Source organism: Heptranchias perlo, chromosome 34 (assembly GCF_035084215.1).
Source record: "Heptranchias perlo isolate sHepPer1 chromosome 34, sHepPer1.hap1, whole genome shotgun sequence".
In the NCBI taxonomy this organism is placed as follows: domain Eukaryota; kingdom Metazoa; phylum Chordata; class Chondrichthyes; order Hexanchiformes; family Hexanchidae; genus Heptranchias; species Heptranchias perlo.
The window spans coordinates 4,532,795-4,676,973 of record NC_090358.1 but is presented as its reverse complement, the minus strand read 5'-3'; the positions used below and the strand labels follow the sequence as shown (position 1 = coordinate 4,676,973).

Sequence of the window (144,179 nt, the reverse complement as noted above, 5' to 3'; positions counted from 1 at the left end):
GCAATAAAAAAACAATTAGCTACATATAAATGATATATATATTAAATGTTAGAACTTGAATTTGTGTCTACTAACTAATCGTTCATATGATTGACACTCACAGCCTGACAGAATTGGAATTAGACACAAAGATAAATTCAAAGCATTGCCACAACTTGCTTGTGTTTCTTTTTACTGTGTTGTAGCTTTTTTCATCTCCTCTAGCTGCAAAGCCAAGAAAAACAGCACTTTGCGCTGTCTAGAAAAGGGTAGAGGCAGCTCTTTGAAAACCACCCTGTCTAATTCAGCATGACAAGCCTGCAAGTCACGCAGACATCAATAAAAACCTTTGCTGAACAGGTTTTCTTCTTTAGCTGAATATATATGGATTGAAGTGATATTACATTGCATCAGCGGAGCTCAGTTGCATTAAGTGACTGCAGTGCCTAATTAAACTCAGCAACTGCACTATTCCATTGGCAAACACAAATCTTTAGGACAGAGCTGGAATAGGAGCTTCGTAACATTAATAAGCGCATCAATTCTTAACTATTTTCACATGTGATCCTTGAAATAAGTGGTCAGTAATGCCAGACTAACCTGTAATGCATGTCTATGTCAGGTTGGCATAGTTGGTAGCACTTTTGCCTCTGGGTCAGAAGGCTGTGGGTCCAAGCTCCTCATCAGGGTTGAGCTCATAACCTAGGCTGATGCCCCCTTGCAGTGCTGAGGGAGTGTGGGCCTTGTCGGAGAGTCTGAAGGTGAAATTCGACTAGGGAGGCGACACAAAATGGGTGGGATCACATCTGCTGCCCAGCTCCACGCCCTGCCCGAAACTCGGTTCCATTGAAATGAAGGGAACCGAATGTCGGGTGGAATGTATAACGGGCGGCAGATGCGATCCCATCTGTTTTAGACCCCCCTCCCCCCCCCCTCTCCCGGCTGCCTTTGGGATGAGGTGTTTCCCCAGGGAGAGAAGTGTATGAATGGTGGGAATCAGCAAGCCAGTTAACCTAAGTCATTCTTGTAACATGGTGGCTCTGAGCGAAAGATGCTGGTGTGACATGGGAGAGTAAGGAAAATACCATTATGGGGAGAACTGATGGGGAGAGTGGGAGGAGGGAGCTAACATGAACTAAGGTGAGGGAGTAGAGGTGTCTCTGTCACTGTGACAATTATGTAAACAATTTAACAATCACTTTTTTAGCAGAGAGTATCAATACATACCCAAGGTAACCTGCAATTCCTGCACAAGATATTAAGGAAAATCCCCTGTTTTTGTCACAGTCTGCAACCACAGAAGTGATGGACTGTTGAGTATATCTGCAGCTTAAGTATAGCTATATATATTCAAGGATTTCAGTTATCAGCTTTTTTGAAGCTGTTGGTTAGATTTTGCTACTTTTCTACGACTTCCATTTAAACATAGGAACAGGAGCAGGCCATTCAGCCCCTTGAGTCTGTTCCTTTAATGTAGTAAACATCCCATTCATAGAGGGGAAACAGACACCAAGCAACAGCAGGAGAGATGCCTGAAAGCACATTCAAACAGATAGGCTTTTGAGGAGGCATTTACCGGGCCAACATGGCACGGCAGAGGGGTTTAGGGAGCGGGTTCCAAAGACTAGAATTGAGACAGATGTACATTCTGCCATTGGCACTCAAGTAGGGGAAGCTAAACACAAGGCCACCGCGCAACAATCGCCAGACAGGAGGGTTCCCTCCCAGTCGGGGAACACTTCAGCAGTCAGGGACATTCAGCCACCGACCTTCGGGTAAGCGTACTCCAAGGCGGCCTTCGAGACACACGACAACACAAAATCGTCGAGCAGAAATTGATAGCCAAGTTCTGCACCCATGAGGACGGCCTCAACCGGGATCTTGGGTTCATGTCACGCTACACGTAAGCCCACCAGCGAACAAAAGCTATCTGTTTTTAATATAACTGGTCATTTGCTGGCTTTCTCTGCCTTCCGGATGTTTCTGCCTCTCTCTCTCTGTTTTTTTTTTCCTGTTTGTTTTTTTTGTTGAATGTATATTCGGGGGTTCTGTAGGTAACACCTCTCTGTCTGAACACGGTGATTGCCTTGGCAACGGGCAGTTGCAAAGGCTATCTGTAATCACCATGTATTGTTCTGTGATTTATAAATGCGTAGGCTTCGAGGAGTTCCTGACATTTACCTGAGGAAGGAGGAAGCCTCCGAAAGCTTGTAGATTTCAAATAAAATCATTGGACTATAACTTGGTGTTGTAAAATTGTTTACAATTGTCAACCCCAGTCCATCACCGGCATCTCCACAACAAGGCCAGAGTTCAAGAAGCAAAAGGCACTGTCTAGGATTTAGGTCTGGAAGAGGTTGGAGAGGAAGGTTGTATTTGTAGACGAGGATTTTCAGTTCAATACACAAATGGGCCAATGAAGTCCGACTAAGACAGGGATGATGCGCGAGCGAGACAATGCAGGACCAGAGTTGAAGTGCAGAGTAGACCTTCAGAGGCCAGCAAGGAAGGCATTGGAGAAGTCGGGTCTGGAGGTAACAAAGGTATGGATCGGGGTTTCAGCATTGGTGAGGAGCGAGGGAAAAGCAGACACAGGCAATGTGGTAGAGGTGGAAATAAATGGCCTTGGTGAAGGGTAGGATGTGGTGTTTGAAGCTCAGCTCAGGGCTGAAAAATCGCACACCATTTGCTTCACTGAGCAGAAGGAGCTGGTCTGGGGCAATGGGGTCAGGGGCAAGGGTACAAAGCTTTTGGGAAGAGCTGAATAAAGGTGCTTTGGTCTTCCCAATCTTCTGATCCATGGCTTGTAGCAAGACAAGCAATCTGACAACATGGTTGGAATTGATGATTTCTCTCACAACCAAACACCACTGAAAAAACAGACACCCCTGTCTAATCTTATTGAGAAGTTTAAAGTGATAAAGGAATTTGATAGGGTAGATGCAGGGCAACTATTTCCTCTGGTGGGGGAATCCAGAATATGAACTGAATCTTGAATTTAGAGCTGGGCCATTTAGGAGTGAAATCAGAAAGCACTTTTTCATGCAAAGGGTAATAGAAATCTGGAACTCTTTCCCCTCTCTAACACCCCCCCTAAAAAAAAAGGCTGTGGATGCTGGGAGTCAATTAACATTTTCAAGACTGAGATTGGTAGATTTTTGTTGGGTGAGGGTATCAAGGGATATGGAGCAAAGGCGGGTAAATGGAGTTGAGGTACAGATCAGCCATGATCTAACTGAATGGCGGAACAGGCTAGAGGGGCTGAATGGCCTACTCCTGTTCCTACATTCAGGAGAGGAGGCGGGGGGTAATTGTAGAACAAATAAAAAATATGTGAAGCAAAGCAAGGGCAGGGTCTTTTTTTTAAAAAGTATTGATTGGCATCATTAGAATAGAAAATAATAAGTTGTATAGAGACAGCGTCCAACAGTTACCTCATTTCACACAAGCAAGGAAATTAGGCTTATATTTATATTAGCTTTACATTTGAAACAGCACCACTCTTTACAAAGCTCACAAAATAGGGAATAATGTTAACCCTGCAAATTGATCCAACAATAACATTTTCTCCATAGACAGGAAATTCCTGTGACTCTTACAATTTTCGATTTTTTTTTTAAAGCAATATTGGATTCTGTTAATCCAGCTCCTTATTACTGAGGTAATGTGACAATGTAATTTGTACCTTTTACATTTTGACAAATCTATCTTTGTTGTAACCATGGCGATGCTGACAAAACAGAAGTGGTCGAAGAACTCTGAGGCATTGTGATGCATTCCAATTGCATATTAAACTGTGGAGCGAAGCCAAGATACATTCACAGGCCAACAAGAGAATGGTCCCATTGCTGTAGGGATTGGGGGGGTGTATGATATCATTTCCTTTGGCCTAGGAATACATTCTTCAGTAATCAATGGGATTGATCACAACCCGAGAATTTATTTTATTTTCCAGTTTCAAATACATTTTTCGCTTTGAATAAGGATCGTTGCTGCCTCAGGGAAATTAGCTAATTTTTTTTTTGTTGCAAATGAGGATACCATCTCATTAAAATTATTTGAATAGAGTGTCAGCCGTGGCTCAGTGGGTATCACTCTCGCCTCTGAGTGAGAAGGTTGTGGGTTTAAGTCCCACTCCAGAGACTTGAGCATGTAACCTAGGCTGACACTCCGAGTGCAGTACTGAGGGAGGTGCCGTCTTTCGGTTGAGACCTTAAACCGAGGCCCCGTCTGCCCTCTCGGGGAAGTAAAAGATCCCATAGCATTATTTCGAAGAAGAGCAGGGGAGTTCTCCCTGGACTCCTGGCCAATATTTATCCCTCAACCAACATCACTGAAAACAGATGAACTGGTCATTATCACATTAGTATTTGTGGAATCTTGCTGTGCGCAATCTGGCTGCCGTGTTTCCTGCACTACACTTCAAAAGTACCTAATTGATTGTAAAGCACTTTGGGATGTTCTGAGGTTGTGCAAGGCGCTCTATAAATGCAAGTCTTTTTTTTTACAGTCACCTGAACAAGCAGACGGGGCTTGGTTTAATATTTCACATGATGCTAACTCGTCAATTCCTCGGTGCACAAAATGTGGAACTTCTCACCTCCCTCTGTCTGCCCTTCTGCCTATCATCTTCTACGAGCTTTTAAACCTTCTACTTCTTGATTTTAGTGCATCTCCTCTCTTATTATTATGGCTATTGCTGGTGCCCTGCACAATAGTCCTCAGCCCTTCACCTGTGTCTCTCAATAAGGGAAATATATAATTGTAGAAGGGCCATGCCTTTAGAACTCCAGCAGTGAGGACCTGTCACATCGAGACTTTGGAATGAGCACCTCTAGGACTTTCAGCTGACTTTCTTGTTGATCCAATTATAAACTGGAAAGGGGAAAAGTATATTCATTATACAGGGTCCCACAGGGCTGTAAGATTTATAATACTCGGACTGGGGCCCAGGTTCTGATTAATTGCATCATTCAGCTTCAGAATATGGCTGGAATCCTGTAAGGTGACATCACTCAAAACAGAAGAAAGCACAGTTTTCGCCCCTGGATTAATTGTTTCGCTGGTAATATTTTTTTTGCGGGGGGGGGGGGGAGAAGGAAAGCCTAAAGCTCTGTGGTTCAATAACTTTCTTCTGCATCAGTCTCGCTCTTGCAGATCTCTCTTTAAATTCGTCTTTCTTACAGTTTGGTGCTAATTGCTTGGCCCAGTGTGGTACTGAGGTGTAGATATCAGGAATGCCCCAGTTTGATTCCCAGACTCTACTGAGTTAGTTGCTCGTAGTTAGGACATTAAAATTGGACTCAGTGTACCCGGATTAGGGAGGGTAAAGGTCAACCAGGGTGCTTACTTTTATATATAAATATAGATAGATATTATACAAAGCGGGAGTGTGTGAGATGAGCCCTAAATCTAGTACCTCTGCACGGTAAACGACCGCACCCAGAGGGTGGTTTTACTTGCAGCTGGTCTTGATAACCCAACCAACTCTCACTAGTGGCTCCAAGAGCCACATCCCGGGACTTGCCTTGGTTGGAGGAAGCCTCCGAAAGCTTGTGATTTCAAATAAAGCTGTTGGACTATAACCTGGTGTTGTTAAGACTCCTTACATTTAACCTAGTGAGAGTAGCCAAGAAATTATGGTTGAACACTTGGCGAATTCTAGACCTCTGAATCTGAAATCGGCCCTTTTTATTGCTGCTGAGCTGATGACCAGGAGTTTAATCATAGTGGGGGATGAGGGGGCGGACGTATGAGGAGAGGTTGAGTAGATTGGGACTCTACTCATTGGAGTTCAGAAGAATGAGAGGCGATCTTATTGAAACATATAAGATTGTGAAGGGGCTTGATCGGGTGGATGCAGTAAGGATGTTCCCAAGGATGGGTGAAACTAGAACTAGGGGGCATAATCTTAGAATAAGGGGCTGCTCTTTCAAAACTGAGATGAGGAGAAACTTCTTCACTCAGAGGGTGGTGGGTCTGTGGAATTTGCTGCCCCAGGAAGCTGTGGAAGCTACATCATTAAATAAATTTAAAACAGAAATAGACAGTTTTCTAGAAGTAAAGGGAATTAGGGGTTACGGGGAGCAGCCAGGAAATTGGACATGAATTTAGATTTGAGGTTAGGATCAGATCAGCCATGATCTTATTGAATGGCGGAGCAGGCTCGAGGGGCCGATTGGCCTACTCCTGCTCCTATTTCTTATGTTCTTATGTTCATTTTCTGCAATCCGATTATCAGTAATCTCCATTATTCCCATGTATCACATTCCCCATTATTCACACTCCCGATTATCTGCCCTCTCCATTATCCACACTCTCCATTAGCTGCATTGCCCATAAGCAAAACTCCAATAAAATGCACACCTACAAGCTGCTGTCACATTTCAAGATTTTTTTTTGACCGTTTTTCGGAAAGGATTTGTAAAAAAAAAAATTGTTTAATTTTGGGTTTTAAAAAGCGTAGCATTTCCACACAAGTTAAGATACAAAGGCTGGGATGAAGAGTAGTTACGATGCTAACAAGCTGGTATTACGATTGCACCATACAGGCTAAGTAATAAACAATTTGTTAGACTGTTTTGATAATTGGAAAACACCTCTCACCTGTTTGTATTTGAGGGTATTTGAAGGTGTTTTCCAGCTATGAATAGCAAGAGATAAAAACAGAGAAACAGACTCAGGTAGGGAGAATTTTTGAAATAGGACGCTATGCAGGCAGTCAGATTTTTAAAAGAGAAAGCTGAGAGACCTTTTGCGGAGATTAAGAGGTCAACAATGCTGGGAAAACAGTTAGCAGTCAACTTGTTTAAGTCAAGTAAGATGAACCACTGATGTGAGGAAGCATGGCATATTCTTTATTTTGTATTATTAGTGAGGAGGACATAAAAAACCTACAAGGGGATATAGACAGGCTGGGTGAGTGGGCGGAGATTTGGCAGATGCAATACAATATTGGAAAATGTGAGGTTATGCACTTTGGCAGGAAAAATCAGAGAGCAAGTTATTATCTTGATGGCAAGAGACTGGAAAGTACAAAGGGATCTGGGGGTCCTAGTGCAAGAAAATCAAAAAGTTAGTATGCAGGTGCAGCAGGTGATCAAGAAGGCCAACGGAATGTTGGCTTTTATTGCTGGGGGGATAGAATATAAAAACAGGGAGGTATTGCTGCAGTTATATAAGGTATTGGTGAGACCGCACCTGGAATACTGCATACAGTTTTGGTCTCCATACTTAAGAAAAGACATACTTGCTCTCGAGGCATTACAAAGAAGGTTCACTCGGTTAATCCCAGGGATGAGGGGGCGGACATATGAGGAGAGGTTGAGTAGATTGGGACTCTACTCATTGGAGTTCAGAAGAATGAGAGGCGATCTTATTGAAACATAAGATTGTGAAGGGGCTTGATCGGGTGGATGCTGTGAGGATGTTCCCAAGGATGGGTGAAACTAGAACTAGGGGGCATAATCTTAGAATAAGGGGCTGCTCCTTCAAAACTGAGATGAGGGGAAACTTTTTCACTCAGAGGGTGGTAGGTCTGTGGAATTTGCTGCGCCAGGAAGCTGTGGAAGCTACATTATTGAATAAATTTAAAACAGAAATAGACAGTTTCCTAGAAGTAAAGGAATTAGGGTTTACGGGGAGCAGGCAGGAAATTGGACATGAATTTAGATTTGAGGTTAGGATCAGATCAGCCATGATCTTATTAAATGGCGGAGCAGGCTCGAGGGGCCGATTGGCCTACTCCTGCTCCTATTTCTTATGTTCTTATGTTCTTATACTCAATGGTAAATTATACAAATTGAATTGAGAGCATCCAGTTAAATAATTGCTGTTCTGTATGTTCACCTAATTGTGAAATAAAACAGATTAACCAGCCATAAGTGGCTTCATCTCACCAATTGCTCGGACTGCCCTGAGAGAGATTGCAGAAATACACATGCAAAAGGTCACAAGAGCAATGTTCTACCTCCGTGATACACTATCATACAAATAGATATCGGGCAGCATGTGCCAACTCCCAGAAAGGTAAGACAGTCCGACCACAAACACAAGCAACTGACGCCACTGAAACTGAGAAGGAATCTACACCAGATCTGAATTTGTAACAGACATACTCCCATTAGGTGCAATAACCACACTCCTGCATAAGGCAGTGTCTTCAGGAGAATTGGACAAAATAATTAATTCTTATTTTATTCCTTACCCCTTATCAAACAAAGTCTCTCAATTTCACTTAAACTAACAGATAGGATCTGGTCTCTAGCTAAGACTCCACCCTTCACTGAGGGCAGGTCATTTAAACATAGTCTCATCATACCGGACATTGGGTAACAACAGATTAGTTGTGTGCAAGTCAGGCAAAACTGTGAGCTCACATCCTAGCCACGCCTGGCACTACATGGACTTTGCCACGCAAACTCCCTGGGCCACAGAACAATTACGTGAACGCTGATGTCCTGGAAATATTTGCCCTTCCGTGCGCCGCACGCTGAACATTTGGGTTAACAACAGTTAGACCCGAAGGTGTCTGTTCTGCGTCGCAGTCCCTAAGAGGAAGCGACAAGCTCACCGAAGCTGTCAGAGATACAGCTGACATCCAGGGCCACCTGCACTGCATGACTATTAGAACATTTCACGTCAAATTGTTGGCAGTATTGAAGCAAAGAGACCCAATTAGCGAGCATGAAAGAGCTCAGCCAGTCATCCATCACTAACACTCAGGAGAAAATTTGACAGCATGTTTTTTTTCTATCCCTTATTAATTGCAATGACTCTACCCAGAGATTGTGGCAACACTGAATAGGCAGAAGACCCTTTTTAGTTAATCAGTTGAATATTGGCTCGGTTTCCTGTCCTGTATCTAGCTACACACAGCAGAGGAAACATCAGCAGTGCCACATATATTAACAGAAAATTCCAACTGACCCATTTTACCAGTTGCTTTTTGATCCAATTTTCTCCCCCCATCTCTCCTGAAGTACCCCAACTCTTGCTGGGATAATGATTCCACAAGTACCTCATCATGTGGGAGCCAAGGCAATGAGTGTCAGCGAGCTAGTCCTCCATGGAAGGCCACAGCCGAGCCTCAGCCTGTCTTCGGTCCACACCCACCCACAGAGGGCAATGGACAAGGGCTCAGGAGTGTGAAACCTGCTTGTTTTTTTTTTCCCAACCCTCCGTAGTCCAGGAGTGTGAAAGATAATTTTAGCCACCCAAGTATACCCTTGGTGAGATCACAGACTGGGGATTGAACTTGGGGGGGGGGGGATTCTGCCAATTATCCGTGGCGGAAGAGCCGCAGATATTCCCGGAAAAATGCGCAAACACCATTCAGCCGTGGCTCAGTGGGTGGCATGCTCGCTTCTGAGTCAGAAGATTGTGGGTTCAAGCCCCACTCCAGAGTACTGAGTGAGCGCTGCACTGTCGGAGGTGTCGTCTTTTGGATGAAACGTTAAACCAAGTCCTCTGAGGTGGACGTAAAAGATCCCATGGCACTAATTTGAAGAAGAATAGGGGAGTTCTCCCTGGTATCCTGGCCAATGTTTATCCATTAACCAACGTCAATAAAAAACATATTATCTGATCGTTATCACATTGCTGTTTGTGGGACCTTGCTTTGTGCAAATTGGCTGCTGCATTTCCTACATTACAACAGTGACTACAGTTCAACAAGTACTTCATTGAGTGTAAAGCGCTTTGGGACATCTCGAGGTCGTGAAAGACGCTATATAAATGCAAGTTCTTTGCACTTACACTGGCAGAAATTTACCCACTAAATGATGAGGGGAGTTCTCTGCCAGGCACTAGACAAAAAAGCATCTAAGTTCAGATGATGTAAGAGTTACGTCCCAGATACACTGCTCTGCCTCACTGCTCACCCTCACCAGGTAGTCACACTGCAATAATATAGTTACTCACTCGCTGACATTTATATGACAAAAATCACTGGAAAAAAATGTTCATTTTTATGGTATTTACTTTGGAATCTTTATATCGAAGAGTTATTGTTTCCCCCAAGTCATAAATACTTAATTTGCAAGATTCAGCACTGACCGAATGGCTTGTCAGTCACAGTGCTGTCGGCCCCATATATTTTCAAAAACATTTGCTTGAACTCATTGCCTTTGCCAAAATACACTTTAAAATTCCCGGCAGTTCCTCAATTATTTTGTAATGTAAGTGCGAGTTCCTTTAGATTAGCAACCAGAATTACAAGCACATTACACACTGTTTTTATTTTGAAACTGTTTATAATTTAAATAGGAAAAATGGAATTACGGCGTGCCACTTAAAATAAAACAGGCCCTTTGCCAGGAATTTGTTTCGGAGGCAAAAATAATGGGAGACATTTCTCAAAGAGTAAAAAGAAATATTCTGATTTCTGTCAAAGCCTTTCTTAGTTTAAGCTGTCTGCAGATACAGAATGTTCTTGTGAGTTTAGAAAATATTCCTAGAAATACTTAAGTCGGTTTGTGTTTTTCTTTCCTGTTTTCAGCGAGTCTGTCTGGGATATTCATCCCCCTCCTCTTCCTCGGCCTTTCCGTTCCTTTTAAGGTGAGGCAGACAGCATGTTCCATGCACCCTGAGCTGGCTGCCCATCAGGGTTTCTTTATGTTGAGAAACTAAGGTGAAGGGGTCAAGGCTAGAGCCACCAACCATCCAGGATTGTCATGGAGTCTCCAGGAATTAAAGATTAATATGAGCAACCCGAAAGAAAAGTCATAGGGTGGTACTCAGTGGGTAGCACTCTTGCCTTTGAGCCAGAAGGTTGTGGGCTCAAGTCCCACTCCAGAGCCTTGAGCACAAAATCTAGGCTGGCACTGCAGTACAGTACTGAGGGAGTGCTGCACTGTCAGAGGTGCCGTCTTTCGGATGAGACATTAAACCAAGGCCCAGCCTGCCCTCTCAGGTGTATGTAAGAGATCCCATGGCAAGAAGAGCAGGGGAATTTTCCCTGGTGTCCTGGCTAATATTTATCCCTCAACCAACAATCACTAAAACAGATTATCTGGTTGTTATCACATTGCTGTTTGTGGGACCTTGCTGTGCATAAATTAGTTGTCGCATTTTCTACATTACAACAGTAAGTACACTTCAAAAGTACTTCACTGGCTGTGAAGTGCTTTGGGATGTCCCGAGGTCGTGAAAGGCACTATATAAATGCAAGTTCTTTCTTTTAGAGATAAAAGAAAATGTCCTAACTCACTGCACCAGCCAGCACACACGCTCCATACCAAAAACTTGTATTTACTTAGCACCTTTTTACATCTCTCCGAATCATTCCAAAGTGCTTCACATACAGTGAATTGCTTTAAAGTGCAGTTACTGTTGTTATGTAGGCAAATGCGACAACCATTTTGCGCACTACGAGATCCCATGCAAGTCTGTTTTTGCTGGCGTTGGGTGAGGAAGACATGTCAGCAGAGACACCAAGGGGAGCTCTTAAACCAAAACAGAAATGATCGATATTTAATAAATGAAAAGAAGAAAAGTCTTCATCTGACCTTGCCCTAAAGTTTGGCCTTCACTGGACCTACACTTTTAAACCTGTTACTATTTGATCCAATGTTCAAAAATAAATATTTACCGTAGCAACAGGGCAGAACGTTACCCAAAACATGATCTAAGTGCAGTGATCACACACAAGTACGTCATCTGGGCAGCTAATAGTACTCAATTGGTCCGAAGGAGTACAATGTCTAAACGGACTTGGTTTAACTTTTTCACATTTTATACAATTTCCGTTCAAAAATAACACAAAACTAGAATTCATATTGCTCGGTAATCTTGGGCATGGGGAGCTTTCTTCGAGGTGGCTGTACATTCTCCTCCTTGTCTTCACCAGGTGGCAAATTGCATTTTGGCCAGAAATACAGTTTCTAGGGTGATGATACTTTTTTCCACCAGATTGAATCTTCCGACCTCTTGTTTATTTGGGCAAAAACCCTTTCCTGCAGAGTCAAGAATCATCAATTCAGCCAATCATTAGGTGACGAAATGTATTTTTAACCCATTTGTAATCTTCCACTGCGACCAAAAGCTTTCTGCCATGTGTGGAATTTAGACCTCCACAGTCCAGATCTAAAAACTGCAGGAGGAAAGGAAAATCTTTGAAATTTTTATCCTAGGTTTATAATGTCTTTAACACATTGAGATCCCTAAGTGAAGGATTGATGCTCAACAGTGTAGAACACCACGGAGATCGGAAAGAGTTGAAGTGAAGAGGGGTTAATTAAGAAGTAGTGTTTTCGGTGATATCACGTTTGGATTTTAAATGCCTGTAGATTGTAGGAAGAAGGGACGACTGAGGGAAGTAGCGAGTGTCACGATATTGAGGTCCTGCGAAAGGATGAGTTAGAATAGTGCAATAAGTCTTGATTTTAACACAGTAAGAACACTGGGAAGAGGAAGACTGTGTAGGAAGATGTATTTCCGAGAATAGGAAGAACAAAACAGGGAAATTCAGAGGATTGGGACGTTTTACAACGTTGAAGGCACTATATAAATGCAAGTTGTTGTTGTTGTTATCAATGACTAGTAGTATCAATAAAATGGAGAGAGGGAGAGATAAGAAAAATTGTGAAGAAAAAGGTTGAAGATTTGAATACTGCTTGGGCAGAATTGGGCTTTATAGGGAATTGGGAGTTTGAATATGAAGTATTTTGTAGCATTCTAAATTATTTCATCAGTAAGCCAATGATTTCCATGCATACATGAATGCTAAAATTTCATAGCATAAACTTTGTGAGTGTAATTACGTTTATGTTTAATCAAGGATGAGAAAATGCCGTCATGCCCATTGACTTTAGAACTTCTCGCCTGCATCTTTTGAGTATAAATAACAAGAAAACTTGTGACAAAAATGAAACAGTTCTGTCTTGTTTTGGTTGGTGGCTGTCCCTTTAAATCAGGCATAATACACAAGACTTTTAAATAAAAGCCACCTGCAGCCACAACCTTACATATGTAATTAAGATTGTCATCATCATCTCCCTGGTAATGGGGTTGAGAAGAAATCGAACACACAATTTTCAAATGTATACTGATTTCACGATTGGATCAGTTATGAATATGACAGCCTGTTCTTTTCTTTTGGAATGAGTTTGGCAGTTATGAATTTCTAACGAGCGCTGGCAACAGACTGAGAGCTATAAAAAGAGGCAAACAGACAACAGTCCTCAGAGTATAGTTAAATCAAACAAACTGTGATCTTTAGCAAGCGGTAGGTAACTGTCAGCCAGCTCCCACAGGTCATAAGGAGACAAGAATCAGAACAGTTTATAGAGATACACGTTAGCATTTAGATTTGTAAGCTGCTGTTATTTTCCCCTTCATGATGATTGAATTTCTACTGTAAATATATATGTTACAGTATATATATTAGAAATATATTACAGTATAAATATATTACAGTATATTCTCATCGATATATTGCAGTATATATTATAGTAGAAATACATTATAGTATATATTACAGTATATACATACCACAATAGAAATACATTACAGTATATTCCCATCTATATATTACAGTAGAAATGTATTACAGTATATATTACAGTAGAAATGTACTACAGTATATATTACTGTAGAAATGGACTACAGTATATATTACTGTAGAAATGTATTACTGTATATATTACTGTAGAAATGTATTACAGTATTTATTACTAGAAATGTATTACAGTATTTATTACTAGAAATGTATTACAGTATATATTACTGTAGAAATGTATTACAGTATTTATTACTAGAAATGTATTACAGTATATATTACTGTAGAAATGTATTACAGTATTTATTACTGTAGAAATGTATTACAGTATTTATTACTAGAAATGTATTACAGTATATATTACTGTAGAAATGTATTACAGTATTTATTACTAGAAATGTATTACAGTATTTATTACTAGAAATGTATTATAGTATATATTACTGTAGAAATGTATTACAGTATGTATTACTGTAGAAATATATTACAGTATGTATTACAGTAGAAATGTATTACAGTATTTATTACTAGAAATGTATTACAGTATATATTACAGTAGAAATGTATTACAGTATATATTACTGTAGAAATGTATTACAGTATATATTACAGTAGAAATGTATTACAGTATGTATTACAGTAGAAACATATTACAGTATATATTACAGTAGAAATGTATTACAGTATATATTACAGTAGAAACATATTATAGTATATATTACAGTAGAACTGTATTACAGTATATATTACTATATATACATATATATGTGTTATATACGTGTGTGTTATATTCTTACATATTCACTTGTTTACTGTTCATTTCACAAATTTGTTTAATAGTTGAAAACTGGAACAAGGTCTGATGTGACAGTCTATCACTTATCTCGGACCAGAGAGAGATCGATGGAATCATAGGAATAAATCCAGCAGGTAAAAAAATAATTGACAATAATGGTTTTCTGTTTGTTGAGTGTGTTACCGAAGGTTTACTTAGGTAGTAAGAGTCGTGAGGATACGCTCGGAGGCCTAGGGAGGTGGAACTTATCTCGGAGAGTGATCTAAGATGCAAGAGCCAAAGGGCTAGATTAAAGAAGGGATGAAGAGTCCCCCAAGGGCATGTAGGGAGCCGGACTCTGCAAGTTATCTCATCAAGTCCCTTCACCCTTTGAGCCACTTCACACTTCCTAGTGTCTCACCTAAAGATAATGCTGAAATAAATCATCCACTGCCATTATACTGCAGGTCCCAATCTCAGACTGGTGTCTGTAGAGCCTACTCCTCTTAATTTAAAGTTGCTTAATTCAAATTATCAGACAAATTAATTTTTTTTGCACCAACTTCCCACTTTGCTGTGTTATTTATGTTGCTTAATTCAAATTATTAAATAATTCATTTTTTTTAGTGTAAAAAAGTGACTGAATTATCAGGAGTAGACATATAGAATAATCTATGACCAGATCCCATTACTGCTTTCTGCTCAGGGGCATTGGAACGTGGCACATCAGTTCTCACTTGTGCAGATGTTGATTAATAAAGTTGGAAAAGAGCTGATGGGACAGTCAACTCTCCGCCACTGAAAATGAAGTTCAAACTTGGCTCCCACTCTGTTGCACTTATACTGTGGCAACTATTCTTTCAGATGAGACGTTAAACCGAGGCCCCGTCTGCCCTCTCATATGGACGTAAAAGAGCCCTCAGCACTGTTTCGAAGAAGAGCAGGGGAGTTCTCCCCGGTGTCCTGGCCAGTATGTATCCCTCATCCTAATACCTGAAAACAGATTATCTGGTCATTATCATATTACTGTTTGTGGGATCTCGCTGTGCGCAAATTGGCTGCCTTGTTTCCCTACATTACAACAGCGACTACACTTCAAAAGTACTTCTTTGGCTGTAAAGCGCTTTGGGACGTCCTGAGGTCGTGAAAGGTGCTATATAAATGCAAACCCTTTCTTTCCTCTTTCCTGAGTCTTCCACCTTCATTCTGCTGGCTTTTAAAATCCAAACTTGGCATTACTTCTTGATGTATCCTCTCCTCTCTCCTAGGATGGTGTTCTGCACTACCCAGCCCTGGCCTAGGTTTCCCAAATCAGAGCAAAAGCAGAGTAATCCAAGCTTCAGAACCTTACTGTCATTTAAAACAGACATCACCGTCCCATCCCTCCTGTTTTAAACCACAGAGATGGCACATGGGACCTTTGCGTAAGAACAGAGATGAATGACTGGGATGAATGGAGTTATTCATCTTGGAATTCCAGCACGAACTAATGAAAGTGATAGAGACATGCGGATAATTTGCATTGCAGACCTGTACCATTTTGAAGATAATGTCCTGTTCTACCCCATTCCTTCGACGTGGGTGGTAGACAATTATAATGATAGTGAGTCAAGTCAATAAGGGGATGATTTGGGGAGGAGGGGGGAGAGGGAGGAAGAACATAATACTTTAATCATAATTCAGTAACAAATTTACTGGGTAGGCAAAGTTAGAGGGAACTCAATGTGTGGCTGAAGTTTTATTAGGGCTGGTTAATGGGGCATTGTCTTCAAAACAAAATGTTTAGCAAATCTCTTTCTCTTTTAGGAGGAAGTCAGCCAGGAGAGTCTAAAATTCCTCCAAGCCCTGCTCAGTGAGTAATGTCAACAGCAAGTGGCAGAATTATGTTTGACATGGTTTACATCGTCATTCGCTGTGTTTGTAAGCAAATTGTAAACAATTTTACAACACCAAGTTATAGTCCAGCAATTTTATTTTAAATTCACAAGCTTTCGGAGACTTCCTCCTTCCTCAGGTAAACCTGAGGAAGGAGGAAGTCTCCGAAAGCTTGTGAATTTAAAATAAAATTGCTGGACTATAACTTGGTGTTGTAAAATTGTTTACAATTGTCAACCCCAGTCCATCACCGGCATCTCCACATCATTTGTAAGCAAACAAAAAGAAATAATGCCCTGAGCCCGATGGCTCGGGGGTAGGGAGGCCCCAGATTCCGACAGCAATCTGTGCTGGGTTGGTTTATCTCAGCTGGCACGATGGTTGGGGTTGTTAGAATTGGGTCTGAGCACTCTTGGGCTAGGGAGCAGAAACACCAGCCCCGATACCCCACTTCTGATCATTATCCAGTGGTTCCTGCAGGAACATGTGCATTGTGTGAATGTTGGAGGAGTACAGGACCGGACTGGCTGCGATGCCCCCCCCCCCACAGTCAAGTAAGACCCTCGCTGTCTAGGGTCACGCATGAATTATGACCACCCTAGATGAGGTACTGGAGGACGAGCAGAACCTAGGAGTAATACCCCAGCGAGGATCAGCCCCTTCAGGAGAGGAGGGAAAATTAATAATAGGAAGTCGGAGGTTTACGAAGCTTTCTTCATTGAAGGTGGAGCCTTTGGCACGGCAACTGTTTCTGCACAATAAATCCGATACAGCCAGTTAATTCTCCCCATTTTCCCTTCAACTTCCACTGTGCAATTTGGCTGCAATATTTGCCTACATAAAGTCAGTGACTGCACTTGAAAAGTAATCCATTGGTTGCGAAGTGCTTTTGGAATATCTTGAGGATGTGATGGGGTGCTAAATAAATGCAAGTTGTCTCTTTCCTTCCTCTTCTGAGGTTGTTGCCATTTACTGGGTCACGGTTCCATCGCCACTGATCCTCCAGTATCTCACCCAAACAAACGTCCCTCATGTCTTAGCTGTGGCTCAATGGGTAGCACTCTCGCTTCTGAGAAGGTCGCGGGTTCAAACCCCACTCCAGAGACTTGAACCCATAATCCAGGCTGACACTCCCAATGCAGTACTGAGGGAGCACTGCACTGTCAGAGGTGCCATCTTTCAAATGAGACGTTAAACCAAGGCCCCTTCTACCCTCTCGGGTAAATGTTGAAGATCCCATTGCACTATTTTGAAGAAGAGCAGGGGAGTTCTCCCTGGTTTTCTGGCCAATATTTATCCCTCAACCAACATCACTAAAAACAGATTATCTAGTCATAGCCACATTGCTGTTTGTGGGATCTTGCTGTGCGCAAATTGGCTGCTGCTTTTCCCAAATTACAACAGTGACTACACTTCAAAAGTACTTCATTGGCTGAAAAGCGCTTCATGACATCCTGAGGTCGTGAAAGATGCTGTATAAATGCAAGTTATTCTTTTACGTGTCACCCTACACAATGGGGATAATTTTAAGTCAATGTAAATGAAAATTGTGAGAGAGGTATAACAGGCGGCTGATCTGATATCCCCTGTTTTGCACTACCGCCCAAAGTCAACATTACCCCCAATGAGCGTTCACAGGCTGTTCAACAGCAGAGGGCTTCACAGTTCAGCTCGAATGTCCAAAATCCGTGCACACGCACTGTCCAGCCAGAGTCACTGGGTAGCAACCAGGGGAGGGACAGACGACTGATTTCCCCCTGCCTCAGCCCAAGTGGGGAATGAGGCTAAATGTAGGGCCGCCTACTAGCACTCCGACTTAGCTCAGCTGACTCGGTGCAGTCCGAGCATCGAAAAAATGACCTATCTGGTCGACATGATCACTTCTACCAAATGGACGGACAAGTGAGTCAGCCTTGCAGTAAACATGTTCCATAGAAGGAACTTACTCGGTTTAATATAAGTTTTAAAAATGGTAGTGGAGAAAATGATGAAACTGAAGATTTGACAAAACTCTAGGATGCAACGGTTTCCACCCCAGGGTATTAAAAAAAGCAGGTGAGGAAATTGCAGATCGTCCAAAGCTCTCTCGATTCAGGAATTGCCCCCTTGTTTTGGAAAATTGCCAATGTCACTCCATTATTTAAGAAGGGTGGGAGAGAGAAACCAGGAAATTATAGACCTGTTAGTCTAACGTCTGTTGTGGGGACGTTATGAGAATCTGTCATTAGCGATAGAGTGACTGAGCATTTGGACTGAGATTGATAGATTTTTGTTTGGTAAGATTATTAAGGGGTATAGAAGCAAGGCGGGTAGATGGAGTTAGGATACAAATCAGCCGTGATCAAATTGAATGGCGGAACAGGCTCGAGGGGCTGAATGGCCTCCTCCTGTTCCTATGGTCCATTGAGCTGGGCAAACACCAGCTTGTCACCACAACAGACAAGGCCTATGGAAATAAACATCTCTAAATAGGAGATGCATGATCCTTACTGCTGCAGTGTATGTCACAGGAAGTAATGTTTTTTATTAGTATAACAACAATCTGTTTTTACAAGATATCGCTATGAGCATAATAAGAACATTGTGAGACTCGCACTCTTTGAATTAATTCTAGTCACAAATCTCCTGCCAACATCAGCAATTACTTTATTCCCTCTGTTGTTTTTAATCAATATCTCATTTTTTTTAAGCTTCCACCCACTCCCCAATGCACAATTGCAGAAAAACAAATTTATACGTATTTCTTTCAGTGAAACAATGTCAAACTCGTACAACAATATATATTTCTGCAAAGGTTTTTGTTTTAAGCCGGAGAAAGCTGGATGTAGGGCCAAGACCCACAATACAGGACACCATCAAGGTTGAAAATCTTTGAAGGTGGCAGGACAAGTTGATAAGACTGTTAGAAAAGCATATGGGATCCTGGGCTTTATAAATAGAGGCATAGAGTACAAAAGCAAGGAAGTTATTCTAAACCTTTATAAATCACTGGTTAGGCCTCAGCTGGAGTATTGTGTTCAATTCTGGGCACAAAACTTTAGGAAGGATGTCAAGGCCTTGGCGAGGATGCAGAGGAGATTTACTTGAATGGTACCAGGGCTGAGCGACTTCAGTTATGTAGAGAGACTGGAGAAGTTGGTATTGTTCTCTTTAGAGCATAAAGGTTAAGAGGAGATTTAATAGAGGTGTTCAAAATTATGAGGTGTTTTGAGAGAGTAAATAGAAAAAACTGTTTCCAATGGCAGGAGGTTTGATAACAGATTTAAGATAATTGGTAAAAAGAACCAGGGGGGAAGATGAGGAGAATTTTTTTACTCAGCGAGTTGTTATGATCTGGAATGCGCTGCCTGAAAGGGCGGTGGAAGCAGATTCAATAGTAACTTTCAAAAGGGAATTGGGATATACGTTTGAAAAGGAAAAAATTGCAGGGCTAGGTGGAAAGAGCAGGAGGGAGTGGGATTAGTTGGATAGCTCTTTCGAAGAGCCGGCATAGACATGATGGGCTGAATGGCCTCCTTCTGTGCTGTGAAATTCTATGGTTCTATGCAAAGAATTTGAGGCAAGCCAAGGTAAATTGAGGAATTCCAATTACCTGACACGAAGCTTCGAGTTGAAAAGCCTAGGACAACTGGGAGAGATGGGGAGTTCCACAGCTTTGAGGTCCTGGGAAGGTCCTAAGTTATAACGACCTCTACCACCTAGAAGGACAAGAACAGCAGGTACATGGGAACAACACCACCTGCACGTTCCCCTCCAAGTCACACACCATCCCGACTTGGAAATATATCGCCGTTCCTTCATCGTCGCTGGGTCAAAATCCTGGAACTCCCTTCCTAACAGCACTGTGGGAGAACCTTCACCACACGGACTGCAGCGGTTCAAGAAGGCGGCTCACCACCACCTTCTCAAGGGCAATTAGGGATGGACTGTGATTTCCGCAGCTCTTCCGCCAAAGTTAAGGTGGGAGAATCCCCATGGGAATTCACCCCCTATGTTTATTATGAAAGCATGCTGAACTCCTCCAGTGGTCTAATGGGTGAAGGCCCTGAGCCACACAGGCCAGAAGGCCCAGGTTCAATCCCCACTCTTGTTGAGCTAGCTGATTTCAGCCCGGGTACCAATTGGCCACATGGAGGGGGAAAAAAAATCAGTCCAGATTCCAACTCTTGATCACTGTCCAATAATCCCTGCCTGACTCTGTCCCACTCCAATGTGGCAAATCTGGACCTTATCAAGGATTTGAAGATTCAAAGGCTAAAGTGAACCCCAATAAATTGTTTGATGTAGTTGGACAGTCTCGATAGAATTACATCACATCGAGAGTGGTCAATGTGTGGAACAAACAATACAAGTAGACAGTCTGAGCAAGTTCAAGAGGGAGCTGGATAGTTTTTTTGGCAAAAGAATTGAAGAATTATAGGTGCAGTATAACTAGGTGGGCTATAATGGGCTTTCCTGTGCATTCCTCAGTTCCAGTGTAAGACTTTTATAACTTTTGACTCCAGTTTTAAGTCCCTAATAATCTAGATCCTTCACACAAACTCCTATTCTTATTCCAATCTAAGCCATGTGTGTACACAAACCCCAGAGCATGTGTCACTTTGTTTTTTCAACACTCAGAAATATTTTTCTACTAAAAAAAATATCAAAGTCAAGCCCAAACTATGCCAACAATGGGTGGGGTTGGGATTTGGTTTAATCAAAGCCCCAAATATCAGGGAGCTCAGATTTCAGGTCTGGTTCAAGGTCCATCCTCAGATGACAGAAGTGCCTCACTATTACACTTTCTGGCATACAACCTTTGCTAGGATGCTTATTGCTTATGCTTCCCTCATTAACGGAGAATGTCCCCTCTATAAGATTGCCCGCTGTTTTAATAAAGCTTCTTGTACATCTCTTGGAGACAATAACAATGGAAGAAAGCGTGACATATATTCAAAATGACATTAACTGCACACATCTGCTTCACTCTCCGGATGGTAAAATGTTACACATTTCTGCAGATTTTTAGCATGGGGGGGAAGAGAGGAACAGAGAGGTTACAGTGTGATTAATGACCTTGGATAGTCAATTGACAAAAGGCCTTTGCAATGTAGCAGATAGAGACTAATATTTTGGTTACTTCAGGGTTAATATGAATTGCAATTTTCTTAATCTTAATTTTCAACCCTGGCTAACAAAATCCAACACAACTAAAGCCATACAGGTACTCCCATTATTGTTAAAATGCATATCTGAAACTCCTGTATTTATTTTGGTTTATGAGCCATATAGGAATGAACTCTTCACTCTTATTTCGTGACATAAAAGTCTAGAAGTTACTTTTATTGGTATCAGCGGACAAATTAAAATTCTATTTAATCTGATCCATTTTAAATTAATACCTGTGTTAAAATAGCAGATAGAGGAATGTCATCTGAATGCATTAAATGTTCATCTGCTAATATAATCAACAGTCCTTTCTAGGCTAAATGGGGTAGAAATTGATGTGCGTTGCTCCCATTTCTCGAGCGTAAAACGGGCGCAAAACATACCAGTTAAGCAGTAGGTCGATCTGCGCCCAATCTGCACAGACGTTGGTCCCACTGGCAAATTCATGGGACCCATTTTTTTAGGCATTTCGATCAGATGCCGCAAACTGACGTTAGGCCCCCTGGATATGCAAATTAGGAGCCTAATACCCGTTAAAGGACCCGTTGAGAAATTAGTGATAATTGGCAAAAAAAATCCAGGGGGGAGATGAGGAGAATTTCTTTTTACGCAGCGAGTTGTGATGATCTGGAATGCGCTGCCTGAAAGGGCGGTGGAAGCAGATTCAAAAATAACTTTCAAAAGGGAATTGGATAAATATTTAAAAAGGAAAAATTTGCAGGGCTATGAGGAAAGAGCAGGGGAGCGGGACTAATTGGATAGCTCTTTCAAAGAGCCGGCACTGGCACGATGGGCCGAATGGCCTCCTTTGGTGCCGTAAGATTCCATGATGCTATGAAATTGAAGCTGGATGTTGTTCACATACATGTGCATAGCTGCGCATTTTAGTTCAGGGCACAGACTGCAGCTTCTTATCTGGAAGGCATTCGAACCAGTGAACCACTTTGCCTATCGCTGCTCACTTGCGTCAGTCTCTCAACCTGCTAGGCGAGAGCAGATAATAAAACAAGCTACGAGGCACTGCAATTTTCCCCTTGCTTTGTATTTCTAAGTTTACAAATACAATGCGTTAGTTAAGATATTCTGTGTGTCTCTTTGACTAAGCCTTGTCTTTGGAAAAAGGGAGACCAAAGGCCAGTAGGCCGACTCTGCGTCCTTCACAAAAAAAACGACCTTCCCACCTTGGGTGTACTTTGTCAAGAGATGCTAGGCCTCAAAAGCGCAACTTAATGTAAATGCACGGTTTTCCCACTGTCGTTCGACATTCTCTGAGCCAGGGAGAGAAATCCTACACATTTGTCAATCAACAAGGCCCGCCCCCCTCGCTTTGTCAAACCCTTTCAGGAAGAGAACAGAGTCGGGAGAGAAATCGGGGCCTCTCTCTCTCTCTCTCTCTTACCTCCACCCCTTCCCGTCCCTGCGATAGACTGAATCCTGAGGGGGGGTCTTTGATGCCCCTCACTAAGGTCAGCGTGTCACTGAGCTGGTATGCGTTCTGGCGAGCATGTGAGATCATTTACTGAATGGGGACGATGGATATTTCTGTACCTCACTGAAAGGACCTCCAGTGCTGCAGAAAATCAAACTGACAGGACAAAGGCTAAAAGCTTGACGAGAGCGAATCTAATAAGAACCCAGGCATGTCCTTTAACCTTCTGAGACTCTGTTGTAACATTCCTGCACTGTGTCAAAAAGATACTAAACTTGGCAACTTTTTTCATTCCCTTGCCATATAATGGATACTTTCTTGAAACAAAGCACAGTCACGCGGATTTTAAAGAAAACGATTCAGCAATTGTGTTGAATAATTATTGGCTGCAAATAAATAATTTAAAGGGGAAGTACTTTATACAGTTTCTTCCTCAAGTTGCTGACTCTTTCCAGGGTACGGTCCACAGGCTGTGTTAGTCCGTTGCTAGCAAGGCCTGTGCCTGGTTGTAATTGTCTTTTATAACTGGGTGGCTTGCTAAACCACTAAACCAATGTCCTGTTTAACTGATGTCACGTGTAGGCTGGACCAGGTATGGGTGGTTGGCTCCCTTCCCTCGAGGACGTTACTGAACCAGTTGGGTTTTTACAAAAAAATCCAACAGTTTTTCACGGTCCTTTTCTCCTGGTGCCAGCCCACAAGTTACCAGATTTATCGAATTCAATTTCACAACTTGCCCTGGTGGGTTTTGAACTCACAACCTCTGGGTTGCTAGTGCAGCACTACAGCCACTACATTAGCTTATCTCCTCACATCTGAGCCCGGCCAGTGAATGCTGGGAGGTTATTCAAGCAGGCGGGGCATCACAGCCAAATCTGATCCTGTCCTCACTTGATGTCCAGATGTGCGGACTCTCCAACGGTGATCAGGAAGGGGAACCCTGACTGATATTTGTCTCTTCGTAGCTCAAGGGCACTTACGCTCATTGTAGCATCCCAACTTCTACCCCGACTGAGATCAGCAAGCTCAGAGTAGAGTGGCAATTAAACTGGGCATCTCCTGTTCTGTATGGCTTTGAGTTACACTAAGTGGTGCCTTTACCCATTAGGGAAGTATACACTGATTTATCCATTATCGCTGCTGTTTCTCATTTATCCCATGTGTTCAGCTCCATTCGCAATTCAGCAGATAATGAAGTAGTCGATGCCCGCATGCAACAAGACCTGGACAACATCCAGGCTTAGGCTGATAAGTGGCAAATAACATTTATGACACACACGTGCCAGGCAATGACCATCTCCCACAAGAGAGTTGAACCACCTCCCCTTGACAGTCAATGGCATTACCATTACCGAATCCCCCACCATCAACATCCTGGGGGTCGCCATTGACCAGAAACTCAGCTGGAATAGCCACAGAAATGTCACGGCTACCACAACAGGTCAGAGGCTGGGTATTCTGCAGTGAGTGACTCACCTCCTGACTCCCCTAAGCCTCTGCACCGTCTACAAGGCACAAGTCAGGAGTGTGATGGAAAACTCCCCACTGGCCTGGATGGGTGCAGCTCCAACAACACCAGCCAGGACAAAGCAGACCGCTTGATCGGCACGCCATCCATGAGCTTAAATATCCACCACTGGTGCACCATGTGAACATAGTGTGTTCTATCTACAGGATGCACTGCAGCAACTCGCCAAGGCTTCTTCGGCAACACCTCCCAAACCTGCGACTTCCACCACCTAGGAGGACAAGGGCAGCAGGTGCATGGGAACAGCATCACCTCCAAGTTCCCCTCCAAGTCACACGCCATCCAGACTTGGACATAGATCACTGTTCCTTCATCGTCGCTGGGTCAAAATCCTGGAACTCCCTACCTCACAGCACTGTGGGAGAACCTTCACCACATGGACTGCAGCCGTTCAAAGAAGAAGGCCTACTACCACCTTCTCAAGGGCAACTAGGGATTGGCAATAAATGCTGGTCTTGCCAGCGGTGCCCATTTCCCCAAGAATGAAGAATGGTCACTCGGGGGAGGTACCAGACGGTTACTGGTGCTGGTGAAACCGTACTCCACCAAGAGTCAGTGCCTCCAGGACAAGAGGGGGGGAAATTGGAAACTGAATGAATTATGTAACCAAGCTGCCAGTCTTGCTGCGAAAACCACTTGAAGTTCCACTTATGAGCCCAATAGATGACAAACCAGTTTGTTGCCTCTGAGCACTTCAGGCAGTCTCACTCATTACTCAGTGTCCTTGTAGTGGTGGCGAACAGAGCCCGTGGAACATGTCTCTGTACCTAGTGCCCACTCAAATAAGCAGCCACATCTGGCTACGTCACAGACTGTTTCCAACATTTATCCATGACAGGGTATTGAGATGGTACATCCATTTTACTGTGGTATTTTTGGGAGAATGGGAATGGGAAGGTTTATATATCGAGGACAATGACCAATTTGACTGAATTTACTCTCCATTTATCTTGGAGCTTGTTACCCTACCCCTAACCCTAACCCTGACCCTCAGGATACAGGATCAAGTCTTTGATTTTATAGAGATAATTTTGCAAAACGAGGCTCCTGAGATCAAAGGATCAGCCCTGTGACACTACCTCTGAGCCGCACTCCAGTCTAACAAAGCTTCACGCTGGGAATGAAGTCTGGCAAAATTAGCCATTGCATTTCTTCTGAAAGATTGTACTTCCAGCAAGGCAAGGAAATACTGCAGAAAGGCACAGTGTAGTTCTGGGCTCCATTCAACACATGCCTAGCAGTGAAATGTCAACTGAACTAGGATTCAAGGCTACTCCCTCTCCTTTTCTCAATCTTCTGCAAAAGAAGGTAGAAGAGTTCCATTAGGAGGTGGGATTATCCCAGCTTCCACGCAGCAAGTGACAGAGCCCTGTTAAAATAGAAATTTTTAACAAAACTATTGGCCTTACAATTTACGGTTTCTTTATCTTTCTCCTCCTGAGTGGAGATGTCTGACTTCCACTGGGCATCTGTCCATAGAGGCACCAATTCAAACCAGGAGTTCAACCGTGTGGGGAATCGCAAGCATCCCACCTTTCCGTGGTACAGCATTCCTGACAGTGGCCTTCGGAACAGCACACTGGTTGGGATTGTGGCCCCAACAAAGAGTAAATATCACTGAGGCATCATTTAGTGCACTTCCTCAGTCATGAGTAATGTAGGTTTCCTACACTACAATATGGCTACACCTCAAAAGTACTGCATTGGCTGTAAAGCGCTTTGGGACGTCCTGAGGTTGTGAAAGGCACTATATAAATGCAAGTCTTTCTTTTTTTTTCCCCTTGCTTTGGATGTGTCAATCTGTTTCCTGTATCAATGTATCTTTATCACACTTAACTACTGTGTAGACATTGCCCGTTGACTTTTCTTTCAATGAGTTTATGCTCCATCTGGTCAGCGTAGAGTGAAAGATTTGCCGCAGTGTCTGTAAACAGTTTGATGTAATACAGATGCTGCAACATCAGCGCACACGTGAATTTTTGGACGTTTCAAAAGGCCTGCTTCTGTCAACTTAAACTTAAAACAGGCCCTGGAAATCACATTATCACAGGCAGTGTAGACACCCTTTCTATTCAATCACAAGTTATTCGGTGTTCACCTTTGATTGGTTTCTAAATGATTTTTCTTCCAGTCAGGCACGTGCTGGAACTGATCACTGCTTTTCTTTCTTTCCTTCCTTGAAACATGATTTACACATTAATGGGATCTGATGATTAGCAGCAGCTCCATCATTCCCACTTTATGCCTCAATAGTGCAGACTTCAATTATTTTGACTCTGTGACAATCAACATGTGCAATAAGGCTCCAATATTTCTGAAAGGCTCAGCTGGTGGCATTTGTGTTCATGACTCAGAAGGCTGTGGATTCAAATTCCTCCCCAGGACTTGAGCTTGTAGCGTAGGCCGAGGCTCCAGTGCAGTACAGAGGGAGTGCTGCATTGTTGGAGCCACGCCCTTCAGTTGAGACGTTAAACCGAGGTTCTCTCTTCTTAAGGTGGATGTTAACGACCCTGTGATACAAGGGATGCAGTGGGAGTAATGTGTGGGTGTGTGACTATGGTTACAGTTGATTAGGGGAGTTGGGGAGGTTTGAAACAAGTAGATCTGAGTGAGGCTCAGCGGGATGATCCTGTGCCAGTGTGAAGTAAGGTTTCGTGGGCTGACAGATGAATAATTAAGGACTATGCAATTTTCTGATCTGCGCTCCCTCTGATAGTTTCAAAAAATGGGTGAATGGGGTGGTTGTTTGTTCCTGAAACCAAAAAAAAATCCAGTGCAAGAAATAATTTGAATCTAAAACACTAACAATTATCACAAAACAGTTTGAGTTAGTTTCTGTTCAGCCCAGTCGATTATACCCATATCAAGGATATAAATTCTACCCCAAAATTCTGGAAAACGTACCAAATTATAGGATAGTTTTTCCAGCGAGACGTCTCACACAGCACGAAGGCACAATGGAGAATTGGTGATTTTCCATCTGGCGCACACTCGCGATGTGTGAGATTCCTCAGGTGTGCAAGGGCTCAGAAAATCTACCTTTAAAATGCCAAAAATGACTTATTTTTTTGGTGGGAAAATGGCACAGATCTCCTCTAAATGTGCACAACTGCGCGGCATTATTGGAGAAAGAGCAGGGAGTTCTCCCGGTGTCATTAACTAACCTTCCCCCCACAACCAATTCTGCAAAAAAAATAGATTAAATGGTTACTCATCTCATTGCTGTTGTGGGATCTTGCTGCATACAAAATGGCTGCTGTATTTGCCTAATGGTCAATTGCACTTCACAGTAATTAATTGGACATGAAGTACTTAGGGATGTTTCTGAACGAGGTGATAAGGACACAAGGCGTTCTTCTGCAAGAAATGCTGGAGCTGTTTATTTATTTTGGTTTTGTTTTACACAGACCCTTTTCAGTTCCAACCTCCACACACCATTTCCCAACCCAGTAAAACGGTAAATCAGGTGAATATTAACGCAAGCTTTGCTTTTAAAAAGTCTGAGCATTGTAGAAGGGAAGGCTGAATGGGGGTTCCTTCAGGTTAACTTCTCCACATTTTTGGGAAGGAATGAGACTGGGCTTGTATTCCCTCGAGTATAGAAGATTAAGGGGTGATCTAATTGAGGTGTTTAAGATGATTAAAGGATTTGATTGGGTAGATAGAGAGAAGCTATTTCCTCTGGTGGGGGGAGTCCAGACAAGGGGACGTAACCTTAAAATTAGAGCCAGGCCGTTCATGAGGTGATGCCAGGAAGCACTTCTTCACATGAAGAGTAGTGGAAATCTGGAACTCTCTCTCCTAAAAAGCTGTTGAGGCTGGGGGTCAATTGAAAATTTCAAAACTGAGATTGATAGATTTGTGTTAGGCGAGGGTATTAAGGGATATGGAACCAAAGTGGGTAGATGGAGTTAAGATACAGATCAGCCGTGATCTAATTGAATGGCGGAACAGGCTCGAGGAGCTGAACGGCCTCCTCCTGTACCTATGGACACGGACTGCAGCGGTTCAAGAAGGCGGCTCACCACCACCTTCTCAAGGGCAATTAGGGATGGGCAATGAATGCCGGCCTTGCCAGTGACGCCCACATCCCATGAATGAATTTTAAAAAAATAAAGTAGGAAACGGTGCAATGAATCATGATTTCAATACAGAGAGGATGAAGAGTGTGTGGGATGGGGGTATTTGCAATTTAGGAAAAACAAGGGATGCAGATTGTTACATATCATTTCACAGCACAACATATCAGTGCATTAATATTCCCTGTAACCCAACCACCTCCATGGAATCCTTCATTCTATTCTCATTCATCCTTTACAGTGTTGTCACTCCAACAGCTATTAGGTAATAAAAGACACAGCCAACGTCCTGTAAAGACCACAGGAATTCCCATATTTCAAGTACTAACTCAATGGCAATGCTGGGAGGAAACCTCATCATTTAATCGTTGGCCAAACTTGGTGTAAAAGTTAGAGAAATAAAGTGCCAAAAAGAAAAATACCAATCAAAACAAGAAGGTGTGAAATAGTTCTGAATATTTGTACTTAACACTCAATGACTTGTGATTACCTTCAGGGATCAGTTTCTAAAATTCCTTGGGTCTGTTGGGAATGTGAGGAATGTTCCTATCATCTCAGCCAATATTTGATTTAGATGCAATGATAGACACAAGCTAGCTATCTGTTTTGAACAAATGCCAGGACACAGGCAGTAAGTTGATACTGACTCCTTTTTGCCACTAGCATACCAAAGTGTGCAGAGCAGAAATGCAGTGAATATTTGAATATTTTAACAATAGCGCACTTAAGAAGTTAATACACTAAAATCTAGGCACTGAACTAAATGGCAGAGTGCATTAGAATGCTAGGTTTCAATAACCTGCGCTTGGATTTAGATAAAGCCAAGGTCAGCTTGGCTTGGTTGGTAGCACTCTCACCTCTGAGTCGCAAAGCTTTGTGTTCAAGTACCACTTCAGCTCTTGGGCACATAATCTAGAGTGATGCTCCACTGTGCAGCGCCAAATTGCTAGAGGTGCTGTCCTTTCAGTAAGTTGTTAAATTGAGGATTAGTCCGCCTGCTCAAATGGACCTGTGGTGCAATGCAAAGAAGAGCAGGGAGTTCTCCCAGCGTCCTGGCCTACAATCCTCCTGCAACCTTCACCACCGAAAACAAATTAACTGGTCATTGCTGTTTGTGAGATCTTGCTGTGTACTGAAGAGACGTTTGTCTGTAGAACAATGGGCATTGGATTTCAAAGTAATTCATTGGATGTGAAGTACTTTGAGACACTTTAGATGAGATAAGGTGATGTAGAAAAGAAAGTTTTCATAGATGGTATTACCGTCAGTCCTTACACACTTTATCATTGAGGATCTTAGGAAAATTGGGTTTGGGCAGAAATTGCCCACTTTCAATTAATCCTACAATTTGACATTTGTTGAGAATTTGCATCTAGAGCTTGTATGAATAGATGGTACAGAAAACAAAAATATCAGGCTGTTATATTTAGTGTTGAATAGATTATCAGTTAAACTATTGGGTATATTTTCCTCTGCTCATTAATATTAGTGGAAATGCCAGCATGAATATAAAGCACTTGCTGGAACAATATTTTAGCACGGAAGCCTTTTCACCTCTGGAACTTGAGCTACAATCCAATCCCGACTGATAGATGAGGGGGTGCCAAGTGAAATGATTTTGCACAGTCTCAGCCCGGTCCATGTGGGCACGAGTCCACAGCACAGAAGTATCCACATCTGGCACAAATTGGAACTCAATTGGCAACATCCCTCGATAAAGCCATTAGGATGGTTGGAATTTAGGGAGCTTTCCTCTGCATCCTAGTGCAATGTATCTGGCCTGGGAGTGCTTGGTGTTAACACGGGTGGGGTGGGGGGGGTGGCACGGGGCGGGCTGGAGGGCGTGGATTTTAACCTAACCCGCCCATCGGGAAACTCACAACACTGGTTTTACACCCCATCCGATTTTACTCGCCATTGAGGTCAACGGAGAGCAATATTGAGTGAGGTGTAAAACTTGCGATCCCCTGGGATTCCCGCCTGGCGAGTTAGGAGAAAATTAACCCTGGGTGTCTAGTGTGGGGAAGTGTTGCATTCTGAGCACTGCTATCTCTCACGTTGGTGAGCTTTAAGGAGCATATTCAACAAGTAGTATGGAACCCACACTGGTTTTAAGCCTTGACATGACACTGACATCCTCCTACAAGTATTACATTGGTATTTAAATCAGAGCAGTCCAATAATGATGTAATGATTCATCGCCATCTCCTATAAATATCAACTCAGTGTCCTCATCACAGAAAGAAGTTTCCTGAACAATTCTTTTATGGTTTGAATTTTCTCCCAACACTCTTGTTTTGTGATCAGAGCAAAGAAGCAGGTTCCAGAGACAAACTACACCCTGTGAACCAAAATTAGTTTACGTGCTCAAGTGGGTCTGCGAACCCACATCTTCCCGAGTCAGGGGCAATCGGGCCACCAAGTGAGCCAAGCTGACATTCTCTGAAATGCATGAACCAATGCTGGGGTACTTGCCAGTTCTCCATTACGTCTTCCAGTTGGCTGTTCCACATAGCAGGCGGCGAGTTATTTTCTGCCATGTTCATCATCTTGGCCAAACACAATCCTACCCTCACCTGATAGCTACATGGGTGCATTTTCCAGCAGGAGTCCCTGAATAGTGATCGGAAGCTGATTATTTTTCCCCCACCCCAGCTGAGATGGGGTCCAGTCACTGCCCTGGTTCAGATCAGCTAATTCAGGATCCAAACTGGGATCTTCCTGGTTCAATACCGCATTGAGACGTAAAGGAAGAATAAACAGAACTTGTGTGGATTGTGCAGCTGGAGTAAGAACAGTGTAAGTACTACTTTGTCCATCTATCGTATTCCTGTTTTCATCTGGTAATTAATAGTAACCTTATCTGTGTAGGGTGCCCTCTCTTACCTCTGACAGACGTTCTAAGGTCAACTGTTTGGATTGCTGTAGGTTCCATATTGTTCACTAATATGACCCAGGACCATGTGTATGTTCTGGGCCTACCCCTTAAACAAAGGTTAGAATAGGCCTCACTGACAGATGCACACCAAGACAAACAAACCTGAAGCCAAATGACAGAGCAAAGGAGCACGTACCCAGGCTTAGCAAAACTTTCCTTAAGTGGTTTCAAAATAAGATATACTCTATAGTCTCAGTTTGCAAATCAAAGCATTGACTTTTTGTTTGTTTTGAAGTCATGAACTGTACTGAACAGCCCTATATTTTTATCCCCTGATGATTTTCATCGATTTTAAGCGTGACAGAAATGCAGGCAAAGGCACTATTCTGATGGTGCGTGACAAATTATTTTCTGTAATTGATGAAGAGATAATATGCTCTTGCTGCGTATACTCGTGAGTTATGCTCTCACTGTCTTAAGATCCTCAGGCACTATTTCAAAGAAGAGGAGGGGAGCTCTCCCCAGTGCCCTGGCCAATATTTATCCCTCAGTTACTATCACTAAAAAACAGATGACCTGGTCATCATCTTGTTGCTGTTTGTGGGATCTTGCTGTGTGCAAATTGGCTGCCGCGTTTCCCTACGTTACAACAGTGATCACACTTCAAAAAGTACTTCATTGGCTGTAAAGCGCTTTGGGATGTCCTGAGGTTGTGAAAGGCGCTATATAAATGCAAGTTCTTTCCTTTCCCTTTTCCTACTCGAATTCGTCGTTTCCTGGGACCTCAAATCTAACTCCTTACCTTCCTCCTACAATCAATAGGATTTTAAAATCTAAGCTTGCTGTTAACTCAGCCTCTACTTCTTGATTTACCTCATCTTTCTCCAACCTTGGTGGTGTCCTGCACTTTGAGCCTTGCCCTAAATCCAGATTTCCCAACAGGATAATGGAATATGTGACAAGTCCTATTCTACGCGGTCTGTGGAGGGAACAAGCTAGGTGGGTCAAACAACCATTATTCATTGCTTTAGAGCATCAAGTTTACCAAATAGCACTCCTGACTTTGGGAGCGAGCGCCAGGAATTGAGGCATGGAGGCCAGCCTTCCTCATTTGCAGCCTGGCACATTTTCTGTCCATCTCATCCTGAGCTCGCTTAAATATAGTCGTGAATCTTCCATAGTGTTGTTCACTATTTTCACCTTCACCTCCTGGGCACTAATCTGGTAAAATGGATTGCCCTCCCATTGCAGAACCCACACAATTTTCATCCCACAATGCTAAGAAAATCGGGTGGGTTCTACAATGGGAGGGCGATCCGTTCTGCCAGATTACTGCCCAGGCAAAGGCGAAAGTTTACCCCAGCTGGAGTATTGTGTCAAATTCTGGGCACCACACCTTAGGAAGGAGGTCAATGCCTTAGAAAGGATGCAGAGGAGATTTACCAGAATGGTACCAGGGATGCGGGACTTCAGTTATATGAAGAGACTTGAAAAGCTGGGATTGTTCTCCTTAGAGCAAAGAAGGTTAAGGGGACATTTAATAGAGGTGTTATGATAGAGTAGATAGGGAGAAACTGTTTCCACTGGCAGGAGGGTCTGTAACCAGAGGACACAGATTTAAAGTACTTGGCAAAAAGCCAGGGAGGAGATGAAGAGAATTTTTTTTTTACTCAGTGAGCTGTTATGATCTGGAATGCACTGCCTGAAAGGGTGGTGGAAGCTAATAACTTTCAAAAGGGAAGTGGATTTATACTTAAAAAGGAAAAATTTGCGGGGCTGTGGGGAAAAAGCAGGGGAGTTGGACTAATTGGATAGCACTTTCAGAGAGCCGGCACAGACACAATGGGCTGAATGGCCTCCTTCTGTGTTGTATGATTCTATGGCTTGTAGTTGTGTTTGTTATAACAGGCTGAGGGAGGCTACAGCGCCATCTCTGGAGCAAGCAAGAATAACAGGAGGTCTTGCAAAGCCATTCATTGAGGGCTGCACTGTGGAGGTTCTATGAATACTGCTAGCATTATAGTTACCCATTGACTTCAGTGGACTGGAAGCATGACAGTGCTACTAGCTCTAGGATTTTATATATATATATATATAGATATAGAGTGACACTGCTGTCGTGCCAGCCAGGTAGTTTAAGCACGATGCTGCTGGCTGTGATTAGTGCTCGACTGAGATTGGTAGCTCCAGTGTAACGGAATGCTTGGCTTCTACACGACATAAAACTTCACAGCCATTTCAATGAAAAAAAAGCTCTGTTTTAAAGGCAGAATTCCAACAGATTTTGGGAGTGTTCCAGGGGAGTCTTTTAAACCCAGTAAATCAGAAGGTAGATATATTCCACAATAAAAAGATTCAGGTAGTCTTCCAAACTTAAAGATAGTGCTGAGGGTGTAGAATTTCTTTGGAGCAAGGCGACATCTGCGGAATTTCCAAACCACCCACAGAGTTGTTTACATGGTTATTATCTTTAATAAAAAGGTGTGCCCCAAGAGCAATAACGTCGACAGAATTTTTAACATTTCAGTCAAGTGAACACCTTTGACGTCAGCTCAATTTTTCTTTTTCCAGTCACCTTCCCTCATCTGCTAGAGGCACAAGGTCCTACTGGCTTTTAAAGAAAGATCCCACGGCGCTATATCGAAGAAGAGCAGGGAGGATCTACCCGGTGCCCTGGCCAATATTTATCCCTCAACCAACATCACTAAAAAAAACAGATTACCTGGTCATTTATCTCATTGCTGTTTGTGGGATCTTGCTGTGCACAAATTGGCTGCCACATTTCCTACATTACAACAGCGACGACACTTCAAAAGTACTTCATTGGCTGTAAAGCGCTTTGGGAGGGCCTGAGGTTGCGTTATATAAATGCACTTCCTTTAAGTGCTTTCACACGTCAAAAGGTGTGTGTATGTGTGTTTGTATGTCACTTTTTCAAGTCTCCAACCACTATAGACTTCACTGGGGGATGGGGGAGTGGGGGTGGAAATAAGACAGTCAGGCTGGAACTCCTGTCTCCTTCATAACAAAGAATACATACATCCTCGAGTCATGAAAGGCGCTGTATAAATGCGAGTTCCCTCTTTACCACAAGAAAACCCATTTTCATGTATCTGTTACACACGATGACTGCTCTGATATGATGGGAAATGCAGACATAGAAGCATTGCCTTGGGTTCTAATTGTACAACACAGAAGTATTTCAATTAATCAATGTTCAAGAACCCAGATGACTAGAGCCACAAAAATGTCAACATGTCTTATCGCTCCAATCTTTTAAGGGGCTAACAACAAGATATGCCGATGTATTCTGACGAATAAAGATTGTAACCGACAAAATGAGGGCTGTGAGCGAGTCATTCTAAGTTAACATAAGCTATTTACTATAAGCAATTTTTGATTGGAGACACAACATTGATTTTGATAAATGCTAGATGTTGGTTTTATCGTTGAGTTAGAAGCTTTCAGTGAAGGCTGGAAAGGATCCCAGTACAGTATCGTACTGCACTGTGTAAATGTGTGTAATTTAAACTAAGAGCCTGCGGTATCTTACTAACGAGGCCCTTCTTCATGTGTGATCCTAGACAGTGAGTATCAGAAAACTGTTCAACCGTGGCAGTCTGAAAGCATACGGGAATCACTGGCAGTTGTTTGTTTAAAAGTTTCAAACTTTAAAGGACATACCTTTTAAACATCAAACGGCCCCATCACTGCCCATAGTGACACTGGGCACCAGGGAGGGGCAGGCTTCCCCCACACCCAGCCTTTTCTCATCGCCACCAACTCCCCCTCCCCTCCCAACCACCCCTCCCCCACTAGCCCTTCCCCCCCACCAAGCACCCCTCCCCCACCAAACCCTCCTCCCCAACCAACCACCCCTCCCCCACCAACCACCCCTCCCCCACCAACCACCCCTCCCCCACCAACCACCCCTCCCCCACCAACCACCCCTCCCCCCACTAACCTCTTCTCCCCACCAACTCCCCCTCCCCCACCAACCCTTCCTCCCCCACCAAGTCCCCCTCCCCCCACTAACGCCTTCTCCCCACCAACTCCCCCTCCCCCCAACTCCCTCTCCCCCCACGAACCACCCCACCACCAACTCCCCCTCCCCCCACTAACCCCTCCTCCCCACCAACTCCCCCTCCCCCCACCAACCCCTCCTCCCCCCAACTCCCTCTCCCCCCACCAACCTCTCCTACCAATCACCCCACCACCATCTCCCCCTCCCCCCACCAACCAGCCACTCCCCCCCACAACTCTCCCCCTCCCCGAGATTCCCTTCATTCCTAAACCTCTACAATTAGAGGATACGTTTTTTTTAATGCAGTGAGTTATTATAAACTGGAGTGCACTGCCTGATAGAGTGGTGGAAGCAGCTCTCAAAAGGGAATTGGATAAATACTTGAAAAGGGAAAACTTGCAGGGCTATGGGGAAAGGGCAGGGGAGTGGGACTAATTGGATAGCTCGGTCAAAGAGCCGGCACAGGCAAAATGGGCCGAATGGCCTCCTTCTGTATTGTATGATTCTGTAATTCTATGGGAAGATTTTTGAAGAAGGCGAATGAGGTGGAGAAGCAGGGAGGTTTAGGAAGGGAATTTCAGGTAGTGGGACCCGGGTGGGTGAAGGGAGGATGGAGCACTTTCAAAGGAATATAGGGCTGATGGATATTGCAGAGATAAGGTGAGGCCATGGGGGGATTTGAAGACGAGGACAGGGATTTTAAATTTGATGCGTTGGGGGAATCAGTGTAGGTCAGTGAGGACACGGATGTGGGCCAATGAGGCATGGTATGAGATAGGATACATGTGGCAAAGCAAATGCACCGTCAGGGAAAACGCAGCGTTCTGAGAACCAGTGACTATTTCGCTTGGGCGGGTGTCTAATAGGATTAACACCACAAATGGTACAGAGCAATAAGGATGCTAAATGCCAAGCATGTGGAGGAGTGATACCAAGAGTAACTGAGGGGCAGCCTACAGACAATGCTGTATTAAGCCGAGATACTCCACAGAGGTTAGTTAGAACCTGGAATCCTCTGCCACGGACAGTTATTGAACAGCAATAATTTGCATTTATACATGGCCTTTAATGTAGTAAAACATCCCAAAGCACTGCACAGGAGTGTTTTCAGACAAAATTTGACGCCGGGCCACATAATGAGACTTTAGGACAGGTGACCAAAAGCTTGGTCAAAGAGGTAGGTTTTAAGGAGCGTCTTAAAGGAGGAGAGAAAGGCGGAGAGGTTTAGGGAGGGAATTCCAGATCTTAGGACGTAGGCAGCTGAAGGCACGGCCGCCAATGGTGGAGCGAAAGATGCACAAGAGACGAAAATTGGAGGAACGCAGAGATCTCAGAAGGTTGTAGAGATGGAGGAGGATACAGAGATAGGGAGGGGCGAGGCCACGGAGGGATTTCAACACAAAGATGAGAATTTTAAAATCGAGGCGTTGCTGGACCGGGAGCCAATGTAGGTCAGCGAGCCCAGGGGGTGATGGGTGAACGGGAATGGGTGCGAGTTAGGATTCGGGCAGCAGAGTTTTGGATGAGCTCAAGTTTGCGGAGGGTGAAAGATGGAAGGCCGGCCAGGAGAACATTGAAACTGTGGACTCGTTGCTGCTGCTCATTGACCTGAAACCTTAACCCGTCTTTCCAGGTGCTGACAGACCTGCCGGGGGTCTCCAGTATTTCCTGTTTTTATTTCCCCTGCACTACCGACACTCGATGTGGTAACGGGCGGAGAACCGAGAGCAGCGCCGACAATCGCCCAACACATGCGCAGGGTCAACTCGGAAATGCAGCCCAACCATGTTGATTTTCTACTTGAAGAATGGCCACTTAGGCAAGATACTGGAGGGTAGTCAACACAGAGGAACCCCACCCAGTTCGAGCTGGTGCCCTCAGAGGAAAGAAAGACTTACATTCACAACCTCAGGATGTCCAAAGCGTTTTACAGCCAATGAAGTACTTTTTGAAATGTTGTAATGTTGGAAACGCGGCAGCCAATTTGCGCACAGCAAGATTCCACAAACAGCAATTTGATAATCACCCTCATAATCTGCTTTTTGGTGATGTTCGTTGAGGGATAAATATTGGCCAGGCCACTGGGGAGAACTCCCCTGCACTTCTTCGAAGTAGTGGCGGTGGGATCTTTTATGTCCACCTGATTGCCAGAGGCGCCTCTACAGTGCTCGAACCAAATTGGCGTCGGACGTGTTGCGGGCGCAGGAGGTCGTGCCCCTAAATCAGATCTCTTTACACCCCATTTTCCGCCCAGAAAGCGGCCACAACGAGATCCATTTTCACCCCCACAGTCTGTAACTTTTAACAGGCGGAGTCTAATCCAGCTGCGGATGTGTATTTCTTACTTGTTGGTGACTTGTCGATTCAGGCTCTTGCAACATCTGACGACCCTAGTCATTGCTGCCTGGTAAAGTCAGCTTGTCATCGCTCTGGATACCTTCTGGAATTTTGCTCTTTGAGAGAGTGCCTCAGTGTGCTCCTGGATTCCCGGATTCCCACCGGAATGGCAGCAGTGAAATGCTAACCCTCACCGGCAATCTCTAGAGACTGTCAGCTGGTCAGGAAAGCGAGCTTGGAGGTTTGGGAGGTCAGAGGGCAAACTTATCATCTAGGAGACCCCACCACAGCTGCACTCAAAGCCAGCATTTTAGAAGTGAACAGAGCTTTCATGGCATTTAAAATAAGAAGCCCACAAATGAATAGAGGAGAGCAACATATGCTTAAGGAATTATGGGGCAAAAATGTGGCAAATTGGATCCAAAATTGGCTCAGTGGCAGGAAGCAAAGGGTAATGGTCGACGGCTGCTTTTGTGACTGGAAGGCTGTTTCCAGTGGGATTTCGCAGGGCTCAGTACTAAGTCCCTTGCTTTTTGTGGTATATATTAATGATTTAGACTTAAATGTAGGCGGCATGATTAAGAAGTTTGCAGATGATACAAAAATTGGCCGTGTGGTTGACAGTGAGGATGAAAGCTGTAGACTGCAGGAAGATATCAATGGACTGGTCAGGTGGGCAGAAAAGTGGCAAATGGAATTCAATCCAGAAAAGTGTGAGGTAATGCATTTGGGGAGGTCAAACAAGGCAAGGGAATACACAATAAATGGGAGGATACTGAGAGGGTGTAGAGGAAGAGAGGGACCTTGGAGTGCATGTCCACAGATCCCTGAAGATAGCAGGATAGGTAGATAAGTTGGTTAAGAAGGCATATGGAATACTTTCCTTTATTAGCCGAGGCATCGAATATAAGAGCAGGGAGGTTATGCTAGAACTGTACAAAACATTAGTTAGGCCACAGCTTGAGTACTGCGTACAGTTCTGGTCACCACATTACAGGAAAGATGTGATTGTACTAGAAAGGATACAGAGGAGATTTACGAGGATGTCGCCAGGATTGGAGAATTTTAGCTATGAGGAAAGATTGGATAGGCTGGGGTTGTTTTCTTTGGAACAAAGGAGGCTGAGGGGAGATTTAATTGAGGTGTACAAAATTATGAGGGGCCTAGATAGAGTGGACAGGAAGGACCTATTTCCCTTAGCAGAGAGGTCAATATCCGCTGGGCATAGATTTAAAGTGATTGGTAGAAGGATTAGAAGGGAGTTGAGGAAAATGTTTTCACCCAGAGTGTGGTGGGGGTCTGGAACTCACTGCCTGAAAGGGTGGTAGAGGCAGAAACCCTCATCGCATTTAAAAAGTACTTGGACGTGCACTTGAAGTGCCGTAACCTACTGGGCTACGGACCAAGTGCTGGAAAGTGGGATTAGGCTGGATAGCTCGTTTTCAACCGGCACAGACACGATGGGCCGAATGGCCTCCTTCTATGCCGTAAATTTTCTATGTTTCTATGGGGACGGTAATTGGCACTTGTGTTATTTTCAATTTATAAAATGGACTTGCCCAGTATTATGCTGATTTTATGCCTTTTTAAGATTAAATTTTGAAACAAAGTTCCTTCTTTAATTGCTCGTTCTTTTTTTCTTTGCCAAGTTTCTCTGTCAGCCTTGTGCTCAGTGGGTAACACTCTCGTCTCTGAGTCAGTAGGTTGTGGGTTCAAGCCCCACTCCAGGGACTTGAGCACAAAATCTAGGCTGACACTCCCGAGCAGGAGCATTCTTCCCAGTGTCCTGGCCAACTGTTATCCCTCAACACCTAAAAAACAGATGATCTGGTCATTTATTTCATTGCTGTTTGTGGGATATCGCCTCGTTTCCTACATTACAACAGTGACTGCACTTCAAAAGTACTTAATTGGTTGTGAAGCACTTTGGGACATCTTGAGGTTGTAAAAGATGCTATAGAATTACAAGTTTCTTCTTTCTGATGTTGCAGGCAAATCCCCAAACTGTATTCAAAGGGTTTCCATGCATCATCAAGCATCTGGACCGAGGAAGACCCTCCCCAATAGGACAGAAACCTTGTAAAAAGTATTGTTGCCATGTTTAGGGACAGTTTATGTGTAGACGTTTTGTGCAGAGCTCCCTTTCATGGGAGGGAAAAATATGATTTTTCGTAACATTGCAAGTAAAATGGCCACTTTCAGTGATTGAATGTACCCACATAGAATCAGAGAATCTTACTGCACAGAAGGAGGCCATTCGACCCTCCGTACTTGTGTCAGCTCTTTGAAAGAGCCATCCAATTATTCCCACTCCTCCTGCCCTTTCCCCATAGCCCTGCAAATTTTCTTCCCTTCAAGTATTTATCCAATTCCCTTTTGAAAGTTACTACTGAATCTGCTTCAACCACCTTTTTAGGCAGCACATTCTAGATCATAATCATTTGCGTAGAGGCCTAGGAACCAAAAAAACTTCATCTGTTTGAGGGGGAGCAGTTAGAACGATACCCTTAATAAGCCCGAACCCATCCTACAATTTAAAATAGAAATGGTGACACTGGCCTGACTGATTTTTCCAGCCAAGGAATCTAATATATTTATTTTAATTCTACATTTGTTGGACAGTAACTATCAGCTAAACCCTTAAAAGATTCAGCTTGTTTAACTGAGCTATACTGTTCCTTTCAAATTGTAATATCGAAAATGTAATGAAGGCTTTCTGTCAGTAAATGCACATTAGAGCGAGGCCATTCAGGATTGAAATCGGGGAGCACTTTTTCACACAAAGGGTAGTGGAAATCTGGAACTCTCTTCTCTCTGAAGGCTGTGGATGTTGTGGGGGTCAATTGAAATCTCCAAGACTGAGATTGATAGATTTTTGTTGGGTGAGGGTATCAAGGGATGTGGATCAAAGGCGGGTAAATGGAGTTGAGGTACAGATCAGCCATGATCTGATTGAATGGAGGAACAGGCTCGAGGGGCTGAATGGCCTCCTCCTGTTCCTATGCACGGTGTGAGTCTGAGCTTTACAAACCAGGAAGGTTCCAGGTTCAGTACCTGGTCTGTGCTGAGTTAGCTAATCTCAGGACTAGTGCTGTGTCAGTACTGCCAATCCCTCATTGCCCTAGGCATTTGTTTTTACAACTGAGTGGAATGCCAGGTCATTGAGTGGGAGATTGTGAGTCAACCATATAGCGTGAGATTGGAGTCATGTATTGACCAGGAAGAGCACTTAGCGAACCAATTATGTTTTTATAACAATCTGGCAGCTTTCTTGGTCAGTGCCTTAGGTTAAGGAGGGTGTAAAACATCAGTTAGAGCTCCCATCGTTCTCCACTGACCCCTGTTAGAAAATGTGACTGCATCAGGTGAGAACTGAATCGGGCTGGCCTATGAAGTCACCCACAGTGGAATAGCCTGCCAACACTCTCTGTCTAAACTCACAAATATAGGATGGGTGAGATATCTGAGCATTGCCTGTGTCCGTGGAACCCGGACAGTGGGTACAGGGGAGAAAGCTGAAGGGGTGCGAAAGAAAAACATGTAACATAGAACGCAACATTGTGGATCAGTACACTACAGTACTAAACACACAGAGGGGATATGAGTTCAAATCCCACCATGGCAGGTTCTTGAATTCAACACATCTGGTAATTTGTGGGCTGGCACCAGAAAAAATAAATCATCAAGCAAGCTGCCAGATTGTTATAAAAATCCAACCAGTTCACTAATACACTTCCTGGTGTGGCCTGTACACGACTCCAACCTCACTCTACGTGGTTGACTCTTAATGTCTCACACAGTGGCCTAGCAATCCACTCAGTTGCAAATATAGTTACTCAGGGCAACTAAGGATGGGCAATAATAAATGTGGCCTTGCCAGAGTCACCTGCATCCTGAGAATTAGTAATTTATAAAAGCATCAGAAAGTGAGTTTTGGAGACAAGCTCGTCTCTCTCTGTTCCAGGAGTTCGTTCTGCCTGAACAGGACATTACCCACTTCCAAACATTGTTGATCAAATATACTTGGACATCAATAGGATTGGAAATTTCTTGAATAAAACAGTGTTAAGCTATTAAAAACACAATTTTTATTGGGCCAAACCATTTCTCAGTTCTACCAGTGCCAAAAATGTTTTGACTCCACTTAGCGTTGAGTTTGAGAAATCACAGCTGTTTTCTATTTTCCCATTCTGTGGCTCTGAATCAAGTGTATGTAATACATTGTGCTCCAGCCTGTTTACTGGTAACAGAAACCCTTCTAACTCCTCGGTGTACTGCCCTTACTTTATCGCTTATATCATATGAAGAGATTTTCCATTACAGATTTTCTACATAATTCATATCCTGTGAAAATTTAGCATCACAAGAAAGCAAATAACCCTTTAGGTCCTGAATTTCTCACGTAGGTGTCCCATCTCAGGATCATAGAATCATAGAATGAAACAGCACAGAAGGAGGCCATTCGGCTGTTTGAAAGAGCTATCCAATTAATCCCACTTCCCTGCTCTCTCCCCATAGCCCTGCAAAATTTTCCTTTTCAAGTATTTATCCAATTCCCTTTTGAAAGTTATTATTGAATCTGCTTCCACCGCCCTTTCAGGCAGCGCATTCCAGATTGTAACAACTCGCTGCATAAAAAATATTTTAACTCATCTGCCCCTCTGGCTCTTTTGCCAATTACCTTAAATCTGTGTCCTCTGGTTACCGACCCTTCTGCCACTGGAAACAGTTTCTTCTTATTTACTCTATCAAAACCCTTCATAATTTTGAACATCTCAATTAAATCTCCTCTTAACCTTCTCTGCTCTAAAGAGAACAATTCCAGCTTCTCCTGTCCCTCCACACAACTAAAGTCCCTCATCCCTGGTACCATTCTAGTAAATCTCTTCTGCACCCTCTCCAAGGCCTTGACATCCTTCCTAAAGTGCGGTGCCCAGAATTGGACACAATACTTCAGCTGAGGCCTAACCAGTGATTTATAACTTTCTTGCTTTTGTACCCTATGCCTCTATTTATAAAGCCATGGATCCCGTATGCTTTTTAAACAGCCTTATCAACTTGTCCTGCCACCTTCAAAGATTTGTGTACATGAACCCCCAGGTCTCTCTCTTCCTGCACCCCCCTTAAAATTGTACCATTTAGTTTATATTGCCTCTCCTCATTTTTCCTACCAAAATGAATCACTTCACACTTATCTACGTTAAATTTCATCTGCCATGTGTTTGCCCATTTCACCAGTCTGTGTCCTCCTGAAGTCTGTTACTATCCTCCTCACTGTTTACTCCATTTCCAAGTTTTGTGTCTTCTGCAAACTTTGAAACTGCACCCTGTTCCCATGTCCAGGTTATTAATATATATCAAAAAGAGCAGTGGTCCTAATACCAACCCTTGGGGGACACCAGTGTATACTTCCCTCCAGTCTGAAAAACAACCGTTCACTGCTACTCTCTGCTTTCTGTCTCATTTTCGTATCTACGCTGCCACTGCCCCCTTAATCCCAAGGGCTAACATGTCTATTACATTGGGTTCCAAATGCCATTTTCTGTTCCTAAAAATCCTCATCTTGCATCTGAATATTTTTTCAGAATTGTGATAAAAACACTCACAGCACCACATGCAGAGTTTAAAAGCAATAACTCATTGTTAGTTTAAGGATGGGCAATAAATGCCGGCCTTGCCAGCGACGCCCACATCCCGAGAATGACCTTTAATTGACCTGATGTCAACAACTATAACTGGCATTTGTATAGCATCTTTAAAGTAATAAAACTTTATGCTTCACAGAGGAGAGAGGCAGATCAAATGGTCAACCCTAGAAATTTACCAAGTGCTACAGATACCTGGATTGATACCAAGCAGCAGTTGAGCAGTGTCCTTAAAGGGACAGGCAAGGTTAGCAGCTTTAGCCTACCTGCGAGCAATGCCATGGGGCATCCACCAGTTGTTATCTTAATTAATGCCTTCCCCACAGGGAGGGAAGGGGAAATCAGATGGAGAATCATAACGAAGCTAGATGAGTGAACTTATTAAAAAGGGAAATGTTACTAGGCCAGGAGGAGATTGAAGAATAAACTTTGATCTAGGTGAAAAATAAAGATAACTGAGGCCTATAGAAAGACTTGCATTTATATAGCATCTTTCTAAACTCAGGACATCTCAAAACACTTTACAGCTAATGAAGTTCTTTTGAAGTGTAGTCGCTGTTGACATAATGTAGGATACACAGCAGCCAATTTGCACACAGCAAGATCCCACAAACAGCAATGACCAGATAAACTGTTTTTATTTGATGTTGGTTGAACTCCCCGTGTTGTTCTTTGAAACAGTGCTATAGGATCTTTTACATCCACCTGAGAGGGCAGATAGGGCCTTGGTTTAACATCTCATCTGAAAGACTGCACTTCTGACCATGCTGCACTCCCTCAATACTGCACTGAAGTGTCAGCCTAGGTTTTTTGCTCAAGTCTCTGCAATGGGACTGGACCCTAGAGCCTTCTGACTGGAAGGCAAGAGTGTTCCCCACTGAGCCACAGCTGACACTGTTATGTTTATGTTGGTTAAATTATCCTTTCATTGTTGAGAAACCGAGATGAACAGGCCCATACTGCGGGACACCACCAAGGTTGAAAGAAGTAAGAGAAATCATGAGTAAACAAGTCACAAAATAATGCCTGGGTGACTCTTAGCTTGGTTTCTAAAAGCTTTTAAAGCTTGTAAATTGCCGGAGGAATGGTAGACTGCAGGAGTGATCCACAGCTTTAAGGAGCTGAGAAAGAATACATGACTTGGATCAGCCTTGAACACTTCTGCAGCTGCCAACTTAGAGCAATGTTAACAGGGGCTTGGGAGGAGGCCATGAAGCTTGTTAGCAACAGGCAGTTCATAGCCAGGTGAAGCCTGGGGGCAATTGAGCAGAAGATTGAAGGGTTTGACATTCTCACACAAATAAAAAAATGAAATAGAATGAAATGAAGAATGTTGTTCCTTTAAGAGGGAACCACAATGATAGGTACCGGTGAGGGAAGCCATTCGGCCCATCTAGTCCATCCTTCCATAGGAACCCATGACCCTCCCCCGGCAGCATCCAACTGCTTTATGAATGATTCCAGAGTTTTTGCCTCCACCGTTCTACCATTCCAGGTATCAATCTCTCTCCATGTGAAGCACGCGTCCTGACAGCAATCCTGAACTTGCCGTTTAAAGAAAGAAAGAACTTGCATTTATATAGCGCCTTTCACAGCCTCAGGATGTCCCAGAGCACATTGCAGCCAACAAACTACTTTTGAAGTGTAGTCACTGTTGTAATGTAGGAAACGCGGCAGCCAATTTGTGCACAGCAAGATCCCACAAACAGCAATGTAATAATGAGCAGATCATTTGTTTTAGGGGTTGGATGAGGGATAAGTATTGGCCAGGACACCGGGAAAAACTTGGTTGCTCTTCTTCAAAATAGTGCCGAGGAATCTTTTACATCCGCCTGAGAGGGCAGACGGGGCCCCAGTTTAACTTCTCATCTGAAAGTCGGCATCTCTGACAGTGCAGCACTCCCTCAGTACTGCAAAGAAGTGTCAGTCTGGATTATGTGCTCAAGTCCCTGGAGTGGGACCAGTGTGTACCTCAGTCCCCTTGTCCTATAGTTCATGGTTTAAGTTTTGAAATAATACTTCTTTGTAAATATACAACCAATGACCCAGTTGAGTACATTTGGTGCAGCTTCTGGCCTGTGGAATGCCAACTGAGGATTATCAATTGTATGGTGAACCTTCCATTTATTAATAATAAGATGCATTTATATGGCACTTTATCACATGGAACATCTCAAAGTGCTTCACACAATGAATTACTTTGAAGTGCAATGTGCGTTGTTATGTAGGAAATCACAGCAGCGATTTTGTGCACGCTAATGTCCCCCAAACAGCGCTGAGGTGAATGACTATTCTGGGGGTTTTTTCGACGGTGCTGGCCAGGACAATGAGAGGATTCCATGCTCCACTTCCAATAAGATTTCATTAAAAAGTCCACCCGGCCTGGCAGATGGAAGCTCGGTTGAACGTGGCCACAGTGCTCCCTTGGAACTCACTGCCACATTGGCTTCGGGGCCCACCGGCAGAACCAGGATTCTGCGCGTAGTGATCAATCGTTTGAAAAGCCAAGCGCAGCCTGACTCTATTAAATCCAGCTGCACCAAAACACTTTGCTCAACCACCAGATTCCATGCCTTGTTCATTAAAAACAACAACTGTTGTCGAGTGGGTGTTTGTTTTTATAATAGGGATTCTATTTGAGCACCAGGCCCCCCGAAAGCACAAATTAAAGAGTTTATTGCAATTCAGTCCAAGTGATGACAATCCTTGCTCCCCATACAGAGTTACTAAAGTGGAATGCCAGGTCTTAAAGCTTGGAGTGGATAGCAGTCTACGTTTCAAGTATGGTTAACCTAGTCCCTTTCACACCCAGATGCTTTTAATATTGGTATTATTTATTTTTTTCTGACAGGAATTAATTAATAAGTAAATATCAAGTCGAAGAAATAGTTTCCGACGGTTAATTAAAAATTAATAAATGACCAGGTGGTGGAGCCTGACATACCCCCGAATGGAAAAAAACAGAAGGTACAGAAAGTCTTCGTGGTTTGGCAAAGGGAGGAGCTGGCAGGGTTGATCTTCCCAATTTTATCCTTCTATTTCCTAAGCTCAGATATGTTCCATGAAGAGTTTAATATACCAAACGGCTGCATCTAGATCTCTACTCTGGAGGTCTTCAGTGTCTGTCTCAATAGTATTCTGATTCAGGTTTAGATATGGCACTGGCTCCTTCAAATGTCTTCTTCATTTCGCCCAGCCTCTGGAGCTTACTCGACCCGCACAAGTATTTCACTGGAAACAAAGATCAAACGGTGCCCACTTCATCCTAATCTTTCCATGAGCTGTTCTTTTTCCTACCTCCGTGTCACTTATTTTTTTTAAGCACACATTCATCTCTTCCCCTTATGAGATTGCTGCTTTGTGAAGATGTGCTTGGGGAGCTTTGACCCGCTCCACTTAGGAGAAAGGAGGCTGAGAGGAGCATGTGATTCATGCACTGAAGGGGATAGCTGCTGCGGAAGCCCTGTACTGGTGCCAGGTCGTCAGATACAGGAGCATGAACTACAAGTTAGGAAACCACTTCAGAGTTATAAAGAAAGGTTCTTTTTCTCTCTCAGTGGATGATTTTTTTTTTAAAAAATGACTGAAAGCTGGCAGAGTGAGCCAGAAACTGGACAGGCTACTGAGTCAGGAGGAAATTTAGGAATACAGTCTAAATCGGGATCTAGGTCAGAAATGAAGAAAACAAAGGCTAAGGTAATGTATATTCTTGAATTGGAGATTTTAATTTCTAATTGTAAGTAGGGAACATGTTATCAGAGTGCCCTCAATCCATCGCCATCCAAAGTGTCTAATTATCAATGTAAAGGCACAAGTGATGCCAAAGTTGAGAGTAGAGGGATTTTCTATTGGTGGTATTTGTGATACGATGTGAATGAATGTTCTTTGCCTTCAACCTACCCTTAGTGGCATCATTGGATGAAATGATTACAATGGAACTCCCATTATCCACACTCCAATTATCTTCCTTCCCATTTGTCCACCAGAAGCTTTGCAGAACGAAACCTCATGCGAAAGTCACAGCCCGGAAACACAGATCTCCTCCTGTTTGTCAGTGAATAATCTCACAGCCCAAGAAAGATTAAACTCACTTGTTTTCATTTCCGTGCCAAGGGCATTGCTGTTCCATTTTTGAAAGACCAATATTTGGGATCTCGTCAATTATTCACCAATTTCAATGATTCACCAAGAAAGTTGTAGGGGCTCCATTAAGGTGGTTGATGGAGGTCCCACTGTAGACCTAGCACTGATCTAGAGATCTAGATCATGCAAAGATTGGGTGGTTGGGTGTGTTTTATTTATTCTCATGATAAGGTGCTCATGACTAGATATGCTAGGGGTGATTGCACGATCCAGAGCTTCCATGGGGGAGGACGGCACTTGCAGGAAGCCTATTTCAAGTAATCTCGGGCATGGATGGATGACCATGGACCATGGACCATGATGTGTGCCTGCGATTTCCTGGGTGTTGCTCCACACTGGGATGGTAGAGTCACCCCTATCTTTCCTTCACCAGTTGCAGGTTGGGCCAGCAACCTCTTACTCCTCTGGACCTGTTCCTCTCTCTTTCACTAAACATGCAACGAAACTGCAGCCATTTTCTCTTGAGGTAAGATGTCATACCGAAGATGATGGGTGCCAGCAGCCCTCCTGAAGCTCCGGAATTGGCCATTCTTCATGACATTGAGCGGCGGTATGTTATTTGACTACAAGGGGCTTCACAACCGAGCCCGCTGTCCACCCAGTCACACTTACCAGCAGGAATCACTGGATAATGGTTAGCAGGAGGAACCCGTCAGATTTGCTCCCCCTCCCTTGTCCAGGAAAATTAGGCCATTTGTACTTCTCCAAATGCAGCCCTCGCTAGGATCAGCTAACCAAACATAAACCTGGAATTGAACTGTGAACCTATCTGTTCTGTATGGCCTCTTAAAGAGGGATCTGATAGTGGGTGTTCCTCTTTAGAAGGATTCCAAGACAGTGAGACTCCCTCTTTGAAAGGGGTCCTGGAACGAGAAGACCCAAGTGCGTAGATACTGGCCTTTCACAGCTGGGACCTTGATTCAAATCCAGCCCAGACAGATCGGGTGAAAATATCCTCTGTGTACTAGGAACATAGGAACATATGAACAGGAGTAGGCCATTCAGGACCTCAAGCTTGTTCCACCATTCAATTAGATCATGATGTGGAGATGCCGGTGATGGACTGGGGTGGACAAATGTAAGGAGTCGTACAACACCAGGTTATAATCCAACAGCTTTATTTGAAATCAGAAGCTTTCGGAGCTTTTCTCCTTCGTCAGGTGAGTGCACCTCAGCACCTCACTCTACCGCAAGCCCACGGACAACCTCACGATGCTCCACTTTTCCAGCTTCCACCCTAACCACGTCAAAGAGGCCATCCCCTATGGACAGGCCCTGCGAATACACAGGATCTGCTCAGACGAGGAGGAACGCGATGGACACCTACAGACGCTGAAAGACGCCCTCGTAAGAACAGGATATGACACTCGACTCGTCGATCGACAGTTCCGATGGGCCACAGCGAAAAATCGCATAGACCTCCTCAGATGACAAACACGGGACGCAACCAACAGAGTACCCTTCGTCGTCCAGTACTTCCCCGGAGCGGAGAAACTATGCCATGTTTTTCGCAGCCTTCAACATGTCATCGATGACGACGAACACCTCGCTAAGGTCATCCCCACGCCTCCACTACTCGTCTTTAAACAGCCACCCAACCTCAAACAGACCATCGTTCGCAGCAAATTACCCAGCTTTCAGGAGAACAGCGTCCACGACACCACACAACCCTTCCACGGCAACCTCTGCAAGACATGCCAGATCATCGACACAGATACCACCATCACACGAGAGGACACCACCCACCAGGTACATGGTTCATACTCATGTGACTTGGCCAACGTTGTCTACCTCATACGTTGCAGGAAAGGATGCCCCGGAGTATGGTACATTGGCGAGACCATGCAGACACTGCGACAATCGCCAGACAGGAGGGTTCCCTCCCAGTCGGGGAACACTTTAGCAATCAAGGACATTCAGCCTCCGATCTTCGGGTAAGCGTTCTCCAAGGCAGCCTTCGAGACACACGACAACGCAAAATCATCGAGCAGAAATTGATAGCCAAGTTCCGCACCCATGAGGACGGCCTCAAACGGGATCTTGGGTTCATGTCACACTACATGTAACCCCACTAGCGAAAAAAAGTTATCTGTTTTTAATACAACTGGTCATTCTCTCTTTCTCTCTGCCTTTCGGTTCTCTCTCTCTCTCTCTCTGTCTTTGTTATCTGACCCCTTGTGTATTCAGTATTCTTGGATGTAAGGTTTCCCTGACTAGCCTGTCTGAACACCATCCACTCCTTTGATTGCTGTGACTATCTCTCTGCCGAGGGTGATAACGGGCAGTTGGAAAGATTATCTGTAATCACCAGGCAATGTTCTCTGACTATAAATGCTGTGCCTTTATGGAACCCTGCACTCACCTGACGAAGGAGAAAAGCTCCGAAAGCTTGTGATTTCAAATAAAGCTGTTGGACTATAACCTGGTGTTGTACGACTCCTTACAATTAGATCATGGTTGATCTGTATCTTAACTCCATTTACCCTCCTTGATTCCTAACAGCTGTAAGGGACCATCTCAGAGCAACTAGGGATGGGCAATAAATGCAGATTTGCCGATGTTGTCCACGTCCTGAGAACAAATTAATAAAAAAGAACCAGTACAGTCAGGCTGGAGAGGCCATTTGGAGGACTGACGAACACAAAGAGAGGAGGGCAACATAACATGTAGACATCAGAATAATCTCTCTACTACTGCTACATAGAGTGAGCAGGAGTTACATTTATGAGTCATCTTTAAAGCTATCTTTAGTTTTTGAAACCAAATGGGTTTATTTAATATGTGGCCTAATTTTAGGGCATCATTAACTTATTTTAACTGATTTATTTTAAACAGATAATGACTTCATTAAAATAGTGGTGACAGGAATTCATTCAAATGCATTAACCTGTGCGATAAAACAATATTCAGCACAAATTAAACTGAGAAATACCATAGAACATAGAAAAAATGACATGTGATGAGACCTGACGTGTGGTGAGTGTAACAGGCTCGGATGTAACAGGTAACTTTGGACCAATGGTTCCCAAAGCTCTCCACTACTGGCCGTTTTCCTCACCTCATGTCTGGGTCCAGGAACATAGGAAGAGGAGAAGGCCATTCTGCCCCTCGAGCCTGTTCTACCATTCAATTAGATGATGGATCTGTATCTTAATTCTATTTACTCCTTCATTCTGTAACTCTTAATACCCTCGCCTAATAAAAATCTATCTCTCTCAGTTTTGAAATTTTCAATTGACCCCCAGTCTCAACAGCTTTCTGGGGGAGAGAGTTCCAGATTTCCACTCCCCTTTGTGTGAAGAAGTGCTTCCTGACATCACCCCTGAACGGCCCGGCTCTAATTTTAAGGTTATGCCCCCTTGTTCTGGACTCCCCCCACCAGAGGAAATAGCTTCTATCTATCTACCCTATCAAATCCTTTAGCCATCTTAAAATTCTGTCTATGCCTCATTCTGGGATCACTAAACTATGGGACTACTTGCCTCAAGCCTTTCCTCCACAATCCACAGGATTTTAATCAAGACTTGACATCACCTAACTACGATACAAGTTACTTTGAATTCTCTCCTACTCCTCAATGCCATAATGGTGTCTCATGCTGCACGCCTTCACCATTTACCTGCATTTATCAATTTAATTGTATTTCATTGGCTGTAAAGCGCTTTGGGACATCCTGAGGTCATGAAAAGTGCTATATATGTAGAATTACATAGAATTCACAACATAGAATCAGGCCATTCGGCCCAGTAGGTCTATGCTGGTGTTTATGCTACACACGAGCCTTCTCCCACCTTACTTCATCTCACCCTATCAGCATAACCTTCTATTCCTTTCTCCCTCATGCACTTATCTAGCTTCCCCTTAAAGGCATCTACACTATTCGCCTCAGCTATTCCATGTGGTAGTGAGTTCTACATTCTCACTCCTCTCTGGGTAAAGAAGTTTCTCCTGAATTCCTTATTGGATTTATTAGTGACTATCTTATATTGATGACCTCTAGTTTTGGACCCCCCCACAAGTGGAAACATTTTCTCTATGTCTACTCTATTAAACCCCTTCATAATTTTAAAGACCTCTATCAGGTCATCCCTCAACCTTCTCTTTTCTAGAGAAAAGAGCCCCAGCCTGTTCAGTCTTTATAAATGTAAGTTCTTTCTTTTTCTTTTAATAAAAAATGACCAAGGGCATATTGGATACTCGTTCTAATTGGATTCTGTCTGGCATTGTAGCAAACACTGCCTTGAGAGATGACAGAACCATCTCAAACAGGTTGACCACATACTCGGGCATAACACATGTCGTATATTGGGCACCCGCCAGCAAAATGTTGACACTACATCCATCAGCATTCTCCCATTGAAAACTCGGAGATTGGGAAAAATCAGCCCATTTCCAAACTGCCTCGTGTTTACAGCCCCTTCGTACTCCCATTGTTTTTAGTTGGAGAGAACCTGCAAGCGGAATACAGATGCTGCCAGTTCTGGTCGTGGGGAAAAAACTCGCTTCACCCCATGAGCAGTCCAAACCAAACAAAATGTCCCCGGCAAATCCTTAAACACCGAAGTGGATTGTTGAACAGTCCTTGACACAGGGAAATGCTGCAATCTCGGAGTGACAATGGGGGAAGCTCGAGCAGACCACGAATGACCTTACACACTGAGGTAGATAAGTTAGTGAATGATATGAAAAGGTAGTTTTAGAATTACTTAAAGCAGGACTGTGAGAGCGGGAAAGAGGGCACAGGTACAAATTGGTCAGTGGCAAATTTAGGACTGATGTCCAGGAAGTTCTTCACACACAGAACGATCAACACATTCGGTGGACCCCTGGGCAGAGTCGGGGAGACAAAGACCCTGGAATCATTTAAGAAACAATTGGATGAAGAGGCTGAGGCATCTTGCTGGAAGGTTGAGCTAGAATTGTCCAAATGGCCTTCCTCGTCTGTACATGTCTCCGAAATTCACCCATGATGCTAAACTGTCACATGAAGCACCAACCTGTTAAACTGGACATCAAGCATACGTGTGCACTGGTGGCTAGAACTTAATATATGTAATTCTTTAAGATTCAATCACCCTTTCTTTTTTTTTTGTTTCTTATGAATGTTTGCGCTCATCAAACCCCCTCCCGGTTTTATTCCCAAACCGTGGTAACTCCACACGTACAGTGTCAGTAACTGCAGCCAGTATTGAAGAAAATAAACCTTCACAGAGAGCCGTGTCCCATAAGGTTCCATTTGAGGAAAATAAAACAATAGTTCGAAGCTGCATTTTAGCAGTTTACTTGTCCCATGTAACCTTTTTTTGGGGGCGCTCCCGTAAGTGGGACTCTCAGAAGCCAATGACTCATTTCAGAATGTTCTGTCTGATGTTGGAAGAAAGAGGTGTCTGATTGGTTCCATGCCCACTTTCCGACCTATCTGCTTCTGACGGGCTCCAGTCCCACCTTCCAGAAGATCTGAATGGTTGATACTGGCCAGCTCTAATGCCAGTGGAAAAATCTGCAATAAAACGTTGGCTCGTGGGTCGAAAGTTGTGTGTCCACCCATAAAGCAGGCAGTTGGCAGTGTATGTGAAGCTTTACTCACCACTTCTCTAGTCTTTGGAACTCTGTGCCTGTCCATACATAAGGGGAAAACCACAGTGAGCCATCACTTGCTGAATTAGGAGCACGCATTATACCATGACCTTACTGTTGGCATCACAGCACAAACAATCTTTCTAATCTATGCTTTCAGAAACCATTAAGGTAAAAATTATAACATAAGGGTAGATTTTCTGAGTCCTCACCTACCGTCAGTAAATGTCGGTAAATTGCGAGTTTCCGATGTGCGTTGGTAGCAGAAGATCTAACGTTATGTTACAATTTTTACCTTGGTGGTTGCTGGAAGCATAGAAAAGTTGTTTGTACTGTGATAGCTACAGTAAGGTCTTTCAGCCCATCGTCCCTCTCCCAGTGCTAGCTCCTCAATTGGAGCTGGCCGCTCTAATCAATAATCCTCTGCCCTTTCCCCAGGTCTTTTCATATTCATCCATTTCCAATACTTATCCATTGCCCTTTCAAATAATCTTATCGTCTCTAACTCAATAGCCAGTTGCGGTAAAGCATTCCATGTTCTAATAACCCTCCATCTATCTTCCCCTTAAATGCATCTATATGTTGGCAGTGATATTTATAATGCAATAATACAAACAAGGAGGTCCAAAGACAAATGGGGTACAGCATTAATCCTCTTGTGTACTTGTCCACCATTAGCTCCATGCTCAAGCTCTTCCAATAGTTCACTTTGGTAAAGCCGCCGTCCAGTGTGGAACTGAGCCGGACAAACCAAGTAGTTCCGAGGTTTTTAATCCCTGGCCTGTGTTGAGTTGGCATAACTCAGCTGGAAAGCCAGTTGGGGGTGCCACAATTGACCACAGCACCCCTGGGCGAGGGACGGGAAGATCAGCCAGGTCTTCCATTTCTGACCATCGTCCACTGATCGCTGCTGGAAAATACAGACAATGGGTAACAGACGAGATTTGGTTTGGCTGTGAAGCCCATTGTGGTCAAATACTGCACTCGCCGTCCAGGCTTATAAAAGAAGTATGGCCAAGATACGAGAAGTCAGCCAGTACCAGCGAAACCATACCCCAACAAGAGCCAGTTCCTACCTTGTCAGCCGTGGCTCAGTGGGTGGCACTCCCATCTTTGAGTTAGAGGTTGTGGGTTCAAGTCCCACTCTGGAGATTTGAGCACAAAATCCAGGCTGACACTCCAGTACTGTACTGATGGAGTGCTGCACTGTCGGAGGTGTTGTCTTTTAGATGAGATGATAAACTGAGGTCCTGTCTGCCCACCCAGGTGGACATAAAAGTTCCCATGGCATTATGTAAAGAAGAGCAGGGGAGTTCTCCCCAGTGTCCTGGCCAATATTTATCCCACAACCAACATCCGAAAAACAGATAATCTGATCATGTATCTCATTGCTGTTTGTGGGAGCTTGCTGTGCGCAAATTGGCTGCCGCATTTCCTACATTACAACAGTGACTACACTTCATTGGTTGTAAAGGGCTTTGGGACGTCCTGAGGTCGTGGAAGGCGCTATATAAATGCAAGTCTTTCTTTCTTTCTTTTATCAGGTGGGGGGGGAAACAATTAGATATTGCTGGGGACCGCCTTATCATTGAACTGAACTAAAAAAAAACCTTATAGGCTGGAGGTTACCGTGAGCAATATTATCATAGAAATGCTACAAATGCTCATATCAAATTCCTCTCTACGCTACTTTAACACAGACATTAACCTACTTGTTTGAAGTGAGTTAATACCTCCAAAAAACACCAGAAAGGAATTTGATAGGAATGTGTTAGCATTTGTAGGATAACCTCACTGAAATTCCAGTTCCAGTCTTATATGACAACATGTAGAAAACAGAATAATTATGTAGCGCAGCCTGTCGAGAGAAGCCTGTTGCACAATCTCTAACAAAGATGAGTGAAAAGTTATGAAGAAGGATATTCAAGAAAAATCAACACACCTTCTCTACAATCGGACTAGAGTTTCAGGACAAGTTAAAAATAATTTTCAACCACACGCACACACCTACACGGGCTAGAAATGTGCTTTTTTTCAAAGTCAGTGAGACAATGAGGACAATAATCCAATGATCTCAGCCTCAAAGCTATTTGCTACTGTGCAAGTGCCAGACTGGCAGGCCCGAATGGAAAGGCAGCCTTGTGCCGTGTCCAAGAATCAGTCATCACTTAACAGACACGTCCAAATCCAACCATTCATCTTTTTTATGCAAGTTAGAGAACTAGGGGTCGTTCGCTGCAGTTGGGTTGGATTTGTATTTTTTTTTGCGATACTTTGTGTGGTGAGGGGCGTTAGTGCTGGGGAGTGGTGTGTGTATCGAGCGCTCCCAGCCTGGTAATGTACACCAAGTTTAGATGCAGAGTAAAGCTCACTCCACCCTTCCGCTACAAGCCTGCCTTAGCCAAGACATCAAAAAGGGGCGGCTGCACCCCAGAGTAACATTTGCCACATCAACCCAACTTGTGGCCGCTCTGACTGAGAGATTGCCAATTTGTGCAGAAATTAGCCGTCACTTTCTGTCAGGGATTTAGGCTGCATCAAATTCGTTTTAAGTGGGACATCCACCAGACAGAAATGTGTTAAGAACACAGGAACCATTTGCACTCTGATAACCCACAGTGTAATTTCAAAGCCTTTGGGAACTACTACATGGTTTGACTGACCCATAGATAGACGCAGGCTATTTGACGTGTGATTGCAGAACTACAAGACACATACTGATACACAATAAGCCACAGCTGAGGCTGGAGATTAGAAGAATTTTCTTTCCTCAAGAGGTAGTAGATCTGTGGAATACAATCCCAGCATGTGAGGGAATGCTGTGTCGATTAACGCCTTCAGAAAGGAACTGGGTAAGTATTTGGAATGGAACTGAAGGCTGTAGGGATATGTAGACATAAGAAGATGATCCTTTTCCCATACTTCCGGGGGTGGGGGAAGGGCAGAATCCTCTGTGGAGGATTACATGCTGGGGATGAGTAATGGCGATGTGGTGATAGATTGATATTTTGGAATTTTGGTGTAATATTTCCGAGGATCTGAGAATATATTTGTACAAAACGTTTCCGCAGGAGATTAAATGAGAGGGGTAGAGTCCATGATAAGGTTAATTGCTTATGGGTGTAGGAAGGGAGTGAGTTTGATGCACCAAATAATCTTTTCTCATTTTGTGCTTCATGTACTTATTTGAACTAATGTTATAAGACAATCTGACATTGCACCCTGGGCTGGATTTGAACCCAGTTTCCAAAGGTTGAAAGGCCACTGTTTACCTCACCACCTAGTCACCCATTGGTTGCATTATTAAATGCGCACCTCATCCATTTCACATCGGTATTCTTTGTGTTCTGCAATGAAATTAGGCATTTAAATTAATGTGCGTGATAAAGTATATGGGTAATTGTACACTGCACACATTGGGGGAGCTATGAACTACCATCTTGGGTCGTTCATTTGGTTGAGCACTGGGTTTAGAGCAGTAGGTCCTGGCTTCAAACGCTGAGAGAGTCCACTTAGCTTTTCATCCTTGGATAACGAGTCCAATGCCCTAGGATGTAGGTAGTGTTTGGTTTAGTAAGTGCCCTCACATACTGGTGGCTGTTTTACACTAGAAATGGGGATCAGCACCACACCCAATAAAGATTTGTGTCTAACCAAGGCTGGCATCTTCTCTCTATCTGCACTGTGGTAGTCTTACTTTGACGTCATGGGTCCTTTGTCAAAAAAAACCCATCAGAAGTCAACAAAAGTTCCACTGTAAGAAATATCGGGTGCAAAGATTCCTTTATTATCTCAGTCTTTCTGTGAATTGTTTTGGGCTATTTTTGTTTCTAGACTGAGGGGTCTTCCTACTCCAATTGCCAGGTGTAACAGTGGGAGGGGACTCAAGTAACAGAAGCGGGTCGAATCATTCACCCAAGATACTTCAACAATTGCGGCCAAATGCATGGCTGAACCGACCTGTGGGACCTATCCCAAATGGAACAAGTGATGCTTGAGCCACACAGACCAGGAAAATCCCAGGTTTGATTCTAGTCTGCGTTGTTCTCAGCCAGGACAATATTAGAGGCAGCGCAATTTGCCTCAGGGCCCCACTCTAAGGAAGGAGGAGAAAAATCAGCCTGGGTTCCTGCTTCTGATTCCTAGCTTATAATATAGGATAGTCCCTAATAAATCCGATAGGGAATTCAGGGGAAACTTCTTTACCAAAGAGAGTGGTGAGAATGTGGAACTCGCTACCACATGGAATGGTTGAGACGAATAGCATAGAAACATTTAAGGGGGAACTAGATAAGCACATGAGGGAGAAAGGAAATAGAAGGATATGCTGATGGGATTAGACGAAGAGGGGTGGGAGGAGGCTGGTGTGGATCATAATTACCGACATGGACCAGTTGGGCCGAATGGCCTGTTTCTGTGCTGTGCATTCCATGTAATTCTATATATCGAGTGGTGCGTGTTGGAAGGTCCACCTGTGCAGATGACAGGATCAGACTTAGCTGCGATGCCCGATCCGCGATGGTCAAAAGGCCTGTTGTCACTCACTGCCCGAGCTCGCAGTTGAACGTCCACCTGACTGAGGTAAGAGTGAGCTGCCGGCAGCTGCGGAACTGCCAGTGGGGTTGCGAGAAAAGACAGTTGTATTTGTACTGCTTAACGAGAATTACTGGGAAATGTGAGTTTCTGTTTGTTAAATGTTACCTTTCAGACTTGCTGAGTTATCCCAATTTTTGACAAGCGCCTGAAAAACGTCCAGAGGAGAAAATCTAATGTTTCATTCAGGAAATGAAGGTTTTGGCAGCGTGCGTTTGTGTACCCGAGCTAGGAAAACAGCAAATACCAAAGAGAAACCCTGGAGGCAACACACACACAGGTTACTGGAACATTGCTGCAAAACCCAGAATCAAAGGGAAGAATTGGCGCCTATGGCAAGTGTGGTGGAAATGTCTGAGTGCTTCTTCAAAAATGACCCTTCAAAACAAAAATCCATAACTTTATTTTTCCAACTTTTGCTAAATAGCCAACCCATTACTGGCAAATGCAAAAGGAACTCCAATTTCAAATTACTGTGATCTCTGACAGGTTATTCCGAAGGGTGTATGTCATATATTCAGCTTTCATGTTCAATAGAACCCAAATGTTTCTTCAGACTTAGTCGGAATGTATAAAACGATGCTAACAGAGCTACTGCACTATATCAACACAACCGCATGATCCAGCAAGCAGTGCCCAAAAGGACACATTCTTTTCTCTCATTTTGTATCTTTTGTCGGATTTTTCCTCCCCCCTCTTCTGAAGGCACTGAGTCGTGCTGTGGTATGGTTCACCGTGGCGTGTGTTACCACAGGAACGTAGGAACAGGAGTAGGCCATTCAGCCCCTCGAGCCTGCCTCCGCCATCCAATTAGATGATGGCTGATCTGTACCTCGACTGCGCCTTAGCTCCTTCGAGCTCCCCTCGAGACCCTTACCGAACAAAAATCAATTGATCTCAGCCTTGAAAGCTCCAATTGTCCCCCAGCACCCATAGTCTTTTGTGGGGGGGGGGGGAGTGCGAATTCTAGATACCCCATGTTACCTCACCCTAGTGACCAGCCTTGATGCCTGCATCTGACTGGTGAGCATGGACTGCTGGAAGTACACTCCAATGGATTCTGTCCTGCTTGACAGACATGTACGTACAATATATACACTCATACATTTCCAACAAGGGTTACTTGTTTGCCAACAAGAGGTGAGCCCAGACAGAATTTGTCCTTCTAAGCCAGAGGTCAATTTTAGCACCCTGACACTACTCTGTTTGAGATCAGTCAACTCAACACAGATCAGAGATTGAACCTGGAACCCTGTAGCACTGTGTGGTTCCAGTTCCACATTGGGCAGTGCCTTTAACAACTGAGCCACTGGGAGAGCCCCTTATTCACCCAAAATTCTTGCGATCATCTCATTGCTGCTCTATATGTATACTCCCTTGAATATAGAAGATTATGGGGTGATCTAATTGAATTGTTTAAGATGATTGAAGGGTTTTTTTTTATATGCGTTCAAGGGATGTGGGCGTCGCTGGTGAGGCCGGCATTTATTGACCATCCCTTATTGCCCTTGAGAAGGTGGTGGTGAGCCACCTTCTTGAACCGCTGCAGTCCGTGTGGTGAAGGTTCTCCCACTGTGCTGTTAGGAAGGGAGTTCCAGGATTTTGACCCAGCGACGATGAAGGAACGGCGATATTTCCAAGTCGGGATGGTGTGTGACTTAGAGGGGAATGTGCAGGTGGTGTTGTTCCCATGTGCCTGCTGCTCTTGTCCTTCTAGGTGGTAGAGGTCGCGGGTTTGGGAGGTGCTGTCGAAGAAGCCTTGGCGAGTTGCTGCAGTGCATCCTGTGGATGGTGCACATTGCAGCCACAGTGCATCGGTGGTGAAGGGAGTGAATGTTTAGGGTGGTGGATGAGGTGCCAATCAAGCGGGCTGCTTTGTCCTGGATGGTGTCAAGCTTCTTGAATGTTGTTGGAGCTGCACTCATCCAGGCAAGTGGAGAGTATTCCATCACACTCCTGACTTGTGCCTTATAAATGGTAGAAAGGTTTTGGGGAGTCAGGAGGTGAGTCACTCACCGCGGAATACCCAGCCTCTGACCTGCTCTTGTAGCCACAGTATTTATATGGCTGGTCCAGTTAAGTTTCTGGTCAATGGTGACCCCCAGGATGTTGATGGTGGGGGATTCGGTGATGGTAATGCCATTGAATGTCAAGGGGAGGTGGTTAGACACTCTCTTGTTGGAGATGGTCATTGCCTGGCACTTGTCTGGCGTGAATGTAACTTGCCACTTATGAGCCCAAGCCTGGATGTTGTCCAGGTCTTGCTGCATGCGGGCACGGACTACTTCATTATTTGAGGGGTTGTGAATGGAACTAAACACTGTGCAATCATCAGCGAACATCCCCATTTCTGACCTTATGATGGAGGGAAGGTCATTGATGAAGCAGCTGAAGATGGTTGGGCCTGGGACACTGCTCTGAGGAACTCCTGCAGCAATGCCCTAGGGCTGAGATGATTGGCCTGCAACAACCACCACCATCTTCCTTTGTGCTAGGTATGACTCCAGCCACTGGAGAGTTTTCCCCCGATTCCCATTGACTTCAATTTTACTAGGGCTCCTTGGTGCCACACTCGGTCAAATGCTGCCTTGATGTCAAGAGCAGTCACTCTCACCTCACCTCTGGAATTCAGCTCTTTTGTCCATGTTTGGACCAAGGCTGTAATGAGGTCTGGAGCCGAGTGTTCCTGGCGGAACCCAAACTGAGCATCGGTGAGCAGGTTATTGGTGAGTAAGTGCCGCTTGATAGCACTGTCGACGACACCTTCCATCACTTTGCTGATGATTGAGAGTAGACTTGATGGGGCGGTAATTGGCCGGATTGGATTTGTCCTGCTTTTTGTGGACAGGACATACCTGGGCAATTTTCCACATTGTCGGGTAGATGTAAATACTGTAGCTGTACTGGAACAGCTTGGCTAGAGGCGCAGGTAGTTCTGGAGCACAAGTCTTCAGCACTACAGCCGGGATGTTGTCGGGGCCCATAGCCTTTGCTGTATCCAGTGCACTCAGCCGTTCCTCGATATCACGTGGAGTGAATCGAATTGACTGAAGACTGGCTTCTGTGATGGTGGGGATATCGGGAGGAGGCCGAGATGGATAGAGAGAAACTATTTCCTCTGGTGGGGGGAGTCCAGAGCAAGGGGGCGTAACCTTAAAATTAGAGCTAGGCCGTTCAGGGATGATGTCAGGAAGCACTTCTTCACACAAAGGGGAGTGGAAATCTGGAACTCTCCCCAAAAAGCTGTTGAGTCTGGGGGTCAATTGAAAATTCAAAACTGAGATTGATAGTTTTTGTTAGGCGAGGGTATTAAGGCTTATGGAATCAAGGTGGGTAGATGGAGTTAAGATACAGATCAGCCATGATCTAATTGAACAGTGGAACAGGCTCGAGGGGTTGAATGGCCTCCTCCTGTTCCTATATTCCTTCTTTCCTTTTTTCCTTTCTATTTCTGCTACCTCCTGTAGGTTTGGGTGAGTACAAGAATCAAACATGTCTTTGGTTTCTCAGTGTTTACTCCATTTCCTGCACAACATTAGTTGTGGGGCTGACACTCTCTGGACAATACAGCTAGCAGGGTTTGATTTCAGAAGGAATTTATTTTAACTTACGGGGCTTTGAATTCATGAAATAGGCTCCCAGACCAAGCAGTTAATGCGATGGTGGAGCTGGATGACCATCGGTCAGCAGTGGAGTTGAGAGTCATGAAGATAAACATAGGTAGAGATGATCACATTTTGTGTGGATCATAGTGGTTCCTTGGCTGGTGAAACCATGGAAATGTCATGTCAGGGAAAGGAACACATCCAAGTGTAAGGTTAGACGGACAACCTCAGGCTTTTCTTGATTTATCTTTGCAGAATCTTTCCGTAAGGATCTCAATGGAGGGAGTAGAGTCCATGATGGTGGAGATTGTGCATTATTTATGGAGGCAATGAGCATGATAGACCAACTGGTCTGTTTATGGTCCATGTTTTTTTATTAGATGGGAGTTTTATTCTCGTATTCTGTCCGGGAGTGAGAGAGACAAAGAAGAGAAGTGATTGTTTAGATTTATAAGTGACCCCACGCTTTACTGGTGAATTAAAGAAAAGAAGACTGGCAACTCATAAAACACTTTGGAGTGGGATTTCCACTAGGGGGGGGGGGCAGGCATTTCTCTGGGGTTTCTGTCAAAGTCACAGCAGGAGATTGGACAAACTCCCACAGAAATTCCAGGCATTTATCACGTTGAGATGTCTCCACCTGCTTCACATTTTTGAAGTGCAGTGACTGTTGTCATGTAGACAAATTATATCACAGTCATCACTGAGATGAATGACCAGTTAATCTGTATTTTGGTTGTGTTGATTGAGGGAGGAATATTGGCCAGGTGAATTTCCTGGTTTGCTTTGAATTGAGCTGTGGGATCTTTAACTGTCCATTTGAACCGCTGGAAACATGCAGATGGCGCCTTGGTTTAATGTCTCATCTCAAGGATGGGAATCACAAAATAGAAACTTCCATAAGTTCAGTTTGGGAAATTTGAATGTCAAATTAATAGCCTAGACAGCTTGGATGGTGTCTTTAAGGCAATGTAAACATCTGGGTACAATGGATGTGTTCACACAATGTTTAAAAGACAACAGGGACTGGCTTTGAGTTATCCAAATATTAGTGAGAAAGCAGCTCTTCTTCTCAGTGGTGTGCACAGAGTGCATTAAGGATCAGAACTTTCCCTAACGGAATCACATAGACTGATAGGACACAGAAAAAATATTGATCCTTCCTGTAGGCTCAGGAGCTGAAGCAGGTACCTGGGCTGAGAGGAGGCCTGAGGCCTGAGGCCCAAGGCCCATGGTCCATTGTCGAATGATGGGACTCAGCCCAGTAGAGTGCCACAGAAACAGGGAACATGGACGGACATACCTTGGTTTGAATTCAGTCAGGGATCCGAGGGGGTAACTTCTTTTTAACAAGTTCAAAACTGGACAAGGAATGGGGTAGGGGTAGGGCTGTTGGTTGGATCTGGGCTCAATTCCTGATGTTTGCTTTACTGCTAATCCATTGATAAACTTAATAAAGAAAAAATTTCATTTATATAGCACCTTTTACATCCTCATGCCGTCCCAAAGTGCAATGCGTTATGATTGAGGGTACAGTCACTGTTGTTAATGTCGGAAAACAAGGCTCTTAGATTTACATATAGCAAGGTACCACAAACAGCAAATGAGATGAATGGCCTGTTTGATGGTGTTGGTTGAGGAATTAACATTGGCACAGACACCAGGAGAACGCCCTGGTCTTCTTCGAAAAAGTGCCACAGGATCTTTCACATACATTTGGATAGGGAGCAGGTTTAACATCTCATTATAAAGATGACATCAGTGAAAATGCAACACTCTGTATTCCGCTGAAATGTCCGCCTACTGAATCCAGGGCTCAAGTCCTTGGAGTGAGGCTGAAATCTACAACCTTCTGACTTGGGGTTGCTATGCACTAAGACAAATATTAGGACAGCGAATAACATATCCACATCACGAGACATAGACCTAAGTGAGGGAAACGGACTCCTATTCATTTTTAAGAATAGTTTTCTGCTTTACACTATAGAAATCTCTGGATAACCCACTGAAAACCAGACTCTCCAATCTAAAACCAGACTGGGCATCTGTCTAGGATGGTTGTTTCTGTAGTGTTCTAATGTGTCTGAGTCACCAATTTTCCTCCTAGTCTATATGGACAGACAGATATCTCAAATGTCCAATTAATGGCCAGTCTGGAAAGTCTGACCCTTCCACTGTTAACTCAATAAATTTAACCAAAGCAGAGGTGTTATCAAAGTGATGTTAATTGTTATATTTTTCCCTCTTATTTCCTCTCCTTGCCTTTCTGCAATGTTAGTGTATCTCTTTCACTAGTTGTGTTTAAAATAAATCAAAGTACAGGGAACGCTATTTGCTCAATAAACTTGTCCCTTTTTTTATAGATCAACCCCATCTTCTCACCATGTCCCTCAACCCTACCCACCCACCTTCTCACCCAATACATCATCCGCACCCACCCACCTTCTCACCCAATACAAGATCTGCCCCCACCCACCTTCTGAGGAGAGGAGGGAGGAAATTGAAGGGAAAAATATTTCTTTTCTGGGTATGTTTTACTAGCATCTTAGCCAAGACGCCATTCTTCACCTGAGCCCAGAGTGTCAGCAAGCAGTCCAACTTTGGTGGGAAGGGATGGAATATGGGTCTGATGCAGTCCCCAGCCAACATTCACACACACAGAACTTTCCAGAAGAAGTCACTGGAAGGCGATGAGAAGCAGGGACCCTGTCTGATTTTCTTCTCCTCAGACCAGGAGCTCTGGAACCAATAGCAGCATCTGTACTTAGGGTTGCCAACTCTGGTTGGACGGATTCCTGGAGGTTTCATCACATGACCTCCCACCTCCAACCGCCCCGCTCCCACACTCCCGCCATTGGTTGCCCGACATGTCCATCCTCATGGTGCCCCGCCTTCCTAAGCCAATTGGAAAGCGATCAGACTCTTTGTTACTCAATTGGATGATTCTTCACTGTTGTTACCCATCCCCAATATTTTTATAACTAATAAACAAAAGTGTTGAAAGAAAATGAAAAAAATCATTTTTTAAACCCCTTTGATTTATCTCCCCAGTTTGCCTATAACAGTGACCTGGAGATTAATCTTTAATTGCTGGAGACTCCAGGACAATCCTGGAGGGTTGGCAACCCTTTCTGTACTGCCCCCCTCTGCGCACCCCCCCCCACGCCCCCGCCCCACCTCAGGCTGAGAGCAGCCAGCTTAGCATAGAACCGGGTAATCAAACCTGAGAGGATGTAAAGGGAGTGTGGGGATGAGGGAAGGGAGAGATTCCCTCTCCAAGTGAAATCAGTTTCACGAAGTATCTGTCCTCTGAAATGATGAGATCACCCTGCAAATACCGTGATTTCCAAAGTATTTAGTGCCACCTGCTGTTTGAATCGATCTAGGGCATCTATCCCCAATTGTTTTGCAAAAAGTGCAGAGTGCTTCTTGGCTAACTGTGAAATTGAGTTTGAAAATGTCCGAGGAGAAGAAAGCAACTCCGAAGAAGAGTGCCAAGAAAGCTTTGTTTAACGCGTCAGCAAAAGGTCGGAGAAGGTCGAGGAAGGACAATTGCTCCAACTACAACTACAAAGTGATGAAGCAGGTTCGAGTCTGAGATCGATGGATATTTGGACACTAAGGGGATCAAGGGATATGGGGATAGAGCGGGAAAGCGGAGTTGAGGTAGAAGATCAGCCATGATCTTATTGAATGGCGGAGCAGGCTCGAGGGGCTCTTTGGCCTACTCCTGCTCCTATTTCTTATGATGTGGAGATGCCGGTGATGGACTGGGGTTGACAATTGTAAACAATTTTACAACACCAAGTTATAGTCCAGCAATTTTATTTTAAATTCACAAGCTTTCGGAGATTTTCTCCTTCCTCAGGCAAATGTTTTTTATGTTCACCCCCGACACCGGCTGCTCCTCCACGAGCACCATGAACTCCTTTGTGAACGATGTTTTCCAGGGTATGGCGGGTGAGACTTCCCGCCCGGTCCATTACAACGAGCGCTCGATCCGCCAGCTCCCAGGAGATCCAGACCATTGTGCGGCAGCTGCTGCCCGAGGGGGAGCTGGACCAGCCTCGGGCTGTGTCGGAAGGGACACATGGCACCAGGGCCAGGCTTGGAATCCCTGCAAGTACAGGGACCCTCTGAACTGCCATTTGAACCACAGCAGCAACTTTTGGTGAGGTTAAATAGTTTATACACCTGGGGAAAGACTGGAGAGACTTTTTTTACAATTTGGCACTCATCGAGGTGATGGGATGTTGGTGCTGGGGAATGGGACGTTTTCCCATTCAAGATACCAAAATTTCCCAACATTACCACAGTGATCACACTTCAGAAGTACCTCACTGGCTGTAAAAGCACTTTGGGACTTCCTGAGGCTGTGAAAGGCGCTATATAAATGCAAGTTCTTTCTTTCCGTCAAAAGGCCGATTTTCACCCTGCCCATCTGGCTGGAACAGTCAGGCGTTTCCCGCCGGGTTGGCGCCCACCGCCATTTTAACTGCCGGATTTTCAGCAACATCGGGGCCGACCGATGACGTCATTTGGACCCTGCCGCCATTTTAACCGGCGATCGGCGACGCTCAGTGCCGGACAGACCCAGTGAAACCTGCTGGCAAACAGGATCGTGAGCCGAAGGGGGAGAAAGTTTGAATTTAAAGATTAAATTACATGTTTAATTTCATTTTGGGCCAGGAGGAGCAGCAAAGGGGGTCAGCACTATTCAGGGGGGAGAAGAGGAAAAGCCGAGAGGAAAAAAAAAGAAACCGCGTGTAAATCTCATCAGGGAGAATGAAACCGAAATACGAGCATTTATCAGGTGCACGTCCAGGGTGGATTGAGGAGATGCTAATCAGGGACGGATCGGGTACATTGTAAAAAAAACATAACCAAGAACTGGCAGTGAGTTTAAGGCAGTACAGTGGACACTCATAAACAATTTGAGATTTGCCCTCATTCATGTCCATTCAATTGATTTTTTTTTCATTTATTTGTTTCTGGGAATGTGAGCAGCGTGTTCAAGTATTTATTGGACATCCTTAGTTGCCCTGAGGGCATTAACAGTCAACCAGATAGTGTGGACTGGAGTCACATGTGGGCCAGACCGGGTGGGGTTAGCTGGGACATTATTAGGGCAATGAATGCTGGCCTTGCGAGCGATGCCCGTATCCCAAGCATGAATTAAAAAATTACTGGCACTGTTGGGTTTTTATGAAAACGCCAGCAGCTTTCATGCCACCTTTATTAAATTTAAGTCCCCAATTAAAGATTGGGAAAAGAACCAGAGGGGGAGATGAGGAGAATTTTTTTTTAACGCAGCGAGTTATTATGATTTGGAACGCACTGCCCGAAAAGGTGGTAGAAGCAGGTTCAATGGTAACTTTCTGAAGGGAATTGGATAAATACTTAAAATAGAAAAATTTGCAGGGCTAAAGGGAAAGAGCAGGGGGACTAATCGGATAGCTCCTTCAAAGAGCCGGCACAGACATGATGGGCCGAATGGCCTCCTTCTGTGCTATATGATTCTATGAATTTGCTATGCTGGGATTATGAAGTCATAACCTCTGGGCAGCTAGTGGAGTAGAAAGAAGAAAGAACTTGCATTTATATAGCGCCTTTCATGACCTCAGGATGTCGCAAAGCGCTTTAAAGCCAACGAAGTGCTTTTTTGAAGTGAAGTCACTGTTGCAATGTAGGAAACACGGCAGCCAATTTGCGCACAGCAAGATCCCACAAACAGCAATGTGATAAATGACCAGATCACCTGTATTTTAAGTGATGATGGTTGAGAGGTAAATATTGGCCAGGACACCAGGGAGAACTCCCTTGCTCTTCTTCGAATAGTGTCATGGGATCTTTAACGTTCACCTGAGAGGGCAGACGAGGCTGCGGTTTAACATCTCATCCGAAAGACGGCACCTCCGACAGTGCGGCACTCCCTCAGTACTGCACTGGAGTGTCAGCCTAAATTTTGTGCTCAAGTCTCTGGCACTGGTCTTTTCCCTCTAGGATTTGGGTTCAAACCCAGACTCATTAGATTAACTTCTTCCCTGTCTACTGGCTGTAAGGTCATGTGTGAAATTAGTTTGTGGACAGTGTCAATCTTGCTCCTCGCTCCTACATCACAAAACTTGTACTGGTTTGGCAATCTCAGTCAGGGAGGCCACAGTGTGGCTGGTATAGGAAGCTCGACACCATCCAAGATAAAGCAGCCCGCTTGATTGGCACCCCATCCACCACCCTAAACATTCACTCCCTTCACCACCGGCGCACTGTGGCTGCAGTGTGCACCATCCACAGGATGCACTGCAGCAACTCGCCAAGGCTTCTTCGACAGCACCTCCCAAACCCGCGACCTCTACCACCTAGAAGGACAAGGGCAGCAGGCGCATGGGAACAACACCACCTGCACGTTCCCCTCCAAGTCACACACCATCCCGACTTGGAAATATATCGCCGTTCCTTCATTGTCGCTGGGTCAAAATCCTGGAACTCCCTTCCTAACAGCACAGTGGGAGAACCTTCACCACACGGACTGCAGCGGTTCAAGAAGGCGGCTCACCACCACCTTCTCGAGGGCAATTAGGGATGGGCAATAAATGCTGGCCTTGCCAGCGACGCCCACATCCCGTGAACGAATAAAAAAAAAAATAGGAGAGGAAATGGAACTCTAAATGTGCCAGGGCTGAGGCTCATTGTGGGAGCTGAGTAGAGGGAGCTTTACCCTGCTTCCATCTGCACACACATGAGTACAAGATTGGGCTTTGTTGTGATCCATCCCACAGGCAAATAGCCTGCTGACACTCGGTGTCCAGGCTCACAAGTCAAGAACAATCAATTGTTGAGGTATAGACAGAAGAGGAGACAACAAAGGTGACTTCGGGTAACAGGAATTCAGGTCACGAGAACAGGTTAAGGTAAGTTGGGTTTGCTTTCTTTGGAGAAGAGGAGACTTTGAGGCGAGACGTTCAAATAAAAGTTAAACATTGGGAAGTTAACAGTTACAAGGCAAGTCAGGTGGAACTTTTTCACACAAAGGGTTACAGAGTTCTGGAATAAGTTACCAGAGAAAGATATTAAGACGGACAATGTAAATGGGTTCAAGAGTTAATTGGATGATGAAACAATTGGATACCGTCCAGTTAGATAGGTTATTTGAAATGGGTAGGGACAGTAGGACCTACAAAGTCCACAGGCAAAGAGTCAGGTTAGATGGCAAGAAGTATTTATGTTCACTGAGAGTCATCACCTTCTGGAAATAATTGGCAAGACATGTGGCAAGTATGGGGTCACAATAGTCCTTTAAAAATCCCTGACAGAAGAGGACATTTCCATTTATAGAGAATAAGTTGCTAGTCAATTGCGATTGTGTCTGAGTCCTGGGCGACTGCGGTCCCAGGGAGCTTTGCCTGACTGCCTTCGGGAGCTGGAGAGGACTTTCCCAAAGGTTTTCCTGAATTGAACACTGGTAATTTTCTTTGTGTTTTTGCCTCTCTGAGGAGAGAGCGCGATTAGGAGTTGGGAAATGGGGATGGGGCAGGTTTGATGGGCCTGACGTACCTTTCACACTTTTCGTATATTCGTGGGTGTGTTTCTGCTCCACACAGGCTCATGACACCCACACAGCGGGTGAGTTGATCTCTCAAAAAAGGACAGGCTCGTTGGGCCAGAATATTTTCTTAATAGCGAGAGCTGTGGAGGAACAAAGGGATTTGGGTGTCCAGGTACACACTCACTAAAAGCTAGTGCAAAGGTACACAAAGTAATCAAAAAGGCTAATGGAATGCTGGCCTTTATCTCAAGGGGGCTGGAATACAAAAGGGAGGAAGTTATACTTTAGTTGTATAGAGCCTTGGACAAAGTCCATCTGGAGTACTACGTGCAGTTTTGGGCACCGCATCTCAGGAAAGGTATATTGGCCTTGGACGGGACACAGTGCAGATTCATCAGAATGATACCGGAGCTTAAAGGGTTAAATTACGAGGCCAGGTTGCATAAACTTGGCTTGTATTCCCTTGAGTTTAGAACTGTAAGGGGCGATCTAATCGAGGTGTTTAAAATGATAAAAAAAGATTTGATACTGTACATACAGAAGAACCATTTCCTCAGGTGGGGGAATCAGGAACCAGGGGACAGAATCTTAGAATTCGAGCCAGACCATTCAGGAGCGAAACCAGGAAGCATTTTTTCACACTAAAGGTAGTGGAAATCAGAAATTCTTTCCCTTAAAAGGCTACGGATGCTGGGGGTCAATTGAAATTTCCAAGACTGAGATTGAGAGAGTTTTAGGAACATAGGAACAGGAGTAGGCCATTCAGCCCCTCGTGCCTGCTCCGCCATTTGATAAGATCATGGCTGATCTGTGATCTAACTCCATATACCTGCCTTTGGCCCATATCCCTTAATACCTTTGATTGCCAAAAAGCTATCTATCTCAGATTTAAATTTAACAATTGAGCTAGTATCAATTGCAGTTTGCGGAAGAGAGTTCCAAACTTCTACCACCCTTTGTGTGTAGAAATGTTTTCTAATCTCGCTCCTGAAAGGTCTGGCTCTAATTTTTAGACTGTGCCCCCTACTCCTAGAATCCCCAACCAGCGGAAATAGTTTCTCTCTATCCGCCTTATCCGTTCCCCTTAATATCTTATATACTTCGATCAGATCACCCCTTAACCTTCGAAACTCCGGAGAATACAACCCCAATTTGTGTAATCTCTCCTCGTAACTTAACCCTTGAAGTCCGGGTATCATTCTAGCAAACCTACGCTGCACTCCCTCCAAGGCCAATATGTCCTTCCGAAGGTGCGGTGCCCAGAACTGCTTACAGTTTTGTTGGGTAAGGGTATCAAGGGATATGGAGACAAGGTGGGTAAATGGAGTTGAGGTACAGCCATGATCTAATTGAATGGCAGAACAGGCTCGAGGGGCTGAATGGCCTCATCCTGTTCCTAAAAATTCTTCTGCTTCTATTTAAGTTACTTACAGGCTGCGACTTAGTCAACTGATGCTGCTAGCATTGGCTGATGATTCCACTGTGGAAATATAATTATTTTTTCATCCCTTACATCTGCCAGACCACACAGGTCTTATAATAAAGCAAAACAAAGGGACCTCTAACGCTCACACATCAAAGTCTTATTAATTTTTCTAGCCTATTTTGCTTTGGTCCAAAAGCACTAACTGTAGAGCACTTCCTGTTAATGACTAACAAATGTCTCCCCATGAATTATTGCAGCTTTCATTAATGTGCCAGGTCGGCAAAGCGAAATAAAATACTGGGCGACTTCATAACAGGCCAATGTGGGAGGTACAGTAAAATTAGCCAACACATTGGAAACATATAAAGCACGCACACTATTAATAATGGGACCAATAGGCCCTTGTGCGCAATAACTTTTAGCAGGTTTAAAGCAATCCGCTTCAACTGGTTAAGGTAGTGAGTACCTGAGCCATATCCTAGACTCCTACAGCGCAGAAGGAGGCCATTCGCTCCATTATGCCTGTGCCGGCTCTTTGAAAGAGCTATCCAATTCGTCCCACTCCACCTTCTCTTTCCCCATAGCCCATCAAATTTTTCCTTTTCAAGTATTTATCCAAGAGCAGGAAGGTCCCATGTTTCACCCCTGGTTTATGCTGAGTGAGCTGATCTCTACCAATAGCCCGGTGGCTCTTCTCTGCACCGTCTCTGGTGCTAGTATCTCTCCCCTGTGTATCGGGACCAGAACCACTTGTGAGTACAGCATCCAGTTCTGGTCACCAAGGCACAAGGGAGACTTTTAATCACTGGAAGCAGTGCAGAGAGAAGCCACGAGTCTGAGCTCCAGAGTCAGGGGCTGAACTATGAGGAAAGACTGGAAAGAACTTGGGCCTGTCAGCCTTAGAAAGGAGGCACCTGAGAGGTGACTTGACAGAGATATACCAAACAGTTAAGGGCATGGAGTGGGTAGATCTGGAATATTACTTTCAATTCAGTGTGGGAGAAATACAAGGGGACACAGATATTAAAAGGCAAATTTAGGACTGAGAGAAAATTCTTCTTCACACAAAGAATGATCAGTGCATGGAAAGGACTCCCAGGAAGATTAGTGGATGGAAAACACTGGAATCTTATAAGAAACAGTTGGACGCTGACTTGGGTGGGGGGGGGGGGTGAAATTGAGGATTTCTCTGGATGAATAATGCCTTCCTCATCTGTAATTGTCTTGTGAGGGAATTCTAGAGCTTAGGGCCTAGGCAGATGAAGGCATGGCCACCAATGGTGGAGCAATGGAAATAGGGGATGTTCAAGAGGCCAGAATTGGAAGGAATGATACATCTGGCCTTAGTGTCCCTGGGCTAGCAGTATCAGAAGGCTGTATTTGGTACAGAAAAGAGTGAATTATTTGGACAAGTTCCAATCAGAGTGATGGATGTACATTACTTCTAACAAGTGTCCCCAATTTCATGATGGTCTCATTGATGAAGTTGTGTAAGAGCAGTTTAGTTGTACTCATTCCAGAAAAAGGCCCAGTATTCAATGGTTTGAAATGTGTGGAGCTCCGTGATAAGCACTGTCTAGCAACCAGTTCATCCCACCTTTGAAGTCAAGCTTCAGAAATATGAATGAAATGGGAAAGAAAGCCAGTCATTTGATCCTGGTTTCTTCTGACCTTAAGTCAGGAATTTACAAGCCTTCGTCAACCTGCAAACTTCGCTCCCCGATGTCAGTTAACCTCTAACTGAGATCAGCAATGAGATGGTGTGAGCTCAATGGGACCCGCCAATTTGAAAACAGCTCCGTCTTAGCACGCATTAAAAAAAAAACTTTTGAAAGTTGGCTTGGGAAACCAGCAGCGTTCGAGGACCAGGACCCAATCACAGACCCCACGGATCAATCCCCTGGCTTCACCGTGCCGAGTAAAACATGGGTCGCCGCGGACCGCATCAGAATGCCATTTGGCCGCTACATCAATGGAAGGTGAAGGGCAGCCAGATGGGTGTCCCTGGAGAGGCTAGCCAAAGATTGGAGCGTCTTGTCAACCGTTGCTCGCTAAGATCGTTCCTTGGTGGAAGAGCTTCTAATCACTCCGTACCACCAGAGGCTGTAGAGTGGATGACGAACTTGGGCGTTGATATTTAATGTTTTTCAAAGTGCCGTACAAAAGAAGAAGGTGAAAAAATGGACAATCGCAGAATTCAGTTTCTACAACACCGGTAAAAATTCCACAATACCAGGGAAGAAAAGTGGAATTTGATTTGCTCAGTTTCCTACATTATAACAGTGACTACACTTCAAAAAGTACTTCATTGGCTGTAAAGCGCTTTGGGATGTCCTGAGGTCATGAAAGGCGCTATATAAATGCAAGTCTTTCTTTCTTTCAGTAACCACCGATCAATGGCCCTGATATTTGCGTTGTGCATTGCTTTATTATGATTATGAATTGTGTATCCTCTGATTCACTACGAGCAATTGCAGGGGACGTCAAATATATCATCTTCTGTCTAGGACCTGTTCATCACACCTCTGAAGTCACACTTCAAAGAAATGGGGAAGAAAAGCCAATCATTTGATGCTGGTTTCTTCTGACCTTAAGTCAGGAATTTACAAGCATTTGCCAATCTGCAAACTTTGCTGCCCAATGTTAGTTAACCTCTAACTGAAATGGTGTGGGCATCTTGGGACCTGCCAGTTTATGGACAGCCCCGCCTTAGCAGCAGAATAATACGTCGTCTGTTACATGGTATAACACTGCCGTCGTTATGAAAGAGCACATAGGGACATTCGTACAGGAGTCGGCCATTCAACCCTTTGAGTCTTTTTTTCACCATTCAATTAGACCACGGCTGATCAGTACCTTCTCGTGCATCATCTGTAACATCACTTGACTTATCCTGAGCAATGCCACTGGAGATCTGCTGGTGATGTATAAGAATTCCATTCTTTTTTTTAAAAAATGTTCCCCGTTGTCACGTTTATCCTCAGCTCCGACCAATCCGGTCAGACTAACTGGAATTTGGTCTTTCAAGGCCGATCACTTCACTTGAAAGCAAATTCCGAGAACTTCTGTGTGGATCAGCAAAGGTTTAGCGAAATGAGATTGTTACCGTCTCACAGAAGCTATGCCCCCTGAGAGGCTTCTCAGTGAATGATAGCAAGAAGGAAATTAATGCCACATGTTGTAAATAGGAAGAAAGATTCCAGTCATCCAGCCCACTCACGAGGAACACAATTAAAATCTCTGATTTGGGTGGAATTAACCATCTTCAGAGGCAACGGGGACCTGATCTGTGATCTTTGATCTGTGAACTTCTGTCTCTCTTTCCCACTTTTCCTTTTTTAGCAACACAAGTAACTAGATAATGTACGCTTCAAGTAAAAGGAAAGCCTGGAAATCAGACACAAAATGCTGGCAATGCACGGCTGCTGCATCAGCATGGCGTCACTCTGGGCTCTGAGTCAGAAGGTTGTGGGTTCAAGTCCCACTCCAGAGGCTTGAGCACAGAATCCAGGCTGACGCTCCAGTGCAGTGCTGCGATGCCGTCTTTCGGATGAGATGTTAAATCGAGGCCCCCGTCTGCCCTCTCAGGTGGATGTAAAAGATCCCATGGCACTATTTCGAAGAGGAGCAGGAGAGTTCTCCTTGGTGGCCTGTTTTATCTCTCGACCAACACCTATAAAAAAAACAGATGATCTGATCATTTATCAGATTGCTGTTTGTGGGAGCTTGCTGTGGGCTGTCACTTCTCCTACATTACAACAGTGACTACTCTTCAAAAATTACTCCATTGGCTGTGAAGCGTTTTGGGACATCCTGAGGTCGTGAAAGGTGCTACACAAACACCAGTCTTTCTTTCTTTCTTTCTTAAGACAGGTTAATGTTTCAGCTGGGATCAGATAAAGGGGGCATCACTGTCAAAATGGTGACCAAAACTTTGCTTTTTCCCAGCATTTCCATGTTCTATTTTTTACTTTTGCTAGCTGGAGTATCCTGACGTGGGTCCAGGAAGAGCATTCTGCCAGACCTGTAAGGACTGTTTTTTTGTTTATTCTCGGGATGTGGGCATTGCTGGCAAGGCCGGCATTTATTGCCCATCCCCTAGTTGCCCCTTGAGAAGGTGGTGTTGGGCCTTCTTCTTGAACCGCTGCCGTCCGTGTGGCTGATAGAGGGGTAAACGTGTGTGTTCTTACTTATAATTTACTCCTCAAATCAATAGGGTTCGCATCATTGAATGTCAGATGTCACAGATAAAATTAAACATGCACTTAGCAGCAATACGAAACCTTGTGAGTTTTAGCCGGAGAATTCAAACACGTCCCAGTTCCGAGCTCAGTGCACAGGTTAATCAGACTTTTATCGAATTCTGAAGTATTTGTTCCATTGTCAACTCTGGTTGGACCTATTCCTGGAGGATTCATCGCATGACCTCCCACCATTGGTCGTTGACATCTCCATCCTCATGGTACACTGTCTTCCCACCGCCAATTGGAAAGTGAACAGACTCTTCATTACCTGATTACCCGATTGGATTCTTGGCAGTCAAACAGCCTTCTGTCTCCCATCTCCAATACTTTTATAACTAATAAACAAAAGGGTTCAAAGCAAATGAAGAAACAAAACACACCAATTTTGTTTAATGCCCCTGTGATTTTGCTCCCGGGTTCTTTGTTTGCAGTGTCCTGGAGATTAATCTTCAATTCCTGGAGGGTTGGCAACCCCTAGTGGGAGTCTGGTGCGCAGCTGCCACACTCAGGTTCCACTGCTGACAGACTGAGCTCAGTGACTGAGTGACTGAGGCAGCACAGAGCTGAGGTTTCTCTCAGTCGTTGGAAAGAAGGTTCATAAAGCGCCAATAGACCAGGCGGGCACATTTAAAATGGGCTTTGCACCAATTCGGAGTTACACTGCAACTGGTGCACACTCATGAGATGGAGGTCTCACAGCAGTTGGCTTTAATATGTTCAGGAGTCAGATTGGGAACAAAGCTTCAAGTTTCATTTCCAGTTTCAGATTGGCGTGGGACCGAAAGCCACTTCATACTAAGATGGTGGTAGATTTATTATAGCCTTTAGTGCTTGTCCTGTTTCAGCTTTGTGAGTGGATTGAAGCCTTGCTGTGTTGCTTTGTTAACCTGCTGCTATCCTCATAAATAAACTGACCCTACCTGACTCAACAGGGTCCAGTGCGTGTCTGAACCTGTAACGTTGGCAAGGCCACTCTTCTGGAGCAATGGTAGACCTGTCCCAGCAGGCTGGAGCGTCAACAAAGACCGAGAGCAGCAAAGACAGTTGGCACCTCTGATATTTTCTGGGGGGTTTTTTTTCCATTTCTTTCTTTGGTCAATGATGTAAGGATCAGCTTGACCCTTCAAAATCTGTTCAAATAGATCGTGATGTGGAGATGCGGTTGGGTTGTGAAAGTTTATGCAAGCATTGCCTCATCCAGAAAACAGCCAAACCTCAACGGTGAGCCGCAGAGAGAGACTCAGCACCACGTAGACGGAGGACTAGCTAATTTGGTCAGTCAGGCTAAAGCAGTGATGCTTCACAGTCCTTGAATGCTCCGTGTGTAGTAGATAATTACCCTGGCTCTTTGGAAATAAGTGCTTTTTTGGAACATGTTTCTGATTTGACCAGGAATATCAAGCAGAGGAAATTGTCACGAAAGCATGCATGCCCGGGCTCAACAAAAGGACCAAAGAATTCTCCCCTGCTACAGGTCCCAGAAGGTGAACTGACTCAATGAAGGGTTTCAGTTTGTTCGAACCTTCTTCTACTTTCCAAAAACACATTTATCTTTTCTTTATAAAAAACAGAAAATGCTGGAAACGCACAGCAGGGTTCAAAGGAAAAAAAAATACACAAGTTAACATCGCTGGGTACAAACCCTTTCTTGGAACTTGAGTCTGCCAGTTAAAGGAGCTCCCTTATGGACCTCAACAAAATGAAGAGGGAGGAACAACAGGTGAAGAAATAAGTGGGGTCATTTTCCCGAGTCCGCACTGTCTTACTTGCCAGCCATCAGGGAATCATGGGAGTGCTGCCCGCCATCTTCTATTAAAATTAATTTCCATCCATTAATTTTAATGGATGGAAAGTCAAGGATAGAGTGCCTGTGATTTCCTGATCTGTACGGTCAGTCCACCACGTGACCTATCGGCAGCACGGACCCGCAAAGTTGGACATCGAGGGCCAACTTAAAAAGCCTATTACAGGCTTTAGACACACAGGAGTGAAATTCGTTTTGGGCGATAGTGAACTGACCGGCTGTTTTATGCCCCGCCCGATTTCCTGTCCCATCGGAGTGTAAAAACTGGTGGCCGATTCGCTATCGTACGTTTTGCATCGCCCCCCGAGACAAATTTCACTCCTTCTTGGCTGTTTCTTGGTGATAGGGTCAGCACACCTGGCTCTTACTTACTGTTCTCCTTCTCTCCCCTCCCACCTCTTGTTTTGATGGGTCCTCTTCCAGCTGAGAGACCGAGTAAGGAAGGCTCATAAAGCACCTTATCGCATTTCTCAGAAACGCATCACATGCAATGAATTACTTTGAAGTGGAATTAACGTAGGAGAAAACAACAGCCATCTTGTACACAACAGGGTCCCAAAAACAGCAGTGCAAGGAATGACCAGCTAATCTGTTTTTTTGGTGGAGGTGGTTGAGAAGGGGGAATTGGCCAGGACACTGAGTGAACTCCCTGTTCTTTGAATTAGGACCATGGGATTTTTAACCTCCACTGAAACAGGCAGAGTTAACATCTCACCCAAAGCCCTAACGATGCAACACTTCCTCAATACTGCGGCCTGGATTACGAGCCTGACTCCTCGAGTAGCGTTCAAACCCTCAACTTCCCGACTCAGGGTCAAAAGTGTGACCGACTGGGCCGAGGTTACAGTGCGAGGGGTTTAGTCTCAGAAAATGGCTCCTCGAAAGGATTGTTACACATTTCTGGCAATCTTTGCAATCATTATTTCCCCCAAAGCTGAAAACGTTTTCTTCGGGATCTTAAGGTTGACTTTGAAAGCTTCCTTCTATCAATGATTAAACAGTCTAACTACAACAGAATGCTGCTGGATTGCAACCAAAAAGCTAAAGAATAGTTTTCAGAATAAGCTCATGGTAAAACTGATCATTGGGAATGACTGGAAAAATTATTAACAGTGATTTGCGCTAGACCATAGAGAGGCCTGTTTATTCTCTCTCCCTCTCACACACACACACACCACAGTTAACAGAATATTTGTCTGTATTTCTTTCTTTCTCTGTGTGTCCGTCTGTCTGTTTGTAGAATCATATCATAGAATGATACAGCACAGAAGGAGGCCATTCGGCCCATGATGCCTGTGCCGGCTTTTTGAAAGAGCTCTCCAAATAGCCCCACTCTCCCTGCTCTTTCCTCGTAGCCCTGCATATTTTTCCCCTTCAAGTATTTATCCAATTCCCTTTTGAAAGTTACTATTGAATCTGCTGCCACCGCCCTTTCAGGCAGCGCATTCCAGATCATAACAACTCGCTGGTTAAAAAAAATTCTCCTCACCTCCCCCTCTGGTTCATTTGTCAATCACCTTAAATCTGTGTCCTCTGGTTACCGACCCTTCTGCCAGTGGAAACAGTTTCTCCTTATTTATACTACCAAAACCCTTCCTGATTTTGAACACCTCTATCAAATCTCCCCTTAACCTTCTCTGCTCTAAGGAGAACACCCCCAGCTTCTCTATCCTCTCTTTCTGACTTTGTATCTGTGCATGTCCCCCTCTTTCTGTGACTTTTTCTAAGACTGTTTCTGGCTGCCTCTCTCTCTGAGCATCTATCGCCCTGTCTGTGCAGAACTCTCTCTCTCTCTCTCTCTCTCACCGTCTAAGTCTCTCACTCTTGGCAGGTAACTGTTACAGGAATTAATCACTTTTTATATAATGTGAATACGCTCCCTGGCTGCTTTCCTGCTCGACAGGCACTCAGCCTGTCAACCTGGCTGGCTGTCCTGCGGGAAACCCGGGAGTAAAATTGTAATCATTAAATTATGTTGTGATCACACATTCCGACCCGCTGATGTTACTTCTGGGTTTTGTGCCCGCAAATCATCCCCTCCTCACCCTACTCTCCTCCCGCTCTCTTCCCGGCTCCAGGTAAAAATTATGCCCCTGGTCTCCATATTACAAAAAGGATATTGAGGCTAATGGAGAAGGTACAAAAAAGATTGACAAGGATGATACCAGAACTGAGACCTCAGAACTATCAGGAAAGACTGAACAGGCTGGGGGTCTTTTCTCTAGAAAACAGAAGACTGAGAGGTGACCTGAAGGAAGTCTTTCAAATTACGAAGGGGTTCGATAGAGTAGATGTGGAGAAAATGTTTCCACTTGTGGGGGAGTCCAAAACTAGAGGCCATAAATATAAGAAGGTCATTAATAAATCCAGTAGAGAATTCAGGAGAAACTTCTTTACCCAGAGAGTGGTTAGAATGTGGAACTCGCTACCACATGGAGAGGTTGAGGCAAATAGCAGAGATGCATTTAAGCAGAAGTTAGATAAGCACATGAGGGAGAAAGGAATAGAAGGTTATGCTGATAGGGTGAGATGAAGAGGGGTGGGAGGAGGCTCGTGTGGAGCATAAACACCAGCAAAGACCAGTTGGGCCGAATGGCCTGTTTCTGTGCTGTAAATTCTATGTCATTCTATGTTGTCCTGTGGCAGCTATTTCCAACTCAGCTTGAACTTCCACTCGAACCTCCCCTTCATTCTCCAGAAAAGTGACACATTCTGAAAGGGAACATTATCTCACTCAGGAGTTCTGGACTCTTTTAAAGGGCAAGTGTCGGGTGCAATTAGTGAACAACCAAGGGATGTTGGCAGCCAAAAAAAAAATAATACCAAGAGTGACGTAGGGCACTTGGCAGAACCAACTAATTGATGTCAGCCAGATAGAGCGGAGCTGGCTGCCTTCATTTCCATTGATTCTGAGTCATTCTCAATAGCCTCCCTCTGAGGTGCTGACGTCCCGTTTGACTCATCGAGGTTTCACTGGAGACAGTGATCTCCTCAGCAGGTTCTGGTCCAGAAGGGTCACAGGCCACATACTTGGTTATTATCAAGCAAGACATGTTTCTTTCTTCAGATACCAATCAAGGGTTTTGCTCTGCGACTGATCGCTAAGAATGTGGTACCAGTTACTCAATGCAATTATCAACAACTACATCTGGAGAAATTTACTGCACGAGTCCAACTTTGCTGAAGAAACTATATTTTTTAAAGGGGACATTGTCATTGTACAATGCCTCTCCTGTTTTCTTGATTGAGAAAGCTAGGTGATAGGTTAAGGCCCATAGTACAGGCCCCTGCCGGATGTGTCCGCATCTTAGCATTTCAGAAGGGGAAGTCAGCTTTTGTTTTTTTTCACCGAGATTGGTTGTTGTCGGTGTAAACCAATTTGATTAGTTGGAAGGTGGCACTACAGCCTGTCACAACTTGGAGTGTGGGACTTAAAGCCGTCAGAACATAAGAACATAGGAACAGGAGTAGGCCGTTCAGCCCCTCGTGCCTGCTCCGTCATTTCATAAGATCATGGCTGATCTGTGATCTAACTCCATATACCTGCCTTTGGCCCATATCCCTTAATACCTTTGATTGCCAAAAAGCTATCTATCTCAGATTTAAATTTAGCAATTGAGCTAGTATCAATTGCTGTTTGCGGAAGAGAGTTCCAAACTTCTACCACCCTTTGTGTGCAGAAATGTTTTCTAATCTCGCTCCTGAAATGTCTGGTTCTAACTTTTAGACTGTGCCCCCTACTCCTAGAATCCCCAACCAGCGGAAATAGTTTCTCTCTATCCACCCTATTCGTTCCCCTTAATATCTTATAAACTTCGATCAACTCACCCCTTAACCTTCGAAACTCTAGAGAATACAACCCCAATTTGTGTAATCTCTCCTTGTAACTTAACCCTTGAAGTCCGGGTATCATTCTAGTAAACCTACGCTGCACTCCCTCCAAGGCCAATATGTCCTTCCGAAGGTGCGGTGCCCAGAACTGCTCACAGTACTCCAGGTGCGGTCTAACCAGGGTTTTGTATCGCTGCAGCATAACTTCTGCCCCCTTGTACTCCAGAACTCTAGATATAAAGGCCAGCATTCCATTAGCCTTCTTGATTATTTTCTGCACCTGTTCATGACACTTCAATGATCTATGCACCTGAACCCCTATGTCCCTTTGGACAGCCACTGTTTTTAACTTTTTACCATTTAGAAAGTACCCTGTTCTATCTTTTATTGATCCAAAGTGGATGACCTCACATTTGTCTACATTGAATTCCATTTGCCACAGTTTTGCCCATTCACCTAATCTATCAATATCGCTTTGTAATTTTATGTTTTCATCTACACTGCTTACAATGCCACCAATCTTTGTGTCATCGGCAAACTTAGATATGAGACTTTCTATGCCTTCATCTAAGTCGTTAATAAATATTGTGAATAATTGAGGCCCCAAGGCAGATCCCTGCGGGACTCCACTAGTCACATCCTGCCAATGTGAGTACCTACTCATTATCCCTAAACTAATCGGGTTAGTTGGTGAAGTGAGACTGAAGATTGTTACAATCAATCAATCAGATGTCGCTTTCCCACACCATTAACTGTGCCTGAACTTGAGGCAGGAAAGATGAGTTGATGGCTTCTGAGAGCTGTAGTTAGAGGTGAGTTTATTTAGTGTCTGTCCCCAAAGTTATAAAGAACAACCAGGCTACTAAAATGCAAAGGTTTATTTTCTTTTGAGAGGACGATATTTCCTGCTGTGACCGAGTTAACTGGTTTTATTTGAGTTTAACATTTGCAGAGTTGCTAAGGGTTGGGCAATAAAATAAGGAGTGGTGATGAGATGTACTTCATTTAAAAAGTTACGATGCAATGTCCATATTTAGGAATTTATTAGGAGCTTCCTAGTATAACACCTGCCTGTGAGTGGGTGAGAACATCTGGTTATGTTCTATAACCTTGAACGCTGGTTCAGTTTGTTTACACACTCATGGTGGAAGTGATTGTGTTACCGTCCAGTAACCGGAGAGAGAGCCTGCACTTGGCCGTATCAGAGCATTCGACATCTATGAGGATACGTGAGGAATGACATTAATAGTCATTAAAGACATTATGGCCCAGGAATTGCTGGTGTGGGGCATCTCACAGCAAGCACCGTGAATTGGAATTTTTTTACCTCACCCTTCAGATTGTGTTATTTTTGCGCCGTCAAAAGGGAATTAGATAATACTTGAAGGGAAAATATTTACAGGACTATGGGGAAAGAGCAGGAGAATGGGACTAATTGGATAGCTCTTTCAAAGGGTTGGCTCAGGCACGATGGGCCGAATGGCCTCCCCCTGTGCTGTATCTACTATGATATTATGAACTTGCTGGAAGTGCGAGCTGATAACGAGGGCGATGGGGCATCTCGGACCTCCTGAACGTCGGGTCCAACGGTTTATCTCCTTAACCGATTAAATTTATGGATAGAGAAAGAAACCGAGTGAAAGACGGAGAAGGAAATCGGGTGAATTAAAGTCAAATAAGATACAGAAAGAGAAATAAAGAGAGGGAAAGAAAGAGAGTGGATTAAGAGAGAGAGAAAAAAGAGACAGAAAGGAAAAATAAGAAAAAAATTTTAACATTTTAAATTTAAAAAACCTCTAGGAAGAGACTCCACAGTTTCATTGTTCCCTTTCTGGGCTGGAGAGGTTGAGTGGCATGTCAGGACCATGAATCACGTCATTAACTGGGTCCTTACAACCTGAAGTATCAGCCCTAAATGGCTGCGGTGAGATTAATTCATTTTGCCACTCCAGAGACTTAAGCCCCATAATCCAGGCTGACACCTGCGTGCAGTACTGAGGGAGTGCTGCACTGTCGGAGGTGCCGACTTTCAGATGAGATGTTAAACCGAGGCCCCGTCTGCCCTCTCAGGTGGGCGTAAAAGATCCCATGGCCACTATTAGAAGAAGAGCAGGAGAGTTCTCGCTGGTGTCCTGGCCAATATTTATCCCTCAACCAACATCTAAAAATGGATTATCTGGTCATTATCACATTTCTGTTTGTGGGATCTTGCTGTGTGCAAATTGGCTGCCGCGTTTCCTACATTACAACAGTGGCTACACTTCAAAAATACTTCATTGGCTGTAAAGCACTTTGGGAAGTCCTGAGGCCATGAAAGGCGCGATATAAATGCAAGTTCTTTCTCTATTCTTTCTCCAACGTCATGGGCCATATCTGGGGCGGTCAGAGGTTCAGACATGCCCCGCCAGAAAGTCGCAGCAGAGGCCGGGTCCTGGCCGATTTCCCGCCTTCCCTGCTCTGCTCCCGGTCAACTTACACCAGGAGTGCTCCACTGAGAGCCCGGAGATTCCGAACCTGTGTCACCAAGAACATTCCAGTACTTCGATTCAGCAGCATCAGGCAGCTGCCCAGCTCTTGATCCCAATGCAATGGCCCCTATTGGAAAATGCACGTCTGTGAGCGTGAGATGGGGACAGGGTTTGGTTTCTGCCGTGATGCCTCCCATGGTAAATAGCCTGCTGACGTTCTAGGCTCATAAATGAAGAATAGTCACTTGGACAAGGCAAAGGAACCAGCAAGACTAAGGAAGAAAATTGGAGGGAGAGAAAAAAATAATACGAGGGAGAAAGGCCTTCACTTAACTCTCTCACACCATCTCACTACCAGGGAGGGAGATACTTTAAACTCTCTCACACCTTCTCACTACCAGGGAGGGAGTTACTTTAAATCCCATAACATTACGTCCATTTCAGTGGAGCCTCCGCTTATTTTAGGCTAAACATCTGGATGCAGATGTGAATGCAAAGGAAAATAATTGGCATCGTCCAGTTTTCAGTGGCCAATATTTTTGTAATGTTCCTTGAAGGACAGGATGTTGGGATTGGCCTTGTTCAGACCTGAAAAGAGACTTAGACCACACATTCTCTTCCCCCTCGCGGAGTGCCTTGGGTATTCTGCTAATGTGCGTGGCTGTTTACTTGTCAGATTTATAGTTCCGTTAAATTGCCTTTCCTAAACCCCATGAGGAAAAACCCATCTTCTTCACGTTCTGTGGCTGGGGAGCTCCACTGAGCCCGGATTTTACTTTGGGTTTGGTTTTGCGGTTTAACCTTTCAAAAAAAAAACAGTTTAAAAAAAAACATGAGAACTAAGTGATCCCAGGAGATTATCATAGAATCATAGAATCATAGAAGTTACAACATGGAAACAGGCCCTTCGGCCCAACATGTCCATGTCGCCCAGTTTATACCACTAAGCTAGTCCCAGTTGCCTGCACTTGGCCCATATCCCTCTATACCCATCTTACCCATCGTTATAGACTCCCCTACCTTTGGGAAAAGATTTTGACTATCTACCTTATCTATGCCCCTCATTATTTTATAGACTTCTATAAGATCACCCCTTAACCTCCTACTCTCCAGGGAAAAAAGTCCCAGTCTGTCTAACCTCTCCCTATAAGTCAAACCATCAAGTCCCGGTAGCATCCTAGTAAATCTTTTCTGCACTCTTTCTAGTTTAATAATATCCTTTCTATAATAGGGTGACCAGAACTGTACACAGTACTCCAAGTGTGGCCTCACCAATGCCCTGTACAACTTCAACAAGACATCCCAACTCCTGTATTCAATGTTCTGACCAATGAAACCAAGCATGCTGAATGCCTTCTTCACCACCCTATCCACCTGTGACTCCACTTTCAAGGAGCTATGAACCTGTACTCCTAGATCTCTTTGTTCTATAACTCTCCCCAACGCCCTACCATTAACGGAGTAGGTCCTGGCCCGATTCGATCTACCAAAATGCATCACCTCACATTTATCTAAATTAAATTCCATCTGCCATTCATCGGCCCACTGGCCCAATTTATCAAGATCCCGTTGCAATCCTAGATAACCTTCTTCACTGTCCACAATGCCACCAATCTTGGTGTCATCTGCAAACTTACTAACCATGCCTCCTAAATTCTCATCCAAATCATTAATATAAATAACAAATAACAGCGGACCCAGCACCGATCCCTGAGGCACACCGCTGGTCACAGGCATCCAGTTTGAAAAACAACCCTCTACAACCACCCTCTGTCTTCTGTCGTCAATCCAGTTTTGTATCCAATTGGCTACCTCACCTTGGATCCCATGAGATTTAACCTTATGTGGACTTTCTACGGCAAAGGCACAACTCTACTCTCTCCGCCCATTGCCTGGAGTTGCAGGAGATCGCTCTGCACTTCTTTCTTCATTGAGGTGAAGGGTCGAAACCCTTAGTACGGGGGGGACACCACCAAGGTAGAAAAGAGCAGAGGAGAAAATTAGATTAATCTGGAAGTAGTGATAGCGGGATTATGAGTAAATTGGGCATGCCATTTATTCAGCTTCCAATCTAATCCTACATGATATTGGAATAAAAGTCAATATCCCACAAAGGTAGCTCCAATCTTTAATCCTTCAATTACTGAAAGTAAAATGGAGACAGGTTTTTTTTGTAAGATGCTGACTAGAAGTAAATAATAATATTTCAGATCACTATAAGCAATGCTCCTGTTTGGCCAGGGCAGTATTGGCAGTGAGTGGCTATGGAGATGTCTCCCACCTTAACCACCCCTGACTCCTGGTCGAATGGAGATGTATGGGCAAAAATGTGAGAGAAACAGGTGAGTAAGCTAGAGTTGTAGTAATCACCTTGGATCCAATTGCATCTGTTTAATTCAGGAGTCAAATTAAAGATTGTTGAATTGTGCTTCGGTTAATCTAATATAATCCTCACAGTCTTCTGCGGTTACACTTTGGTTTCAAAGAAAGAAAAAAGAAGTAGTGATAGCTGATACCAAGTTTGAATTTTAAAAAACTTGTAGATTAAAGCAGGAAGGCAAGACTGAAGAAGATAAGGAGATCCAGAGTTTGGAGGTTCTGGAACAGGAATGACTTAGCGTAGGAGAAGGTGCAACGAGTCTTAATTTCAAGACAAGAGAAGAGACAGGGAGGCGGAAAAATGTGAAAGATACCACATTTGGAAAGAGAAAAATGTCAGAGGGACACTGGTCTGTAAAATTAAAATATAGAGACAAGAAGGGGTGTGACAGAAACATGGAGGTTGGAAGCTAGAGGTGAGTTAGAGATGTCAAGATTATCCTCACACCCTGTCCGGCAACGTGCAAGATGGGTTAGAAGATACCCCCAGATATGGGAGCAGTAATCAGCAACAAAAGAAAATACAAAATCAGTTAATAGAACAGGTAGAGATAACCAGGATAAGGGGTCGGCCATTCAAGACTGAGATGAGGAGGAATTTCTTCACTCAGAGGGTTGTGAATCTCTGGAATTCTCTACCCCAGAGGGCTGTGGATGCTGAGTCATTGAACGTATTCAAGGCTGAGATGGATAGATTTTTGGACTCTAGGGGAATCAAGGGATACGGGGATTGGACGGGAAAGTGGAGTTGAGGTCAAAGATCAGCCATGATCTGATTGAATGGCGGAGCAGGCTCGAGGGGCCGTATGGCCTACTCCTGGTCCTATTTCTTATGATCTTATGTTAAAGGCCCCAATAAGGTCTTGCCAGTGAAAATACCACTAAGCAACCTGAAACATCTGCCCAAGGCCTCCAGATTTCCAATAGTTGAATCCCAAAATAGTCCCAGAGACAATTTTGACAGGAGGTCATTTCAATGAATGTGTTCTGTTGCTAAATGTAAATGATTTGTTTATTTTCATTATATTGGTAACAAGTATTTTCATATTCCTTACAAAATCCATCGTTCCAGCGAGTTACTTCAAATATTTAGTTAATTTACCAAAACTCAATTTATCAACTCTGGTCTTACCCCACCCAGGGATTATGTACTTCCCTGGAGATTGTTGACTCAAGAGTCTAACAGGTTTGAGAGTCACCGTCCCAGAGCTTGCTATTTCACTTCAGATTATTCACCTAACCTAGACAAATCCTTCATCTAGGAGATTGTTGACTCAGGAGAAGTCTAACCAGAATTGAGACTCTTCATCCAAGAGAGTTCTACTCTGCTTGGCATTCTTCATCCATGGGCAGTCTACTTGGATGAGCATCCTTTAGCAATGAGCAGTCTACCTCTCTCGGTATCTTTCGCTGATGAGATGCTTGCCTTTCTTTAAACCTTCCTCTGCAGGAAAGTATTTCTCACTTTCAAACCTCCAAACGGACTGTCTCCCTCTTTCTCCCTCTCTGCAACAGTGAAGAGCTACTCCTGATACTCGAGTGGTTTTATTACTGTAATATTAGTGTTGGTTTCAGGGTGGCGATGATGGAGTTCAATTTAAGGGACCCACCCACCCCAGAAAGTCTTGAATTTCCCTGCTGATAGTCCAAGGGTTAACAACTCGTTCCACAAGCTGTGTTACACAAGCAGCTGCACACTTGATACTAAATTCGAGTCCATTACCTGTTGTCCAGTTTAAAACAACAGCCGAGGCCTCCCTCATGACTCATTCAGTGACTCCTGGTGCAGTTTCTTAAAAAAAAAAATGTTGCTTGCTGGAATGATTTCTTGTCAGTGAGTGACTTTCTTATGCCTGAACTAGTCTGACAGCTGGAAAAGCTCCCTCTACCCAAGTGATTAATTATATAGAACAGACAGAACAAATCAAGCCTCTCTCTGCCCACACGGTCCCGTCTCCATGGATTGTTCAGAAACAGGCGGAAAATGTTTCGTTTCTTGTTTTCTTGACTTTCCACAGCTGTTCTATGGACCTCTGAGGGTGTCGAGATGATCCCCAAAATCCAGACATGGGGCCTGGAGGGTTGGGGGGCTCGGTCATTGTGTCTGATGTTGAACTGTTAGGGGAAGGATTGCTCACTTTACTGGTCAGTGCCCCTGATCAAATCATAGAATCATACAGCGCAGAAGGAGGCCATTCGGCCCATTGTGCCTGTGCCTCTTTGAAAGAGCGATCCAATTAGTCCCCCTTACCTGCTCTTTCCCCAAAGCCCTGTTAATGTTTTCCCCTTCAAGTATTTATCCAATTCCCTTTTGAAAGTTGAAAGAGCAGCGTGGACAATGAGCTTGGAGATGATTCAGGCTTGACTGGTCCATTTGGAGCTTCCAAGGGGTTCATTTTGTTGAAAGTACCAGAAAAATACCCTGATGGCTCCATGTGGTACCACATGACGTGACACTAAACCAATTGGACCAGGAGGTTTCCAGATGCTGCATTACCTGATGTCATCCAGGACAGTCTCAGAAGCGAAACAACAGGCCTCACCAGCCCTGGGCTTTGGGTCGCCAACTCTGGTTGGACGTATTCCTGGAGGTTTCTTCATTGACATCCCTCCTCCAATCACCCTACCTTCCCTCTCCCGCCATTGGTCGATTGGCTGCCCAACACATCCATCCTCACAGTGGACTGCCTTCCCACGGCCAATTGGAAAGCGAACAGACTCTTCGTTACCCGATTGGATGATTCTTTCCCCCATCTCCAGTTACTGATGAACAAAAGTGTTCAAAGAAAATGAAAAAAGAAACACAATTTTTTTAATGCCCCGATGATTTCTCTCCCGGGTTTTTGCTTTCAGCAGTGTCCAGGAGATTAATCTTTCATTCCTGGAGACCCCAGGGCAATCCTGAAGGGTTGGTGACCTTACCTGGGCTAGGGAGAGTAAAAAGCATGCGGGGTTTCAAACCCATTGCTGTTGGATCTGCTGGTGTACACTGCTAACACCTCCCGTTGACTCGCCACTCCTCCTCCGTCCTCTGATTCCACTAGACAAGCTCCAGCATGGCGTCCAGTGGCTTCTGAAGCCACTCCCTCTCCGCAACTGTCACCGATCCTGGACACTAATTTGTGGATGCCCCAAGTTGCCGCCAAGCTCTCTGCAAGTCAACTTCATCCCACCACAGGGCCTCAGACTTTGGACTCATCGACTTACATCGAGTTACATCGAAGCTACAGCACAGAAACGGCTGAGTGCACTGGATACAGCAAAGGCTATGGGCCCCGACAACATCCCAGCTGTCGTGCTGAACTCCAGAACTGGCTGCGCCTCTAGCCAAGCTGTTCCAGTACAGCTGCAACACTGGCATCTACCCGACAATGTGGAAAATTGCCCAGGTATGTCCTGTCCACAAAAAGCAGGACAAATCCAATCCGGCCAATTACTGCCCCATCAGTCTACTCTCAATCATCAGCAAAGTGATGGAAGGTGTCGTCGACAGTGCTATCAAGCAGCACTTACTCACCAATAACCTGCTCACCGATGCTCAGTTTGGGTTCTGCCAGGACTACTCGGCTCCAGACCTCATTACAGCCTTGGTCCAAACATGGACAAAAGAGCTGAATTCCAGAGGTGAGGTGAGAGTGACTGCCCTTGACATCAAGGCAGCATTTGACCGAGTGTGGCACCAAGGAGCCCTAGTAAAATTGAAGTCAATGGGAATCAGGAGGAAAACTCTCCATTGGCTGGAGTCATACCTAGCACAAAGGAAGATGGTAGTGGTTGTTGGAGGCCAATCATCTCAGCCCCAGGACATTGCTGCAGGAGTTCCTCAAGGCAGTGTCCCAGGCCCAACCATCTTCAGCTGCTTCATCAATGACCTTCCCTCCATCATAAGGTCAGAAATGGGGATGTTCACTGATGATTGCACAGTGTTCAGTTCCATTCGCAACCCCTCAAATAATGAAGCAGTCCGAGCTCGCATGCAGCAAGACCTGGACAACATCCAGGCTTGGGCTCATAAGTGGCAAGTAACATTCGCGCCAGATAAGTGCCAGGCAATGACCATCTCCAACAAGAGAGAATCTGACCACCTCCCCTTGACATTCAACGGCATTACCATCGCCGAAAACCCCCACCATCAACATCCTGGGGGTCACCATTGACCAGAAACCTAACTGGACAAGCCATATAAATACTGTGGCTACGAGAGCAGGTCAGAGGCTGTGTATTCTGCGGCGTTTGACTCACCTCCTGACTCTCCAAAGCCTTTCCACCATCTACAAGGCACAAGTCAGGAGTGTGATGGAATACTCTCCGCTTGCTTGGATGAGTGCAGCTCTAACAACACTCAAGAAGCTCGACACCATGCAAGATAAAGCAGCCCGCTTGATTGGCACCCCATCCACCACCCTAAACGTTCACTGCAGTGGCTGCAGTGTGTACCATCCGCAGGATGCACTGCAGCAACTCGCCAAGGCTTCTTCAACAGCACCTCCCAAACCTGCGACCTCTACCACCCAAAAGGACAAGAGCAGCAGGCACATGGGAACAACACCACCTGCACGTTCCCCTCCAAGTCAAACACCATCCCGACTTGGAAATATATCGCCGTTCCTTCATCGTCGCTGGGTCAAAATCCTGGAACTCCCTTCCTAACAACACTGTGGGAGAACCGTCACCACATGGACTGCAGCGGTTCAAGAAGGCGGCTCACCACCACCTTCTCAAGGGCAATTAGGGATGGGCAATAAATGCCGGCCTCGCCAGCGACGCCCACATCCCATGAACGAATAAAAAAAACAGGCCATTCGGCCCCACTAGTCTATGCCAGTGTTTATACTCCACACGAGCCTCCTCCCTCCCTACATCGTCTCACCCTATCAGGATACCCTTCCAATCCTTTCTCCCTCATGTGCTTATCTAGCTTCCCCTTACATAAACTGTCTTGAAATTAGTCTGCTCAAAGTTTGAGGGGCACCCTTAAAAAGCCCAGTTCTGAGTAGGTGCCAATATGTTGTGACTCTTTCATATAGTCTCCATCCTGTCCTTTGTTTACCTCTGGGACATGTCTCTTCTAATCTCTGCCATGCCTCTGTAACCTGAATTTCATCTATGTTCATGCACTGCAGCAACTTGCCAAGGCTTCTTCGACAGCACCTCCCAAACCCGCGACCTCTACCACCTAGAAGGACAAGAGCAGCAGGCACATGGGAACAACACCACCTGCACGTTCCCCTCCAAGTCACACACCATCCCGACTTGGAAATATATCACCGTTCCTTCATTGTCGCTGGGTCAAAATCCTGGAACTCCCTTCCTAACAGCACTGTGGGAGAACCGTCACCACACGGACTGCAGCGGTTCAAGAAGGCGGCTCACCACCACCTTCGCGAGGGCAATTAGGGATGGGCAATAAATGCTGGCCTCGCCAGCGACGCCCACATCCCGTGAACGAATAAAAAAAAATTCATGTACCATTTTGGCTGCCAGTCCAGAATAGAGCCCAATACTTCTATCTCCTTTTTTCTCTTATGAACCTTCTCTCCTGCCGTCTCCCTTTCTTATCACCCACTCATCCCAACTTTCACTTCTCCCCTCTGATGTACTTTGCCCCCCTACTCCATACCCCAACCCATCAATCGCCTCTGCCTTCCTGCTCTCGTCACCATTCCAAGCTTGAATCCTCCTTCAATAAGTCCACAGCAAACCCTCAGTGCCTCTCTTGCCAATCTCCAAAGAGGCCGCTACCGGTCAGTGACTCTTTACAACCAATGACCCAAACTGCCCCATCCTCCTCTCTCGCCAACCTCCTGCCCATCCCCGGACTCTACCAGCAGGTCAATAGTCAGTGCCAGCATCTTCTGCCTCTTTTGTAGACCTCTAGCACCTGCTTTTAATACCATCCAGACCGGCTGTTTCAGGAAATTCATGGTAGTTGCTGTTAAATATGGTTATGTGGAACTCAGATTTATGTGAATCAAGCTGCTGTACCAGCACTGCCCACTTGAGGGCAGCTGTGAGCAAGAACTTCTGAAAGAAAGAACTTTTTTCAAAAGTTTTTTGTGGGCCTAGTACGTCACGAGTGAAACAGTCGCAACTTTGATTGACAGAGAAAATTGCCCAATCAAATGATATGGGGGCGGGGCAAAAGGCGTCGACAACAATGATTGACAGAAAAATACCCAATCAAATGATAGTGGGCGGGGAAGCGCTTCGATTAGTTATGATTGACAGAAAATTACCCAATCAAACGATAGCGGGCGGGGGGGGGGGGGAAACGTCGACGGTGATGATTGACAGTGAAAATTACCCAATCAAACGTTAGTGGGTGGAGAAAGAGCTGCGACAGCTGTGATTGACAGAGAAAACTATCCAATCAAATGATAGCGGGGATGGGGGCGCTGCCACAGTTATGATTGACGGAGAAAATTACCCAATCAACCGATAGGAGGCGGGGGAAAAGCGTCGACGGGTTACGATTGATAGAAAATGACCCAATCAAACGATAGTTGGGCGGGGGGGGGGGCGGGGGAAATCCTCGAGAGCTATGATTGACGGAGAAAATTACCCAATCAAACTATTACGGGGGCGGGGGAAGAGCGGCGACGGCAATGATTGACAGATGAGTTGGCCCATTCAAACGATGCGGGGGGCGGATCCCCAGCGGCCGCCGCGAGGCGCCAATGGGACGCGCGTGATTTGAAATAGTGACGGTTGGCGGGTGGCGCGAGCCGGGCGGGAATGGCCGTCGTTTAATGGTGTCTCGAGCTGTCTCTTATAATAATAATAATAATTATTATAAAACATCATGAAATCAGCGTGAGTAAATCCTGCCTTTTATTGATTTTTATAACCTCAGGTTTTTAATTTTTGATTGTGGGGGGGGGGAGAAATTAAACTTTTTGTTTCAAGTTGAAAATAACTTTTCTCTCGCTCGGATCAGCTGTTTCTTCAAGGCCTTGAAATGGTTTTAAAAATATATATTATGTAAAATATAATATTGAAAGCACTTGTGTCTTTTAAATAGTTACGTTTTTTTTTTAAAGTTATCTTAATTGCCCTTTTTAAAATCTCTTGCTCTCAATTTTTATGAAGTTAAATAATTTTGGCTGTGTTTTTGTATAATTTTATCTTTTTAATTGTTTTTTTTTTGTCTGCACAGTTTACCTTATTAACAAGTTCTCTCCCTTTTACAAGGATTTCCATTCTCCTCTTTGTTACCCTGTGTGGTTTTTCTTGACACTTTGATTAACTTTCTCGGTTTATTTTTAAAGTTTTTTTTTAAAAAATGGCCGATGAGAATTGAGTTTGTTTTTGATTTTATAAAAAAAGTTGTGGAAGCCCCGATAACACTAGCACCAAGAGAAAGAAAGTGGGTCTGTTAAAAACAGCTGTTTTTGTAATTGGGAGGAAAGCAGTGCTGTGAATTATAGCTGAATATTTGTCACTTTTTCCCCCTCTATTTAAGCTCCCCTTTTATATAAAGTGTGGACAAATTTCTGATTTAAGGAGTGAAAGGGCATAAGGTTAAATGGGGAATGATTTCTGGTATAAAAGTGACTGTCAACTATTAAAAATGGCCATTATATGGGGAGCAGTTAAATGTTCAATTCTTAGCATATTTGTAATTATGTCATGGGTTCCTTTTTGTTACATAATATTGTGTAATTTCAAGAATGTTCTAAAGTGGATGACCAAGCTTTTGCTTTTGTGGGCTGCAGAGTAAGTTAAAATCTATGTTTGCATTAACTTGAATATATCTCAAGATCCTGATACTAATAGATATTGGTGATTGGTGTTCTTATTTTACTAATGAGGCCGAAAGCAGCCCTTTGTATATCTCTAGGCCCACAAAATTCAAACAGGATAAACCAATAAGAGATATCAGCACTAATAGGCCTGAATTGCCAGGGTTTGGAGACTGCATTTGGACTTGGACAGCCCTACTGAGGCACTGGTTTCACACTTGGGGACCCTGGACCTTTGTGTGGTCAGAGGAAGAGGAGTAGGTGGGTGGGAATACCAGTCTGCAAGATGATCAGGTTTCAGAATTTTTCTGCATTGGTGACTTATTAGCATGTTATTTCTTTTGTTATATACTGATAGTTTTCTGTAATTGGTACCATTTGCCTTTGGGTGGTTGATCCTGACTTTTGGAAGTTAGGACAGGTGAGAGCGCCAGTACTTGGAGGTGGTCTGTCAGCAAAAGTTTGAAAACTGATCTTTGTTTTCTGATTTTTGGGATTTATGCACCAATGAAGCAATAGCCCTTTTTCAAAACTCCAGACCCACTAAATTCTAGTAGAACAAACCAGCAAGTAAGAAATATAAATACATGGAACTGGATTGCCAGAGTTTGGTGTGCACATGGCCCTAAGGATGCAGATTGAACACAGCTCTAGGGTGCAGGAATCCTAGTTTGAAACCCCTTTTAAGATGATTATTTAAATTTTTAAAACATGCACGAACATTACTTATGCCCTGGCAGAATTATAATTTGCAGTGTGTGCAAAGTGAGGATTTGTGCCAGTTGTGCTTTGACCCTCATTTCCCATGTGATGGAGACAAACCCTGTGTAGCCTTGATATTGAGCTGTATAGGATGTTCAGTAAGCTATGGAAGTAGGTGAGACAATGCTTTTATTAATATCCTGCAAACCAAGTTGAGATTGAGAAACCAAAGTAGTTGTCAGAGTGCATTCCTGCTTCAAATAACAGTTGATACAAGTGGAATAGATTGGCTTGTTTGAAGTCTTAAGTGTCAGTTACAAACTCCTGTAAGAGAGGCTATGCTGGTATCCTATAATGTGCAGTGAGACATGAAAGTCATGTCTCTGACCATATGACGTCTTCTGCAAGCAAACACCTGGCTGGAAACGCTATATCATTGAGACTTCCATCTGCGTGTGCACGTATATTCTATAAAAATAGTTCAATTGTATTTTTGAGCATAACGTATCATGGGATTTAAATAACATTAGTAGATTGGTATGGGTTTCAGTCTGGTAGTTCAATATATCATCTGAATCTATCTGTTACTGTCTTGCAACAAGCTCTAGCTTTTAGAAAAATTTAAATCTTCTAGTTTCAGTGACAAACAAGTGAAGCTCTATTCTTGATAACTGTACTTGGGTGAATATTGTTTGTGGTCTCGAGCTAAATAAACATTTTACTTGGGTAGCTTCCTATCCTAATGGAATCTTTATTTCAGATCATTGTTGAAAACTCTCATTTGTTGACTTGGGAGTGATTTGAATACAGTAAAATATAATTTTAAAAAGCCAATTTACCCATTGAAGTTCATCTCTAGTATCATAACTTTCTCATTTTAGCATTCAGATTTATCTTGAACATCCCCAATGTTTTCTTTTGTATTATGCTACCTGGCAGATGATTGTAAGCGTTCATTACTTTGAGTTTAAAAAGTCCTTGCAGATATATTGAACTATTTGGCGCTATTTTCCCTTTTTGTCCTTTGGTCCTACTTTCATGGCTTACTTTGAAGTAATACTCTGGCTTTATCTTAGCAACACGAATATAGACTCGATGCCCTAGAGCTAGAGGGCATAATCGCAGGATAAGGGGTCGGCCATTTAAGACTGAGATGAGGCGTTTGTTAACTGAGGGTTGTGAATCTTTGGAATTCTCTTCCCCAGAGGGCTGTGGATGCTGAGACGTTGAGTATATTCAAGGCTTAGATAGATAGATAGACCGACCGACCGGCAGTATGACCTACGCGTGCACCTATGTCGTATGTTATGAACCCCCATCCGCCGCCTATGTAGACTGCAAAGCACAGATTTCCCTAATCTTTCCTCATAGTGCATTCCCTTTACACTTTGGATCAATCCTCTTTGTACTCTTCTTAGTTACTCTCTGTATCCTTTCCAATTCCTGTACATCTACATAAGAACATTGTGGAGTAGGGTCCAAAACTGATCTCACATTGTCGAGCAAACATAGGAACAGGAGAAGGTCATTCAGCTCCTCGAGCCTGTTCTGCCATTCAGTCAGACCATGGCTGTTCGGTACATCAGCTCCATTTGCCCACCTTTGTTCCATATCCATTGATTACCTAACAAAATCTATCGGTCAGTTTTGAAAATGTCAATTGATCCCCAGCATTCACAGCCATTTGAAGGAATGCGTTCTAGATTTCCACTGCCCTTTGTTTGGAAAAAGTGCTTCCTGATTTTATTCCTAAATGGCCTAGCTCTAATTTTAAGATGATGCCCCCACCATAGGAAATTGGGTAGATACATAGAAACTATCGAATCCCTTAATCATTTTAAAGACCTCAATTAGATCATCCATCATCCCTCATCCTTCTCAAATCAAGGGAACACAATACAGGTTTATGCAACCTGTCCTCATAAATTGACCCTTTAAGCCATTATCATTCTGGTGAATCTGTGCTATATCCCTTCCAAGGCCAATATATATCTTTCCTGAGATGCAGTGCCTAAAACTGAACACAGTACACCAGATGGGGTCTGACCAAGGCTCTATAACTGAGGTATCACTTCCTCATTTTTGAATTTCAATTCCCTTGAGATAAAGGCCAATATTCCATTAGCCTTTTTGGTTTACTTTTTGTACCTGTGCATTAGCTTTTAGTGATTTTGTACACATGGCACCTAAATCTCTTTGCTCCTCCACCACTCCTAGTCTCTCACCATTAAAAAAATATTCTGATTTTGACTTTCTCAAATCCAAAGTAGATGACCTCTCACTTCCCCACATTGAATTCCATCTGCCATAGCTTTGTCCATTCACTTAGTCTGTCTATCCCTTTGTAACTTTCTCCTCCCATCAACACAACCTACTGTGCCTCATAACTTAGTGTCATCTGCAAACTTGGATGTACAACTCCTTTATCCAATTCCAATGGGGCATTGCACATAGGTAATATGCAAGGGAAAACAGGCAATTAAAGGGACAAAAATCTTTACAACCTTAGATAAAGCTTAGAAGGCATTTCAGTGCATTACCTCGGCTGGAGGAGGTGAAGCAAAGAAGGGGGAAAAATGAAGTGAAAGGAAACCAAAAGTGTAGACATGAGTCTGCAGGCAAGGTGCCACAGCTGAGCATCTGGTCTCGGGGAGCTGAAGTGAAGATGGTGCTGCATGAGATGTTTCAAGGAGAGAGATTCTCATTGCCACTTCACAGCACCATCCCCATAAGTCAGCAATGCAGCACATCTGCAAGGTCTGTTGCTCACTGTTCCAGCTCTATGCTGCATGATAGCTGCAGCTGGCTTAGCAGTTGATGGCACAGCTCTGCTTTTGCCTCTGACCAAGACCCTCTGAAGACTGTTTTCCCCCATTGTCGCCACATAGGTGTGCCAGATCCTGCAGATTATTGGTGACATTTTGAGGACAATCAATTGGGGTACATCACCTGCAGATCACCCTGGCAGCTGTCTTTTATGCAGTGTCAGTGAAAGTATGGTCGACTGACTGGGATGTATGAGAAAGCATTCAATATTATGGTTAGTGAGGTATTCCTGCACTTTAGTAGTGCTTTGAGTTTTATGTTTCAGCTTCCTTTGGGTGTAGGACCTTTTCATGCACTAATTGTAAAGCAAAGCTAGCTATGTTCACCTCTGCATAGATGTGGGTGGACACAGTTCCTCCTGTGCAGCCTGACCTGTTAGTCACTCCTCATCCTCTTCCAGTTACCTCGGATAAGGGCAATTCCATAAGGAAATCCATTGATAATGAGTAATGGTGCTGTGAGTAAAAAAAATACAGTGAGCCTTTGTGCAAATTGTGTCAACAGAAAAAAAGTGAAGACAAAAAAAATGTATGAAGTGCACTTTAGTGTGTTCATTCTACGATCTATATACTTACCATTGAGTAGCAACCCTAGACATTCAATTTGCAGGGGTGTAGTTACGTCGTGCAAGCTTGAATATTAGCAAATGGTATCCTGCCCCCAAATTAATTAATTAATGTTCCCTTTATCTGTTTGAGGCTGGAGCATCCAACACTAGTGTTTCTCATCTACTGGAAATTGTGCATGGTGTAAAGTGTGCCGGTGTTGCGAATCTCCACCCACTTAGCCAATTTGTGTTCACTCACATGACCATCCTGATTGGATAATCCAGGCTATTGCCTCTCCAAATTTATAATTAAACCAGGCCAGTTCGCAATATAATTTAATTTGTAGCTACCTGCTTAATGGTGTCCTAATTTTAATGCAGAAAATTCTTGTTTATGCATACAGGCGGATCCAGACTCCTAGAAGGCCACTAAAGAAGCCATCAAATAACCATCTCAAAGACCCAGTTGGTGTAAGTATCAGAAAAGCTTTTGCTGCAAGATTTAATGGTTCTACCACCAGGGAATATTTATGCAACTGTGGTTGTTTTGAAATGAATACTACCTGCAGTGATAAAAGTTTTTAAGGAATGGCTTTTCAATTAATATGTTGCAGTACATTTTTCTATTTCACACAAGTCTCAATTTAAATCAACACATTTTTCATTCATTGTGACATTTCCGGGCCCAGTAGTTTACTGTGATTGAATGACAAACTTATTATGTGGGATTCTGTATTTTTGCAGATGTTTCGGGGATCGCATTTCACAATTTCCATATGTTTTGTTTTTTTCAATTTCTTGATCCTTTTGGATGAGATTTCAGTTTAACTCTGCTGCAATGTGCTCAATTAGACTTTTGCTTTGTATAAAAAGACTTATTTTCGGCATTCATGTTGGTTGACAGGTTTATTGTCGTGTCAGACCACTGAACAAAGATGCAGAAGAATGTTGTGTTGAAGTTATCAGTAATACCACAATACAGCTTCATCCTCCTGATGGGATTAAAGTCAACAGGAATGGAGAATTCAAAGAGGTAACCTGAAATATGGAACCATATGCAACAATCTTTTATTTGTAAAATTGATGCAGTATAATATTGAATTCACTGACTTGGTTTTTTTAGATGCAGTATTCTTTTAAAGTGGTGTTTGGTGCCTTTACAACCCAGAAGGAGCTATTCAATGTTGTCGCACAGCCCCTTGTGGAAGATCTGATTCATGGCAAAAATGGTACGTTAAAACTTATTAAGTAGGCAATGTAAAACGGGTGGGAGTACTTTTTGTCTCCAGAATAAAGCAAGATTTTGTCAATGTAGAGAACAGTTTATGTAATTTCAGTGTCTTTATAATTATTTAAAATTCATCCCAGCGTTAACACGTCTGATTCAAAGTTCTTATACTCTTGTAAATGATTTGCATCAACACCTAAAATTAATGGTCTGGATCATAGTACCAGACAAAGAATTTACACAATTACACATTTCAAACCTTTGAAATCCAATGGTATGGGTGTTTAGTGAGGATATTTGTGATGTGACTTTATCTGGTTTCATAACTGTTTACAGCCTTACTGTACCATATCAACAAATAGCCAGTGTAGTGAGTTTTGTTACTGGTACTAGAATGTGGGGAAATTACACTGTCTAGTGTACTCGCGCTGGGGGAAGGAGGAGAGAGTACTGCTGTACCTGAAGTACATGTCTGGTGTGTCTGTCAGGTTTGCTGTTTACTTACGGTGTTACTGGAAGTGGAAAAACCCACACAATGACTGGATCTCCTGGAGACGGAGGTCTTCTGCCTCGTTGCTTGGACATGATTTTTTGTAGCATTGGATCATTCCAAGCAAAACGATATGTAAGTATTAATTACAGTATTGGGATGATTTGCAACATCGTGCCTCTCGGGTTTAGAAAAGTTTTAAAAAATAAAAGATAAATGCAATTTAATTAAGTTGTTATAAAACAGAAAATGCTGTTTATTTCAGATTAGCAGCATCTGCAATGTTTTGCTTTTGTTTTAATTAAGTTGTTAATTGGTACATGGCCATCTTTCCTTGAAAGATAAGTCACCATACTTTAATATATTTTGCTCAACAGTTTGGCTTTGATTTTTTGATGGGGTGACTGCCTTCAAACTGAAATGTTGTAATTCTTGGAATTGAAATACTGGCCACTTGGTGTCAGCACTAAGTACGTTTTGTACAAGCAGAGAACAGCCAGATGCAGCATAAAGTTTCCTCTGTTAAGTTTCCTCTGTTCTATTCCAATAGCATGCCTTAACCTTGAGTAATTCTCTGTTACAACAGTGTAAATTTTTGCCATTCCAGCCTTGCTTATGGCTTCCATGAGATGTCTGGTATATGTCACTGGCTTGCACCCACTAGGAATTAGACAGAAATTGCCAAAACACATTTCACTTCACACTAGCAACAAAAATAAGGGTACATAAAAAGGGAGGTTAGAAGAAATTTCATTCGTGCAAAGTGTTAATAGAATATGAAATGCATAAGTGGCCATTGATTTGAAGCTGAGTCAATTGCTGCATTTAAGAGGGTGTTAAAAGAACACGGAAATGGGATAAGAAAAGATATATCTGATGTGGAGCTAGGCATAGGCGTGATGGGCTGAATGGCCTCCTGTACTGAAATTTGATATTGATTTTTTTTTAAAATCAAGGTTTAATCTGAACCCAGTTTCACGGATTTGGGGGGGGGGGTGGTCATAGGACTGTGCTGTGAAGTTCACCTATGTATTTTGGAAATGCTCCAAGTTAAGTGGTAGGAATTGAGATATACTGCTGCGTGAGAGAGTTCCCAGCTATCAGTTCTCTAAATAACAAATAGGTGTACATATCCTCTTCAGTTTCTCATTGCCATACTTTGTCCTATGGATCATCTGACATTTCTGCTGTGATGTGCAGTGAGGTTAGATGTCTTACTAGTTTTTCTTCTACCCGGAGCCCTGTGCTGCTACACGTGCTGTGTGTCTAATGGAGCTGCCAAGTAGTGATACAACTTGCCCAGTGAGGGTAGGAGAGCTTTTACGTATTTCAGTTACTCTTCAAACTTGCAACCCATGTTTTGGTGGTGGAATAGCTTATTGGGTGCTTGTACTTCATTTATGACCAACCCAAAAACCTTCCCCCTGTCTAAAGGTGGGGGGGAGAAAGCTGTGTAACTTTAAAGGATTTTGAATTATGCGTGCCATCTGCAGGTTTTTAAGCCAGATGATAAGAATGCTATGGATGTACAGTGCGACGTTGACGCTCTGTTGGAGCGTCAGAAAAGAGATGCCCAGCCTTCTGTAATTCCAAAGATCCTGTCCTCCAGGTAGGTACCTAACAAGGAAGACTGTTTGGAAAAGATATGATGAGCTGCTGGATGTGATTATATATCTTGCGAGTGGGATTTCAGTTTATATCCCAGAGTGCAGCCTTAAAGAATTGAAATTCTGTTGAGCGCTATTTTCTGCACACATGTTAAGACACTTGTGTAAAATTCTGAATGTGCATTAACCCAATATGCACTATGACTAAACCAAGCATGACTGAAATATGTTCATAATGCACATTGAATAAGGTAGGTGGACTTTGAATGAAAACTAAATTTATTGGACTAGGGAATGATTTTGATTATTTCACAAAGTGCTCCAGGCCCCAGAAAGAAACCTTGAGCCTCCCCCTCCCCCTGCCCGAACCATGATTGCCTCCAGATTCTCCCCCCCCCCCCCCCCCCCCAAAACCACTGCTTGTCTTATGCCGGGGGCCGTTCCCTCGGATTCCAGCGGTAACCTCCTGCTGCCCAAAATCCTGTTCCCATCCACCGGCCACCTACCGACTCCCGCCGGGTTCAGGCAGAAGTCAGCTTTGGAACATGGAAATGAGGCCCTGGAGTTAAAAGCTCCATGGTCGCCCACTGCAGAGGGCCAGATGGTTTCTCGGTCCCTGAATGCCATGGTTATGCCTGGATTTTAAAATCCAGACTTTATGCTAAAGCTCAAACTGCCCATTTTAGTAATTAAAGAGTTAACTTTGCTGCCATTCTACATTTTGGGGGAGTCAGAGTAATTTGACAACTTTTCTAGCATTGTGACAACTTAATCTGCATACTTTTAAATAGAGCTCTCTTTTACATTCCATTATTTGGTCATAGGCATTTGTTGCTTTGCCTGGGCCATTTTTTAATGTGCTTTTTAAATTGAAAATCCAAAGCACCAGCTCCCTGGTGGCTGAGATCAGAAATATCCTTAATTTGATCCCTTATCTATGCTGAGTTAGCTGATCTCAGTTGGGCAGCGTTAGGGTTGCTGCAGTGTCGCCACCATTGCTGTAATGTGGTTATCTAGCAAAGGTAGGATCAGGGGTAGCTGTAAATGCCTGGCCAGCTTGGTCAAATAGCACTTTGTCTGGGTTCGTGTGAAGAATGTCCACTTTGGGTCAGATGGTGTCTTTAGGAGATATGGGAATAGAGTTAGAGAATTCACAACACCAGTAAAGATCTGAATTTCATATACTATATGCAGATTTGTTACGGGCACTCTCTCTAATCTTTGAAAGACCAGGTAAATGTTGCATGGATATTTAAGCAAACTAAGGCATCCGTTTAAAGCTTGTGATGTCCCTTTTTAATGATCCCAGTAGTTATACCAAGTATGCAGTAAATATAATTTGTTGAAACAATGATTTCCACAGGCAGAGAATGGATCCAGAGTTTGCAGATATGATCACTGTGCCTGAGCACTGCAAAGCTGACGGAGTCGATGAAGACAGTGTTTATAGTCTATTTGTTTCCTATATTGAAATCTACAATAACTATCTTTATGATCTTCTGGAAGAATTACCACCAGACCCAATTAAACCAAAGTAGGTTGCATTAAGATTTTTTTATAAATGCTTTTGTGTTTATGTTTCACTTCTGTGTCTGCCTGCATGCATGCCGAATCTGTGATGTTTTTTAATAACATCGAGTGGAATGTTACTAGATTAATGTTATGGTGGAGATCTGACTGGAAACCAGATCCTTCTCCAAAGAAGGGAGGGAGAGTGTGTTTTGTCCTCGGTTGTTAAAATGTGTCCTAGTGTCAGATTTTGGAGTGCTGCCAATAGAAATGAGAAGCAATCTGCTTGCCTTGTAGGGTGGGAACAATGCAGAAGGATCCAAGAAATAACAGAAGATACTTATTTTTTTAAAGAAGTGTTCAAATCCAGTATTGAAATGTTAGTGTGAGAATGAGTAACCCAAAGCTGTTGTCATAAATCTGGAATAGCTCCCAATTTAATACTAGAATTGCATTTCAAAATATGCACAATTGCACTGACTGGGCCAGAGCTACAGATTACTATGGTCTGGCTGAATGGATACTCTAGAAGTTGAAAGCATTGACTTTTCCAAACTTTTCACATTTGCTATCCATGCTGCACTCGACTCAATTCAACTTGTAATGTTTTGCATGTGATTTTCGGTTTGTTAAAATGTGACTACTACATTGAGCCTTTGAAAGGACCTGTCCTCAGATTGATTTGCTGATATAGTGGCCCCGATTTTCAAATCAAATTGCGGGGGCGGGGGGCTGCGAAAATCGGGAAAATCCCGAGTGGGTGAGGAAGCTGGCCCCAACCCGCCGACTTCCTGGTTTCCCACAGTCGTGTGTGTGTGTGTGTGTGTGTGCGTGCGCTTCCCGAATGTAGAAGTTCCGCCGGCAATTAAAGGCATCAGGATGATAGTTGAAGAACCAAATATACCTTATTGAGAAACTTAAGGTACTTTATTTCTGACACAGTAGATAGTTAAAACGATTTTAAACTTAACCAGGGCGGCTTTCCCATGGCTTCCTATTCACGCCTGGTGAAACTACCCTTCCTCTGTCACCTGCACGCCCCCTGCTCTGATGCCCCCCTCCCCTCCACGCACCCCGCACCCCCACCCCGGCATTGCAATTCCGTCAGAAAAGGTAAGTTTTTTTTTATTTGCCACGTGCACCTCCCACCCCCCACTGCCAACCTGCCACCATTTCAAAATTGAGTCCAATGTATTTCTTCAGTCAAGTTTGTTTGATAAGTCTATAGTTTTTTGTTCTAAACAAAAAATTTGAGCCTGCATCTTGGAACAAATTATTGTGCATGTCTTAACATTGAAAGTTCATTCTACAGGTGTGTATGTTTCTATTTCTGTATTTGGTAGGACTACATATTTGATTGCACTGCAAGTACCAAATATAAGACTTACAGCTGGGGTTTATATATTTGGTTAGGGCTTCTAGGCTTATTGTGTAAGATGCCTCCCTTTTTTAAAAAAACAAATGAGGACAATATTTTCCAACGGTTGCTGTTCCTATACAAATGCATTGATGCATTCCTACAAATTCCCTTGTTTGCTTTCACGCATGTGTTGGCGTGTCTTAAGATGGGTTTAACACCTACATTTAAATTTTGCATAGAGGGAGTTAGGATGAGCATATTGTTCGTATGGAGACAGTGGTTGGAAAATATGTGCCATAGTCTATGAAATGTAAAGTAAGGTAAACCAATACAGGATACAAATCTTGAGTTTTTAGTAACAATTGTTCTAAAATCAAATTCTTCCAGATGTTCAGTTTCCTCTAATATGCTATTTAATGAAGCAAGATATGGGTGTATTTTGCACTGTCAGGGTTTCGTTTTAAGTTCAAGACTACTTTAAGGTTAAAGATATCTGAACGGAAATTTAACACCAATGGAAATTTTAGGTGTTCTTTAAATTAAACTTGATATCTCTGTACTAGTGCTTCTGCCTCTTCACAACTCTGGTTGTGGATTTGTGTACGCCCAGATGGGTTGCCTATTTGTGCTGATTTATTATTATTCTACTACGGCTAGGACCAGTATTGCTACTTTGTCTATGCTGTTACTCTTTCTTCTTCCACCCCCCCCCCCCCCCCCAAAAAAAGGCTGCCCAACCATTAAACCCATTTAGGATAGTGATGATTTATGGTCTTTGGATTATATTAATTTTGCTTTTCAAAATCCAGTGTGGTGGTACGGGCAAAAAAAGCTTCTGTTACTACAAGAGTTCAAAGCTCAGCACATTTTTCATGTTGCAGGCATTGTGGCTCCAATGGGCACTTTACTCCTTGGCATGGTGATTTCTGTATTGCCTCCTATTCCGTTCTTCCACCGTTTTCCCCCTTTTTCCCTCCCTTCCCACGATATACCCAATATAGCAGCCATGTTCCATTTTTCATTAAGATCTGTATTCCAATGAACCCAATTTAAACACACATCCATTTGCTCCAATAACTCACTTAAGGCCTTAGATTCACTTCCAGTTTGTGCTGTTAGCTGATCTCGGGGGTGGGGGGTGGAACATCTGGGGTACTATTAACTGGGGCAACCTGCACTGGGAAGGGGGCAAATTCATGCATGGTTTTTACTTCGAGGGAGAAGAATGGGGGGTGGGGGGTGGACTTTTTTTTTAAATCTGATTTTTGTTTGTTGGCTATGCCAGTAACTTCTGGCACAAAGCCTTATGACTTGTCTGCTTTAAAAAAAATGAAAGCTAGCCTACGAAGACATTGTTGAAGTAATAAAGTACACCTGTCGCTTTGGAGCCTAACTATGTTCCAAAGATTGAACAAGTTGCATTGTGTGTATTCTGTAATTCTGAGAATCTTTTTGGAAATGGCTGAATATTTCCCACTCTTCTAAAGCCCACCCCCCCCCCCTCCCAAAAAAAAAAGCCCTTTACATAGTTGTGCTTATATGGCAAGGAAGAGATGGGGGCCCTTGTCTGGGGACATTGAGGCCAGTTACAGTGTACCTGCTCTCTTTCTCTCCCACCACCAAATTGGCACTGCAAATTTGTATTCATCAGGTTCGATGGGATCCATGTGTGAATATTGGGACATGTCTTAGAAACATTGCGGTTATTGGTCACGCTATGCATATTTTTGAATACCGCAAAAATAGTTTGAACATCCCACGTCCCATCTATTCAACTGCCATTAAATACAATAATCAACTTATCCTGGTGAATGTTTATGAAATTAGTGGTTGTAACCTCCCAAAGCAATGAGCAAATTTCAAAATATCACTAACCTAAAATACTTCCTATAAACCCTAACAGAATAAAATAAGTGTGAAAATTTTGTAAAATAAAACTATCTGCTAATTTCTGCACAGTTGAAAGGGCTCCACTCGAGTGACAGTATATGTTTATTTATCTCCTCTTTCATACACCACAATTTTTTAACATAGCCAAATGAGATTTACATTGGGACTTTTTTATAACTGTTGCCATGTTTCTTTATTAGGTGGAACAATAACAGCACTCCTGTGCGGAACGCTGAGTTCATGTACGTCTCCGTAATGTACAAGCTACCAGGGGTAATCAGTGTAACTAGTATAGTAATTGGGTAAAATTTAGCTGGTTGATGTTTTGTGCTAGTCAATATTGTCCTTTGGCTAACAGTCCAGTCCTGTTAACCTATCCCATGGCTTCCTAGTTATTGTGACCAGTAGTGGTCACAGGCATGTGTAGAGGCTTTCACCGCTTACACTTGTGCTTAGCCTGTAGCACGAAACATGATGCTAGCTCAACATCTGCTTGGCTGTTAACTTGCTTTTTAAAAATATACATTCCAGTAGTAAATAATTTGTTTTGCCTTAAATCTATTGAACAAATATGTCTGATTATGAAAATACAGATGTATATTTGTATGAGTTATCTTTCCCTTCCTCCCCAATTATGCATTCTCTTTTTGTACTAAGAATGTTTTTTGTATGATTTGGATGGAGCTTTGTAGTTGCTAAATACTCAGCTTTAGTCCTTGTACTCCCCGGAAGGATGTATCTGTTCTTGTATTCCTTCATCTGTGCATTGATAGTTCTCTGAGGCAAGAATTGCCAACAAAGAAAACTGAGAAATAAGTAAAGGCCAGAACTTATCAGGCAGTTTAGCTCTTTATTTGCATAAGAAACAACAATCTTTCATTCATAGAGCCTTTCATGACCTCAGGATGTCCCAAAGCGCTTCAGTCAATGCAGTACTTTACGAAGTGTAGTTTCTTGAAAAGTAGAGGAACGCGGCAGCCAATTGGCACACAGCAAGGTCCCACAAGCAGTCATGAGATAAATGACCAGATAATCTGTATTTGTGGTATTGGCTGAGGGGTAAATGTTGCTCAGCATAACAAGGAGAAAAACATTTAAAATTGCTTTGTTAAATTGGAATAGCTGAAATTTGGGATCACACGCTGTGATTTTAGAAAATCCAGCAGTCTAGTTTATATCTTTTTAAAAAAATTCACTTTCATAACTAGTATTTCATAATAGTAATCCTCGGGTACATCTGAAATATGACAACATTTTTTCAGAAGGACTTGCTGTGCATGTGGCTTCTCTGCATTGTTTGTAAAAGTGCCTATTTCTATACTTAATTTTTACAATGATACAAAGAGTTACATACAAGATCAGACATTTAGAGGAAGATTACTTGCTGGTGTCTTTCTCCCCCCCCCCCCCCCCCCCCCCCAAATCCATATGCTTCCTTTTGATACAACATGGCATTAACATTTTCATTAAATGGATTTGGGGTGGAAAGTAGAGGAGTCTATCTGTGATCCAAGTTCTGTTTTTAAAGTCTCCCTTTTATAATTTTTCTAACCCTGTAGTGTTGACCACTTGTGTGTTCCAAGTTTATGCGTAAACTTGAAAGGGAATGGGTGAACTGAGGGTTCCCTATATAGTTCTCCTTGCCTGCAAACCTTTGATGTGGATTTGGTTCAAATCCCAGACTAAGACTGAAATCTCCTTTTCGAGGGTTATACAGTGAATTCCAATTTGGCTGTGTTTTGGAAATGTAATGAATGAAGGGCAGTTCCTGATTGGCTAGGAGTACCCTGATTTGGAAATTGGGGTACTGCATTTGAATACAGGCTAAAATTGTTGCTTCTCCTGGGTAAGTTGCCTGCATAATTTCTACAGGTGTTTTCTGTTCTGCTTCGCTGATTAAGATAACTCCTGGTCTTGTTTCTCATAAATCTAGAGAAGTGATCGTGGTTTAACATGCAAAATTGTGCTGTGTTGAAACCTGTTTAAATTCTATGTGCTGCATGCATTCACCAATAATCTAAAACTTGATATGGCAATACCACGTAATGCTGACATCCTTGAAACAACCCTGCTTAGAAAGAAATGATTCTGTCATGAGCAATTTATAGTTAATCAAATTTCAATTATTGTCTACTACTTAGACAAATTGTATCTTGTGGTTCAGCAAAATTAAACTGATTCTATTAAAGTTTACTTATAAATACTAGTTAGGCTGAAAATCTCCTGATGGATAGAAGAACAAAGAAATGGTTACATTCTAAATTAAAAGGCTGAACTTTTCTGTCAAGTAAAATGTACCCATAAGTAACCTGAAATGGCACATATATTCAAATGTTGTTTTCATAATTTGTTGTATGTAGTATTTTTTCATATATAGCAGTGAAGCTAATGGCTTGTAATACTAAAGTTTTGGACTGCTCAGTCTCTTCACTGATGCCCGAATATATAAAATTAAATGTGCATGACAAAGATTTTTTTGAGACTCTAAAAAAAATTTGTTTATAAGATTATATCAATGTCCTAATTGCTGAATGTATATGCTACTTAAATGTTTTTCCATTAAATCTGGCAGAGTAGTAAATACATTTCTGGGATGTAGGGTATAATGGCACTGTTTGGACTTTGTTTTTTTTCCTTTTTAAGATCATTTTGAGACTAAAGAGTCAATGTTTGCTTATAGACCTCCACAGTCTAAAATTCTTCGAGAAGATTCTAACCATAACATGTATGTGGCTGGTTGCACTGAGGTGGAAGTGAAATCAACAGAAGAAGCTTTTGAAGTCTTTTGGAAAGGTGAGAAAGTCGCATTTGATTTATGCTCATTTTCCATGTGGAAGTTTAGTTAATTCTTAACATCCTCCATCACGGCGATAGTGGAACCGCACAACATCCAAGTCATTCCAGTGTTGTATGGAGGATGGCTTTGATTCGAAGAATAAAGACATGGTATTTCCGCTACTGCCTAATATATGGATACAACTGTTTTTAGAAACTTAGTAAAAGTTTATTTTAAAGTTGCATACGTTAAATGAAATGATTTGTACACATTTGATATTCTTGTGGATATCTTCAGAAACTCAACTATAACTATAGAACATTGTCTTCAATTACCAATATACGGCACCTGGAATGCAAAGAATCATGGTTGTTGATACAAATTTATAGATAATGACTAGGTATGTGTTGCCAGTCATGATTGTTGAACGGAAATCCAGTTCTATGCATATTCCCTGACCCACCTTGATTAATTTCAACCAGGTTATGTGCATTCTTTTGAGCATATTGAGCAAAGCTAAAATTTAGAGAACAGCTCAACTGACTGACTGATTTATTTTTTTGCAGGCCAGAAGAAGCGTCGTATTGCTAACACTACATTAAATCGAGAATCGAGCCGTTCACATAGTGTTTTTATTATCAAATTAGCTCAGGCTCCATTAGATGCTGATGGAGATAATGTCCTTCAGGTAAATGAAACCATGGAAGATGTTTAATGCATTGCCTTTATTTGCCAGTTAAGTTATTGGGAGTAAGTTATATCAGCATTACAAATGGCTTGAACATTTGGAACCGTTGCACAATAAGTGTATGTCATCTACTTCAGACTCTAGAATGTTATACTGAATGTTGAACACATTTTGTTCAACCTCATGAGAATTGTTTTGATTTTCTTTTGGGTCCTCTGACCAAATATGAATTTTTCCACCCTGTTCCTCCCCACTTGGTGGCAGAGCCTTCTGCTACCTTGGGCCTTGCTGTATGAAACTCTCCCTCTAAATCCCTGTACATCTACTTCTCTCTCAAAAAAAAATATGCATTACAACCCATCTTTTTGGACAGAGCTTTGGGTCACATCTATTACCTATTCCATTCTCTGCGTTTATTTACTTTTTTTCCCTTCTCTAAAATGTCTTGATGTTTTCCTCTGCTACATAAATTTCTTCTTTCCTTGCTGGAATCTGGGGGGGGGGAAAAACTGTTTATGTCCATTGTGGAATAATCACTAGTAGTGTGACTTAGTGATTTCTTTGTCTGTTGATTCCAGTCTGGGAATGTCAGCAATTCAGTACTGTTGTGCTCAATTGTATTTAAAATTGTTTTAGTAAGCAAAAATTCCACAACACCTAAGAATGACTGCACAAAGATCTGGTGAAAGTCCAACCGCCTTTTCCACTACTGTGCTGCTGTTAATTAAATTGTATTGTAATGTGATGTGATTTTTTTTAAAAAGTAGTTCAGTGTTTCTTTTCCCGTAATCCTTCGCCTGTTTTTAAAATAGGGAACGAGAGTGCCTGCTGGCAAGTCCAACTGCTCAGAAAAGATTTAACATGGTCTTAATGCCCTATGTTTTATTGTGATGGACAAGTTATAATTGTAATTCCTATGTAATTTAAGTGGATATTTTTTTTTTGCAATTGTGCATATATAAGTTGATGAGGTCACTCAGGTATTCCTTTTATCCCAGGCCAAGGATCAGACAACAGTGAGCCAGCTGTCCCTGGTGGACTTAGCAGGAAGCGAGAGAACTAACAGGACAAAAGCTGAAGGCAGCAGGTTGCGAGAGGCAGGTATGGATTTTCACAAAGCCAAATCATCTGCGTGTGAATGTTCACGTGCATACGCCTCTTGGCTTTACTGCTTCTGTTCATGGTGTGTTATATACCTGTCGTACTGTTTTTAACACTGCAATGAAACTAGTTTATAAATTAGTCTACTTGCACTGAAAAGTGTCATTTTGCCTGAAGTCGATGCTGGGGAAGAAAGGCTCTGCACTTGATTTGGAGTGGGAAATCTTCTCTTTCCCCAAGTGCTTTAACTGTTCATGCAGCAGCATAGTGTAAGATCCAAGGTGCTTTGAGACGAAAAGCTTCAGAGGCTTTGCTAAGGACCTTGCATCCTTTGGAAGACAGACCTCAGCATTTTCTGCTGGAATGCTTTGGACCACAAGGTCTGAGCCCCTAAAATGTAGTTATCTTTTCAAAGTTGTGCTTCTCCTCTTGGGCATTATTTAGGTTTTGAGCTAATTTGCATTAGTTACAAAAGCAGACCCAAAATAAATGTTCGTTAAAGAAAGGCATAAAAGTTTAACTTGATTTATGACCTATGATATAACATTTTACATCTTGCTGCAAACCCAACATGTACGCAGCTTTAAGCACGGAAATTAACTCAAAGTAGAATTTGGCCACGGAGGAGAATGATGGCTGTTGGTTATCTTTTTATGGCTTACATTTTAAAAAGAAAACTTTTCCATTTTCCCCAACCGAGAAGGGTCAGTTTTTTTTTAAACTTATTGCTGACATTTATTTTGCTACCTTAAAAGCTGGCCCAGTTGTGCCACAGGTTTGTGTTTTACTTTTCTGCTAACTTTGATGGGAAATATGCTATTTTTTTTCTCCGAAAACTATATACTGGCCTATTTTGGCTTACGGTGTGCATTAGTATACTTTTATGATGTGCACTTGGATCAGTTGAATATTTCTCTTGTGACTGCAGCTGAAGCACACAATCCTGCGATCAAGAATATTTCTGCAATTGCTACCTGCTAGATTGGGTTCTGAGATTAATTCAAAATTCTGTTAATGATGACAATGTCAGTATGAAACTTGAAGATAGCCTTTTGATTTTGTAATTTGTCTTACACCTCCTTCCACTTGTTGAGGCGGTTAAGTTTTCACCAGAAATGGCCATATTTGGAAAATGGCTCATAGTGGTGAGCACAAATGCTGTTGGAGATTTTACAGACATTAGAATCAATAAAAAATAAAATATCAGCTTTCCAATTCTCTTTCAGGTAACATCAATCAGTCCTTGATGACTCTAAGAACATGTATTGAAGTGCTAAGAGAAAACCAAATGTATGGAACAAATAAGGTAATGTTTTTCTATTACTTGATTTTCAAAAGTTACTGCTTAGGTTGCAAGCCAGCAAAAATGCTCTTACAGTTGTACAGCATGAGATCTAAGATGCTTTGAGACTAAAGCTTCAAGGCAATGGTGTTGGTCCTTGTTTAAGATTTTGCACAGGTTGATTGTAAAGGGTTTAACAAAAACAATTTGAGTGTAGGATGTTGTGATCAGCTGACATGATGGGTTTTTTCCAGATGGTTCCATACAGGGATTCAAAGCTCACTCATCTCTTTAAAAACTACTTTGACGGCGAGGGGAAGGTTCGGATGATTGTGTGTGTCAATCCCAAAGCAGAGGACTATGAGGAAACCCTGGTGAGTGCAGTTGTGCTGTTGAAGGAATGGGGTATTCCTGTGGTAAAATTCTGCAAGTCTGGACATCTTTTTAAAATAGGGTCTTTTGGCAATACTGAAGGTGAACTGTTAATACTTGACCATGAGTATATTTCAAATGTCTTTTGCCTGTCTCATGCAACTGGTTCTGTCTTATATCCAGTTTCTTTACACTTTTCCTCTCTGGTTATTTCATTAATAAGCTGTAATGTCCAACACATGCCTTTTAGAACTTTGCGGAGTTACGAGGAACTTTGTTTCTTGGTTTTATATTAAAAAAACGTTTTAGGTATTTTCTGTAGATCAAAACCTTAATGACATTTTGAATTCACACTTCAACATTCTAATCTGAACTATTTTGCATGCACTGCAGCTGGTTATGAGGTTTGCTGAAATGACTCAAGAAGTGGAAATAGCCAGACCTGTAGATAAACCGATCTGTGGCCTCACTCCAGGACGTAGATACAGAAATCAGGCTTTCAAGGAAGAATTGATGAGAAAGCTAGAACTGCGAGGAGGCCCTACTGATGGAGGTATTGTGCTATATAGAGAGAAATGGGGTTGCCACTTTGTAGGTGAGGCTTTTTTTTTGTATGGGCTCTGCAAAACCTATTACTTCAACCCTTTTTAAACAACTTCCAGTGCAAATCAAACTTAACATTTAAAAAAAATTTGGGTGTGATGGTGATTTCTATTTAAAATGGACACCATCCTGTTTGAAATATCAATTCACCAAAGTGCCTAAATTTAAGATGGAGCCATTATGTAGTGTCCAACATTGTGTGGTTGACTTTTCAGAGACCGTCACCACCTCTAAGAGGACTCTTACCCTCCCCCACCCCCCCACCCTGCAATTATACCAATTCCAAGCTATTTGTTGTGCATGTAAATTTGATGCTTCACACAACAGTTGATGCCTGTTTGTATTAAAAGCTTCCTCTATTTTTTGTTATTGAAAATGTGTCCATAGTTCCCATGGTGCCTCAGTGGATAAATACATAGTGGGTTGTTACAAAGCAATGCAGACCAGAGGTCTCTGGTTTGATTCTTGGTATGCCAGGACACCAATGGGACACCCACTATAACCAGGGTTCCTGTTCCTTATCACTATTTAGTGACCTCTACTGAAAAGTGCACATGTGCTTGTTGGGTGCAGAGAGGACCCAGCTTGGCTGATATGTCGATTGTGTCCCATGCTGACGCTATCCAGGTTCACAACACAAAGAATGGTTACTTGGGCAAAGTACCAGAGGGCTGCCAACACTGCTGGAATTGGCATATTTCAGGAGAGAGGTGGTAAAAATATTGAAAGTCGTTTAGCTCATCTGTAATTATTGTACAAAATTTGATCAAACATTGTAAAAATGTTTTTAAATTTAGATTTAATAGGATTTTAAGTTTTTCCTAAATGAGCAATCGATTTAATTTTGTGTTTAAACAACTTTTTCTTTGGCATATTAGCTTTTGCTTTTTCAGATTAGAAACTGACCTGGTCAAGTTTATTCCTTGTTATATGTTAACTAACCACACTCTATCTGCTTACTAGAACGCCAGAGTACAAAGATCATTGTGTAACAAACTGAAGGGAAATTAGTTGACCTTTTAATATAAATTTTGTTTAGGTAAAGATCAATTTTTAATTCATTTTGTATTGTACTGCTAAAAGTTTCTGCATTTGGAAAAGAAGAGCACTTTTTTCAAATATTAAAACAGCACTGCAGGAAAAACAAAGCAATGAGTGGAACAGGAGGGCTTTTACGAACAGAACAAGAGGACAGAATAGTGTTTGCTTTACAATCCCAATTGAGATTTTTCATTTGCTTGTCATTTCAGCAGACCCATCCGTTACAGAAATTTTTCTGCAAAGTTTTGTGCCATTGCCTACAGTTGAGCTAATGGATGCCAGTGATGAGCATACTTTGCCACGGCTTATAGAGTGTTTGGAACAACGACATAGAATACGTCCCCTGGCAACTGAGGAGTTGAAGAAAACTGGTACGTAATGGGCAAAGCGCAGCAGGTTTTTTTTGTTTAATAGCTTGTCGTCCCCTTAACTTCACTTACAGGAAGGTTCCACAACCTGCAAAAGTATGGTTTGGCAGGACCAGACTTGGCAGGTAACTTTTTATTTGGTATCTTGGTATTGTTCATTGGTGCCAAGAAAAACATGGGTCCCGATTTTAAGGGTGGGTGGGGGGCGGCGGGGCGGAAGAGAGAGAGAGAGAATGGGGTGGCTAGGTCTCATTTGAATAAATTTTCCCAGAGTCCTGGCCAGATCCACTACCTGGTAGGTGGGAGTTCGGCAGTAGAAGGCCACAGCCAGGACAGTCCCTGGGTATTATTTGAGGGGGGTGTGCTCATCTTGGCCTGGCCCACAAGGAAACTTAAAATTAAATTTTTCAAACTTACCTGTTGGGCCTCTTCTTGCCCACGATCCCCCTCCTGACAGGTTTGGCCTGATGGGGATGTCGTCTCTGCTCCCCCTTTCCCACTCAGGCCTCCGACTGAAACTGCAGATCAGGTCTTGATGACATAATCGCGAAAGATCTATATATTTAAAGAAGGACCCTGTTTCATTCCTGCAGGTGTCCCGCTCGTCTGCTCAAAGAAGCAGAGTAAGATTGGGAACTGACAGGAAGGCAGCATGATCAGAGTGGGCAAGTGAATGGCATCATTTTAGCTCCCCTGCCATCTTTTTTTCACCCCTCCCCCACCCCAGGCCCGGATTCCGCCAGGCAGGGGGAATGAGGGCCACAATGTTTGAGATTGGTGAGAACAAGAGAAAGAAGAGCCCAAGACGAAGCTACGGTTTTTCTTTCTCTCTTTCCTTTGCCTCTTTGTGTGTGTGTGTCTCTTTCTCATGTTTAGGAGCAAGTTGTATATAATTTTTTTTTGCTTTAATATTGATCGCTTCAGTGAATGCTATCAAAGGGATGCTTCACGATTGGGACAGTAATTTCATGGCAAAGGAGAATTATATACACGATCAGCAAGAAAAACTGGCAGAAAGGGACCGGTTTATAAATGGACAGAAATCTGAGGTGGACCGGCTAGAGAAGAAAATCAAAACCTTGGAATACAAGGTAATTCTTCTCAGATTTCCAGCATTCACAGCATTTTACTTTTGTAATTCTTTTGTGCCTTTTTCTGTGAACACTGGAGTGTGAGCAGGTGTGTCATGTCTTCACTTGTAGCTGGATCACTACAGCTAGCTTCCTAATACTGTTATTTTTTTTTTAAAAAACAATATATGTCCTTTGGTTTTGTTGGTGCTTGGCTACTCAGCACTTTCGACACCCATTGTTAACATGAGGAGTAAAGATCCTGCTATTCAATGCAAGCAATGTGCCTTAAAATCTGACAACTGAGCATCCCCTACTGCACCAGTGCAACATTTCTGTGTCTCACAGTAGCCATCTCTAAGTTTTGTTATGCACTTCTTCCCAATTGTCCCAATTCTGTGCACGCAGCACTCTTGTAGTTGATTTTCACCTGGCTTGTGTTGTGCTCCAATTCAAACTGAAGACTCAGCCTTGAAGGGGTAGTTCCCCAGCCCACCTTCACAGAAAATGCAGGTCAGGCAGTATCTGCGGAGAGAGAAACAGAGTTAACATTTCAGGTCGATGACCTTTCATCAGAACTCCTGGTCTCAGTTGGACATTGCTGAGATGTTTACTTGCCACTGGTTCCCTGGAATAGGGAGGAGGAAAGTCAGTGAGGGGTTCTGCTCATTTGCTATCCAGTGACCTTTTTTTTAAATGTAGGTGTGGGGACCATGGGTGAGAGACTGCACCTGGCATGGTTATGATGTCTCAGCAGTCAAATAACCTGCTGATACACTCGTGAATCATTTCCCCCTTCTCTTATGCAGGGTGTCTGAGGCCAATCAGCAGAATTACTATCAATCTTGGGGCTTTGCTGGATCAGAGGATCTTGCTGGCTAAGATTGGGGCATCAAACAACTGAGTTTTGAGAGGGGGAAGGTTGCATGGATATTGTGCACCTTGTTGGGACTCGGGTGGTGGGTTTGAACATGTAACATTGGAAAGAGGAAAGCCATAGGGTTTCCAGTAACCCCCTTTATGGATTGGGATAGCTTTGCTTTCTCTTATTGGGTAGTGAGGGAACAGTGCTAATTCTCAGTGCTGTTATTCTACTGTTAGGGAAACTAAATAGAAGTCTGGGTATCTGGATCCTCAGCTCAGCAAATGCTACAGGTTGTGAATGGGTGGGATGCAACAGCCTCTGGGTTGTATTATGAATATTGGTGATCTAGTGGTTTGTGGCAAAATAATCTGGTGTCCGAACAGTAGCAGAAACAGCAAGCTGATGAATGGGGGAATTTTAGAGGTAATTTTTAAGTTTCTGCTCCTAGATTGATATATTGCAAAAAACAGCAAATATCTATGAAGACGACAAGCGGACTTTACAACACGAGTTGGATGAGAGAGACCAAAAGCTGCATCGAGAACTGTCGGACAAACGACGCTTAGAGCAGAGAATGCAAGGAGTGGTGACTGATACAAAGATGAAATGGGAGAAAGAATGCGTGAGTAATTCTGGGTTCTGAATGCTATGAACCGCACATGGTTACAGCTTAATTTTTAAGATGATTTTAAATTTCCCCAGTCTTGGGTATAGCAAAGCTCTTTAATATGAATGTTCCAAAATTTTCCAAAATACTGATGGTTAAAATAATATCTTCCAGAATAATGTCCTTTTTTTAAACAAACTATATCTCCATTCCAACAATATGTAAAACTTAAAAACCTTTTTTCACGTTCATGCTGTTTTCGGAGTCTCTGCACTGAATTGCCATCTTTCATACAGCTCCAATTAACACTAATTCTCGAGGATCTGTGTCTTGTAGTGCAGGAGTGTCCAAATTTTTGACTACTTGTGTTGCTTAGCGTCACTATGGCGCCCCACAGGCCACTTGTAAAGAACAATGTTCCCACTAATGCGCATATAATAAGCCGTTGTTGCTAACCTATATTGGTAATCTGATTAAGGATCTATCCACCAATGAGGCAAGAGCCTGCTTCAAACCTCCACGCCCACAAAATTTAAACAGAATAATCTAGTGAAGAGATATAAATGCAAACAGAATTGAGTTTCCTGGGTTTTATGGGCTGCATGGCCAGGGCTGTTGTATCTTATTCTGGAGTATTCCTGTTTTTAAAAAAAAATCACGCTAAATTGCCTAAAGTAATCGCAAGGTGGATTTATCTTTTTTGCCTTTCTTTTCCTTCCCCCGCAAAAAAAAAAACTGGGCCTAAAACAATCTACAGGAACGTCGTGTTCAAGCCAAGCAACTTGAGATGCAAAACAAGCTTTGGGTGAAAGATGAGAAACTTAAACAGCTAAAAGCAATTGTTGCAGAAACGAAGACTGAGAGGCCCAAGAAACCAGAGAGGACACCAAGGGAAAAGGACAAAGTATTTGTACGATCAGCGTCTCCACCTCCAGTTCCTGTATGTAACAATGAGACACTGCTTAATTTGTTTTACATAACACTTAAATCTGCATGCTATTGGGAAATTAGTGCTTATGTAGGGTGGATGTATTGCATATTTTTAGAATGACATTGGTATTTGTCAAATTAAAGAATTTAATAGGATTGCAAGAATGCTTTTTGTGAAACATTTTTAGCATACCTAGTCAGTAAAATGCCAACTTGTATGGAATCAGTTCAGATAGTTTTAGCCTTCCTTCTGCCGTGGAGTTTATTTTAAAATAGTACTTTGTATCCCTATATTGCTGTATTATATGATGTAGGAGTGATATTGTGGCTTATCTTTTTTACACAAAGTAGATGGGGGTTGAAACTATATTCTAATAATGGGCCCTTTTGTAAGTTGCACTGCACTACTCAATTATTACAAATTATTTATGCCAATTTTGCAAACCTGACCTGGTGACTAATGGTTTTGTTTTTGAGCACTTTTTTAGTATTACCCCATGGTGATCCAAGAGTTCATTTTATTTCCCCATAACAGTTAAGCTTCCCCCTCTTTCACCCTCCCACAAAGTTAGAACCTTTTTGAAAGAGCCATAATTTCACAGACTAATTGGCTCCAAGTAATTTTTAAAAAAAAATGTTAGATAGGAAGAGTGGAAATGCATCTAACAAAATATATCATTCACAGATGTTTTTGATGTTGCATTAATTGCTGTGCTCGTTGTATAGAGCTACCTGTGATACATTCCATAGTAAGCATTTGGATGCTATAATTGGATATAGGGGATTGCTGTAGATTGCTTTTGGATGGATGAGATGGGGATGTGCCAAATAACCTCCTTTATCATGATTTATCCTGTGAGCCTGCATAGTTGTTCATTTTGGTTGCATCTGTTCTTGTAGCTTAGAGTTAGGCCTGGTTGCGACCTGAATGGGAGACTGACTGAGAACACAAGATCTATTGGGCTTAACTGCAAAATAGGACCTGAACAGTTGGGAAGTGTCCTCTAATAGGGTATACACTATTCAAGAAGGGAGGGAGAGAGAAAGCAGGGAACTATAGGCCAGTTAGCCTGACATCTGTTGTCGGGAAAATGCTGGAATCCATTATTAAGGAAGTGGTAACAGGGCACTTAGGAAATCATAATATGATTAGGCAGAGTCAACATGGTTTTATGAAAGGGAAATCATGTTTGACAAATTTATTAGAGTTTGAGTATGTAACTAGCAGGGTAGATAAAGGGGAACTAGTGGATGTAGCATATTTGGATCTTCAAAAGGCATTCGATAAGATACCACATAAAAGGTTGTTGCACAAGATAAGGGCTCATAGGGTTGGGGGTAATATATTAGCATGGATAGAGGATTGGTTAAAGGATAGAAAACAGGTTGGCAGGCTGTAACTAGTAGGGTGCTGCAAGGATTGGTGCTTGGGCCTCAGCTATTTACAATCTAGATTAATGACTTAGATGAAGGGACTGAGTGTAATGTATCCAAGTTTGCTGACTATACAAAGCCAGGTGGGAAAGTAAGCTGTGAGGAAGACAGTCTGCAAAGGGATATAGACAGATTGTGAATGGGTAAGAAGGTGGCAGATGGAGTATAAGGTGAGGAAATTCACTTTGGTAGGAAGAATAGAAAAACTTTTTTTTTAAATGGTGAGAAACTATTAAATGTTGGTGTTCAGAGACTTGGGTGTCCTCATACAAGAAACACAAAAAGTCAGCAGGCATTAAGGAAAGCAAATGGCATGTTGGCCTTTATTGCAAGGGGTTTGGAGTACAAGAGTAAAGAAGTCTTACTGCAGTTGTACAGGACTTTAGTGAGACCTCACCTGGAGTACTGCATACAGTTTTGGTCTCCTTATTTTAGGGAGGATATACTTGCCTTGGAGTCGGTACAACGAAGGTTCACTAGATTAATTCCTGGGATGAGAGGGTTGTCCTATGAAGAGAGGTTGAGTAGAATGGGCCTATACTCTCTGGAGTTTAGAAGAATGAGCGGTGATCTCATTGAAACATATAAGATTCTGAGGGGGCTTGACAGGGTAGATGCTGAGATTGTTTCCCCTGGCTAGAGAGTCTAGAACTGGGGACATAGTCGCAGGATAAGGGGTTGGCCATTCAAGACTGAAATGAGGAGGAATTTCTTCATGCAGAGGTTTGTAAATCTTCAGAATTCTGTACTCCTTAGGGCTGTGGATGCTGAGTCATTGAATATATTCAAGGTTGCAATGGATAGATTTTTGAACTCTAGCGGAATCAAGGGATATGGGGATCTGGCGGGAAAGTGAAGTTGAGGTCAAAGAGCAGCCATGATCTGATTGAATGGCGGAGCAGGCTCGTGGGGTCATATGACCTACCCCTGCTCCTATTTCTTATGTTCTTATCACGAGGGACAAAGCGAGAGTACTGGATGAGCAAAAATTTCCACCACCTAAATATTGGGAAGACTGAAGCCATTGTCTTTGGTCCCCACTGCGAACTCCGTTCCCTAGCCACGAAATCCATCCCCCTCCCTGGTGTCTGAGGCTGAACCAGACGGTTCGCAACCTTGACATCTTATTTGTCCCCGAGATGAGCTTCTGACCACATATCCGCTCCATCACCAAGACTGCCTACTTCCACCACCTGTAGCATCACCCGTCTCCGCCCCTGCCTCAGCTCATCTGCTGCTGAAACCCTTATCCATGCCTTTTTTACCTCCAGACTGGACTATTCCAATGGTCTCCTGGCCAGCCTCCCATCTTCCACCCTCCAAAAATTGCTCATCCAAAACTCTGTTGCCTGTGTCCTAACTCGCCCCAAGTCCTGTTCTCCCATCACCCTTGTGCTTGCTGACCTACGTTTGGCTCCTGGTCCAGGAACACCTTGTTTTTAAAATTCTCATCCTTGTTTTCAAATCCCTCCATGGCCTCACCCCTCCCTATCTCTAACCTCCTCCAGCCCTACAACCCTCAGAGATCTCTGTGCTCCTCCAGTTCTTGCCTCTTGCATGTCCCCAATTTTAATTGCTCCACCGTTGGCGGCCGTGCCTTCAGTTGCCTAGGCCCTAAGCTCTGGAATTCTCTCTCTCTCTCTCTCTCTCTCTCTCTCTCTCTCTCTCTCTCTCTCTCTCTCTCTCTCTCTCTCTCTCACTGATGATTCTTAAAAACTACCTCTTTGACCAAGCTTTTGGTCATCTGTCCTATGTGGCTCGGTGTGAAATTTTGTTTGATAACGCTGCTGTGAAGTGCCTTGGGACATCTTACTACGCTAAATGCACGTTGTAGTAGTAGAACTCCTGAGCACTGCAGGCGCTAGTGACCATCTTCCACATGGAAGGGAGGAGGGGAGAAAGGATGTCAGGAACTTGCCCGTATTGTTGGGTTGGTTTAAAATTGTTGCATGCCATAGATGTCAAGTGGTTATTTGCTTAAATAATGTCCCCTAGGCAGTTATAGTAATACCATGAGATAAATGCACAGGACAACTTTACTAGAATGTATTCTATATTAAGGATATTAACTGCCGTGTTTTATTGTCTCTAATAGTTTATAGTTATCTTGCATACTTTTACATTCAAGTAAGATTTTCTATTTGAGGGAGACAAAACCTAGGTTTAAAACTGTCTTCAAATTTTGCAATAACTATCACCCTATGTCTACTCCACAGCTCCTTGTTAGCAATCCTGGTAGCTATCTTTGTACATGTCTCTGCAGCACTCAACCCTGTACCTTACAATGGAAATGAGATTCTGCCTGAGATCTCTAGGGGAGCATGATTTCATTAAGACGATTGTACTCTTTACACAGCAAAAATCATTCAAGAAAAATTGTGCATTAAAATCTGGGACGGTAAACTGGTAAGGTAAAATGTGCAGTTTTAGAAAAGTCATCAGTCATACCTGTAGATATTGGCACACGAGAGGAAAAATGCAAGTGGAATTTTTCCATATTCATTTCCAAATTTTCTACCCTGGAGTTGTATCTGCAAAATCAGTATGTTTAGAAAAACAATGTCCGATTCTAAGAGATGACAACTCCAGTGGCTGCTGGGAAGTGCACGTGTGGCTGTCTCAGGTTAAGATCGAGGTTTGGCAGTGGTGCTGTCCACAGTCATATAACCTGACACCTGTAGTCTTGGGTCCCACATGAAGAATGGTACTCAGATGAGGTACCAGAGGGTAACTTTTAAGAGAGGATAAGAACGGGAAGAAAAATAGAGAACAGGCATTACTGTCGTTAGTAGCTGTTACGTTACATAGTGGGAGAAAGCTGATCATTGTATGTAAAAAATGGTTTAGACATTGCATGCTCTCTTCTAATTTTTCATCCTATTTCCATAGTTTCCTGGTAACACTGTACCACCCCTACCCATTACCCAGCACGGCCCAGTATCTGGGCCGCAGCTGCATAGGCGCTCTAACTCCTGCAGCAGCATCTCTGTGGCCTCTTGCGTCTCCGAATGGGAGCAGAAAACTCCAGACCGGAACAGACATGGTAGTGTACCGCCTAAGAATAAGCATAGACTGTTGGAGACTCCACAAGTTAGGGACTCCACTTTCCGAGAGAGAAGGCAGGGAGTGAACAAGTTGGGCGGCTGCAAAATCAACAGCTATAGAAGAGAAACCGAAGTAGACCGGGATGGACCCCAGAGGGTTAGTGAAGCACTTTGCAATGGGAGAAAAAGATTGTGCATACAGTGATTTGCAAAAAAAAACACTTGCATATAGCACTTCCTCTAAGTGTCACACTTACTATATATGCAACTATTTTTCCATGACACGTTGATAACACTGATTGTTATAAAACATCGTAATCTCAGACTCTGGAATATGTCATGGCAGGTCTACTAAGTTGTATTTATCTACCTTGCATTAAAAATCTTGCTTGTACACACTTCCTGTCAATTGCGTCCATATTTATAATGGAAACTGCCTATGTAAACACTTCATGCTGTAATTGCACTCTTGCACAGTGGAGATGCTGCAGTGCCAACCACTGGCAGGGGGATGTCTTTACAATGTGACAAGTTTACATGAGCAGTTTCCATTATAAATGTGGACATAGGAATTTATTATAGAAATAAGTTGACTGTGTGCAGATGTAAGATTTTTAATATACACACCAATATCTATTTAGTATATCTCCCATGTTGTAGTGAATGGGAATTACTATCATTAGTAACATGTTAACTGGGGAGAAAGCTGATCGTGGTTTGTTAAACTGGTTTGAACGTTGCATTTTGTTCTTAAATCAATGGAAATTGAATAATTTGCTAGTAACTGTACCATCACTGCATTGGTGTGTTAATGTGTGATGGAGTAAGTGACATTTACAGGAAGTGTGTGCTATACATGAAACTTTTAATTCATAGTTATTTTCTGGTTGTCTAGCCAGATACACACAATATGAGTCATGGCTCAACTTTGCAGCCACCTAAAATGATTTGTGGGAGTGGAAAAGAAATTTGTTCTGTCATTTGCAGAAGAGAGTTAGCTTCATTGCTGGCCATTATCATCCACAGGATGTTTATTACATTCTTTTGCATGCCATACTATGTACTATGCCACACTATGGTTGAGCTGCTCCTTGCTGGAAGAAGCCATGTCTGGTTGCCTGTTCTGTTCAGAAATCAAGAGTATTCATTATTGAAAATGGTTCACTGGGTACAACTATACTTAACATTTTTCTTCTAATTATCAGTTAATAGCTAATGAGCACTTTCAAGAAACAACTGCAACTGCAATTTTTAAACTGAGTATCCTGCTTCCTAGCCTTTGTATAGTTAACTTAACACTTTTATGTCGGGTCCACTCACCTCCCGTGCGAATCGTATAATTTTTAGTGATTAAGTCCAGCTCAACTTAACTAATCAAAATGTATTTGGGGAGTTTTGTAAATAAGGCATGTCTATTATGTGTTATTAATGCTAAGTTTAACTAAGAAAGAAAGTTTGAAGCTACTGAATGTGGGGCAAGTGCTAAATGTTATACAGAGAATGTCTAAACTTGACTATAGGTTATTGGTATAGACAACAGGCAACCTGTGGCGCTGCTTATGTATTCTGCTTATGTTTTGTGTTTTCAGTTTTAATCGCCATGATTGTCAAATTTGGAGTTGTGCTTCACCTGTGCAACTCTTAATGCTCCAAGGCACAGATAACTGTTAAAAGGCCTCAGCAGTCTCTAATTTAATTCTTTAAGTTGGCTGCTGTGTTTGGATTGAAGATGCCTTTTAAAGTTTTTAATTGGACATGAGCAATGGAAGAGGCTTGCTTAGGCTTACTCCTATCAACATCTGTATATCTATACAGATGTGTACATTTGAAGTCTGTTCACATCAGTGCTGAATAGATTTTTGCTTCTGCTGTAGATGCTGTGTAGCAAATACTTTGTTTTGCAATTCTTGTATATCCACACATTTTATTTCATTTTTAAAAGGGATGGTTTCATTTTTAATATCTTCTGCACACTAGCAGCTATTTCTTGGGTCAGGTGAACAACAGTAAGGGGCAATTACTAACACCTTGGGCCAGCTAGCACTGTTGGCCTCAAGCTCTGGTGGTTACTCTGTTCCTTTGTGGTATAACGATTGGTGCACGATTGTGTGAAGATGGAGTTGTGGCTCCTTCCACCCCTGGGGAAGGGGAATGTGGGTGCATAAGACGAGACTAGGTGCGGGGGGGAGGAAGAGGAGAAAAAATAAAGTCCTATTGGGTATTCTGATCTGTATCACAGATGCGTTTAATAATAAACACACTCTGTTCCACGTGCAATTAAATATGTAGTTTCTTCTGAAGAATTTGAAGACTGTTACCTGATGCTACGTGTGTGTTTTCACAGTGGAACCAATTTTAATATTCAGTAAAATTCTAAGACGTTTCCAAGCCGCCTATTTTGTGGTGTGATTAGATGGAGTTATTTAGTAATGTAATCTATTCTGAACGATGCCATGCCTCCTTACCTCAGACTGTATTGACCTCAAGGTACATGCCAGACATGGAGTTGCTTTTTCTTGCTCTCTTTTCCCCTTCCTTTCATGGATGGCTCAGTTGGCAAAGGGCAAGGTGCAGTTCTCTACCATGCAAAGCAGAAGGTGTCGGGTTGGATTCCTAGTCTGTGCTAGTTAGTTGGAGACACAGTAGCAGCATTAAAATTGTCCTTAATGCCTCTTGAGCGCGGAAGAGGAAAATCATCAGAGGTTCTTTCTCCTGATTGTTATCCAGTGATCCTTGTTGGAAAATTATTGAGACATCAGGTGAGAACAGGCTTGGACTCTGCTGTGATTCTACCATGGTGGAATTGGCTGGTGACATTTTTAGGTTTGTGCATGAAGAATGGGCACTGGGGCAAGCTGCTGGTGGGTGACTGGTGCGTATGGACCAATATCCCACCAACGAGCCACACCTTGAGGTGAGAAGCAAATTGGAAGGAAGAGTTGATACATGAAGAGAATGGCCAGGCTGTACTTTTAATTCTTGGAACAGTAAAGATGTGGCTAGTGTGCTTAAGTGGAGCAGAAAAACCCAGTGATTTGATGCAAGACTTGTTGAAGAATGATGCCTATCTAAGATGTGTGGGTATATAGTTTTATTTCTTAGGCTTATAGGCTTCAGCTTTTAAATAATGCTGATTAGAAATCGGTTAGTTACATGTCAATTTCTTTCAAAGAAAAGAATAGTGATGTCACTAGCCAGCATGCAAGTGCAATTTTGACACCAATGACATGTTTAACTTGAGCAACTTTTCACTCTGGCCAATGAGCTAAATAAAATACATGTGATCAGACTCTGGTCAAATACTAGAGTGTTTAATGCTGAGACAGCCGTGTGAATTTAATATTTAGTGCCCTGAATACACTTTCACTGACCAATCACTTCTCAAAACAGGACATTGCTTATTTACAAATTTTTGCTAAATTGAATAAATGTATGCATGTTACAATTATCTCTAACATTATAAATTATAAGGAAGGTTAATGAAACAGTTTTTCCTTTTGGGTGACTAACCGTGTTTCCTTTGTGACTTAACCTAATTCACTTGTGAACTAAAGATCCTGTTTCCTTGCCCTCCAATGCATGTTAAGCACTTTCATTATATGATGGTTGTGAATGATGCCAAAAGGAGAAAAAGAAACTGTTTGAATACCTGCTATTCCTCCTTTATCTTCCTTCATGCATAAGCAAAAGCTTGTAGCCCAGAGATTACAAAAAAGGGGATTTGAGAGTTTCACAGTGTGAGGAGCATGATTCTTAGCATGTACTGATAACCTAAACTGCTTTCATCTCGCTCTTTGTTTAACTATAAATTCTGTTATTCTAACCTTTGGAGATGTGCATGTTTGTTTGTTCTAAATATGTACTTGTTTTTTTGGCACAAATACAATTGGAAATGTAAAGTTGGGTAACGAGGTCTGTCTGCATGTGTATATATAGCTACTAAATGTCTTAAGGTCTTGTAGCATGGTTCCTCTGCCTATACTTTTTCATGTGGTAGCATTACTGTGCTTGAGAGAGCCTTGTTCTGCTTTTGGTGCATGGTGGCTTGCTTTGCGTAACAGTGAAGGGTCCTTTTCCTAACTTGCAGTTGGCTATTAACATAACCTAGCTGAAGTATTTTCAAGCTGGTTAACCAAACAATTGATTTGGGGTAAAGGTGTATTCTAAATTCAATAATTCATTATGTTGCAGTTTTACCATGGTATTTGCAGTTTGCAAATGAAATCGGAAAACAGTGCTTAAAAAAAGTATTCTGACACTCCTAATCTATTAACATGCAGCTGTACCATTCTGGTTCTTGCCAGATTATTTTCTAGCAAAGCATAGGTTTTAAACTAAAATATATGTTTAATTGTTCTTAATAAGACCAATGTGATTTGGAAGCAAAGAATACTGCTGATAAGCTGTTTTCCTTTTGAATTATTTTTGCTCAATCGAATCTGTTCTTTAAGGGATCCTCTAATTAGGAATCTCTGATTACAATTTCTGTTGATTACTGTTTCAATCTGCTTAGAATGCACCACCTGTTCGCCTACGCCACAGACGGTCACGCTCAGCGGGTGGGGAACGATGGGTAGACCATAAGCCAGTTGGTAGCGTGGAAATAGACACTGTCCTACAGCCACGCATTCCCAATGCCATCACGATGGCAGTGCCAAATGAAAGAGCTCTGGCTAAGTGTGACAAGTACATTTTGACACACCAGCAGCTTGCATCGGATGGGGAGATTGAGACCAAGCTCATCAAGGTAATGAACAACATTGCAGAGAAATCCAAGTAAACCAATAAAGCTTAATGTGCTATAATTCTTGATTTAGAATGCCTACTTTACCAAACTATTCATGTGTTGTTAGCCTTTCTAGTTTTTACTTCAAAATAACGTGTTCAGATAAGTTTGTAGGTAAAAGTGATAATGATTTGAGTGTTGAGACTGGCAATTGTTTTGGATCCAATTTTCTTAAATACATAATATAAAACGTACCTTTTTTTTGAAACATTTTCTTGTAGTAAATTGTAATTGAAACTTCAGTGTGTTGCCTCGATGATCAGTGCATCATTTTTTCATAGGGAGAAGTATTCAAGACTAGGGGCGGTGGGCAGTCTGTCCAGTTTACAGATATTGAGAGACTGAAGCAAGAGTCACCGGCAGGTACAAGGTATGTATTGTGGAGCAGTGTTTAATTATCAATTAATTCTGCTCACAATGATTCTTAAAATGAGTTTTGAGAGATTAGCTTAAATTTGCATGCACATATTTAGTTGTGGGGAGAGTGATGTAAGCCCACTTAATGCCCAACAACATGTCTTATTAAAATATCTCTAGTTAAAACTTTGACTGGAGTACAATGCCTTATCTTTAATATGTTTGGGAACGTCCTAGGCAAGTGCAAACCCATTTGTAACTTGTGCGAGAACTGCGTAATGCGCATGTTTGTATTTGTCCTTAGCAAGAGAATATGTAAATAATGTTACTTGCCTTAATATTTTTATCTCGTCATTTATTAGAAAACGTAGGTCTTCGCAATCAGCACCTCCTCAACAAGAGGAGACAACAGAATCTGAATGGACAGATGTGGAGACGAGGGTAAGGACATGTATTTTTAACATTAAAGATTAAGTGGAGGGGAGCTTTTTCAACTATTCCTCCCAATTCCACTGCTAATTTTTGACAGTTTGTTATAAATGCTAACATGAATAAGACCACGAACATTGCACTCTTTCCACTTGTGACTTTGTTTTTCAGTGTTCTGTTGCTGTAGAAATGAAGGCAGGAAGCAACCTTGGACCTGGATATCAGCATCATGCTCAACCAAAGTATGTCTTCTATTCTAGTTTACTTTCATTTCCCATGATGAATTTTATTCAGATTGTCTTGGCACTTGTTTAAATGCAATTCCAGTTTGAGATGGTCAGCAAATTATCACAGTGGGTGGAGCTCTAGTTCCTCGGTCGCCTGCAGAATGACCCACACTGTGCGTTTCCCTCAAGAGTTCAGACCTCTAGAAGGAATGGTCTAGCTGCAGAGTCTTCAACCTTTTTGCCCATTTGGCAAAGAATCCAGCCTGCTCAGCCAATTGGGGGGGTCAGAGGTGGCTTTTTGCTACCAGTGGCAGCTCTCCGGGGTCGTGGGTGGGATACTTTAAACAAAAAAAAAACCCTTCCTCTTCACTGCTGAATGATTTACGTCAGATGCCATCTTAATTTTTTTTTCTCCCTTCATTTCCAGACGCAGAAAACCGTAATGCCAAATACCATGTTCAAACTTCCTTCAACAGATTTAACCCTCAAGCAATTTGGACAGTTCAAACACTACAGGGTAGATAATGCTATGCAAAATTAGGGTGGATGAGGTGAATGTGATATCAACAATGCTGTAAACATTTGAATTTGAACAATAGTAACTTTGCTGGCTTGTTATGTATATATTTGATATTCTGGTGCCTTTTCATTGCACCCCACAAATTATGTATTTTACTTTGCATGAGCACTGTGCTCTTGTTGCATGTGGATACAATTTTATACCTTGCCCATGTAGATTTAATCATGATCTTTTGTTGTGACTTTTGAACAAATGATCAGTATCACTGAAAGAACTTGCATTCATGTAGAATGGCTGTAATTTCATAAGAGCATTTAGGAAATCCTACTTTTAAACTGCAGCATCCTATAATGACATTTGTGCTAGTTGTCTATTTTTTAAAAATAGGGTTAATGCCTGCCATATATATATATATTAAAAAAATCTACATTGATCACCCAGCCCTGAATAAACCCTGGCGTCACGCATGTTTTGAGCTGCTGCTATTGTTCAGTTGAGACGATGCACTTTAGAACCCCTTTTGTATGTTTGTAAATGCATGTCAGCATCACGGCAACATCGTTCTGTACTTTGTACTATAAGCTTTTTGTAAGACATAATAATTTTGTTAGAATTTACTTGGGCTGTACATCGTAACCAGTTAAACTAATAGATTTTTGCTTTAACATGTTTTAATCTGAAATCCATTTGTAAGTGAGTATTTTATTTACATGTACTTTCCACTGTGCAAAATATAAATAGCAAATTCATTTTTGATTAAAATTGTTGATACAGTAATATGCAGAGTTGTTTTGTACACGTGTATCTCTAGAATCCTTCCACTTCAGGTTGGGCAGAGCAGAAAACGTCTGCTGTTTACATTTAGTGTTTGAAGAGTTTTTTTAAAAGGAGTGCAGTTTTTTTGGACTCGTAGTTTGCACTGTCAATGGGTGAAAAGTACACGTGTTGCCTCTTGCTGCACCACATGCTCCCTGGTCTGGGTGCATGCAGCTGCAGTGTGCTCAAAGCAAAACCTTTTAAGAAACTTTTGTTCTGCAAATTGTTGGTATAATGCCTAACTGCATCAGTGCCAACTGGATGCATACAGCTTCTAGTTATATGCAACTCTAAATTCATAATGTGCTGCCATCTTTGTTAAACCAGCATTGGATATTGAAATATCTGATTTTTATCTTTTGTGAACTTGAAATGATTTGGGCTACTTTTTTGATAATTGCCGGACTTCATTATGTTTGACACTTACGGTTGAGAAAGGCATGGATGTTAGGGAACTTGGGGAAATAAATAGTGATGTCTTGAGGAGTGTACGTATTAGAGAGGGAGGTGCTGGAAGTCTTAACGCACATCAAGGAAGATAAATCTCCGGGACCTGATGAAATGTATCCCAGGACGTTATGGGAGGTTAGGGAGGAAATTGCGGGTCCCCTAGCAGAGATATTTGAATCATCGACAGCTACAGGTGAGGTGCCTGAAGATTGGAGGGTAGCAAATGTTGTGCCTTTGTTTAAGAAGGCCGGCAGGGAAAAGCCTGGGAACTACAGACCGGTGAGCCTGACATCTATAGTGGGTAAGTTGTTAGAGGGTATTCTGAGAGACAGGATCTACAGGCATTTGGAGAGGCAGGGACTGATTAGGAACAGTCAGCATGGTTTTGTGAGAGGAAAATCATATCTCACGAATTTGATTGAGTTTTTTGAAGGGGTAACCAAGTTAGATGAGGGCTGTGCAGTAAACGTGGTCTACATGGACTTTAGCAAAGCCTTTGACAAGGTACCGCATGGTAGGTTGTTACATAAGGTTAAATCTCACGGGATCCAAGGTGAGGTAGCCAACTGGATACAAAATTGGCTTGACGACAGAAGACAGAGGGTGGTTGTAGAGGGTTGTTTTTCAAACTGGAGGCCTGTGACCAGCGGTGTGCTTCAGGGATCGGTGCTGGGTCCGCTGTTATTTGTTATTTATATTAATGATTTGGATGAGAATTTAGGAGGTATGGTTAGTAAGTTTGCAGATGACACCAAGATTGGTGGCATTGTGGACAGTGAAGAAGGTTATCTAGGATTGCAACGGGATCTTGATAAATTGGGCCAGTGGGCCGATGAATGGCAGATGGAGTTTAATTTAGATAAATGTGAGGTGATGCATTTTGGTAGATCGAATCGGGCCAGGACCTACTCCGTTAATGGTAGGGCGTTGGGGAGAGTTATAGAACAGAGATCTAGGAGTACAGGTTCATAGATCCTTGAAAGTGGAGTCACAGGTGGATAGGGTGGTGAAGAAGGCATTCGGCATGCTTGGTTTCATTGGTCAGAGCATTGAATACAGGAGTTGGGATGTCTTGTTGAAGTTGTACAAGACATTATTAAGGCCACACTTGGAATACTGTGTACAGTTCTGGTCACCCTATTATAGAAAGGATATTATTAAACTAGAAAGAGTGCAGAAAAGATTTACTAGGATGCTACCGGGATTTGATGGTTTGACTTATAGGGAGAGGTTGGATAGACTCAGACTTTTTTCCCTGGAGAGGAGGAGGTTTAGGGGTGATCTTATAGAAGTCTATAAAATAATGAGGGGTATAGATAAGGTAGATAGTCAAAATCTTTTCCCAAAGGTAGGGGAGTCTATAACGAGGGGGCATAGATTTAAGGTGAGAGGGGAGAGATACAAAAGGGTCCAGAGGGGCAATTTTTTCACTCAAAGGGTGGTGAGTGTCTGGAATGAGCTGCCAGAGGCAGTAGTAGAGGCGGGTACAATTTTGTCTTTTAAAAAGCATTTGGACAGTTACATGGGTAAGATGGGTATAGAGGGATATGGGCCAAGTGCAGGCAATTGGGACTAGCTTAGTGGTATAAACTGGGCGACATGGACATGTTGGGCCGAAGGGCCTGTTTCCATGTTGTAAACTTCTATGATTTTACTACAGATCCCTTTTTCTTTCCTCCTCCCTTCTCATCCCATTTATAATGTCTTGTCACTCCTGCTGAGTTTCCCTTATCTCATCCCTATTTATTTTCAACTGTTTGGAAACCAGTGAGCAGGCAGAGGCGATACTCTGGGTGGCTGCAGTTATTCCATTAAGTGGGGCAAGGGAGAGCTCTGTTCCGTGGAATCTGTTCACGGACATCTGGCTATTGATGTCTGGATCAAGCGTAGCCCAGAAAAGTCTGCTCACGTTCAGTCCAGTGTCGGACGCAAAGAATGGCTAACAGAGGGCGTCCAGCACTTGTGGAACCGTACACCCCAGGACCCTTTTTTTGGAGGGAGGAGGAGAGGAAAAGAGGACAGCATCATCAGTAAAAGCCCTGGAGTGCCTTGTCGGGCATACTCCAAGACCTGGAGAGAGCCTAAAGTGGGACAAGATAAAGAAACTGAAATATTGATACTAATGAAGCAAAATACAGGTTCTCTGAACCATCACTGTTGGGAGTAGAAACTGACATTGGAGCCAACTCCCCAGATCACTAGAAGTAAAACAACTTGAGGCTAAAGCATTGGTTTTCAAACATAGCTTTTTGGGGGAAGGGGGTTTGTAAATACTGACACTCCTGATGACCCTGTTGGTTAACTATCTGAAGAAAAACATTGCAGTCATTGCAGAAAACTATATAGAATAATATGCGATTACGCCAATAAATATAAAATAAAACCAAAATCTAATGTGGCCCCCACCCCCCACTCAGTGTCCGAGAATCTGTTTTGAAGACTGAAAAGAAAGTGAATTTTTTTTCCTTTTTCTTTTCCCCCTTCCCCCATGTGGGAGTCTGAAACAGCACATCAGTCTTTCAGCTTATCTTCCTGTTCCCAGGATCAGAAAGATTCATGAATGGTTTCAGTCAGTTCTCAGTGAAAGAAACCCTGGTTTCTTGCTTTTGGTTTGATTTGGTGCCAGCAACACAAGTTAAATTTTCTATTTTTGGGCACTTCAACCTCACCGCAGTCAATTCCTTCACTTTGCTCTGTTTATTTTGCCACACTGAATCATTACTGTTTGCACAGAAAGGATCATTTAAGACTTTTGAGTACACAATTTGTTCAGCCAACATATCTTGGCACTTTTGCAGGTAGAACTTGCTATTTACTGTATATATTTTATTTTTATTTTAATTAATACCCTTTGCCAGTTGACAGGAAATGTCAAACATAAATGGGTATGACAAACAGAAGCCTGCATTCACAAGTACCTTCTACTCTTCCCTCCTCTCTGCCAAGCTCCCCATACATCATATCTTGATGCTTTTGGTTTCAACTGGATTTTATTGGCTTACGGAGCTGATTACAAGTGTTTTGGGAGTGGGTAAGAGTGTGAATTGTGATTGTTACGTATACTTAGCACATAAGAAATAGGAGTAGGCCATTCGGCCCCTCGAGCCCGCGCCGCCATTCAATAAGATCGTGGCTGATCTTCGATCTCAACTCCACTTTCCCGCCCGATCCCCATATCTCTTGATTCCCTTTATAGTCCAAAAATCTATTATCTCAGTCTTGAATATATTCAATAAGCATCCACATCCTCTGGTAGAGAATTCCAAAGATTCACCACCCTCTGAAGAAATTCCTCATCTCAGTCCTAAATCGCCCACCCCTTATCCTGAGACGATGCCCCCTAGTTCTAGATTCTCTTGCCAGGAGAAACAGCCTCTGTATCTACCCTGTCAAACCATCTAAGAATTTTACATGTTTCAATGAGATCACCTCATTCTTCTAAACTCCAGCGAATATAGGCCCATTCTACTCAACCTTTCCTCATAGGACAACTCTCATCCTAGGAATCAACGTAGTGAACCTTCCTTAGGTAAGGAGATCAACACTGTACACAGCACTCCAGGTGTAGTCTCACCAAAGCTCTGTACAATTGTAGCAAGACTTCCTTACTCTTGTACTCCAACCCCCTTGCAATAAAGGCCAACATAAATTTGCCTTCTTAACTACTTACAGTATCTGCATAATTAACTTTTGGGCGTCCTTGTCCACAAAACACAATCTCTGAACACCAACATTTAATAGTTTCTCACCATTTTTTAAAGAAAATATTTTTTTCTATTCTTCCTATCAAAGTGAATAACCTCACATTTCCCCACCTTATACTCCATCTGCCACATTCTTGCCCACTCACTTAACCTGTCCATATCTCCTGGTAGACTCTTTGTCCTCCTCACAGCTTACTTTCCCATGTAGCTCTGTATTGTCAGCAAACATGGATAGATTACACTCATTATACTTCAGATATTGAAGCACGAGTTAGAGCCAGGAGGTTGATCCCCAGTAGCTGGTTTGAGTTATGAGGCGAGACTTGGCTTTTCCACCTGGAAATCATGAGTGGTGATTTTTGTAAAAGATGCACATGACTGTTAAAGGTGTAGAAAAAGTTAACCTGGAATATTCAAATTAAACAGCAGCAGCAGACCAAGGGGACACGGGTTCAAACTAGAAACTTAATGCAAAGAGTGATGAATGTGGGGAATAAACTTCCAGATAGAGCAATGGAGGCACAAACTCAAATTATTTAAGAAACAATTGGATGCTACAATGAGGGAAATTAGAATCTTTGGATGGATGAATTAAGATGGGCAGAATTTTTTAAAAATATCTCCCCTCCCTCGTTTTCTTACCTCATGGTGCTGCTGCTTGCAGTGAGTACAGCTCCACAGATGCAGAGGCAGCCTCCTGATACCTGGCTATTCTTTCTGTATCAACACGGACAAATGTGTTGATGGACTTTTCTTCCCTGAGGGGTGTTGAAGCTAAACCTGACGTCAGCATCCCCTGACATCCTTGCATGCTTCCGGGCAGGGATCTCGGGATAGGGATCGACGGCAGACACTTTACTCGAGTTTTTGCCTCTAGCCCAATAGACCATTGTGCTCCCCAATGCCAGTCTGAAATCAACTAATTCGATACAGGTGGATCGAACCGTGGCCCTGACTTCTGTTGCGTCTACTGCAAAAGATCGGGCTGGTCTAATGCCTTTCACGCTAAAATAACACAATGAAGTGACTATTTGGGTGAGTTACAGGAGGATGGATGACATTCTGAACTGTACTCCACCAGGATTGATTTCATGCAGAAAAGTTGGGGGAGAGGGAAATAACTTGAGAGTTCCAGTTGCATAAAGTCAACAACTTTTGTTTTGGTTAGTTGTAGTCTAGCCAACATGGGTAAACTAGTTACTCCAGCCTATTGATGACCAGTCACTACTTGTGAAATAATGACTAGCTTGTATAGTTCTGGAGAAACCTAATGCCTGCTGCAAACTACCAGTTTAGTAACTACCTCCAGTAATCTGCTGTCATTATATAAAGCTAGATTTTTTTTTTGTCGGTGATGCACATGAATTGCTTTTGTTACTAGTTGCCCCCTCTGCCCAACAACTTTACTGATGCTCCCAGTTCAGTTTTAGAGCAGTCAGTCCAGGTTCTGCAGGGCGGCAGCAGGCCTTTAAGAGCTGCTGGTGTAGGAAATCCTGCCCCTATTCCCTGCCTTCAGTATGTCTCATACTAAGCACTGGGAGTGCCATCAAAATATTTAAATTGGCTGACCTGGCACTGGGCGAGGTCAGCATTTTGTCCCCCAACACTACAGGGCCAGGTCCACGTCCTCAGCCCCGTACACCCCAAGAAGATCCCAGGCCTTATTCCTGATCTGTACTCCATTGTCTGATCTTAGTGGTAGGAGCACTACAATTGCCCTCAGTGCTCCCTGGGTGAGGGCTAGAAAAACAAAAAATCACCCACCAATATCCAGTGACTCTCAGAAAGTCTACGTATGGATTTCATAGGACAGCAGCTATCAAAGCTGTTATGATGCCCCCCGTTTAGTGTCCTGTTTGACCTCCGGAGCTAAGCTTCTGACCCCATATCCGCTCCATCACCAAGACTGTCTACTTCCGCCTCTGTAATATCGCCCGCCTCCACCCCTGCCTCAGCCCATTTGCTGCTGAAACCCTCAACCTTGCTTTTGTTACCTCGACTATTCCAATGCTATCCTGGCCATCCTACCTTCGACCCTCCATAAACCTGAGCTCATCCAAAACTGCTGTCTGTAACCGAACTCGCACCGAGTCCTGTTCACCCGTCGCCCTTGTGCTCAATGACCTATGTTGGCTCCCTGTCCGGCAACGCATTGAATTTAAAATTCTTATCCTTGTGTTCAAATTTCTCCATGGCCTCGCCCCTCCCTGTCTCTGTAACCTCCTCCAGCCCTACAACCCTCCGAGATCTCTGCGCTCCTCCAATTCTGGCCTCTCGCGCAGCCCTGATTTCCATCGCTCCACCACTGGCGGCCGTGCCTTCAGCTGCCTAGGCCCTAAGCTCTGGAATTCCCTCCCTAAACCTCTCCGCCTCTCTCTCCTTTAAGACGCTCCTTTAAAACCTACCTTTTTGACCAAGCTTTCGGTCACCTGTCCTAATATCTCCTAATGTGACTCGGCGTTAGATTTTGTTCGATAATCGCTCCTGTGAAACGTTTTGGGACATTTTATTATGTTAAAAGTCGCTATATAAATGCATGTTATTCCTATCATGAGATGCCCAAAACTGCGCACACAGTTTTCCTGTACATGTGCGAATAAAAATGGTATTTTTTTAAACCAGTCAAATAATTCAGGTGTAGGGTCAAACTTTGATGGATCAAATGACCCTTTATGCCCTTGACTATTGCTAAGCTCTCGCCCCTTTACAAAGTCGACCTTGGAATGCTCGTCACCACAGCTTTGTGTAAAGCAGCAAACGTGCAGCAGGTGGCAGTGTCGTGCTGCTGAGAAAAATAGATACTGTTTTTTTTTGCTGACCTGTTCAGTTTCACATCAAACTTCAGGTGTCTTCAGGGTAAGGACTCATTTGCCTGAATACATCTTCCATTACTCTCAAAAATGTGGCAAAAAAATCAACATGCTTACAGGGCTCATTTAAAATGATCATTTCTAGCAGTCCCCTTAATTCACCTGTATTACTTTGTGTAGATAAAGAAAACACTTTTAGTGTCTGGGAATCCTGTCGTTTGATTAGTGGGAGCAATATCTTACATATAATTATCAACACAAAGCTGTGAAATTAATGAGCAGTTTCACTGGAAGATTTCAGTGCGATAGCCTTTCATCTTTAGAATCTGGGTTCAAATTCAGTCCAGACCAAAGTCTCTATCTACTGGCTGCAGTGGTCCTACAAGAAATGCATCTGAGCTAACTCCATCTAGTTCCCACTTACATACAGGCTCACAGAACAGACCTGCCCCTAATTTGCTAAACCAGCAATCTCACTCAGAGAAAGGAAGGACTTGTGTTTATATAGCACCTTTCACAACCTCAGGACGTCTCAAAGCGCTTTACAGCCAATGAAGTAATTTTGCAGCCAAATTGCGCACAGCAAGATCCCACAAACAGCAATGTGCTAATGACCAGATAATCTGATGTTGGCTGGAATAAAAAACAAACTCAAATATTACAAACTGTTCAAATTTTTAAAAATCCATGAGAAACCATGCATCCTTGTATATTTTGCTTTTAAAGGTTTGCCTGGTATATAGGATGTAAATCTATTCTGGGGTGTGCGTGTGTGTATATATATAATATATATATATATATAGAAAGCATTTAAAGAATAAACACTGGAGGGCGCTGCTGCTCACTACCACACCACTACAAGCGCATCTATCTGTTTCTGTTCTAGTTAACATGCTGCTAATGTTGACGATCTCCCTGATGTTGTGCCTTATTCTACTTTTACACACACAGGCTACATGACAGGTCTTGGTTATCAACCAGAGCAGAACAAACGCTGGCTTGAGTACCTCGTGAGAAGCTCTCGGTGCTCCCAGCCCCTTCCATTAGAATTAATTGAATACAGCGGGAGCCTCCCCTTGATGGTGTGCGACTGAGAGAGAAAGAAACTCCCTTATGTTCATATGTTCTTATGAAACAGTTTGATTCCCTGGTCTGCATTGAGTTGGCTGATCTGAGCCAGGGCAACAACAGGGGTGCTACGAGAGTCTTAGTCTCCCTGGGCTAGGGAGGGTGGGCTATCCAACAATAGGGGGCATCACAGCCTTACTCTACACTCACTTGACATTCACATACATGCACAACTAGGGCCACCAGACAGTTAATAAGATAGGGAACATACGGCTGATTTTCCCCTCCTCTTTCCCCCTCCCTGCCTGGAGGAGGTCACAGAGATAGGGAGGGGCGAGGCCATGGAGGGATTTGAAAACAAGGATGAGAATTTTAAAATCGAGACGTTCCTGGACCGGGAGCATTTGTGTTTACAGACATAGAATCATAGAAGTTTACAACATGGAAACAGGCCCTTCGGCCCAACATGTCCATGTCGCCCAGTTTATACCACTAAGCTAGTCCCAATTGCCTGCACTTGGCCCATATCCCTCTATACCCATCTTACCCATGTAACTGTCCAAATGCTTTTTAAAAGACAAAATTGTACCCGCCTCTACTACTGCCTCGGGCAGCTCGTTCCAGACACTCACCACCCTTTGAGTGAAAAAATTGCCCCTCTGGACCCTTTTGTATCTCTCCCCTCTCACCTTAAATCTATGGCCCCTCGTTATAGACTCCCCTACCTTTGGGAAAAGATTTTGACTATCTACCTTATCTATGCCCCTCATTATTTTATAGACTTCTATAAGATCACCCCTAAACCTCCTACTCTCCAGGGAAAAAAGTCTCAGTCTATCCAACCTCTCCCTATAAGTCAAACCATCATGCCGGTGATGACCAGATAACGCCTCTGTGAGAATAGGCACCAGTGAGTGTCAGGAATCTGAAGACAGTACTGATTCAAGTGGGTATATTGGGCATTTTTTGGATGGTCGATTGCAGCCCTCCTCCCTGGTTTCCTCCACTTACCGCCCTTCCCTGGATCACTCCTTCCTCCTAATGCCTTTTCTAAATAAACCAATAAGGAGATACTGGGTGACCCCAGTGTCTTCAAACAAAAATCAAGCAAACGTGCCCCCTTAGAGGGGCCACAACTAATAAAGAACTAAACATTAAAAAAAAGGAATCTTATAAACTTAAATAATATTATTTCCCCCCCCCCATGATATTTATATTAACTGAGTTACTAATGCAGCCTAAAGTTACAAATCAGGACTCCAGATAGCAACAGTATTTGCTAAGAACAAAAAGCTTCTATAAAGTCTCAGGATTACAGACCGATATTCCCTGAGGAAAACAGATAAGACCACAGTCCCCCATTGTGTGTTTTACAAAGGTCATCTCACATACAATCAAAACCATGGTAGTGCTAGAAACACAAACCTTATCTTTGTGTCTTGTGAGTGATTCTCAACATTATACATTACTGTAAACCTCTCACATCCCATGTTTATTTTACAATATGTTGTGCATTCAGAAAGCTGGGGTCAGCAGAGGTCTTCGCTGATCAAATATGTTCACGTTGTAAAGTTTTAGCTGCTGTTTACCTTGTAGAGTACGGGTTTGGGAGAGTGAGCAAGCTCAGCCCCACTCCCATATTTATCTTTGTGGCGTGTAGGCGATCTCCCAGTAAAACAAAACGAAAGGCTTGCATTTATGTCGGGCCTCTTGCCACCTCAGGACGTCCCAAAGCGCTTTACAGCCAATGAAGCTCTTTTTGAAGCGTGGTCACTGTTATAATGTAGGAAACGCAGCAGCCAGTTTGCGCACAGCAAGATCCCACAAACAGCAATGAGATAATGACCAATTAATCTTTTGTTTTAGTGATGCTGCTTGAGAGATAAGTGTTGCCGGGGAGAACTGCTTTGAAATAGTGGCCGTGGGATTTTTTGAGAGAGCAAATGGAGCCTCGGTTTAACGTCTCATCCGAAAGATGGCACCTCTGACAGTGCAGCACTCCCTCAGTACTGCAGCGGGAGTGTCGGTCTAGATTTTGCACTCAAGTCTCTGGAGTGGGACTCGAACCCACGACCTTCTGACTCAGACCCACTGAGCCACGGCTGACACCGTCATTTCCAGGGTCAGCCCCGTTAAAATATTTGGGGCGAGCTCCGGACATCAGGGTTAGACCCTCCTGCCCTCCTTTGGGCTCAGCGCCCATGTTGGGCTGCGTTGGGCACTTTGAGTCTGTTGAAGGCTTCAGGCCTCAATTCTCCAGGGAGCAGATGCCCGAAACACAGCAATGCTTCAGAGGCCCACCATCATATTATTGCCTACCCCCCCTCACTGGTTCACCCTGTTTGAACCTGTGAACCTGGGGTTCTTCTTAGTCTTCTTGCCTTATTAGTGCATCGATCCTAGATTTGAACATGAAGATCTGTGTGTATCAGTAACCAGAGATAAATGAATAGGTAAACTTTACATGTGGCCCCCAAAGGTTCTATGGTACTTGGCCATGCGACATATGAACACCCACAAAGCACACTGAACACACCCACAAAGCACACTGAACACACCCACAAAGCACACTGAACACACCCACAAAGCACACTGAACACACCCACAAAGCACACTGAACACACTCAAAAAGCTTTCTTGGTCGTTTTCACCAGATTTATTGAATTCGATTTCACAACCTGCCCTGGTGTGATTTGAACTCACAACCTCTGGGGTTACTAGGCCATAACTAGCATACACACAGTTTTAATCTTTAATGATGGAGCCATTTTTTCCCTCAATTATACTGCAGATTTCCTGTGACTTTGATCACAGTGAGCCAGAAGCTCGGTTGAAGGTGGAATAGGGCGAGCTTGCAAACAGTCTGGTTCAACTCAAGACAGTGGCCTGGGAGGGCGATGGAATCGATGGTAAGGGTATGAAGTTTGTGGCGAGGCGCGGTGGGGGGCAACGACAATGGCTTCGGTCTTCCCAACGTTTAGCTGATGGAAATTGTGACTCATCCACTGGATGACAAGCAGACTGACAACACAGAGGCAGTGGAGGGGTCCAGGTAGATGGTGAAGAGGTAGCATTGGATGTCAGCAGTGTACATGTGGAAGCTGAACCCCATTTGTGCTATTTGAAAAACTTGCCTTTCTTGTCCAAGGTGCTTGAAGGAGCTTTTGCTATGTGCTCACCCGCGCGCGGTCTGGTCTCTGCTTCCATCCCTTTGTCACTTCTAGACTCAACTTCTCCAATGCCCTCTGGTTGGTCTCCAAACCCCACGAACTCTGAATTATTTAAACTCTCCCACCTGCCCATTCACCCATCACCTCCATCCACACTCACCTACACCGACTCTCCGTTTCCCCAGTGAATTGAACATAAAATTCTTGTCCTCATTTACAATTCCTTCCACAGCCTTGTCCCTAACTCTACAACCTTCTTCAGCTTAACAAACCCTTCTGTGTCCATCGATTCTGGGCTCCTGTGCTTTTATCTCTTCCTCAATCCACCATGGCCCTACCCTGAGGAACTTCCTCCTCAAATCCCCTCCACCTGTTTTCTCTCCTCTTCTCCTGAAGATATTGACTTTCTACCTTTAAAACCTTCCTTGAAAAATATCTTTTTGACTAAACTATCGATTACCTCCCCAACCCTCCCTTAAAGGCTTGATGCCTGCTCTATACCACCTTTGTAAAGAGCCTTGGGATGTTTCCCTACGTTACATATACTATATCAATGGAGGCTGTTGTACTGGAAGGCTGTAGGCGCTGATGGAACTGAATCCCGATGAGAGTCAACGCTTTCAGGAGAGGAGAAAAGCGAGAAAAAAAATTGGAGGGAAATCTGTTGCTTTCTCTTTGAGGCTTCATTTTGAGTTCTGAAATTTCCCGAGTCCCTCAGAAATGTGCTTGTGCAAACAGCGAGGAGCTTAACAGGTGCTTTGAGCTGTTCACTGAGCTGTGAGAATGAGTCGAGAATTTAATCAGCGATTAATTTTATCATATTGACTTTGCAGTTTGCAACAAAATGTCAACATTAGCTTTGTCAACAATGAAAGAGTTGCTATTTACACGGCCAAGACGGAGATGTCAATGACACAAAGAATATTGGAGGTCACAGGGAGGAAAGGGGCGTTTATTACAGTATTTCTGGACAAACGAAAAGGGGTAAAGAACCGCGTATCGTCTTCCTTCTCGTTACCCAATTGTTTTAATCTAAAAGTAACGGGCGCGACATAGGTAATGGGTGATATATAATCAAGACTGAGTAACACGGCTCTCGCTGTGTTTGTTTAATGGGTGGGTGGACCTTTAGTGCCTGTGAAAATATTGACCCTGAAACACCTACACTTCGTTCTTTAGGTAGCGTAACAACTGTCAAGTGTTTGTTGGGACAAACATCACATGGCTTCGCAGCCTTGCCAATGGAACACTCGCTAATGAGAGATTAACTGGTTTCTTATCAGCTTGCCCTTTGTGCTTGCTGAAGGAGACTGTATTCCCAGATCCTTGCTGTTTTGTTTATTGACTCCCAGTGATGGAGGTGTGTTAGAGTCCACTGTTTCTCAGGCATCTTGTTTGCTGCTCCCCAACGGGTTTTGGTGACGCAAACCTAGAGATGACTCCTTAGCTTTTTGTTTGCCCCTCACCAAACCCCACCCCCCTCCGACTTTCTCCTCTCTTCTTGTGCGTCAGCCGTGGCTCAGTGGGTAGCGCTCCCGTCAGCTGAGTCAGAAGGTCGTGGGATTGAGTCTCACTCCAGAGACTTGAGCACAAAAATCTAGGCCGACACTCCCGGTGCGGTACTGAGGGAGGTGCTGCATTGTCGAAGGTGCCGTCTTTCGGATGAGATGTTAAACGGAGGCCCCATCTGCGCTCTCAGGTGGACGTAAAAGATCATAGGGCTTTATTTCGAAGAATAGCAGGGCAGTTCTCCCCAGGGACCTGGCCAATATTTATCCTTCAACCAACATCACGAAAACAGATTATCTTGTCATCATCACTTTGTTGTTTGTGGGATCTTGCTGTGTGAAAATTGGCTGTCGCGTTTCCTAAATTACAATAGCGACTACACGTCAAAAAAGTACTTCATTGGCTGTGGGGCATCCTGAGGTCATGAGAGGTGCAATATAAACGCAAATCCTTTCTTTTCTTTTCCTGAAGATGTTGACTCGTTGACTGTTCCAATGGGCACTGTTTGTCCTCCAGTACCTTGTCCAGGTGTTCACTCTTCCTGTGTGAGCTTGGGCACCAGATGTTACCGGGATATTGCACAGTGGGCTCGTAGACTGATGCTATTCCCCACCCAAGATCCAAGCACTTCCTAAATCACGGTCACTGGAGAGCAATCAGAAGCTGAAGCCCTGGGCTCAACCGAGTGAAGTCCTTCCCACAATCAATGGCGACAAACAAATGGATTTTCCTGCAGCTGCCACTGAAAAGTGATCGGGAGTGGGAACCCTGGCTGAATTTTACTAACTTCCTGCCCAGGGAAAATGTCTGGGAGAACACTAACCACAACCAGATATTTCCAATATGTGTCACCATCGCACAAAGCTCTAGTGTTAATTCATCAAATCCACCTCTTCCTCGGCTTAGGCTTAGTGATGTCCTGCTCTTTGGGGTTTGACAACAACAACAATAACTTGCATTTATATAGCGCCTTTAACGTAGTAAAACATCCCAAGGCGCTTCACAGGAGCGTCACCAAACAAAATTTGACATATGGAGATATTTGGACAGGTGACCAAAAGCTTGGTCAAAGAGGTAGGTTTTAAGGAGCAACTTAAAGGAGGAGAGGGAGGCGGAGAGGTTTAGGGAGGGAATTCCAGAGCTTAGGGCCTAGGCAGCTGAAGGCACGGCCGCCAATGGTGGAGCGATGAAAATCAGGGATGAGCAAGAGGCCAGAATTGGAGGAGCGCTGAGATCTCGGAGGGTTGTAGGGCTGGAGGAGGTTACAGAGATAGGGAGGGGCGAGGCCATGGAGGGATTTAAAAACAAGGATCAGAATTTTAAAATCGAGGCGTTGCCGGACTGGGAGCCGATGTAGGTCAGCGAGCACAGGCCTTTGACTTACCTTCTCAAAGCAAAACTGCAGGGAACACGCAGGAAAACTGTCAAGAAAATACACAATCGGACCTTTCAAACTACAAAAGAAAAGCATCTGTTCATAGTGGAGAAAAGCTGAGTATTTATTACAGTATTTGTTATCAACGACAGAGAGATTATTAACAGGTTGTTTATGAAAAAGGTTTTATTGGTGATGGAACGGAACAAAGTTTAGTCGGGGTTGAATGGCTAAAAATGTCCCTAAGTCAAACAGTTATATTTTGCAGTGAAGCTTTATTGGCTCAGTAGCTGTTTCTGTGTTGGCCAGGCTGTTAGCTGAATCACTTGAGGAATTAATAATTTGTCTAGTTTCCCATACCCCTGTCCCCACCCAAAACTGGGGAAATCAAATTTACTTTTGTTACTTCTTTTTTTCCTGATAACTTTCTCCCCTCTCTTCCACCTCTCCCTGCTGAGATAGGGTTGACCCCAAGATACTTCACTCAAGTGCCTCCATGCACGAGCCTTGGCGCTGAGTGTTGGCAGACTATTTGAGTGTGGATGGAGGGACACGTTGTGGCTGAGTCTGATCACCTCCTCCCCAGGTGTGCTCTGTGTAGCAGGGATCCCCCCTGGGTAGTAACCAGGAGCTTCAGCTCATTTTCCCCCTCCCTATCACAGGGGCACCGGAGCGTCCTCATTCCTGGAACAACCTCACGTCAGCTAGCGGCACAGACCCGAGAATTGAACCCATGACCTCCGCCTCTGGAGCTCAGCTACAAACTGCCTTTACCAAGTGAGCCAGGGCACTCCCAGGCTGAAGATCTATTCTGGCATGGTGTCAGTTAAAGGAAGATTACTAGCAGAATCATAAACAAGTATGGGCTGCATTCCCAAAGCCAAATAGTTAGAGGTTACAGCAGAGTTTTGCTTGGCCCAGTTACTGTTTGTTGGCCAGATTGTTAACTCAATCAACCGCCTGAGGGGTCAACAATGGTGCCAGATTCTCCTCCAAACAAAAAGAAATGTTAAACTGACTTGCTTTCCATGTGAATTAACATTCTTTGATGTGTAATCGTTGGGTACTTGCTATGCACTCTAGCGGTAGTGGGATTAAGGCCTCTTTAAGGCCACTATCCTTAGCAACCCTGTTAGTTTATTTTTCTGAATCATTGACCTTTATAACAGGATATTATGCAGCCAGTATTGGTAATGTGCAGAAAGGAACCAAAAATATATATAAACCTACAACGCTGCTTTATAATTTACTCTTGTTTTCTTAAGGTAGTTTATCTCCCTTTACCAGGGCCAAAACCAGGCAAAGATGTGATTACAAGAGGGCAATGTTAATGTTATGGCTTTGAGTTCTTCCGTTTGCCTTGCTGATGCAACCTTTAATAACTAACGTTTCCACATCATTAGAAACAAGAGTAAATGGGGGGGGGGGGGGGTGGGGGGGGGAGTTTTTTTTTGTCTTTGGTTTTCCCCCCAAATGGTAGAAGGTACTCACTGTGGAGATAAAAAAATATGCTGCAAATAAAGAAGTTGCATTTCTATAGCGCCTTTCATGACCTCAGGTCGTCTCAAAGTACTTTACAGCCAATGAAATACTTTTGAAGTAATGTTGTAATGTAGGGAAACATGGCAGCCAATGTGCACACAGCAAGATCCCACAAACAGCAATGTGATAATGACCAGATCAACTGTTTTTTTTAGTGATGTTGGTTGAGGGATAAATATTGGCCAGGACTCCGGGGGGAACTGCCCTGCTCTTCTTCAAATAATGCCATGGGATCTTTCACGTCCATCTGAGAGGGCAGACGGGGCATCGGTTTGAAGCCTCATCTGAAAGACGGCACCTTCGACTGTGCAGCACTCCCTCAGTACTGCACTGGGAGAGTCAGCCTGGATTTTGTGTTCAAATCTCTGGAGTGGGACTTGAACTCACGACCTTCTGAGTCAGAGGTGAGAGTGCTAACCGCCGAGCACTTTGGAAATCACAGGGGCATAAAAAAAAAATTGGAGATGGGGAAGAAAGTCAATTTGACCGAGGGTCAAGAATGGAGTGACAAAGAGTCTGT

At 43.2% G+C, this 144,179-nt stretch overlaps 1 protein-coding gene and 1 long non-coding RNA gene across 11 annotated transcripts; one reads left to right on the top strand and one right to left on the bottom strand.

Annotated features, from left to right (window-relative positions):
- Positions 1-91,532: 91,532 nt before the first annotated feature.
- Positions 91,533-127,992, top strand: kif23 (kinesin family member 23). Of its 10 annotated transcripts, none has more exons than XM_067971323.1 (24): positions 91,533-91,627; positions 97,036-97,102; positions 97,536-97,664; positions 97,755-97,860; positions 98,348-98,484; positions 99,843-99,958; positions 101,320-101,490; positions 104,916-104,957; positions 107,396-107,508; positions 108,058-108,179; positions 109,178-109,280; positions 110,507-110,586; positions 110,817-110,936; positions 111,328-111,487; positions 112,791-112,949; positions 113,871-114,037; positions 115,330-115,503; positions 116,246-116,428; positions 120,742-121,053; positions 125,410-125,643; positions 125,964-126,052; positions 126,402-126,480; positions 126,640-126,710; positions 127,123-127,992. In XM_067971323.1, exons 1-24 carry the CDS (start codon positions 91,617-91,619, stop codon positions 127,136-127,138), a joined length of 2,961 nt encoding a protein of 986 aa, XP_067827424.1. In that variant the 5' UTR covers positions 91,533-91,616; the 3' UTR covers positions 127,139-127,992. The 10 variants fall into 10 exon arrangements, with proteins under 10 accessions (XP_067827424.1, XP_067827423.1, XP_067827426.1 ...); XM_067971322.1 differs by having other exon boundaries at positions 112,788-112,949; XM_067971325.1 differs by lacking the exon at positions 104,916-104,957.
- LOC137301723 (uncharacterized) lies at positions 111,826-123,624 on the bottom strand. Its single transcript, XR_010958341.1, has 3 exons — positions 123,362-123,624; positions 120,301-120,583; positions 111,826-114,541 (listed from the first exon to the last, which is right to left on the bottom strand). It is a non-coding gene; the product is annotated as an uncharacterized lncRNA (long non-coding RNA).
- Positions 127,993-144,179: the final 16,187 nt, after the last annotated feature.

Bases quoted from the DNA above. Each gene is read 5' to 3' on its own strand.
- kif23 (XM_067971322.1), top strand. The intron at 97,103-97,535 runs GTAAGTATCAGA...GTTGGTTGACAG, and splicing joins ATCTCAAAGACCCAGTTGGT to GTTTATTGTCGTGTCAGACC. The intron at 110,937-111,327 runs GTGAGTGCAGTT...CATGCACTGCAG, and splicing joins AGGACTATGAGGAAACCCTG to CTGGTTATGAGGTTTGCTGA.